The following is a 144,179-nucleotide window of genomic DNA, read 5'->3' as shown; positions in this document are numbered from 1 at the left end:
GATTTTTATATATAATGTGAGATAGTGGTCCAGTTTTATTCTTTTGCATGTAGCTGTCAGTTTTCCCAACACCATTTACTGAAGAGATTGTCCTTTCTCCACTGTGTATTCTTGCTTCCTTTGTCATAAGTTGACCATATATGCATGTTTTTGTATCTGAGATCTCTATTCTGTGATTTATGTGTCTGCATTTATGTCAATATCATACCGTTTTGATTACTGTAGCTTTGTAGTATGGTTTGAGATCAGAGAGCATGATATCTCTGGCTTTGTTCTACTTTCTCAACATTGTTTCATCTATTTGAGGTCTTTGTGTTCCCATACACATTTTAAAATCATTTGTTCTAGTTCTGTGAGTAATGTCATTGGAATTTTGATAGCGATGACATGGAGTCTGTAGATTGCTTTGGGGAATATGGACATTTCAACAATATTAATTCTTCCAAACCATGACCACAGAATATCTTTCCATTTATTTGTGTCTTCTTCGATTTCTCTCACCAGTATCTTACAGTTTTCAGGATATATGTCTTTCACCTCCTTGGTTAAAGTTATTATTAGGTATTTTATCCTTTTTGATATAATCATAAATGGGTTTGTTTTCTTAATTTCTTGTCATAGTTTATTAGTATATAGAAATGCAACAGATTTTTGTATATTAATTTTTTACCCTGCAAATTTAGTGAATTCATTTATTGGTTCTAACAGTTTTTTAGTGAAGTCTTTAGGGTCTTGTATATATAGTATCATGTCATCTGCAAATAGTGAGCACTTCTTTGTTTCCAGTTTGTTTTGTTTCAAATTGGAAACAGTTTACCTAATTGCTGTGGCTAGGACTTCCAATACTATGTTAAATAAAACTGAGGATAGCAGGCATCCTTATCTTGTTTTTGAAAAGCTACAAGCTTTTCACCATAATGTATGATATTAGCTGTGGGTTTGTCATACATGGCCTTTATTATGTTGAGGTACATTCACTCTATACCCACTTTGTTAAGAACTTTTATCACAAATGGATGTTGAATTTTGTCAAATGATTTTTCTGCATCTATTGAGATGATCATATGATTTTTTTCTTTCATTTTGTTAATGTGGTTTTACTGATTTGCTGATGTTGAACCATCCTTGCATCCCTAGAATAAATCCCACTTGATCATGGAGTATGATCCTTTAAATGTATTGTTGAATTTCGTTTGCTAATATTTTGTTGAGGGTTTTTACCTGTATGTTCATCAGGGATATTGGCTTGTAATTGTGTGTATGTGTGTGTGTGTGTGTGTGTGTGTGTGTGTGTGGTGTCCTTGTCTGGCTTTCATATAATTCTAGCCTTGTAAAATGAGGGGTAGATTCAATTTTTTAGAATAGTTTGAGTAGGCTAGGTTTTGACTCCTCTTTGAACGTTTGGTAGAATTCACCAGCAAAGCTGGTTAGTCCCAGACTTTTATTTGTTGGGAAGTTTTTCACTGCTGATTCAATCAGCCTACTCAGGTTTTTAATTTTTTCAGTCTTGGATTCAATCTTAGAAGATTGTAAATTTCTAGGAATTTATCCATATTTTCTAGGTTGTCCAATTTATTAGTGTATAGTTGTTCATAGTAGTCTCTTATGATCCTTTGTATTTCTTGGATATCAGATGTACCTTCTCTTTCATTTCTTTTTTTTTTTTTTAATTTTTTTTCAACATTTTTTATTTATTTTTGGGACAGAGAGAAACAGAGCATGAACGGGGGAGGGGCAGAGAGAGAGGGAGACACAGAATCGGAAACAGGCTCCAGGCTCCGAGCCATCAGCCCAGAGCCTGACGCGGGGCTCGAACTCACGGACCGCGAGATCGTGACCTGGCTGAAGTCGGACGCTTAACCGACTGCGCCACCCAGGCGCCCCGACATTTCTTATTTATTTATTTGAGACCCTCTTTTTTTTTGATGACTCTAGCTAAAGATTTGTCAATTTTATCTGTTCAAAGTAACAGTTCTTAGTTTCATTGTCTTTTTAGTCTCTATTTCATTTATTTCCACTCTGATTTTTATTCTTTCCTTCTATTAACCTTGGGTTTCATTTGTTTTTCTTTTTTTTAGTTCCTTTAGATATAAAGTTAAATTGTTTATTTGAGATTTCTTCTATTTCTTGAGGTAGGCCTATATCGTTCTAAACTTCCCCTTTAGAACTGCTTTTGCTGCATCCCACAAATTTTGGTGCCATATTTCTGTTTTCATTTGTCTTTAGAGGTTTTTAAAATGTGTTTATTTACTTTTAAGAGAGAAAGACAGAGCGTGAGTGGGGGAGGGCAGAGAGAGAGGGAGATACAGAATCCAATGCAGGCTCCAGGCTCCGAGCTGTCTGTCAGCACAGAGCCCAATGCCAGGCTGCAACTCACAAACCATGAGATCATGACCTGAGTCGAAGTCAGATGTTTAACTGACTAAGCCACCCAGAGGCCCCTAGGGTTTTCTTTCTTTTTTTTTTGTTTTTAATTTCTCTTTTGATTTCTTCTATGACCCAGTTGTTCAGTAGCATGTTGTGTAAGCTCCACATATTTGTAGCTCTTCCAGTTTTATTCTTGTAATTAATTTCTACTTACATACTATTGTGGTTGGGAAAGATGTTTGATATGATTTTAATCTTCTTGAATTTATTGAAACTTTTTTTATGGCCTAACATATGATCTATCCTGGACAATGTTCCATGTTCACTTGAGAAGAGTGTGTATCCTGTTGCTTTGGATGGAATGTTCTGTATATATCTATTAAGTTCACCTGGTCTAATGTGTTATTAAGGCCAATGTTTCCTTATTGGTTCTAATAGGATATCTATTTATTGATATAAGTGGAGTGTTAAGGTTTCCTACCATCATTGTATTGCTGTCAATTTCTCCTGTTAGGTCTGTTAATATTTGCTTTAAATATCCTAGTGCTCCTATGTTGAATGCATATTTATTTATAAATATTATGTATTTTTGCTGGATTGACTCTTTTATCATTATGTAGTGCATAATGTCATTATCTTTTATTACAGTCTTTGTTTTAAAGTCTATTTTGTCTGACATGAGTATAGCTACACCAGCTTTCTTTTTGTTTCCATTTACATGGAATATCTTTTTCCATCCCTTCACTTTCAATCTGTGAGGGGATTCTGAGTGGGTCTCTTGTAGGCAGTGCATAGATGGGTCTTGTTTTTTTATCCATTCAGCTACTCTGTGTCTTTTGATTGGAGAATTTGGTCCACATATATTTAAAGTAATTATTGATAGGTATATATTTATTACCATTTTGTTCACTGTTTTCTGGTTGCTTTTGTCATTCCTCTCTGTTTTTTTCCTCTTCTCTTTTTCTCTTCCATTGTGGTTTGATGATTTTCTTTAGTGTTATGTATAGATTTCTTCTTCATTTTCTTTTGTTTATTTACCATAAGCTTTTGCTTTGTGGTTGCTGTGAGGTTCACTTGATCATCCTGTGTATATAACAGTCTCTTTTAAATTCATATTAAACACATACCCAAACTCTAAATTTTTAGTGTCCCTCCACATTTTATGTATTTGATGTCACTTTTTATATCTTTTTATTTCATGTGTCCCTTAATTAATTATTATACTTTTAATTCATTTTACTAGTATTTTTTAACTTCTTAGTAGCATTGTAAGTAATTAATCCACTACCTTTATTATACTTACCTTTTCACTGAGATTTTTACTCACATTTATTTTCTTGTTATTAATTAGTGCCACTTCTTTTCAGTTTAAAAAAGTCCCTTTAGTATTTTTTGTAAAGCTAGTTAGTAGTGATGAACTTCTTTAGCTATTGCTTGTCTAGAAAACTCTATCTCTCCTTCATATCTGAATGATAACTTTGCCAGGTAAACTTTTCTTGGTTACATGTGTTTTCCTTTCAGCACTTCGAATATGTCATTCCACTACCTTCAGACTTGTAATATTTCTACTGAGAAATGTGCTGATAGCCTTATGGGATTTCTCTTCTATGTAACAATCTGTTGTCATCTTGCTGCCTTTTAAGATTTTCTCTTTATCTTTAACTTTTGACATTTTAATTATAGTTAAATGCTTAGCTGTCTTTTGTTTCATATTCTTTGGAACTCTCTGTGCCTCCTGGGCCAGGATGTCTATTTCCTTCCCCAAGTTAGGGAAGTTTGCAGCCATTATTTCTGCAGATGTGTTTTCTGGCCCTTTCTCTCTCTCTTCTTCTGGGCCCCCTATAATGTGAATGTTATTCTTTTTTTTTTTTTTAATGTTTTATTATTTATTTTTGAGAGAGAGTGTGAGTGGGGGAGGGGCAGAGAGAGGGGAAGACATAGAATCCAAAACAGGCTCCAGACTCTGAGCTGTCAGCACAGAGCCTGATGCGGGGCTCGAACTCACAAGCTGTGAGATCATGACCTGAGCTGAAATTGGACACTTAACCGACAAAGCCACCCAGGTGCCCTGTGAATGTTATTCCACTTGATGTTGTCCCAAAGGTCCCTTAAGTTATTTTATTTCTTAAAATTCTTTTTTCATTTTGCTACTCTGTCTGGGTAGACTTAATTGCTTTATCTTCCAGGTTACGAATCTATTTTTCTGCTTCATACAGGCTGCTGTTGAACCTTCCTAGTTTATTTTTCAGTTGTTATTGTATCCTTTGGCTCTGTGATTTTTGTTTGTACTTTCTTATGTTTTCTATTTTTGGTTGAAATTCTCACTGTGCTTATCCATTCTTCTCCCAAGTTCAGTGAGCATCTTTAGGACCATTACTTTGAATTCTTTATGAGGTAGGTTACTTATCTCTGTATCCTTAATGTCTTTTTCTGAGGCTTTGTCTTATTTTTGAATTTGGGGTGTATTTCCCTGTTTTCTCATTTTGCTTGACCCTCTGTATTTGCCTCTACATATCAGGCAAAATAGCTACACTACCTCTCTCAGTCTTGAAAAAGTGGCCTTGTGTACACGATGATCCTTCTCATTTGACCCATCCCTAGCTCTCAGTTGTCTCTCAAACCTTTGCAATTGTCTAAACTGCTTGATTTATTCTTGTTGAATGTGTTCCAAGACTTCTCAGTGATCCAAGACGAGGAATCTCATTTAGCACCTACTTTCAGGCTATGTGGAAGCCAGACCGACAGGCAGCAGCTTTTAAAGTATGCAAATATGTATAATCCTGTGGGATCACAATTATAATCCCTGATGGCATCCAGACCAGGAGATCTGGAGATGTCTCCTGAGCAAGTAGCAAAAATTGGGGCTCCAGATGAGTATATAAGCTCTTTTCTGGGAAATCTTCAACCTGTAGCAAGGCCAAGGGGGTGCACACGAATGGTGTCTCCCTGCTTACATTCCCTAGGAGTGCCTTCTTAGTCTCTAGATATGTAGGAAACCTGAAATCTGTCCCTCAAACTGAAGTTCCAGGCTAAATAAATAGGTCCTTTTCACAAGAACACTAGGGCTGGGTTTTAGTGCCCTGGGATGGTGGCCTGCCAAGAGCTTCTTTCTGATTATTAAAGTCCCATGGAATTCTGGTACACTAGCCTTCTTGGCCATGGGGACAGGAGATAAGACGTGTCCCCTGTGTGGATCACATGCCTCCACTGGCTTTAACAAGGCAGCTGGAGAGTGTAGGGGGCAGGGCACTCTTGCCAACTTCAGACAAGCAGTGGAAAAATGTCTTGTCCTGTGCATGCCCACAGGCGTCAGCAATACAGCAAGAGAATGCCTTGTCTGTGCATGTGCCCCAGCTTTAGGCTAAGAGCAGGAGAATGCTGTGACAGCTTGTAGTCACCAGCCCCAGCCAGGGCATGGGGGAGCACTTGCAAAAGCCTGTGCTCTCTGGTCTCAGCCAGTGCTGCAGCTGCTGGCTCCACCCATCCCAGCAAGGTGGTGGGAAGATGCCACATCGGAGCCTGCCCGCCTGCCCATCCCAGCCGGTTATATGGAAAGTGCAACGATGGTGTCTACCCGCCTCTCTGACTGACCTCCCTAGCTCCTCTAGCCAATCCCCCCAGATTGGTAAAGGTACGTCCCTCACGAACAATACAGGCACTTTTCAAACTGCTGTTTCCTCACCGGATCTTGGGTCAAGCAGGACCAAATGTGAGCCCTTCAAGAGGGGCCTCTGTTTCTCTCAGCACCTGGGGACACCCAGATGTCAGCCCCATTGGTTTTCCAAGCCAGGTGTTCTGGGGGCTCAGCTTTCCGGTGCAGATCCCCAGGGCTGGGGTGCTCCATGTGGAGCAGCAATCCCTTGCTCCTCTGGGAGAAGCACTTGTCTGATAAGATCCCTCCCTATTGTACGTTGCTGTGCTGGGGGGTGAGGTTTTCTGCCTCTTCTCCTTGTCTCCACATTGTCCTTTTATCCTTTGTTGTGGAGAGCAGTTTATCCAGTTTTCAGATCTTTTTCAGAGGGAAATGATCCCTGGGTAGCTGTGGATTCAGTGTGTCTGTGAGAGGAGGTGAGTTCAGGATCTTCCTGCACCACCGTCTTGGAGCCCCCCTGACACATCTAGTATAACGCTTCTAACACAGCTCACCTGTTCGGTCCCATTTAGGAATAAGCAATACAGCAAAATTATCTAAGTGAGGAAGAGGGGGAGAATTGGAGACTCAATTCATTCTCACGTGTACAAAGAAAGGTTCCCACCTTGCTGAATGTTTCTGGCAGGTTATCATCCTTCATGATGAAGACACAAGAGAAGACAGGTAAGGAGGGCATTTAGCACAATAGTAAGATTAGAAACATAGTAGTTGAGACCCTAAACAACCCTCATACTTCATGAAGCTTAAAAAACCCAAAAGGAGAAGTTTCAGAAATAATATGAACATCACTTGAGTGTTTACAGTGAATAAGTCAAATATTTACCATTTCTTCACCCACAACCATGATGAAAAGGTCTATGGAAGATGTTGTAAACAAACTCCTACTTTTTAGCTAAAGACAGATAAGTCTCTAAATTTATTAACTCTGTTTCTGCCTTTGGCTGGCTGTATGCAATATGCTCAACTTCCTTTAAAACCTTGAGACCTATTCACCAGCCTTGGGGTAAAAGGGAAATTGAGGCAGCAGCAACCAAGCTGCCAGAAGGAACAGTTCAAATGTTTCCCAATATCCAGTCAACACCTGGCAAGCATCTAGTGGCTGGAAGAATTAAGTGTGCCCCCCAGGAATAGATGTGAAAAAAAGGATAAGGTGAACAAACACATCCAGTGTTCAAATGTTTCTTGTTTTATTTTGGTTTGCTGATGTGAACAGACTGCCGCCTCTTTCTGATTCTCCAGCCCTTTCTGATCAGAAGGGTGTCAGAAAGCACAGTGGCGACGGCCCCCCAAGAGGGCCGGTGGGTGCGGCTGGGAAGGAAAGGAGACCTGCTCACTCCAGCTACTGCCTCAAGCTGTTCAGACCACCCCCCCCAAGTCCCTCCCCCCCACCCCTGGAGAATTTCCGACCTCCTCCTACAGCCCCCTGCTGAGAGTTAGACTTCTAGGTACCTCTTCCTGTTTTTGTGTTCAACTTGCTCATTCCCTCCAAAAAGGACTTTGCTCTAGATTAAACTGCTCACCTCCCTCTACCATTTCTCAGGTTGCATTCAGAATCAGAAAATCCAAGAAATATATTCACAGATGTTCCCTTGTTTATTTGTTGACTCTGTGTAATTTGTTTGCCCTAATTTGTTTTTGTCTACCTTGGGACTTCCCTTTTTAATTTCCCTTTCTCTGTTTACCCCTCTTTGTGGAGCAGCGGTCTGTTAAGCTGTGAGAGGCACACGCCAAATTAAAAAAAAAAAAATGCACTGCAGATTGTTTTAAGCATGGGCTGCCCCTTTGGGCCTGAAGGCCTTGCTTGAAGCCTGCACCTGCTCCTCCTCCTGAGACACAGGGCTCCTGATCTTTATCCCTTGCCTTTAAGCTGCCTGATTCCTATTATCCAAAGTCAAACAGCGTTCTCTACATTCACGCCTCCAGCACTTGGCATGAAATTAATAAGCCTGGCTGATATATTTCCCTGGAAGCCTGCCACTCTTTAACAGTGGTGTTAGATTAAAAATTTTGGCATGGTTAATGAACAGGGGAAAGCTGAAGCCAAAAGTTTCATGCAGCAATGCAAAGATTTGGGGGTTATGAAAAGAATACCAACTTTCCTCATATTTTCTGAATGCCATCCTAATTACAGGGTTAGATAACAAACACAACTAGACAGTCAGCACTAGAAGAAAGAGTGCATTCTCAGGCTGTACTCATATTTAGATTTTATCATCTGTCCTTTCAATCACATGGCCTTGTGTTAGACTGGGTTATCTAAAATTGTAATAATAGCTATTTGTGCTCTAAACAGGCTTCTCTCATGCCAGGTCACTATTTTCCTCATTAAAGGAGCACTGTGAATGGTTTCAGGCCACAGACTGATCTTCCTGAAGTGAAAGTCAATCCAGTGAAAGGAGATTATTTGGAGTTTACTGAAGACCAGTGTCTCGTTGTTGGAATTCCAGTACTCATTGTTTAAGTCTGTAGCCACAGTCCCTGAGTCGTAAAAACACTGCCTCCCCATTGCAGAAAAGGTGGATGCTTGCTACCCACCCCTTTGTTCCCCACCCTTCTCTCAGCGCAGCACCCAGCCATAAAGGTTAGCCTCACTCAGAATATTTAAGACCCCGTGGGTACTCATGACTCATCCCACTGGCTAAGGATTTCGCAAAAGGGTTACAAGGGTTTGGCAAAACCCAGGCAAAGTCTTGTATCCAACACAGGGTCATCTCAGTGCAGAAAGGAGCATGAACACAGAGACATGAGTACTCTGCTCCTGGTTACCCACCTCTACTTCTGAGATGGGAATACCATGCAACCAGAAGCCTGGAAGCATGAAAGGACCAGAAAGTGGTGGGAGGCAGGAAAGGAAGAAGGAGAAAGAGGAAAATTATCTCTGCTTCGTGAAAGCACAAATATGCTCCACAACTCTGTTCTATCCCCTGAAGAATGGCTAGCACAGGTACATGCCATCCCCCTTTGGAAAGCCTTAGCTTTGAATTCCATGGCCCAGCAAAGGCAAGATCTCGGGTGCTATAGAGCTCCTAATTCTTTGGTCCGATTTGGAAAACCTGAGCAAAGAACTCAGAAAGGGATACTCAGCTGATCAACACAAGATTTGTTTTTTATGTACTCAAAAGTGTCAGATAAAATCAAACTAAACCTATCTATGATCCATGGGTAATATAAATCCAAGAGACTGTTATTTTTAGGTTTTACATTAGTTTTCCTGGTCGCTGGAACAGTTGTAAGAAAAAGCATCATGTCAAAGTCACCAGTATCACTCAAAACATTTATTTACAACTGAAAAAAAAAACCACCCAAAGATAGATGAATGGAAATCATGTCACCTCCACTTGTATTGGCCAATGTGACAGCCATTTTGGCACAGATACCCTGTCTAATCAATGACTTGGAGGAGAAACATAAATGGAATAAATACCCCTCCCTAGACTAAAAATAGAAGTATGACTAACACTCTTCCCTTAGGTTACTGAGAGGCAAAAGGCTTTTACAGCACGTGAGGGTTTCATCAGGAGACAAGAGTTGACCCTTGGTAGAGTCAAATCAATTTCATAGCAACCCATTACAACAGGAGTCTACTGTATTCATTATTGCAGGATACTTCAAAGCTTTTTTTCAATATAAAGAAAGCATAAAGAGATCAAAGCTCCTGGACCACACATAATGCAGTTGAAAGTTGTCCCAACATGTTCTCTGCCTGCGAGACAAATAAGTTAAATATATTTGCAAATGTCAACTTCGTCCCTTTTAATGCCTCTTAAATCAGGTCAGTGAGTCTGTTTTGGAAACAGAAGTAGGATGACTCACATATACTTGCTTGGCTCATTACTTGAGCTTAGACAACAAAGCAACTCAATTTTAAGCACTCTGGAGTTGCCCCCCTATGGTCCACATCCTTAGGACATTGTTATACTCAAACCATTTATATTTACAGCCCCGTGCCTTTGTTTGAGGACAGTTTGCCACTATTGTACACACACATCATTTTCAAGAAACCTGGGAGAAGTAAACCCATTTTAAAAAATATATTTAGATTTTCTGGCCCGAAGACTAAATGCTGGTTTGTTCCTGTGGCTGTGCTGAGAGTTGGGTCTCTCAAACTAAACTTGTCCTAAATACTAGATTCCTTTCAAAGTAGGATGGACTTTTGCAGTAGATGATCTTCTGTCTGATTTTGTTTGTTTTTTTTTTAACACTTATTCATTTTTGAGAGTGAGAGAGATGGATCATGAGTGGAGGAGGGGCAGGGAGAGTGGGAGACACAGAATCCGAAGCAGGTTCCTGGCTCCGAGCTGTCAGCACAGGTCCCGATGCAGAGCTCAAACTCACGGACTGCGAGATCATAACCTGAGCTGAAGTTGGACGCTCAATCAACTGAGCCACCCAGGCGCCTCATCTTCTGTCTGATTTTAAAGACACGTTCCAGTGTCCCAACATATTCATTTTATCTTTGACCCTCTGAACTCACGTTGCCCCCTGCTAATACCTCTCTTGGGAAACAGCCTAATCTCCCTTGTAATAAAATCAGGGCCTGGTACTTGTCTCAGTTCCTCGGCTCAAGGGTAAGTACTTCAAGGCAGATCTCATGTCCTTCTCTCAACCCTCCTGAGCATATGTATCCTCATGCTCGCTTATATAGAGGAGATATGTATCCTCATACTGGTTTATATTAAAAAAAAAAAAACCCTAAAGTTAATTTGCATTAGATAAACAAATGAGTACATGTTTATAATCAGCCCAGTGCTATGAAGACAAAAACCTCTTTTTATGATTCTTCATGTTCAGAACAGCAAAAACCTCCAGAAACAACTGCTTTGGCTGAACAAGAACACGAAGATTCCAAGTGGACAGTAGAATAAAAAAGGGACCACAAAAGAACTACATGTAAGTAGAAAATTGCTTCAAGTCTCCAAGAATCATTCCTGTGTCTTTCTTATCTCCTCATCATCCCAGTTGGCCCAGTTCAGAAATATCCTGCAGCATCTTCACAGGTGCCTCATGCCTGGCAATGATAGGTTTCCACCAGATAATCAGCATATACCAACCAAGAGAAAAACACAACATTGAGCTCGGTGGGAGCTCAGCCAATATTCCTACTGGCTTCCAGGTTGAGGGACAGACATCTTGGGCATTGTATTAGTTTCCTGTGGCTGTTGTAACAAATTACCACAAATTTTAGAGGCTTAAGATGACACACATTTATTATCTTACTGGTTCTGGATTTCAGGGCTTTCAAAAGGGTCTCGTTGGGCTAAAGTCAAGGTGTCAGCAGGGATACATTCCTTCGGGAGACCCCAAGGGAGAATTCGCTTCTTTGTTTTTCCCAGCTTCTAGAGGTCACCTGCAATCCTTGACTCATGGTCCCATTTCTTCATCTTCAAAGCCAACAACATCAGGCTGACTCCTCACATTCTTCTCTCTGGTTCTCTCCCTTCTGCCTCCCTCTTCCATGTATAAGGGTTTCTTATGCCTATACTGAGTCCACCTGGATAAGTATACTCTTCCCAATCTCAAAGTCAGCTCATCAGCAACCTTAACTCCACCTTCAACCTTAATTCCCTTGGCCATGTAACCTAACATACTCACATGTTCCAGGGATTGGGACTTGGACAGCTTTTTGGGCCATTATCTTGCCCACCACAGGCTTGCATAGCAGGAAAAGCAAAGCCCCAAAGTTCTGAGAGACGCTGGCCCAGAATGGAGCAGGAAAGGACCACATGCTAGAGAACATTCCCTATAGAGCCCTATCAAAGAGCCAGCACCACGCTCCATCCCCGGAAGCCCACTAGAGCACCCTGCCTCAAGTGTGGCCTCATTTCTCCTTTCAGGAAAGAGTGGAAAGTGATGGACTAATCTAGGCTAAAGGACTTCCCATGTCTTCCCATGACATAGGAGCTCCCTGAGAAAGGGCAACACTTGATACAGGCTAAAGCTTCAGACTTCATTTGGGAAGCCATTTGGATGATTTCTCAAAACGCATCATGTACTCACTCCTCTAGCCACCTTTGCAATTAGGCTGACCTTATACCAAGGCAACAACAGATTATCCCACATAAGGATGAGAATGAGACAAACTACAAGACCCAACATCCATATGTGCTCACACACATGTGCATACACACACACACACACACACACACACACACACAACTTTCTTATATTGTTCTTAGACATCCGAAGGATCTTTGTCTCAATTTGAAAGTCCCATAGGAAAAGAGTAACTTTTCCATTATAATTTGCTGCTGCCACCCCCTTAGGGGTGTCTGCACGGGTCGCTTAATGCCCTGAGATGAGCAGGGGTGAGATTTTTTATAGGGTAGTGTTTATCTTCACCATATGTTTTCTACTATTGACTGAGAGTGTTAATTGGTGTTTCAGGAATCAGGAGGGAGAAGATCAAGGGCATCTAGGGAGAACGCATCATCTAGTGTCCCCCTACCCTCAATTAGTAGGTTAACACATGTCTAAATGCTCATAATTTGTGCTGATCTACTGCTTAGCCAGCAAATGGGTCCCACTTGGAATGTGCTCTATGTCAGCCTCACAATTTCCCTGTCTTTGACTTTACTTAGGAAAAAGGGGGGAGATTTTCTTTACGAATATGCTTCCCCTGCAAAATAAAAGTGAGCATGACCACCCCAAGCTTCATAAGGAGTTGAAGGTTTAGGTGGCTCCTGGATGTCCTGACTCCATCCCCTCCTCCCAGGAAGATCCCCCACCATCCTGCCTGAGCCTCATTTCCCCTCCTTGCCTCATATTCCCACCTGCCTTCCTGGGCACATGGACAGTAATCCCTTGCCACGTCTACCACTGCCCTTCCCCCTCTTTCCTTATAGACCCAGTCCCATGTCTCCAGAAAGCCCCCAGAATGCTTTCGGAGTATTCAACCTCACTACAAATAAAGACATTCAACTTAAAACTGCACAGAAAGATGGACTCTCAAAATGAAAAAGATTCTACAGCTGATGGCGCTCAGTGTAATCAGGTTGCTGACAGCGTGAGTAAGCAGGCAGCACCGTTTGGAGTATTTGGAACAACTTAGCTGGAGGGCAACTTGGACACAATTGTGATGAGTCCTTTAACTGTTCATGTGCTTTGACTCAGTAATTCCTCTTTGGGAACCCATATTAAGGACATGGAAAAACTTATGTACAATGTTTTTATCACTAAGTTACTTGAAATTGAAAAAAGATCTTGGAAACGATGTGCTACAACCTGAGTGTTCGTGTCTTCCCAAAATTTGTATGTTGAAATCCTAACCCGTAAAAGTGATAGTATTAGGTGGGGCCTGAGCTAATGGGATTGGTGCCCTTATAAGAGGCTCCAGACAGATCCCTAACCACCTTCTACCAGGTGAAGCTACAGCAAGAAGTCTGAAGCCCAGAAGAGGACCCTCCCCTGCCCAGCAGGCATCCTGATCTCAGAGTCCATCCTCCAAGGACTGTGGCAATAAAACTCTGCTGCTTATAGGCCGCCCATTCTGTAGCATTTTGTTAGAGCAGCGCTAACAGCCTAAGACACAATGAATCCTAATGATAGAAAGGTAGTTGTATAGGGGCGCCTGGGTGCCTCAGTCATTTAAGCATCCAACTTCAGCTCAGTCATGACCTCGCAGTTCATGAGTTCGAGCCCCATGCCGGGCTCTGTGCTGACAGCATGGAGCCGAAGACTGCTTGGGATTCTATGTCTCCCTCTCTCCCTGCTCCTCCCCCCTCATGCTCTGTCTCTCGCTCTCTCCCAGTCTCTCTCTCAAAAATAAATAAACATAAAATTTCAAAAAGAAAGGTAGTTGTATAAATGATGTACTCATTAAAAATCATGTTTTGGCAAAATATTTAGAGACAGAAAATGGTGGAAATACAATTTTAAATAAAACAGCAGGAGACACTATCATCCCCAAATTTGCTTTATACATTGAATTATTTGCCAGAATGTCGCCCTAATATTCCTTATTACTCCTTCTCTTCTTGATGTGGCATTATTACCTCAGGGAAGAGATGACACAGTATAAAGTAGAAAACACAGGAGTCAGTTGTTAACTCAAATGCCTCAGCATTTACACAAAGTAGTTGGAAAGATGTAATATGAAGAAGAGCAGAGCCTCCCCCACACATCCTATCCCAAGATTGGATAAAGATCCCCTTGCCTGGATAGAGGAAGGGTTGGAGGAGATGACACGAAGTAAAGTGCCTATTCATAGTGCGTGTGTGTGTGTGTGTGTGTGTGTGTGTGTGTGTGTGTGCTGGGGGAAGGCGTGAAGTATGATGCTAGGCTGGAAAAACTGAAAGCAAAGAGAATCTAGCCCCTTCCTGACCAGAGCCCTGGGATAAGAGCAGACTGATGCAGAGTCCCCTGTGCCCAGAGAAGAAATGGTCACGAGCCGGGTCTAGGCTGATAGGTCCTTCAACACACACACAGCCAGTTCCTGGGAAAGTGTGGGAGCCTCAGAACGAATCAGCAAATTAACATTCAGGAGTAGCAGAGAAAAGGCAGGCCCCCTGATGGCCTTGTGAAATCTCTGACAGCACGGGTGGCACCGAAACAGCCAAACAATCCCTAGGTGATCATGAAGGGAGGGAAGTGGCCGAGAGACAGAGGCCCAGCCTCAGAGGACCAGTGCACACCCTCCCTCAAAGCTCTAGCATTGCACCGCCCCTTTCATTCCTTCACCAAAGACCAGAAACAGAGTTCCCTCCCACTTTGCACACCATGGTCAATGACTCCACCAGAGAGTCGTGTTTTAAACTTCTGACCTATATGCAATTAGTTATCAAAACCCGTGTCCAGCCAAGCCTGTCCACTGTGACTGCCCTCCTCAGACAAATCCCTCCTCCAGCACCATGACTGGACCCCTGAGCACGGGCGAAGGATCTCCCTCCATCCAGGCTCTTTCCTCATCATTTTGTCCCCCATGATGCCAGTGGAGTCATCCTCTTGGAACGGTCATCCCACCAGCCCTGCTTGGAAGCCTCCAGCAGATCCTCAGCCCAGAATCCAGGCTTCCCGTGGCCCCGACACCACATGATAAGCAGACCTGCCCAACGAATCCCCCGTACCTTCCCATTCTCTGCAACAGAAATCCCAGTTCAGGTTCTATTTTCTTGCCTGATTCATTTTTATGATCCAAACTAGCCCCTCTTCAAATCCCATGTCAAGTCCTATTTCCTCTAGCAGCACTTCCCCATCCTTTTCGTTGCCATAGATCTGTCCTTTCTTTGATTCCTAGAGCACTTATTATATACACCATCCCTTCAAACTCCTGACTACTCATGGCCTCATTATTTCATAACTGAAGCACATTGTGTCTCTATGGCTCAACCACCCAACTAGGCCAAGCTCCGGGGGGGGGGGGGGGGGGGCGGCTAGAGCCGGTCTTCTCCACCAGCTGCCCAGTGATGAGAGCAAAGTGCTCTTTAATGCATTTGTCGAACATCAATTTCTTTTCTAGTCCTTCATTACCAGCTTTGTGCAGCAGAGGGGAAAACAGAGCAGACTGCAGAGAGGGGCAATGGGCAGTGTGAGGACCTAGGAAAGGATTCCAAACACAGGCGGGAGTGTTCACTCGAGAGCACCACATTTGAAGGAATTCATTTAGCCCGTATTTGAGACTACATTGGTAGGACTTCAATGCCTAGACAATGTCAACACCACCAATGTGCATTTTAGATCTGAGATGAAGAGAGAAGCAAGGTTTTAAAGGAAAGAATATGAGACTAGGACTTCTTTATTGAAGTGATTTACACACAATGTACCAAATGATGACACAAAGCCAAGGCCACAGAGTAGCTATGTGTGTGTGTGTGTGTGTGTGTGTGTGTGTGTGTGTACGCATACACATTCATGGCCAAGAGAGCTAAGAACTGGCCCATCACATTTTATAAGAAAGTGTTTAAATAGTATATGCTAAGACCAAGAAAGAAAAGTATATCTGCCATATCAGAAAAATAGATGAGGGATAGAAACAGGAAATTCACGCACACACACACACACACACACACACAAGTTCAGTAAACATAAGGAAAAAAATTCCACCTCATTAGTAATCAATCAAAAGCCTTTCTCCTTGACTCTGTCCTTACAGTCCAGGGCCATCACAAGTACGAATTTCAACAAACAAATCCGACTGAAGTTTGCTTTGCATCTACTATGTCAGATGCTGAGCGGCAGTGGAAAGCCATCTATAAGTTCAAGAAAGAGATTGGGGCGGGGGGCAGCGGGGAGAGGGGAAAATGGGTGATGGACACTGAGGAGGGCCCTTTTGGGGTGAGCACTCGGTGTTGTATGTAAGCGATGAACCATGGGAATCTACCCCAAAAACCAAGAGCACACTTTACACACTGTATGTTAGCCAATTTGACAATTATACTAAAAAATAAAATAAAATAACAATTTAATACAAAAAAGTTCAAGCAAGAGGCGACATGATCCTCTCCATCAACCCATTACTGTGGATGGTGACTGTGGAAGGGGACACGGGACAAGCCATCCTAATAGTCTGTGCTAAGAAACGAGGAGAGCCAGGATTAGGACAGTGGTAGTGGAGGGGACAAGATTTGCTTCAAACCCGAATCATTCTCTTTTCCCCTCTAACCTATTTTTTCTTTTTCTCATTTGAATTTGCCATATCTCCCAATATTACAAGTATGTCAGAAAGGGTCTTCTCAGGAAAATCTAAAAACGGGCTTTTCCTTTTCACCAAAGTGTTGAATTCTAAACCTTGGAGGTTGTGTACAAATGTGCTCAGATTCAGGAGTGAAAACGAGCCATTTACTTTTGCTGCCTAAGTTAAGTGAACCGGAGATCAGAAGACAAATACTCCCCAGATGAAAAGTCAATTCGCTTCAAAGAATTATTTTCTCTTTAATAAATCATAAAGCCTGATTGTAAGTCACGTCGCACATAGCCAGTGCTCTGCGACTGATATTTGATAATGATGGTGACGGTGGTCATCTGATCAACAGCAAGTTGCTATTCGTTACACAAATGAAGAGAAAGACATCCAGGGCAGGGGGCCGATCTCAGATCTTCAACTACAAAGACACTGCATTTTAAGATATTCTGTTTTACTTGGTTTTTCTTTCTTTCTCTCTCCCCATCAAGTAAAACAAATGCTAGGTGTTATTTTATGAGAAGCCTTAAATCTTCTCATAAGGAAATAAGGAGCAGAAGTTCAGCTCCCGAGAGCTCCTGCTCACCTTAAATGCTTTCCTCCGCTGCTGGAGAACATGACTGGAATCAAAAGGCCCGATTGACGACTGTGGAGATGGGCTCTCGGCTCCCGGCGATTTCCAAAAGGACAATGTCAACCTCCTAAGGTGGGATTTGGCTGTGAAAGAGCAATGTGTTCTGTTAAAGACGCACATATTCGTGCCTTGGCTGGAAGTGAATCCCAGCCTGTTGTTTTCACTTGGAAAGGGTATATTTGGTGATATAGAATAATGCAGCACACGGAATCAACTCAGCTGGGAAATATTCTGGAGACCTGCTCAGGCCTCAGTTTATGGAATTGAAGAGAACCTGGAACGTTCTGCAGTCCACTCCTCATGAACAGCACACACCTGGCCAATTCGGGGAAAGCCGAAATCAGCTGACTCAATTGTTCGGCATCAGGGAGACGTAACCGGGGCGTTGGAAGGTAGATACACTCCAGGGCCCTGGGTTGACCAGGAGTTTGCTATTGTTTGCTATTTCTCAGCAGTATGTGAGGCTAGAGAAGCTCCGTTAGAGCTTTCAAAACTGTTTTTTGGTCCTCATGTTCCAAAGGGCATTCACTACAGCTCTAATGTTATCCTGTTCGATTTCAACAACTCAGGTATGAGCCCTCACAGGTGCCGTGTACTGCACTAGGCACAGCAGCGATGAAGATCACCAGGACAGGAGTCCTCCTCCATGGAGCTCAGCACGAAGAGACCGCAGTTTTACTCTTGGGGGCCACCTTCCAGTCTAGACATCTGTTTATGATTCTTTTGTTCAGAGAGGGAGACAAAAAAAAAGCCCTAAATCTCCCCCAAATCATATTTTATAACTGAGAGCATAAAGTGAAGGTTTCTTTTTTAAAGTCCACTCCCCTCTAGCAAAGGCAACACTCAAGGCATTTGCAAGTGAGGAGGGAGATAAATTTATCATGAAAAGCATAAGATTGGGGCACCTGGGTGTTTCATTCGGTTAAGCGTCCGACTGGCTCGGATAATGATCTTGCGGTTCGTGAGTTCGAGCCCCACGTTGGGCTTTGTGCTGACAGCTCAGAGCTGATTCTGTATCTCCCTCTTTCTCTGCCCCTCCCCTGCTTGTTCTCTGTCTCTGTCTCTCAAAAATAAATAAATGTAAAAAAAAATTTTTTTAATTAAAAAAAAAAGAAAAGGATAAGATTAACCAGGGGAAAGTTATTCGAAAATATGTTAAAAGATCTTATGACAAAGGCCTGATTGGCTTCAGGTGCCTCTTTGCCAGACTATAGAGTTAGCTGCAACCATTTGTAACATTTGGTGAGGTGGAGCTTCCGGGACCCACTGTAAGATCTCAGCAGCAGAAGGTTTCTGTACAGGGGTGCCTGGGTGGCTCAGTTGGTTGAGTGTCTGACCTTGGCTCAGGTCGTGATCTCACAGTTTGTGGGTTCGAGCCCCTTATCAGGCTCTGTGCTGACAGCTTGGAGCCTGTAGCCTGCTTTGGATTCTGTGTCTCCCTCTCTCTCTGCCCCTCCCCTGCTGGCTCTCTCTCTCTCTCTCTCTCTCTCTCTCTCTCAAAAATAAATAAACATTAAAAAGAAAAAAAAAAGAACGTCTCTGCATAAACGTGTCCAAGTTTTTTGGGTGACTTTTTGAGTTTCAAGAATTGTCCTATTGAACCTTCCCTTCCCTGAACCCTCATCCAGGGAAATGAAATCATGAGAAAAATGACTCTTCCTGCCCAGAGTAGCTAGAGAAAGAGACCACACACAAAGGTCATAAATGTCCAATGTAATCCCTGACACATCCTTCCTCAAGACTCCCAGAACATCTGCCTTCCTACTTGTAGCTCTGGCCATATCAATCTGTAGTCACTTGTGTATGTACAAGCGACTTATCTCCACCTTCTAGAATGTGAACTTCTCTGAGGCATAGGCTTTGTGGAATTCACCTTTGTAAATGCCCTCAGAAGAGGACCAGAGGAGCTAATGGCTGGAGGGGTTCTGCCCAGCCTTGACACTGTCCCAGGAACCTTAAGGGGTCTATAGAAAGAGATTCCACACCCTTCCCTGAGGAAGAACCTCAAGAAGGGGTGTAAGCCACGTCCCTGAGCAAGAGAAGTGTATGGCCTATAAGGGACAGGCCTCCTGTGAGACAAGCCCATCACTAAGAGCAGGTACGTAACTCTCAGAATCCAGTGCAAAATGAAAATGCACTTGTTCAAAAATTCAAAAATTATTAGGAATTTCAAGACAGTGACAGCAGAAACCAAATGTAGGGCCCTGTGCAACTATACAGGTCCCATGCCCATGAAGCCAGCCCTGCTTGTCACCTCCTCTGCTTCACCCCACAAATGCCATCTGGTTGTACTACCGCTCATGCCTGATCGACTCTGACTCCAGTGTCTTTGGCTAAAGAGAGGAAATGGGGTCAATATTCATGACACATTAATGACCTAGACAGAATTGTAGTAATAGAAAGAGCTGTCCTTGGGTTCTTGGAGGACCATATTTAGCCAGCGACAAAAATAATAAGTACTATTTTCTACCAGATGTCTAGAGACATACAAAGCATTAGCTCATTTAATCCTCAGAACAGCTTTATAAGATAGGCACTATTCATATCTCCATTTTATAGGAAAGGAATCTAAGGCTTTAGAGGATTAAGTAACTGTTTAGAGGTCACACAGGAAGTTGGTGGCAAGACTCAACATGCAGGTCTTCTGGAAACAAAGTCCATAGTCAATATACTTACAACCCCTTAGCCCCCAGTCTGCCCTGAAGGGCTCCGATTCAACAGTGGGAGAGAATGCACCTGGAGAGCTGCTTGAGACACCAATAAAGACATCATCACCTCCTCCAGGAAGCCTTCCTGGATGTCCTGCCTCCTTGATTAATCCCTTCCTTCTCTACTCCCTCTACACTATGTATTTACCCCTATTGTACTATTATTAACCCCTCAACTGATAATTATTTGCATGTTTTTCCCTATTCAACAGTGAGTCCTTTGAAGGTAAAAATTATGTCTTCTTGATTTGTTCTCTCAGCTCTTGATACAATGCCTGACTGATAATAGGTGCTTTATAAACATGATTTAATTAGTGGAATCGGGGGGAGGGGGGGAAGAGTGGAATGGTGTGTCTTAGATTTATCATCTTTTCCATACATTCCAGAATCCTTTAGGTTAAAAGGGCTCTAGGGAATAGTGGTTTGAAAAAAAATTTTTGCAGGGGCGCCTGGGTGGTCGGTTAAGTGTCTGACTTTGGCTCAGGCCATGATCTCATGGTTTGTGAGTTCGAGTCCCGTGTCCAGCTTTCCGCTGTCACCTGGAGCTTGCTTCAGATCCTCTATCTCCTTCGTTGTCTGCCCCTTCACCACTTGTGCTCTCTCTCCCCCTCAAAAATAAACAAACATTTAAAAAGAAAAAAAGAAAAAAAATGTGATTCAGTGGCTGTGACCCTCTTACCTGTTGAAAAGTGGAAATTTAATTCATTTCTGTCCTTGAAAAGTGGATGCTTCTCCATCTCTGCACCTTCTGTTTCTTTCTGAGCTGCAAAACAGGGCAAGCAAGGGTACTCCCAGAAAGAATAAGATGGATCCAATGACCTTTTCAACAGTCTTTTAGTCTTTCGAGTATAAATATTCATTTTAATCCTCAAAAGCAATCATTTTAGGATGTTTGCCTAACGACTGCTTTTAAGGGGCAGCTCCTTCATAGAGCAGCCCTGTGCAGTTTGCAGTACGGAGAGACCTGGGTCAATATGACTCCCTGCTCTGTGATCCCTGAGTTCTTACCTCCCAGTAACTAATTCTCAGAATCAGTGTTGTCCTGAGCCCTCTTCTGCCAGGACTGGCTTGCTCTGGTAGCATCTTGGTACATTTTCATGTAAGCTTTAATTAAATCTTGTCTGTTAAGGTGTCGGTGACCCTTGGCAGCTAAAAGGTAACACGTAAAAGTTAATTTCCTAAGGTCCTAGGGCACAAAACCCTGACAATGCGCAGGAGATACACATGTGAACTCATTTCAAAAGAAGCATGTCTGAGGGGTGCCTGGGTGGCTCAGTGGGTTAAGCGTCTGATTTTGGCTCAGGTTATGATCTCACGGTTTGTGAGTTTGAGCCCCCGCGTCTGTCTCTGTGCTGACAGGTCAGAGCCTGGAGCCTGCTTCAGATTCTGTCTCCCTCTCTCCTGCTCTTCCTCCACTTATTTTCTCTCTTTCTGTCTCTCTCTCTCTCTCTCTCAAAAATAAACACTAAGAAGTTTTTTAAAAAGCGTGTTTGAAATGGACTGTTGGGAGTGAATAGAATTTTTTTTAAAAATGTCTTTAATCAATGAGAAAATGTTTATAAAAGTCAAGATAAACCAATTCAAGTCTTGACTTACTGTTAACATTGTCTGGGAATATGTGAGGCTGCTGGGGAAAGTACTCATATGGGAGGAGGTGCCGAACAAGCCAGTTTGGACTAAGGAATCCTAGAACTGGACACGGGCTAAGAGGCCTATAGTTATTAACACAATCCCCACAGCTGCTCTAGCCTCCTGCTGCTGCTGTAACGAACTGTTGCAAATTGGGTGACTTAAAACAACACAAGTATATTACCTTACAACTCTGTAGGTCAGAAGTCAGACGTGGGTCTCTGTGGGTTAAAACCAAAGTGCCTGAGGGGCGCCTGGGTGGCTCAGTCGGTTGAGCGTCCGACTTCGGCTCAGGTCATGACCTCATGGTTCATGAGCCCGAGCCCCGCGTCAGGCTCTGTACTGACAGCTCAGAGCCTGCAACCTGCTTCAGATTCTGTGTCTCCCTCTCTCTGCCCCTCCCCCACTTGTGCTCTGTCTCTGTCTCTCTGTCAAAAGTTAATAAACATTAAAAAATATATATTAAAAAAAAAAAACCAAGATGTCTGTAAGGCTGCATTGCTTCCTGGAGCTCTAGGGGAGAATCCATCTCCCTGCCTTTTCCAGCTTCTAGAGGCCACCTGCGTTCCTTAGCTTGACGCCCCCTTTCTCCGTCTTCCAGGCAGCAATGTTGCATCTTTCTGACCATTTTTCTGTAGTCACATCACCTTCTGACCATAGTATGGAAAGCTTCTTCACTGTTAAGAATCCATGTATGTTGATTGGACCCACCCAGTCTCCCCATACCTCCTCCTACATAAGGCTGCACTGACCTTGGGTTCTATACATCAGTGGAGACATAAGCTTCCCTCAGCTTGACTAACGACCTTCCAGTGGAAATGGCTCCTGTGCCCCTGCCCATCTGCATGGCCACCTCAACTTCTTGTGCCAACACCAACCGAAGCCCCACGGCAACCACAGGTACATACATCCACCTCCAACTCAAGGTGGTCAGTGGCATTAAGCAACAACTAAGTTTACATGCATGAGCCTGGAAGAGATGGAATGTTTTTTTCTGGTTGCTTCATTTTTTTATGTATATATAAGCCTTTTAAGGTCATTCCACTGTCCAAAATAAGAAGCAGTGTTTAGAATGTCAACATCGTTATTTTCATTGGAACTTTGTGGTAGTAAAATATACCAATGTAACCCATAATATTTGATTAATGGACATGTATACCAAGAGAGAACTGTAACACTATCTTTACGTCAAAATGCATTTCCCTCAGCATAAGAGACAGGTTATAGAAACACACATAGCCCTTTGTTGCTCTGCTGAAATATGAGTCTTTTAAAAAGGATATGTAGACAAATTAATCAATAAAGTAATAGAAAGTGTAGCTGTCAATGTTATAAACACAGCTGTAACAGAAGAGAGTTCTCACTTATGTGTAATAAAAATTGTAAAAATTTATTTTCTCTCCTGAACAAAGCATATTTGGCTTTCAAATGTTTGCCTTCCCCTCATGGTTTCCAACCTTCCAACGAAAATAAAAGTGTTAAAGGTCCCTGTGCATGCAGAATTCCTTTTTGTCTGTTATCAAGCATACTACATTTAAATTACAGGCTTTTTAACACTGAAAATTGCAAAGTCTTTAATGCCTTTTCTGAGTTGTGTGGGATGCTCCCCAGAGACTCTCTCTCTCTCTCTCTCTCTCTCTCTCTCTCTCTCTTTTTAAAGTTTATTTGTTTATTTTGAAAGAGAGAGCATGCACGAGTGCATGGGGAGGGGCAGAGAGAGAGAATCCCAAGCAGGCTCTGTGCTGTCAGCATGGAGACTGATGCGGGGCTCCATCTCACAAACCATGAGGTCATGACCTGAGCCAAAACCAAGAGTTGGACACGTAACTGACGGAGCCATGCAGGCGCCCCTCCTTTTTTTTTTTTTTTTTTTTTTTTAAACTAGGTATTCCTCTCTGCTTCCTTTCGGCAGGGAGGAATGTACAAGACCTTCTCTGTCCAATAGATTACTTCTGAGTTTTTCCACTTTGGGACACTCCCAGGTCCAATCAGAGGGACTGCCTCAGGTGACAGAGATGGACTTGGAGCATCGGCTTTCTCAGAGAGCCCCAGTCAAGGCGGGGGGGGGGGGGGTGGCAGGGTGGGGCGCTACACCCAAAGCCTGGCACCTCGACAGGCTGGGAGAAGAATCTCAGTAAGGGCTCCCGGCCTGGAGCCACTTGTGACAAGTGACTGGAACCTGTGTGTTCCCACTGTGTCTCTGCAGTGTTCAAAACACAGTCCCATCAAGTCATAGTTTATTAGCGATGAGGGTAAAATACTGGAGACTTTAAGAATACTGTCTAGCTTACTAGCCTTTCAGGGTGTAATGGAAATGAGAAAGAAATGGAAAAGGAAGAGAAAGGAGAGGAGGGCAGGAATAGAGTGGACATGTTTTGAGCATCTCCTGTGAACCAGGGGCCTTCCATACCTTGTCTCTTACAATCCTAATAGTCCGCAGCCATCATTATTGTCCCTGATAGCAGGGAAAGGACTGCGGCTGGGCATGTTTATCAACTTGCATGTGGTCCAGGACTAATAAGCATCAGAGAAGGTCTGTCTTTTCCTGCCATCCCTCTATGATTCCAGCTTCCAAGTCCACTCCTGGCAAGCAGTTACACTGGGAGGTCACTTAATGCATATTAGGGCCCTTGCCCTCACCCCTCCTTTTGGGTGAGGTCTCGTCCTAGCACACCAAGCAATTCCCTTGACATGGCACATGGGTGTCACTTCTTCTGCCACCAGACCCTGGGTATCAACACAGTCCACCAGCATGAAAACACTTCAAGCAGCAGAGAGCCTGAATCGGGGCCTCATTGTCTCCTCAACACTCCCACAACCCAAAGAATTTTCTGGGCTCCCCCTCCCATCCATCCCAGTGGAGTCCAGCCAAGCCCCAGGCCCCCAGGGGTTTCTCCAGGCTGAGATCAGGCCCTAGGGCACTATCTGAGGGGTTTTAAGGCTTCCCCTCAGTGGTTCAGAGTAGTCTGAATTTTATAGGCTGCAACTTGAGTTGGTTTCCTACCATCCATGGGCAGCTGACAGCTGTCAGGGAGGCAGGTCTCCCTCTTGCCGCCAGCCAGTCCTGAGGCTCATTCACTGAGACAGGGACAGAGCCCAGACTGACATACCGCTTTGGCTGTTTCAGTGAGGCCCCAGCAAACTGGGTTTGGCTGCCAACAGCAGAACATGCAGGTTTCTCGAACACCACTGGATCAGGTTACCATGAAATGGACATGAATCTGGTAAAAGACACTGGCCACTACTGCCGATTGCTTTGTTTCAGCCAAACACGCTTTTCTCTCATTCCAGTAACGTCTTTTGAGCTCCTCCCATGCGCAAAGTCTGGGGATACAGAGCATCTGGAATGTGTTCTGCCCACACCTGCACTGATAAAGCATAACGTGCCATTTGTACATTCATTCGTTCATCATTTACTTATTCACTTATTCAGTAGATAGATACTCTGAAAAATACTGTTAGGGAATGTGGAAAATGAAAGAAGCACTTGCCAGGTATCCTGCCCTCGAAAAGGTTATACTTTAACAGAGGAGATAAATCACAGATACAACTCTCTAAGATGAGGTAAAATACAACAGATGCAATGTAAAAAGGACAAGTGGAGTGGGCATGTGTCTCAGGAATAGAAAGAAATTACTGGCATTTGGAGTATCAGGGAAGTTGTCTGGAGTTTGTTTCCCCAAAGGCAGATCCTGAGACAAGGATCTGAGTGCAAGTAGCTTATTTGGAAGAAAGAGGATTCCAGGAGGCACAAGTCAGCGAAGGGAGGAAAACCAAAAAGAGGTACTTTACTGAGTAGGCTACAGCTATGAGCTCCCCATGGGGAAGCCCTGGGAGAACACTGAACATGCCTCAGAATCACCGTAGTGAGGGATGAGGAGTGTTCATCCCCCAACTTGCATCTCTACATTGGGACTCACTCCTGGACGTTAACTTCTTTTGCCTGGCACTCTAAACCCAAGTCTGTGGCCAGAGAGTACTCTCCAGAGTTGGGGGGTGGGGGGTGGGGGCAGGGAGTCCCAGTGTTTACAGTACCTGCCTGTGGATCCTCCAGGTGGGGTAAGAGAATGTGGGTGGGGTACCCAGCATATGCTATGCAAGTCTTCATGGAGAGTCAGTACTTGAGCAGGTCTGTCTTTAGTCCATTTGGGCCGCTATAACAGTTATACCACAAACTGAGTGCCTTATAAACAACAAACATTTATTTCTCACAATGCTGCAGGCTGAGAAGTCCAAGATCAAGGTTGTCTGTAGATTTGATGTCTGCTGAGAGCCCACTTCCTGGCTCATTGGCAGCCATCTTTTTGCTGTGTCCTCACATGGGAAGGACAAGGGAGCTCCATCAGACCTCTTTCAGGAGGGCACTAATTCCATTCATGAGGGCTCCACCCTTGACCTATTCATCTCCCAAAGATCCCACTTCACAATACTGTCATGTTGGGCATTATGTCTCCACGTATGCAGTTGGGGATGACACAAATATTCAGCCTATAGCAGGGTCTTAAAAGAAAGATAAGATTTGGCTTGTGGAGATGCTATAAGATCAATATGCAGGATGGATGGTTTGAAATAATTTTTTAAATATGGATGACATTTTAAAGATTCAATCCCTGCTTGAAGAACCTTCTTCTACCTCAGTGACGAACTACTTGACTTGACCAAGAGACCAGCTCAAATGGAATCTACTTGGTCTTTGTGTCTGTGGGTGGCCTCCAATATTGGTTGTGAAATGCTCCTGCTCCTCAGCTACAGTTATCTTTATGATCCACAAAAGATGCTTCAACTACATCAGTGGCATGGCTCTCAGCATTGGTAAATAAGTACTTCAAAGCAATGAAAAGAGGTTGAATTTTATAGCCGAACAGTAAATAACCTGCCTCATCTCTTATATTTTAGAAATTCTCTTCCCTGGGTGTCTCACCTTTCTACTGAGGACTTGCCTCTGCCTCTTGACTGCTCTGGAAGCAGATCATCTCCCAACAGCCCAAGCACACACAGGGACATTCAGCTCTCTGTAGAGGAGAACGCTCGCACTGAGAATCACCAGGGCCTGAAAGCCAAGGACTCAGATACAGCACCACCTGCTGTCCAGGAACTGCCTGTCCCCACGACTGCTGTTCCGCTGCATGACCCAAGACACAGAGACAAGTGGGTGAGTCGGAGAAATGCTTCGAATTCTGGTCTTAGGAATTTAGGTTTTAGGTCCACAGCAAAATTAGGGAAGTTCTTCTCCTTCGGGGTCAGAGCACCACACATTTTCTGACACCTTAAGGAAAATCAAACTTTTTTTTTAATGGCTTTACTAGAAACAGAAGTATCTGAGTTCCTTAGTTCATGAAACTAACATGTCCTTAAAAGAAACGTGAAGACGAATTTCCCAAAGTTAAATCTTATTTTCAATTCAACATGGGAACTTCCTCTTTAAACACATTTTTACTATGTAAGTAAGAAACCATTCGTAGTCTGAATTTTAACTTCCCTCACATCCAAACCAGCCCCACCATCTTATATATCTGCTTCCTAAACCTCGATGGTCTTGGGCTCTCTTAATTTGCAGCACATTCAATTAAAACTGTTGTTTTTCAGGAAACTTTTGAAGGTGATGGGTGTGTTTATTACCTTGATTTGTGCTGAGGGCAACAAGTTGTATACATTAGATACGTGCAGTTTTTTGTATATCAATTATACCTCAATAAAGCTGTAAAATAAAATAAATATAAATAAGTGAAATTTAGTTAATTAAAATAGAATAAAATAAAAGAATGTCGTTTGTCACTTGGCTCAGCTCCACAACTCTTTACTGAAGGCCTGCTGGGAGGAGGGAAGCCCTAGGCTGAGACAGAGAGGTAGAGGGGAATATGGTTCACTTCCTGTAGGCTGCCATCAGTAGTTGGCATCATTCTTTTATTTTCACTGAATGTCACAGTGGGCATTATCTCAGGACTATAGAAAAGCTAGATATTTTTTTTACTAAAAAAATTTTTTTTAATTTTTTTGATGTTTATTTATTTTTGAAAGAGAGAGAGAGAGTGGGGGGGGGGGGTTGGGCAGAGAGAGAGGGAGACATAGAATCTGAAGCAGGTTCCAGGCTCTGAGCTGTCAGCACAGAGCCCGATGCGGGGCTCGAACCCACAAACCGCGAGATCATGACCTGAGCCAAAGTCGGACGCTCAACCAACTGAGCCACCCAAGCGCCCCTTTAAAAAAATTTTTTTAATGTTTATTTATTTTTGAGAGAGAGAGAGTGTGAGCAGGGGAGGGGTAGAGAGAGAGGGAGACAGAATCTGAAGCAGACTCCAGGCTCCGAGCTGTCAGCACAGAGCCCCATGCAGAGCTCGAACCCCACAAACCATGAGATCATGACCTAAGCTGAAGTCCAGTGTTTAACCGACTGAGCCACCCAGATGCCCCGAAAAGCTGGAATGTTTTTAATGCAGTGCTGAAAGGGTTACAATGATAGTAATTCTACAAACTAATGAAAAAAATATTGACCTCAATAAATCTTTTTAGATTATTTGTGAAGTGTCTAAAACCATAATAGGCCCCTACTCATTTTCCTTAACTGAAATTAGAAGGCAATGTGTCAGACGAACAATAATCTTTACATTTTTATTGTCTCTCTCCATAGACATTTATAATTTTATTTATTTGCAAGAATTCCTGCCACATCTTGGAATTCTTTCCACAAGTCCAACTTCTGTTGGACAATCCTCATTCTTTTCTAATCATCTCAGACATAATCAGTCATATCAAAGTCCTTGACCTCACACAGGGAAGTCATTAGAAAAGAATTTAGGAAACCCAGCAGGAACGCTTTCCTCAAACCCCTTCAACAGTGTGAGACCCAGGCTGGCTCTGGGCCTCAGCACAACAGGTCACCCCAGTTGGGCTACTTGTTCTCCATTTGCAAGCCCAGCCCCATTCCTGGTTCTAATTCCCAGATGGGGCAAAAGAGAGCTAAGAAAGTCCTTTTGCACGTCTACTCTGTTCTGAATGCATTATACAATTTATCTCAACATATTTAATTGTTGCACCTCCCCCCCCTCCCCCGCCGAGCTAGGTGGTGTTAGCTCTACTTGAAGGTAGAACAGACCTGGAGGCTTTTACCAACAGCACAAGCCAGTCAGCAGTGAGGCCAGGATCGAACTGAGGTCTGTCTGGCTCCAAAGCCTATGCCCCTCCAGCTGTACCACATGGCCAGTGCTAGACCCCTTCCATGCTCTTGTGCTGCATGTTCTAAGCATCCAGCATCTCTAAACCCTCACCCTCTGACACCCTGCTACCCACTGACTGGCTACTCACTGGAAATTCAGAACACTGAATAACTCTTTCTGCTGGGATCTGCCTCTCCGTTGGGGCCCCCAGCTACCTTTGTCTTGGATCCCCATTGCTGACTGCATGGCTGGGCTGGGCCAGGCCATGTCCCTGTTCCTTGGACTCTGTGCTGCTCTGGCCCGACCAGTCCTCTCGTGGCCTCTGCCGCTGACCGGGAGCTATTCCCAGCCTCTATCGAGTTCCCCTCAGTCTGCCCCATCTGCATGTGAGCGTGTGACCCTGGGCGGTGTGAGTCTCAAACAAGGACAGGAGGGGCGCTTGGGTGGCTCAGTGGGTTAAGCGTCTGACTTTGGCTCAGGTCATGATCTCACGGTTTGTGAGTTCGAGCCCTGTATCAGGTTTTGTGCTGACAGCTAGGAGCCTGGGGCCTGCTTCAGATTCCGTGTCTCCCTCTTGCTCTGCACCTCCCCCCCCTCAAATAAATAAACACTTTAAAAAATTTAAAAAAAAAAAAAGGACAGGAAACACTAGGGCACCAGAGATGTCAGGTTAACAGCCTCCGTGATAGCACCATGTCAAAAGGCTAAGCAAAAGCCAACCTCCAAAAAAGTGAACGGGCTTTTGCCCAGAGCTTTCTGGATTTCTAGCCTCAGACTCAAGTATTCAACTTTGTTCCAGCTTTGCTTAGAATTTCACTGACCACAGACAGCCAGGGCCAGACTGGCAGTGAGGAGAACTAGAGAACGAAAGCAATTTTCTTGAGTAGCAGCCAGCAGGCTTTGCAAGTGAGGCCCCACACCAGGCTGCTCCCTGCTGACACTCAGGCATGGGCCAGGGGGGTGGGGAAGCGCACCGACTCTCAATGGAAACCACATGCTGCAGGTCCTACCCCAATTTAGAAGATGCTTCTGTTCAAAGCTGACTCATTCCGTCTCAGAAGCACTCTGGCCTCGGATTGTCTCAAGCCGTGGCTATAGAATAAAGCGATCTGTTGAACTGAGGCAATTCTCTAAATACCTCAGAGCATCCCACAGTCTTGTCTTTAAGACCCAGATAAGGAAGACCAAAGCAGGATGTTCCTTTTCGAGCATGATCAGAAATCACACATTTTCTCATGTATCAAGGACAGCAAAGCCCATGATTCACACAAAAAGTGGTTCAGAATGATTTTCTCCAAGTTGAAGAAGATAATGAGGACGATCATATGGTCCCTACTATAGCCGTGAGCACCCTCTAAGTACAATGTTTCCTCAGTCCTAATGTGCTTAATTTTCTTTTCTTATTGCTAATAATATATATTTATAGTAAAGAATTTAAAAAGTACAGAAAAGCACAAAAACCTGAAATCAATCATTATCCAGTAATTCGGAGATAACTGCTATTAGCATTTTAGTGAATATATTCCAGTCTTTTATATTATACGCATACACATTTCTCTCTTCTGTTTTTGTGTTTTTACAAAAATGGAAACATATTATATATGCTATTTGTATCCTGTTTATTTCTCTTAATGATCTATCTGAAATATTTTCCTATGACATTAATTTTTCTTCTATAAAATAATTATAAGGGTTACATAGTATTTACTGTCACATATTTAAGTTGTTTCTAATTTTCTCTGTTACGAATAACATCAGTAGTAAAAGTTCTTCTGGGTAATTCTCCTTGTACATCTCTACTTATTAGTTTCTTAAGATAAATTCCTTAAAGTAGACAAAGTCAGGAAATATGAATGTTTTTAAGCTTTCGATTTATATTCACAAGTTGCCAAACAAAAGTTGTACACATTTGTAGAATACACCCTATTCCTTTTTTTTTTTTTTTTAATATGCCCTGTCCCATATATCTTTGTCAATTGTGGACATTTCCCTTTTTTTGGCCAATTTAATATATGAAATTGAGAGCACTCTGTTTTGTTTTAATGTTTGTTTATTTTTGAGAGGGAGAGAGCCCGCTCATGGGGGAGGGACAGAGAAAGGAAGACAGAGGATCTGAAGCCACCTCTGCCCTGACAGCAGAAAGCCCGTCACAGGGCTCGAACTCATCAGCCATGAGCTCATGACCCGAGCCAAAGTTGGTTGCTTAACCGACTGAGCCACCCAGGCTCCCCAAAGAGCCTGCTGTTCTAATTGGCATTTCTTTGTTTACTAGTGAGATTGAATATTTTATCGTATGCTTTTTGGACATTCACTTAAGTACGTATAACTTTTATCTATTTTTTTATATTGTAGTATTTATTTTTATTTATTTTGAAGAGCTCTTTATGCACTAAAAATATCCATCTTTGGTCTAGCATATTGTCACCAGTATTTCCCAGAGGCTATCTATCATTTGCTTCTTAATATCACTTAGGGCATTTTTTGTATTAGTTACAATTTATTTATTAGTTACAATTTAATTTGGAAAGTGTTCCAAGAAGGAGGTAAGAACCCTAACATCCACTGGTGGGAACAACTCCACCATGTCACCCAAGCGCATCCACGCTGAAAGCTATCTGAACAACACCCCCGGTATGCACAGGGGCATGCAGTCATCCTGGGTTGTCCGTAGAGATTGCAAACAAACAAACGAAAAGGAGCTGAGACTTAGACTGAGATCCTACCTGAGTTGATTTCTGACCAACGATACAGGACACGGTGCAGCAAACTTTTTCTGTAAAAGGCCAGACAGTAAATATTTTAGGCTTTGCAGGCCATACAGTCTCTGTCACCACCATTCTTTTCTGCCACCGGAGCATGAAAGCAGCCATAGACAATAAACAAATGAGTGCTTTTGTCCAAGTGAAACTTTATTTACAAAAACACAACAATCTGACTTTCATGTAATTTTCACGTATCACAGATATTTTTCTTTCAAGTTTTTTCAACCTTTTGCAAATCTAAACACCATTCTTAGCTTACAAGCCATGCAAAAACAAGCAGTGGCCCGTGAGCATTAGTCTGCCAACCCCTAATGCGGGATGAATATCTGGTTCATACGGATCTTCTAGAGAAGCCTGAGATAAAGGACATGTTTTGATTTGTGAGAAGAGATGTGTAGCACTTCCAAGTAGGATCTTTAAAACGCATCACATGACTGCACCATATTATCTTTTTCTCACTCCTAGCAATGTCCCTGTGGTGAGTCTGGATCCCAGAGGGAAAATATATGGAGCAGGACCATAGTCAACATGCAATGAACATGGAAAGTGATTGAGAAATAAACCTTTGCTGATACAAGCCACCAAGATTTGGGGATCGCTTTATTACTGCAAATACCTTAGTGTGTGCTGACTGATACATACCCAAAAAGATTAATTTGTATTTGTATTTACAGGCATTTGAGTTTAAAAGTCTGTTTTAAGCTATTTGAGCTTAAGTTTCTTCATCTATAAATTTGCAGTACTATTTACACTAGCAGGTTGTCGGGAGATAAGATATGTGAAAAATGCTTTATAAATCACAAAGCACTATGGGAAGGTTGTTATTATTTTTATTATCAAAAAGCCACAGAATAAGGGGTGCCTGGGAGGCTCAGTCGGTTAAGCATCTGATTTTGGCTCAGGTCATGAACTCACAGTTTGTGAGTTTGAGTCCCGCATCAGGCTCTGTGCTGACAGTTCAGAGCCTGGAGCCTGCTTCAGATTCTATGTCTACCTCTCTCTCTGCCTCTCTCTCTACCTCTCCCCCACTCACACTCTGTCTCTCTCCCTCTCTCTCAAAAATAAATAAACACGTTTAAAAAAGCTATAAAATAAGACAGATTTTACAGAGTTCTACTACAGAAGTAAAAGGGACTCTACCATAGAATCAGGGAGGGACTCAAGGTAATTCCAATCACAGAATTTTTTTAAGAGAAAGTGACATTTGAATAAGATGTTGAAAGATCAGCAAGATTCTAGTGGAAACGTGCACATAGACAGGCGGGGACAGCTCTACCTTAGCACAGTCTTGAATTCCCTGTGTCTCTACCCTTGTTCTAGGTCCTAAGACTGGTCTCTGTTCATTAAATTTTGAGAAGGAAAAAAAGAAGTTACATTATAGGTAAACAGTGTGTAATAGAAGAATGTTCATTCTGAATGCTAGACTTTGGGGTTCGAAGCCAATCTAGGTGTGAACGGCTAGTATGATCCTCTGCTTGGGTCTATAACAGAGATTAGTGGTTAAGACCTCAGCCTCAGTTTCTTAGCCTCTGAAATGGGGATAAGAGTACCTACTTCATAGTATTGGTCCAAAACTAAAATGGATATGTATGTTTGTTTAGCTATATAAGCTCTCTCTCACATATGTATAAATATGTATATACATATATACTATATATATTCATTAGAACAGGGAACCTGGCAAATACTAAATTCTAGGTATGTGTCCGGTATTATTTTTTTTGGGGGGGGTAATATTTCAGCATACCTGTTGAAGAGTTTCATGTCCTTTGGATATGGCTAAACAGTCATATTTAATTCATTCTTTGGATTTTATAGACTAAAAATAAGAATGATTCTCATTTCCCCCAACAGCTAGAGACCTGTTTCCTAACTGTACCCCAAACAGAAAGAAGGCATCGGGTGGAATAAAAGGTCCACAATCTGGGTTCCAGTAAGCACCTCCTCAAGAACGAAGCTTGTTTCTTCCATGGCCTTCCCCTGGCATCCAGGAACTGAGAATCTTGCCCATTAGAGCACCAGAAACAGTGATTAAGATGGACATCCTCTGAAACAAATCGGAAACTTTGTCTAAAGGGGAAAAAGGCTGAACTTCCACAGTATAAATATTACTACATGGCCTCGGGCTCAGATGCCATTCACCAACTCCTCAAGCTGCGCTCTTGCAATTTCTGACATTTAACAGAGCCCCTGGAGAGAGCTTCAGTCCTGCCTTCGCTCTAGAGCCAAATATTAGCCTCCTTGTGTTAATGAGGCTGAGTCAGGGAAGAGTAAGAAGGGAGATCATTTGAGTGATTTTGCTTGTTAACTTTCAGGCCTGTCCTCTCTCCCGTGCTCCAGAGAGAATGCTGAAAGCTTTCAGGATGAGGACTCAGTGTCCCCCTTCACCAGGCACCAATGCTCAGCCATAACAAAACTCATCACCCCAAGTGTCCTGGGCTGCCGGAACCCCAAACCCCAGGTCACAGCTGGGAGGGGAAGAGGACAGGATGACACGCAGGGAAGAGGCAGTCACAGTGGATGGCACAGGGCCACTGGCCTAACCAAGGCCTGCCCCCTCTAGCCCCTCTCGTGCGAGCACCTAAACAGGTGTGGCTCTGATATAAGCATGTAGGCCTCCAGCAAAGGGAGGCTTTGTACTGTTATACAATGTAGGCGGCCAAGGTCCATTTCTGGGGGGGAGGCTATTCATTCGAATCAGCCCCATACCTCCTCCTACACCACAGCAGCCCTGACCTCCTCTTCAGTAGGGCAGCTATGCTCCCTAGGCCTAAGGTTGTCAGATTCAGTAAAGGTGAATAATATTTTTTTAATTTATTGTAATGTTTATTTCTAAGAGAGATGGAGAGAGAGCGCGAGCGGGGAAGGGGCAGAGAGACAGGGAGACACAGAATCCGAAGCAGGCTCCAGGCTCTGAGCTGTCAGCACAGGGCCTGATGCGGGGCTCGAACTCACAAACCGTGAGATCATGACCTGAGCCGAAGTCAGACACCCAACCAACTGAGCCACCCAGGCGCCCCAAAAGTAAATAATTTTTAACATAAATATGTGCCGTGCAATATTTGAGATACACTAAAAAAAAATTCTTCTTTGTTCATTTGAAATTCAAATTTGACTGGGTATCCTACATTTTATCTGGCAACCCTATCAAGGCCTCAGTTTCCCCATCTAAATGGAATATTAAGCCAGATCACTGATTTTCAAGCTCCTTTAAGGACAAAGTTCTTCTGTCAAAAGAACCCTTCCCCAGATGCACAATAAGAGAAACAGGTAAGAACAGAGCTGCCGTGGTTGGTGTGGAGGTGGGCAGCCAGAGCCCTCCTCCCACCTGTCCCTGAACTCAGATCTGCACTGGCTTCTGTTTCAAAACCAAGAGAGTCTGTCATCTTCCCCCTCCCCTCTCTGACCCTCTGTTTCCACCAGCCCAGGGTTTCCAGGGGCCTTCACAAACAAAGATCTTGCAAAATTTCGGGCCACTAGTGTCTGTTTGCCCCGGCACTAGAATCCTTCACATGTCCACGGTGGTGGGAGGTAAGAGGCTCGTCTTCAGATCTTTAGGTCATGATTCCCGGCTCACAAACCCATGAGACACGGGCTCGGCCCCTGCTCTTAGACTCATGCCATGGCGACGTAGCACTTCAGAGACTGTGTGTGCTGTGAGGGTGTCCCAGCCAGGCTGTGCACGGCAATGGGGAAAGCCTGGGCTCCAACACCTGTACTGCCACTGTTCAGCTGGGTGACCTTGAGACTTAGCCTCTCTGAATATCAGTTTCATGGTAATAGAGTTATCCACATAATAATTAGATAAGATAATGTATGTAAAAGAGCTTCATGAATGAAGACAAATTTCCTCCACAAAAGAATACAATATTGTATGATTCCATAGACCTAAAACTAAAAAATACAAACTGGTCCATAGGAACAAAAAGCAGATGAGAGGTTGCCCAGGGAGGAGGTGCCAGAGAGGGACTCCCAAGAAGCATAAGAGGACATTTGGGGTTGATGGATATGTTCAGTATCTTGATTGTTGTGGTGTCGTGGTTGTATATACCGGTCAAAGCTTATGAAATGTATAGTCTTTAAATATATGCAGTTTACTGAATGTCATTTATATATTAATAAAGCTATGTCAAAATAAATAAGCACTAAATACTGAAAAAGTAATATACAAATGTTATTATCATCATTGTCATGCTTACTTTTCTGCTGGCTTTGAGAACTCCTCCAGGGTTGGAGGAGTGTCATTTTCTCCCTACAGCCAAGGGCATTTCTAACAAAAAGTTTTCAAGTTTGTGTGACCTTATATATGCCCAAGGCTTATGGAATGTTATCACTTCAGAGGAGCAATGGACTCTGAATGTCATCTAGGCCAACCTTGTTTCAAACGCACCCGTTACTCTTCTTGCACCCCCGCATCCAAGTCCTGTTGGTTCTCTCTCCTGCCTGTCTCCCGTGTCTCTCCCCATTTCTCTACCTCCACTGTGCTCACCTGGTCCAGACACTACCCTGCCTTGCTAGACCATGGCAACAGCCTCCTGCTAAATTGCACACTCTAGTGTTGCTCATTTCCTACCCATTACCTACACTTCAGCTGAAGGGGTCTTTTAAAATGCAAATATAGGGGCGCCTGGGTGGCTCAGCGGGGTAAGCATCCAACTCTTGGTTTCAGCTCAAGTCACGACCTCACGGGTTTGTGAGTTAGAGCCCCGCTTCGGGCTTGCACTGACAATGAGGAGCCTGCTTAGGATTCTTTCTCTCCCTCTTTCTCTTCCCACCGCCCCCCCCCCCCCGCCCGCCCTCACCTCATGCTGTCTCTGTCTCTCTCAAAATAAATAAATAAACTTAAAAAATAATAATACATAAAAATAAATAAATAAATAAAATGCATTATAATCGTGTCACTTTGCTGCTGAAAACCTTTCTCCATGCCTTTAGAAAAAGACTCAAACTGTCTAGCATGGCCCACAAGGCCTACAGGATCTGGCCCCTGCCTAACTGGCCACAACTTGTACCACTCTTGTTTTGTCTGTGCCAGCCAAACTGGGTTTCTTTAAATGGGTCCTTCTCAGTTCAAGTCCTCCCCATGTTTCCCATAAGCTACTTCTCCTGCCTGGAATATTCTCTGTCCTTGCTCCTATAGCCAACTTATTCTTTGGGTTTCAATAGGAATGTCACTTTCTCAAACAAGCTTAATTAATTCTCCAGACAAGCCCTGGTCCCCCTATTTTAAATACCAATGCATCTTATTTTCCTTTTGGTAATCAATTGTTCAATATCCATTGTCCTTCCTGAAGGAAAAGGACAGGAATCATATCTACCTTAATCACTTCTACATCTTTACTACTGAACATAGTGGCTTACACATTGTAGGTTCTCAATAAATTGTTGCTGAATGAATTAATAAATGCAGAAATGTCTGCTACATGCTACAGTCATGTACTATTCTGTTGTGACTCATGTGCAAACCTTCAAAATCCTTAAAATGTTACCATATTAACCCAAATTTGCGTGAAATTACAGAAGTGATCATTGGCCCTATAAGCCAGGATCACCTTGTGGCAAGACTTGAAGAAAAATTGAAGAACTTGGTCAATAGTGATTATGATTATAACATGAAAATATATTTTATCTCTTGGATTGGCAGAAATTAAGAAAATAGACACGCCTCTTGTTGATGAAGTTGTAGGGAAGCAAGCCCTCTCAATCACTGTCAGAGGGAATATAAACTCATACAACTTTTTGATGAGTCACTTGACATCATATATTTATATTTGAAATGAATATACCCTTTGTTATGGACTGAATGCTTGTGTTCTCCCAAAAGTCCTATTTTGAAATCCTAACCTCTAATGTGACTGTATTAGGAGGAGGGGCTTTGAGGTGATTACAGTAGGTGATTAGGTCATAAGGATGGAGCCCTTATGAATGGGATTAGTGCTTTTTACATAAAGGAGGCTCCAGAAAGATCCCTAGATCCCTTCCACCATATGAGGATACAATGAAAAATCTGCAACCCAGAAGAGGGCCCTCCCCAGACCATGCTGACACCTGATCTTGGACTTCCAGCCCCCCAGAACTATAAGCAGTAAATTTCTGTTCTTTATATTATTTCATTATAACAGCTCAACGGTAGGTAGAATTTTACAAAACAAATATGGGGGAAGAAAGCCTAGAAGATATCTACTAAATTGGAGATTAGGTAAAACCTTCCCTCTTTTACATCATAAATTTGTGTATTGTTTTAATTTTTACACCAACATATATTACTCTGGGAATCAGGTAAGTCAATACAGTTTTGTTTTGTGTTTTTTTGTTTGTGTTCTTTTTTTTAATATTTATTTATTCTTGAAAGAGAGAGAGAGTACACAAGTTGGGGAGGGACAGAGAGAGGGGACAGAGGACCCAAAGCAAGTTCTGGGCTAACAGTAGAAAGCCCAACATGGGGCTTGAACTCACAAACCATGAGATCATGACCTGAGCTGAAGTCAGACTCTTAACAGACTGAGCCACCCAGGTGTGTCCCCAGTTTTATTTTTTTTATTTAGAGATTTCTTTCATCCAATTTCTTTGTCTTACTGTTGAAGAAACTGGAGCCCAGAGAGGCAAGGAATGATTTCTGTCTTCCACATTTACTTTTTTGTCTGTCCAGCTTTTTCTTTGGGTAGCTTCCCTTCTGTCTGATGGAATTTTCAAACCCAGAAATGGGCACATGGTTCTGGCTGGCCAATCAGAATATACATCACCCAGGACATAGAGTTTGACTCATGGGTGGAAATATGACATAAACACAATCAATTAGAATCATTTTCAGGAATTGGTGTGGATATGGAGGGAAGAAGATTTCACGTCTTTCACCCTAGATTATTATTCATGAAAAATATTAAACAGTAATTTTAAAAATCTGTTGCATGTTTATGGTTTTTAATGACAGGAAAAATACCAAGATTGAGTGAAAAGGTAATGTTTATTTTACCTCTTCCATTTTACTACATCTAACATAGCTCAGAAATGTTTCACTAAAACTATCTCTAATTTGGGAAGGAAACTGACACAAGATAGCCAAGAGTTAGATTTGTGGAAGAGAACTACAGTGGCAAATTATTATTATTTAGTTGAAATAATATCAGTACATGCAATATACATCATTGAACACATTTTCAGTCATATCAAATATCCCTCACATCCTAGCTACTAGAGTCCCCGTGAATTGTTACACAAAATCTTCGAACAAGTAGCCCCAGAATGATGCCCTTGAGGCAAACAACTGAGCGAGATGACAAGAGTGTATGTTGAATTACGTGAAGCGACCCCACAGGCAATTTTGGTTCTTCCAGACCAGTTACCCGAAGTCAGGCACACAGGAGCTCCCACATAACTAACTGAGGATATTTCCTCTTTAAAATGAATATTCAGTGTGTCCCTTGAGATGCACTCATAACCAATGGGGAATATTTCTGTCCTGCTTCCTGCCTTCTGCATCAGTGACTGACATACAACTCATCACCTTACTATGTTTCTCTGGCAAGAACTCCATGTTTCACCAGGCAATCTTAACCTTTAATTCTGCTCTTGAGAAGTAGATTAAAGATGTCATTAGTAAGGTAAAGATTTAGGAAGTATTGTTTACTTGGTTTACTGTAGAAACTATCCAAGAGTTATACTTAGAAGCAGTTCGGTGCAGTGGGAAAAGCTTGTGTTTTAGAGTAACAGAAACCAGAGTTCAAATCCTGGCTGAGCCTCTTTTGAGATATTTAGCCTGACCACACCTCAGTTTCCTCACAATATAAATAGCTCAAATACCCCTTTGCTGGGTGGTGATGAATTTGAGCCCTGTGCAGTGCCTGGCACACTATGGAAGTAATCAATTGTGAATGAATCACCTTACAATGCTTCGTCAAGTGCCTTTCCGTGCCATTCAGTGCTTCCCAAATTTTAAAGTTCACAGTGAAGTATTTTGGGATCTTGATAAAATGCAGATCAAGTCTGGAATGGGGCCCAAGCATTCTGCCTGGCTCCCAGGTGATACCAATACTGCTGGGATGCAGACCAAGACCTGGGTAGATTGTACACCACGGGCTCCCAAAGCTGACCCTGGAACCTTGCCGAGACACTTTTAAAAATACTAATGACTGGGTCCCACTCCCAGAGATTCTCACTTAATTGGTCTAGGGTGTGGCCTGGGCATTGGGATTTGTAAAAGCTCCCTTGGTAATTCTGAGGAGCACCCAAGTTTGAAAACCACTCTATGACCAATGGTAATTGTAAATTTGACAATTGTAAGTATTTGTAATTGTAAGTATGACCAATGGTAATTGTAAATTTGCTGAGGATCCAGATGATGGTGGTCACATTTAGGTAACATGTACTATAACACTTTTCTATAACAAATAATGTATATCATGGTGTAATAAAGAGCAGAGAGAGCCATATAACTTAGCAGGTAGGTCTTAGCTAAACAATTTGCCAAAAGAGCAGAAGAGGGTAAACCATTCAGAGTCTATGCGGACTTCAGAGTTTTCTAGACTTGAAATTAAACTACTTTAAATGAATTATATGCAATGCTCTAAAGAAGAGGGATTTTTTAAGAGTGCCTCATCAGATGAATTCCAGTGCGTGGCACAAATAGGGAGGTTTCTGTCCTGTCTTATTAACTAAAATGTTTGGGTTTCTTTTCACTGTGCATTCTCCTTTCCAACAGAGAGCGGGAGCATAAGACACATGATACAATAGGGAAAATGTCGAGGCCACGTTTTCAAACATAATCATCCAAATGTGAAGGGACACGCAGTTCAGAGGAAACAGAGTAAGATGATATAGCAAGGAGAGAAGAGAGCAGGTGACGCAATCTGATGTGACGCTGACATGCCAGATCAAAGACTCTGACGGGTGAGAAACATTTCATTTGGGAATCAAGTGAATTGTTATCAAGTTAACAGAGAGAAGGAGGACTGTGGAGATAATAGAACTGGCTTTCAGCCACCACATCTAAGGACTTTGCCCAGAGGAACTATTCAAGTACTTGTTCAGAACACACGGTCTGGAAGCTTAAATGAAAGTGCCCAGGACTCCAGTGGGGTCCGCTTGCTTTAAATGTCTCCACCCTAATCCCCGGGACCTCCGACCTGCCAGAAAATGTCACCCATCATCCAACAATCTTCCTCAGAAAGGACCAATCTCCTCACCTGAGATCTTTATGTATTCTACCAATTCACTGAGTTTAGCACTTAATTTGCATGTTAGCACTTGCTATTGGACTAATTTGTTATACACGCCACTAATTTTTGCAACTTTAAAAAAAAAAATTCCTTCACCACGTTTTCAGATTAAGTGTCTTTTCCTGCTCCTTCAAACCAACTAATTTTGTTATGTCTCCTTAATTTCTTAACTCTTTTCTGCCATTTGACTGTTTTGCAGAACAAATTTACCACTTCAAAGAAAATAATGTTACTCGATTGATTTGCAAAACTGAACAATAATTACCTTTGAGGAGTCTGAAGAGAGAGCAGTGAATGGCTTTCTCTCTGATCTTGCTCTCTGAGGTTGCCTGAGTTGGGCAAGACACTCCTTTTCACCTTGTTTTTCTCTGTGTTTTCCACAACTTTTTCCATAAGTGTCTTTAAAATATGAGAGATTTTGACAAAACGGTATAAAATTTCTCAGAAGGACACATTAAAATTTATCAAGGTGAAAGTAGGAGTGGAATTAATATGAACTAATTGCACAACTTAGAAGGAGTTTGAACATACCTGAAATAAGAGAATCATGTTTACATTGACCAGAGTCTGACTCTTAATAAACTTCAAGGAATACCACAGAGTTAGTAATAATTGAATTCAAAATGTTAAACTAAATATGTTTATATGGTGATCAGAATCATAAAGAAAGAATGAAAAAGCTGAATTGAAGACCCTGTCATGAATGGTCAAATAAGAAATCTCAGTAAAGTGGGGCACCTGGGTGGTTCAGTCAGGTTGAGCGTCCAGCTTCGGCTCAGGTCATGATCTCACAGTTTATGAGTTCAAGCCCCACGTCAGTCTCTGTGCTGACAGCTCGGAGCCTGGATGGAGCCTGCTTCACATTCTGTGTCTCCCGTCTCTCAGCCCCTCCCCTGCTCATGCTCTGTCTCTGTCTCTCAATAATAAATAAACTTAAAAAAACTTTTTTTAAGAAATCTCAATAAAGTATAACTAGACAGAGCAGCTGGAGGGGCCTGACATCAGGGAAGAATGTCCCATGACTGAATCCCTATAATGGAATTGAAGGATAGACCTAGTTATAAGCACTGGAAGGAAATATGGCCCGCTGGGTGCAATGTGTTCTTTAAAGAGTATAGTTACAGAAGATGAGGGGCACATGGGTGGTTCAGTCAGTTAAGCATCTGACTTCAGCTCAGGTCATGATCTCACAGTTCATAAGTTCAAGCCCCACATCGGGCTCTCTGCTGTTAACTCAGAGCCCACTTCAGATCCTCTGTCCTCCTCTCCCTCTGCCCCTCTCCTCTCTCTCTCTCTCTCTCTCTCTCTCTCTCTCTCTCTCTCTCTCTCTCTCTTTCTCTTGCATGGTCACAGAAAATGATGCCTGGCACACAGTAGACACTCAGTAACTCCTAGATGGATGGAGGAAGGAATGAGTGGATGGATGGATGGATGAGTGAGTGCATGGGTGGTTGGGCGGGTGGGTGGAAGGATGGATGGATGGGAATTTAGTCAGAGTCTGTAAAGAGATAGTATGCTACCAATAAAGGTACCCAATTAGGGGACATGAGGAACACAAAAGAAACTCAGCAGCTCCAACAGGAAGGCAGCACCAGAGCTATCCATCAGCAGGTAGAAGGTATTTAGGGAGAAAGAACAGGGAGGCATCTAATAAGAGAAGAGCTCACATCCTGGAGAAACCAAAACAAATGGCAGATTGTCGACACAATAATTTGTAAGAGGCAAATAACACAAAAACTAAACTCTCCAATGAAAAAGCAACAACTACCAGACAGAAGATCAATTCTCAGACCTAGGGCACAGAGTGAGACGTTGTCTCTGGACCAGCATACAACTTCAGGTTATCAGAATTGGTCATGGCTGCACTCGCACCAAAGGCCACTCATGCTGAAACATGAAACTCATTAAATCTCTCCTACCTGGAAATGGGATTCGTCCTAGGGCCCAGGGCAGAGCTGAGACTACAGATGTGTTCAGGAAGATCCAGCCTGGGGGAGAGGAGCCAACAGAGGCTGGAAATTAAACAACCTGGGAAGCAAACAGGACCCTAATGACTCCAGTAAGAAGAAAGGAGAACTGAGATCAGGTTCCAGAAAAACGCAAACACCAACATCTCATGGGCAATTCCAACAAGCACCACAAGCATCTGACAACATATCCACCTGACAAATAGCTCTGTAGTTGAGAAGCTTGAACCCTCATGTGGTCCCACTTCTATGTGCTCCAATTACATCAGTAACCTAGTGACATTAGTAACCTAATAACACAAGTGCCACCAGCCATCAACATTCCCTGACTCCCTTCCGTGCAAAGAGGCCCGGTCCCAGGCCTCTGTCAGAAAAGAGAATTCCTGTGATTTAGAATAAACTGCTGACAGGAATGCTAAGACTGAGCAAGGATTATGTGAAAGGTATCCAAGGCTTTCTCTTTTCCAAACTCGAGACATAGGCCATTCACTCAAGTAGCAGGGATTTCTGCCATCCATTGAAAGCAATGGGAAATGGTCCATTGGGCTCACAGGAATTCGGCTTGCTGAAATCAAGAAGCCAGAATGTACAGAAGGCATTTGCCTTTCCACTCAATAGTCCTCTTATACCCTCATCCAAGTTGGTCTCAGAGCCTGGGCCTCTCTCCAGCCACAAAGACAGAGCAGAAAAGCTGAAAGTCTGAGTCGGCGCCCCAGGATGTGAGCAATTTGCTCAGAGGGAAAGGAGCGCCTTCTCCTGCTTCTCCAGCCTGCGGTTTCAAGACACCTTCCCCACATCAGTATTCTAAAGGGGTCCTCCGGACGCAGTGGCATTGAGGCTGAGCGGTTGTTTTGGTTTTAGTCCATTCCATATTTTTAGCCCTCAGCATTGCCTCCAGCCACTTGCACTTGCTTAAGAGGATCATTTGCTACCGATGTTTGCTCGGAGCATCAGCAAGATGTGATGGTGCTGCCTTTGCTTAGCAAATAATCCCAGTTTCAAAGGAGGGAGACAAGCTGCCCTGCAAACCCAGAGCCGCTATGGAGAATTCCAGAAGGAAGACTCGACTTTTCAGAACCAGGGTCTATGGTGCCTCACCTCGCGGCTCCTTGAGGCACCGTGCAGCAGCACACTTCCCCCCACCCCCCACCCCCAGGGCACACTGTAGATGTGACAAAGGAAAGGAAGGACCTCCCCCAAAGTCTGGATCCCTGTATTGAAAACAAAGTGAAAAAACTATCTGAATTCTGAATGCTAATGAGATAGAAGCCACTGACCCAGAATTCAAGAATACGAGAGTGCCCCCTAGACTTATGCAAGATTCTTGTATCTTCCACCCCATAGCATCCTTGGTGCTGGCAATGATACCAAAGACAGCTGGCCCCAGGGAGCCTCTCCTCCATTCCTGCCCTCCTGCCATTCACCAGGCAAAGAAGACTGGGTCTTCTTTGGCTGGGCCCTTCGTGTCTCCTTCCTGTGAAAAAATGGGCCTGGAGGATCCAGATGGGGCAACTCTATTCCATTCAGCTCCACTCTCAGTCTGTGCGGTCTTTTCTTAGCTTAAACCACTAACATCATTCTCTTTCTCTGCTCCTTCCCCCTCTTCAAATCTTGCCCTCCTTGCATTCCCCCAGGGAAAAAGCAGGGTCGGGTGGGTGGCAGGGAAGGCTCGCAGGCAGGACAAAGAAGCTGAAAGGATAGATGAGGCTGGAGGTGGAGACCGATCCAATTGCTATTTTGTCACTGTTAAAGCTAGCCATATTGACAAGACCTTCCATTGTCGTCCTGGCAGAAAGTTGAAGGTCTCTCTTCTCCAGGCTGTAGCTTTCTCTGTTGGGAAATGGGGATGATCATGCCTATCCTGCAGGGCTACTGAGGGAATGAAATGAGATGATGAGTACACGGAGCCCAGCACTCAGTAAGCGTACAATAAATAGTAGCAGTTACCATTGATTTTCTCCCCAACAGGGCATGCACATCAGCGCTCTGTACACCATTCTCCGTAACTCGCTACCACAACCACCCCACGCAGTTCAACTCAGCCAGATGAGGCAGATGTAGCATTACTTCAACCTGACTGCCTTCAGCTGTGGCCCCTGGAGCTGTGGCCCTGTTTCTTATCACGGCCGGGTGAGCCCCAGAGGACAAACTAAGCTTTGCCTTTGGAGAGGACTAACTTGAAGCTGAAATGGAAATTAAAGTTCCTTTTAGAGTTCAGAACATCCAGATATCTGTCCTTTCCATCTTATAACGCTGCTCAGTATTTGCAATTACAGGCTGGCTTCAAGGAGCCATGCTGTAATTTGAAGGACAGGCTGTATCAATATTTTTGATCCACCTGAACCCATGTAAGTGCCTAAGAAGCTCCCGAACCCTGCAAGATTTACAGACCAATTTTCTCAACCAAAGTGGTTTGCATAGGCTTTGGATAAGAATCTGAAATCATGTTTCCTTATCTAAACTGGACCACTTTAAAAGAAGAAGATACAGGATCAGCTTTCTAGGGAGTGGTTTGTGGCAGTACAAGACCAAGGAAAACAATTATCTGGAAAATGAGTGTCACAAATCAACAGTTCCTATACAGGAAAGACACGAGACCACATTTCACAGAGCTTGGGAGAGTACACGTGAAATAACTACTATGACAGAAAAATCACTAATTGAACTCAAGTGGTATTATTTATCTGGACCCAGGTCACTATCTCCCACGTTATAACAGAAGAGATGTGATAAGAAGAGATATTGTCTACCTGAACAGTAACTTGGGGTGGTTGGAGGTCATAAATCGGCACAGGTATTAACCTCCCATTACAGTCTATAACAGCCCGCACCATGGAAGTGATAATGGTGGCCATGCACCCATCCATCTCAGATAGAATAGAGACACGGAACTCCATGTAGCTACAGTGGAGGCCAGTGGTTTCTCGGGTATAATATCCCCTGTAGTCCATCAGTATTGAGTGCCCCTATGATCAACAGCATTTTATTGGGAGCCTAAAAGCATATTCTTAGAAGCAGAAGTATGGTAACTTCAAATGGTTACCATACTGAACTGAAAAAAGTTAAAGTCTTGCCATGCAGGAAAAATGAAAACAAATAATAACCTTAAATAGGAAATGGTCTTTCAATAGATTTTTCAAGCATTTCTCATCTTTTTGACCATCTGAGGTCTTGATACATCATTTTCATCTTCAAATGGATTTGGGGCTATCATATCATCTGTCCATAATCTCTCAGCAGTACCAAAATTAGCAAATTCCCTATTGCCCCCCAGGAATGAATCCCTGAGACCATTTGACAGGTAGTACGAGAAAAATCGAATCCCAATATACTGGGGAGTGCGGAGCAAGGAATATTTAAGAAAATATCTGAATTCAACTTGCTGGTGTTATACGAAATAAAAAGACAAAACCCGAGACAGTGCTCTCCCATTCACTCCCACACAGCTTTCTTCCAGAAGGGCGTTGCCTCATGATGTCTCACAGTCCTGCTACAGAAGTATTCCTAAGGTAAGAGCTGTCCACAGAAAAGTGATTCCATTAGCAGGATCCTCTAGCAACACCTCCAAACTTCACCTCCTTTTCTCCATCCTGAAAACTTTTCTGATTTTTCTTCTCTGCATCGATCCTTCTTGGCAGCATCAGCAAGAGCTGGGAACTTGTTCGAAATGCAGACTTTCGGACCCCACCCCACACGACTAAATGAGAATTTGCTTTTTACCAGGGCTTCCTCCCCATTTCCCCGCACACACAACTTGGAGAAGGCTGAGCCACGCTACATTCTCCCTATTCCTACACTCACTTGGCCCTCCTGAGTTCTCTCCCTTTTTACGAGCATCCCTGAAGATTTTCTTAGTGATCCTGTCCTGATTTCAGTCTCAAGTATTTCCCTTGGGGCTATTTTGTCCTCTCATAGAATATGAAGCTGTGTGTAGGAAGACATTACGTTTTCTTTTGTCTCTTGTGCTTGTCATTATCCATGCTTGCCCAGGTTTGCCCTGTCTCATTCCTTATACTGGTGGCTCGGTGAAAACCAATTAACCGCTTGTCTACTCAGGAAGAGCCTGTGTCCGGTGCTATGGTTACAAGGGTAGGTGAGAGGCCCTGTCCTCTAGGAGATGCAGTCTAAATGGGGACAGCTAGACTCTCTCTTCTCACTCACCCCAGTGGAGGCTCTGCTGTGAGCTCTCCGAGGGCACCAACACTTGAGAAAAGGGCTTCACCAGCCAAAACACAGCAAAAATGACAAAAAAAAAAAAAAATGATAGCTATTAGAGGTAAGATCTCATTGTCAATTAGGAAAGGTGCCTAAGTTTCCTTTCTGTACTTAGATTAGATGGTCAATGCCCGAAGCAAAGAGACACCAAATACCCTTTTCACCCACTACACTTTCCTATTTCTTCTTAATAAAACATTTGCCAGTGGACACAGACCCATTTGGCATCTTTATCAAAGCAAGCATAGAGAAGCCATTCACACCCTAAAATCCTTGGGGTCAGACGTATCTCTTAGCCTACGTTCACCCATATCACTACGCAAAGTGTGAACGTATGTGGTAGACTAAAGACAGCAGAAAGTGCTTTGTAACTCCCTCCATAAAAGTGTCATTTATTAACCACCCCTTGCATCTATACTGGCCCTCTAACTAACATTTCTAATGATTAGATATGACACTAGGCCCGTTCCAGGCCTAAGCCTTGAGAAAGCCAGAAACTTCCATCTTTGTTCTTTTGGGATCCCTGAGTCACCATGTAGGTAATCTGTCTACCCTGGTGGAGAATCTCCATGAACAGGTGAGGCTCTGAGACTATGGAGAGAGAGGGAGGCTCAGTCCTACCAGCTTCCAAGTCTGGCTTCAGATGACTCCAGTTCCATTTACCATCTGGCGACAGTCACATGAGAGACTCCAAGTGACACATGCAGAACTGCTCAGCTGAGTCCAGTCAACCTACAGAACCAAATGAGAGCTAATAAATTGGCCTTTGTCTTAAGCTCCTAAATTTGGAGGGAGGGGAGGTTGTTATACAACAATAAATAACCAAAACAATGTATTTCTGCTAAATCAGGAATGGTCTTGGAATCTCAAGATGCTAGCCCTACCTATTAGTAATCTACTTCCTGTGAAAGAAAATAAGCAACACGTCCACGTGACCCACCAACAGTTGAATGATGTCTCAGTTGTGGTCCCAGTGCATGTGGGAAAATCCTGTAATACCCAGACCAACAGATGAGGATTGATAAAGGACAGGGAGGTCGGGGTCCAGCTATACTTACTTCAGAGTGAGGTACTGACTGTTTTCAGGTATGGCCAACCAGACCCTCAAGCAGCTGAGATAACCTGCCACCTTCCCCCGATAAACGATAAATTTTGCCACTTTCATTAACGTCTGAACTCCCAGGCTTCAGAAGAGAAGGAAAGGCTCTACCAGAAACTGGTCAGGCTTCTTGTAGAAGTGCCAAGATCTGATCAGGGATCATGCATGAGGAACGTCTACAGATGTTTGCAGTGAAAACATTTGGCTCTGTCAGAATCAAAAAGCCCCAGCAACTGTTTCCTGATCATCGAGTGCGCCCAGCCTTCAGGTCACAACCATCCACTCACTTTCCGATGCTCGATGGGAAGCAATGCACCCGAGCAAGACCTGAATCACTAGGCAACCAGTAGTCATTAGTCCCAGAGAGCGGCCGAGTGAGTGCAGAGCGGAGGACCATCCGAGGCCGGCCGACCTGAGACCTGAGAGGCTGGACAAAGAAAGCAGCCATGTGCAGCCGATCGGCATCCCACCGTCCACAGAGTTCATCATGAAGTGGTGAAATGCGAAAGCTCTACAAGAGGCCTGCGAGGTCCCAGCCTCAATCTCACACCGGACACATGAGAACCAGTGGGGGTGGTTTAACGGAATCACTGGCTGTAAAACAGTCAGCACCTAATGTATGGTTGGCAGTGCCCTGGGAAAAGACTCATATAAAAACCTGCATCAAGATATAATCAACTAAAATTAGGGAAGTAATTAAAGTAATTAGGGCATATTTATATGAAACTTAATCCTGCCATTACAAATTACATTGAGGCAGAATATTGACGGTACGGTAAACGCTCATGCGCCTGCCTGCCTGGATGATCTTGGACACTCACCTTCCCTCGCCTCCATTTCCTCATCTATTAAGGGAAATAACAACACCATGCTTCATTAATTTCGAGATGCATGTTTTCTCACATTTTAACATCTCTGAAAAAAAAATCATCATTTACAGGGACGTACAACTAGTTGGTAGTGTTTTTTTTTCTTTCTTTCTTAGTGTACATAAAATGATGGTGCATCTTAGAACCCACAGCATCTTAGACTCGATGAAGAGGTAGGGCCCTACCGTGTTAGCTTGTTGCGAGGATTAAAAGCGTTAATAATGGTCAAAATGTAAAACTGCCTTACGAGGGGCCAGTGCTTGAAAAAAATGTTATTGTCACTGTTACCAAAGGGGAGCTTTTTTCACATGTAAGTACCCACCTCCACAGGAACAGTCAACTGTCTGCTGGAGAGGGGTGTGCAACACCCCTGATCCCTACCTAAACAAGTGTACCCTTCTCTTCATTTGGCTGCCTGGACTTCACATCACCTATCCCTTCCTGTCCACAAGGGCTGGGCTTCTCAACTCTGGCTGCACACAGGACTCACCTGGGGAGCTTTTTTAAATGTCAGTGCCTATGACATCACCCCCGTCCACACACCTACACACACACACACACACACACACACACACACCCCTTTAACTGGCCTGGGATAGGACCCTGGCCATTGGGATTTTTAAAAGCTCTCCAGGGGCGCCTGGGTGGCTCAGTCGGTTGAGCATCCGACTTCAGCTCAGGTCACGATCTCGCGGTTCATGGATTCGAGCCCCACATCGGACTCTGTGCTGATGGCTCAGAGCCTGGAGCCTGCTTTGGATTCTGTGTCTCCCTCTCACTCTGCCCCTCCCCTGCTCACACCCTGTCTCTCTCTCTCTCTCTCTCTCAAAAATAAATAAACATTAAAAAAAAAAACTTTTAAAAGCCCTCCAGATGATTCTGATGTGCACTCAAGTGGAAAACCACCACATTAAATTACAAGGTCTTTGAGACTAAAGGCCTTTCTAGGAAGAAAACCAATGGGCACCCCAGTTAGGGTACTGGAATCAGTCACGCGTAGGTTCGAATTCCTGTTCCTCCCCTGGGCTAGCTAAGTGACAAACTGCTTAACTTCTCACAGCCTCGATTCCTTCATCTATAAACTTGGAATAATACCTACCTCATAGGGTTGTTTAGGGGATTCATTAAACATCATGATATCAGCTGGGCATACACAAATGTGTATAAATAAATAAGTTGTTGTTATTAGCGTCATTTGAGCACCTACCCAGTGGAGGTGCTTAATAAATATTTGTTGGTTTGGACCTGGAGACCACAGAAAGCCCCTCTCATGAGAAAGAAGGGCAGAGAGAAGGAGGTGATCAAAGGATGCCGGGTTAGGCCATCTCACAACTGAACCGAGGCCTGTCTGAGTCTCACCCTGCGGGCACACGGGAATAATCACACTCCATTCACCAACAGGGCAGTATTCCTCATGATGACCAATGAGGGAAAGTCCTCTGGCCTGGAGACATCTCTACCTGCTCAGTCTCCTGTTTGGGCACATTGGCAACTGACCAGCATCTGATAATTTGGGCCGAAGCACAAACTGAGGAATCTTTCACAACAAGGAGGTTGAAACAAGAAAAATACCAAATGCAGGTCTGTGTTGTTCCTTTCCTCAGGAACAAATCCTGACCTTGAATGCTGAGCAGAGAGGAAGGCCAGGTCCCACAGGCCTCCCCATCCTGCCTGCTCGGGCCAGGAGACCACCAGCCGGGACTTGCCACACTCCAGCAATAAGCCGTACTAACAAGGGTACATGAGAATTGTGCAAAAGCTGCACGGGGAAATGAACCCCGGGCCCCATTCCTCCCGTCAGCATCAAATTTTTATTTCTTGACTAAATAGAAGCTCTGTGGCAGAGAAACAAAACTGGAATGGAAATCATTTGCTGCCCTCTTGTGGGTGACTTGGTATCCTTTCCGCCTGGTTTCTGAGATTAGAGACCTGTAAAAGCAGGGGGTGGGGGGATAAATATGATGTCCAAAAGCCCTGCTCACCTCTCCAAAGGACTGGAAAAACTGCACGTCTGCCTGGTCCCCAACCATCCTGCATGCCCAGAAATCGTCCTAGTTCTGGATGGGGCCTTGGGTACCCATAGGAAGTCTGGGTATATCCTTAGCTTTGGAGGAAAAGGGGAAGGAAGAGAAACAAAAACAAAACAAAACAAACAAACAGAAAAGCTCTGATTCGTCATGGTGTATAATTTTCCTATGGTACCGATCTGGATCTGGACTCTTGGCCTAACCCTAGGCCAGTCAAGGCGGCTGGGGGTTGGGACAGATAGCAGGATGAGGTATTCCACGACCGATTTCTGAGGGTTACATCTTCTCTAGAGTAGCTGAGATCAGGGGCCTAGGCCTGTCATGAAATCCTGAACTAGATCAACCAAACCAGGCTCCAGGGAACAGGAGGGGAGGTGAATTCACACAGTAGTCTGGGTGGGAAGTAGACACCATGCCCCCGCCGCAGCCCAAGTCCCACCCCAAGTGGGCCAAACAAGACCTTAGCCCTTCAGGAGCTAAAAGGATTTCTTTGTTTTGTTTTTAGGAATGTTGAAAGATATCTTCCCTAGCTTGGAATATATCCAAAATGTGTGTTGAAGTCACAGTCTCTCTGGAGACTATCCTGTGCTAATGAAAGATTTAAGATTTCCCTGTTAGCCACCACGTAATTTGCAACTTAACTAGTGACAGATAAATGAACTAGGATGGATTTTTTTTAATTATTACATTCTTAATATATACATGAAATTTCAGAAACCTTACAGAAATGCAGCATTCTAACAATCTAAGGAAAGAAGGGGACCTTAATAAAACAGTGTTTATGGGGTAGCTGGCTGCCTCAGTCAGTAGAGCTTGCAATTCTTGATCTCAGGGTCATGAGTTCAAGCCCCATGTTGGACACGCAGCTTACTTTAGAAAAAAAATAATAACGTAAGTTTTAACAGTATTTTATGTGCCATTATCTTTTTATTGATATGTCACAATACAATGGCTACTAACACTATTACTGGAGCATTCCTTCTGATCCCAGGAGTATACGCATTAGAAGAGCCTATTTTTTGAGCTTCCCCCAAACCAAAATCATCATTGTTTTCATTTTAAGGCTAGTTGATACAAAAATCAATGAATTTATTTTTTCCTTATTTGATTGTCATAGAATTGCATAAATATAGCTTCATAGTAATAATTCCTCCGTTGGAGGAATCATTAAACACATATCTAATTGTATCACTCACCCACCTAGAACTGCTTACGGCCCCACACGTTCTAAAGTTGCACTGTCTAATATGATTGCCACTAACTGTGTGTGTCTATTAAAATTTACATTTTAATTCACTAAAATCAAAATCCCTCCACTGCACTGGTCACATTTCAAGCGCTCAGTAGCTAAAAAGAAAAAAAAAAAAAAACTCGAGGGCTCAGGAGCTACATGTGGCTGCCATATTGGACAGCACAAATATCAAACGTGTCCAAAATCACAGACAGTGATCAGTAGTTTTGAACAGCATTTTTCTATAGGATGGCTAAAAGCCTTTGGCAAAACAAACAAGGCTCTTAACACCCTAGTCCTATCTGCCTTCCTACTCTCCTGTCTGGCTTCTTTCTCCAAACTTCCCTAATAACGTAGTCCCCTAACCCATCGCTTACACTAGTCTCTCCAGGATGGCTCTCCTGTCCTTCCCACCTCCACTACATCAGTGAATTACTACTTTTCCTTTAAGACGCAGGTTAATCATGAGCTCCTCCCTGCAGTTTCCCATGATCCACTTTCCCACTCCCCACCACTATAAAGTCAATTGGCCCTTTGAGTAATTCCGTAACTGTTCAATAGTTTTATAACATATTCGTCACTTATTAATTGTTCTCAATAATATATTTTACTGACCTATACAATATTTGATTATAAAAGTTTCTTATCTAATACTAATTTCATCTTTAGAAGTTTTATGAAATAATTATTTTTAACACTAAATGTGAGCCTGGATCCCACCCTAGTTTGAAATGCAGTTCTCAAAAAACACCCCTGTAGCTTCAGGGCCAGGGTGATCTGAAAGAATGAGGATTGAACCAGGAAACAGAAAACCTGAGTCAAATCCGCAGAGGAAGCCCTAAGTACCTGTGTGATCTTAGACAAGGCAACTAACCTCTCAGTTTTCTCATTTATCAAATGCAGATTTTGGCAGGCTGATCTCTGAGAACTCTCTGAGTCCTTCCAGGACCTGTGTCTAAGGAGGGAGCCAATGGGAAAATGGAGGACAAAGCAGAGCAGTGCAATTGGGGGGGGGGGGGGGGATCAGAACTTCCCACTCTTCATTATGAAGCTTTGGGAAACTAAATCTAAATTTCTGCCTATTCTTCATACATCCATACCAAGCTGGGTAACTCCAAGGACTACTGCCTCATTCACGCCACCAAAGCCACCATGTTCTCAGAGCCACATCAAGAGTCATCACCTGATAGCGACGTACCTACAGCTGGGCCCTCAGACGTGCCGTGTTTATGATTCACTTTCAAATACTAGAATTACTGGGGAGGACTCAACACTAAACAAGTCAGATACCACTATTCCCCCCAAATCAATACATGGCAGTCTCCTGAGATGTTCAGACCTCGGCTCAACCGCCATCTTCTTAGAATAGCTTTTCCAGACCATGCGCCAGGCCAGTTGTCCTTCTTAACACTACCCCATTTTGTGTTCTTTATAACATTTACTCTTATCCTGTTTCCTTGTCTATTATATGCCCATACACACACTAAATGATAAGCCCCACCAGAGCAAGACTATATCTGCCTTATTCACCATGGTTTTCCTAACCCTGTAGTAATGACTCACACATGGTAAACACATAATAAGCATTTGATGACTGTTTGCTGAGCGAATGAGGTCAGCAAAATTATGGCAGAATCACCCCTACAGTAAAACTCCATTTGGTAGCGTCTTTAAACCTGCCACTATTCCCACGTTTGCCCTCCAGCACTGCAGAGCTGTTTGCAAAAGTCTTTTTACTGTCCTGACCTTGCTGTGTTATACACTAATGAAGCTCCATTCTCATATATTCCAGTGAGCACACTCTCTTCCTTTGGCACTCTCTTTATACTTTGCTGTCCCCTTAGTAGGCCTCAGTGGGGCTTACCAGCCTATACTGTTCCCTCTTTGCTAGGAAGTCAAGGGCGCAGGAGCTGGGTCCTGATGGCTCTGTGTATATGGAACAAAATTTTGTACCTCTGACTCCATGACTCAGAGCAGAGTGAGTCAACCAAGAGTGGGGGGTCCAGGGACCAAGACAGCTCCAGGGACCTCAATGGCACCCAAGTGGGATCAATTAGATGTTTTTCATGAGGACTTTTGAAAGATAGAATGAGAAAACCCAGAGATTAGGAGTCACCAATCTCTAGAAGACATCACGAACACTTACCTGTAGAATTGCCCATTCTGAGATTTGGTTGTCCCATTCTTCCTTTAACTCTGTGAGAGAGATATAATGGTTTTTCTAGTTGATTTCCATTGCTTATAATCAAATGAACCTTAACTGATACAGGCAAAGGAGTACTCCATTCCACTCTGTATCAAGTGACTCTGTCACCAACATCCTATCTGGCAGATATCACTGTAGTTAGAAATAAATTAATTGTAGTTACAAATAAACTTACACCTTGACTGAAGTTGGCTGTTCAGCAGGAAGCTGCCGGCACACTGTAAAACGTGGGAATGTGGATGAAGGCTACCAATCCAGAAAGAACCGAGGTTGCTGGGGAAAATTGTACAAAACCAAAATGATCAAATTTGATGGGAACAGCGATTAAGACTTAATGTTATAATCATCTACATAATCAGATATGAGGAGCTGGAAAGACCTGGCTTGTTGGCTGTGTAAATGGAGAAGACATGAGGGTTTCAGCTGAGTCTAATCTTCCAATAAGCTAACATGATGAGCACTAATAAACTGATCAAATTTCCAGATCTTGATAGGTAATGATGACACTGCAGTCTGTGTGGATTAAATATTGTTTGAAGTATTGTGTCTAAATCTGTTGCCATTCTCTAAGGGTGACATTGACTAGAGATTACCAAGGGGAGGGCTCTAAAGCGGTAAGAGATAAAGCGTAACCCATGTGACAGGAGGAACCATTAACACAATCAGGGGTGTTTGGTTTACAGAAGATAAGGTTTAAAAAGTGCAGTTCCTTCATCACAAATTTAAAGACCAAACACAGGAAAGGAAACCTTCATTGAAACTCAGTAGACAGAAGTAGGAACAGTGGAAGAAAATGGAAGGGAATCAGAATTTAATCTAAAGCATAGCTTTCTATCAGAATGTTCCAACAACAGAATAACACGTCTAACCAAGAAGTAGGCTACCTTCCCTGGAAATATTCTCCACCAGGCTAACTCTAGATATTTTAGAACGTGCTCCTGCATTGGTTGGATGAGTGGCACAGATGACATTCCAGGCCCTTTCGATACTAAAATGTGATGCTTCCCAGGCAGATCCTATCACTCACTGGCTGGCTTGAGCGAGGAAGTTAATTCCTCTTGGGCTTTTTAGCCTCATCTATGAGAAGGAGGAGACTAAATCAGATGGTCTCAAGGTCCCTCAAATTGCAAAACTCTGTAACTTACAACAGAGAGGGAATAGGACGGCTGAGGAGGGAAGGTAGGCTCGCAGGGTAGGAAAGATGAGAGAGAGGAGAGAGGACAGGCTGATGTTTACAACAGGAGAGAAAAGAAGGAATCAAAAATTGGAAGGAGAAGGATGAAAAGAAAATGGAGAGTTTCTGCCTTTCCCCAGCCCCTCCTCAGTCTATTTAATAGCTCCAGCTCCACCTTCGTCATTGTTCAGCTATCTTGATAAATTTCAGCTGGAGTTAACATAAAGCATGTGGTTAATATCATAGTTTTAACTTCCAATTCAATTTTATTACTGAAAGCGTCTTTTTTTTCCAAACAAGGATTTCTCTGAGACCCACTGCATTTTCCTTTTATATTCATCACATATTAAAGGTTTCCAGGAGCCCCTAAATTTCCCATTTATGCTGATGCTCCCATTTGGTATGCTGAGGGTACTTCATAGCCATTCGTTATGAATGAGCTACAACAGTATTGCAACAGCGCTCAGCAAACAGCTCCTGACTTTCAGGTGTCATTACATGCAAGTTAAACTAAATGGATGAATTTTTAGCAGGAATAATGTAGTTCATGTTGACATTATTCACAGCTTTCCCAAGAAGACAGGTATTAATCAGACAACACTCGTGTAGGTCTCAGTATATAAATATTTGGGCGTCTGGCTAAACAGTGCCCTAACCTTTAAAAGGCATATAGACCTTATGCTTTAAATAGGATCATCAGTATAAAGGGCAATTTAGGACAAATAAAAGGAAGAATTTCTTTGCACAGGAGTATGGATGTATACGGAACCCATTATCTCAAGAGTTTAAACAGCATACAAATAAAAATAGGCCCCCAAGAAGGATCTCAATAACTCAGTAATCACAAAGTTCTGTGAATTCTTCCTTCAAAATCATTCATGCATTTGTATCTTCCCCTCTACTTCCACTGTCTTTACCTCGGACAACATACATTTACTGAGGCCTAGAGGAAAATTTTTTAAATATGGAAACTCAGGTGTCATCTCTGGAAGTTTATAATCTAGAATGTAGGATGTGGTATCCAACACGAGATAAATAGAAAAGCATATAGGCACATGCTAGGTGTGCTCAATGGACCGACAAACAGTGATTACTTCAGAAATTAAAAAGAAGGAACCATTTCTCAAAGCAGGAAGACTTCCTGGAGAAGGATGAATTTGATATGGCCATAAGGCATGGAATGGAAACACACAAGCCATTAAGGATGAAAACTCTATAAACCAGGGCATGAAGGTAGCCAAGGATATGACACAATTTTGAATAATGCAGCTTTTTAGGTGGAGAATACAGTTCATATCAAAAAGCTTCACATAGAGGAGCACAAAAATAATAATTTAGGAACCAGATATCGGAAGCCTTTGACAATCAAGCTACTGAGTTGAGATTACTCTGTAGGGGGGGTAAGGAATCATCAGAGCAAGAAATTCTGACAAGAAGCAATAAGGACCCAAGTTGAGAAGTTGAGAGCAACAATGTGAATAAAAACGAAGGAACACTCTGTTCTATAAGACACTCTATTCTTCCCTTCTAAAACCCAATGCTGCTGGATTAATCTTCCTTTATCGTTTTGCTGATCTTCCTTCCACTTGAAAGTCCCCGTTGCATCCCACACCAAGTCCAAACTCCTCCTTTTGGCATCCACCATGCTCTAGTGTCTTTCACAGACCTGGTTACAAACCCATTTGCCACTTACTCTCACCAGGACCCCTCCACCGCATTCAACTAGTCAGGGGCACCACTATGGCACCCAGCACATAACACCCAGACTTTAAAAGCATCGATTTCTACTATTTTTATAAATCTTAGATTAACCTTCATCTAATACATAGGCATAATTAAAACACAAATCATTTCAACTTCCCCGAATCACAATTTGGGAATAAACCTCTATGAAAAATTTATCCTTTATTCCTGGCTTTAGATGAGAAATTTTAATAACTAATCTTTCCCATCAAATTCCACCAGCTTTCCATAAGGCCAAGGGCTCCTACTAGTCACCAACCCAGGCCCCCTGACAGTCCCCCTTGCCCACTTGCCAGATACTTTTCACATATACATAGTTTATATTCTCATATATATTTAGCCCCTCCAAATCACTAGCACAGAACAAAGCACAAGGTGAGCAATAGATACCTATAGAATGATTATGTGATTAATTTTTATATATGGATGTTAATTTCATTCTAGGTTACTGAAAGAAAAGGACACTTGGAAATATTCCTGTATACCAAGGGGATAGATAGCTTCAGAGTTCCTCAGGATCTGAGAGCAAGATCAACCAGTTCACTGGACTAACAGAGAATATTTCATTCTCTTATTTTGCAGGAGCCCATGAGAAGGAACAGGAAAGGTGCAGCTGCTTGGAGCACACAAGCCATTGTGATAAAAGCCTCCTACATCCAGCCTGAGGAGAGACATCAAAGTCCTGCCCATTTAGGTGAGGACATCGGTGGCTTATGACTAGCAAGCCCACATAAAGATTATTTGATTCTCTTTCACAGGTATATGCCATGTTTTACAGGACGTAAAATTGGGAGCATACCCTCACTTTCTACTGAGGCCCCAGGACAGTAGGCTCCAACGAATCCCACTCTGCAGTGGAGTCTCAAACCACGTAAGCAGGTCTAGCAGAGGTGGGGGAAGGGTGGGAGTAGTTTCCAATCACCCTTGGGGTTTGGTAGAGAGCCCAACATTTTAGTGGAGAGGTCTACATTTTAGCATGAAGAGAGACAGAGATAATGGCACCATCTTCAAGGCACTTTGCTCAAGACACTTTTGGAAAAGCGGTAGAGTTCCAACCAAGGGGAGATGAATTTGCCTGTCATGGGAACTGCCAGATGAAAGATTCCCAGTACCAGGGAGGTCTCCAAAATTTCTGTGAAAGTGCCCACCACAGAGGCATCTTTACACATCTACAAATATCTGCAACCATTTTGGTGGCAGTCAAGTTAGACATGTTTTCCTCTGCATTCCTCTGCTCTAACCCTAGAACGGTCAGAAGTTATGGCTAGCCAATGCACGTATGGGGTGGGAAAGGGGTCAGGAGGTACAGGTCGACAGAAGATGCAAAATAAAAGTACCATGCTCTCTTCTGGTGGAGATTCGAGCAAAGCAAGGGAGCAGCTTCAGTGTTGAATGCAATTCAGAGTTTTGATTATTACACAACTACACATATCCATAACAGAACTGCACCTGTTTTGAGAGACTAAAGAGACCCCCAACTTTTCACCATGCAAGAGTAAGCAGATAAACAATGACACTTGTCTAAAATTTCACCCAGTGTTAGGGGGGCAACTAGTCCTACTGTGGCTAACTTTGCAAAGCCAGTTAAAAAAAAAAAAACAATAAGTTGCTTTATAACTGTACCTGACATGTCTGCTTTTAAAGTACTAGCTGCATATGTATAAGACCATCTATAGGAAAGAGAGCTAACAACAATAGCTATTCAATTACAATGAATTCAAATTCCTCATATCAGGGAAGGCTTGAAGCAGGAGAGGAAAAAAGTAAAGAAGAAGGCTTATCTCCTACCTACCAGGGATTTCTCCCTCTACTTTTGTGTGCAGAGATCAGGTTAAGTCCATACATGCTAATACTTGAGCAAAGAAAGCACCACTAACATCACTCTGCTTCCTATAGGATTCAAAAGCTGGTAGCTAAAAGGAATAAACTTCCAAGACCCCATAAGAAAGCCAGTTTTATTGGATGTAGTCTCATTAATAAGTTAAATACATTATAATACAGAAAAACAACATAAGACAAAGAGGAGGTGAATGTATCTCACACTCGAGAGGCACATACAAAAGATTTTTTTGGGCAGCATAAAACTGCAAGGGTGGAGAAAAACGCAGTATACCAACCATGGGCAGGATTTGGGATTCAGATCCATGGTCTGTGTGTCAAGGAAATGGGAGCTATTTGAATTACAGGGCTATAATTCCATCGAGAGATCCTGAGGACTGCATAAACCACTTGAGCTTACAAAAATTACTACCCCATATTTCAGTCACTTGTGGTTTGTTCTATGAGTAATTTACTGGCTGCCTCTGCACAGTATGTCATTGCAAACTTCAAACTTTGGCTATTTCTTAGCAATTTGATTTGTCTTTTACCCGAGGATGTGTCCATTCCTGTAACCAGTCTTTATTGATCATTTACTATGTGTATCATGCTGTGGAAGAGGTGGAACGTGCGGTTCCCTTTGGGCCTCCACCTACTGCACAGGAAGCTTAAAGTTATCCAACACCCGAAATTGGACACTCTACAACCACTGGAGAGCCCTGCCTGGGGAATAAATACCCAGCAACAGCAAGTAAAGCGAATATTTGCTAAGGATGCAACCGCAAGCGTTTGTGGGCGGTGCTCCGTCCTAAGAGTGTCCCAAAGCTAATATGCACTCATAGGAAAAGCTTCGGGACAGTGACTTGCAAAAGCTGCTTTTAAGGAGAAGGGGTTGATCTAGCTGATGCTAAGACATAGGGCACATCCACCCAGTCAGCCCACACCACCTGCCTCTGAGCAGCTGGTGTAATGCCCTGTCCTTCCCTGCCACAGATGTGTTCCACATCCACTTTAACTCTTTAAAGACACCTCTTTGCCTCCTTTACCCCTTCAGCACTAATGTCGTCTACCTGTCTGAGATGCTGATGGTGGAGAGAGGGTCCTTGACAGTGGGGGTTGTCTCAGAAAGATGAGGATCCAGCCGTACTGGTGCTCCTTACGCCTATTATAACTCAGATCACATGGTCTGTGGACCACCATTTTTAAACCTCCAGATTCCTGAAAGCCTTTTTAGCCAATGAACGACACTGTTTCCTCCTTTCTGTGCTGGGAAGAGGGCCCCTCGGGAAGTGTCATGACTTGGAAAAGTGCGTTACCTTCAGGACTGCGAGAGCAGGGGAACAGTGGAGAGAGGCACAGTGGGCTCCATCTCTTGCATTCCTGGGCCGGAAGGACTCTCCCCACCACAGGGTCCAAGCCATCTTATTTGTCCCTCTCTTGGGGTATTTATCAGCATTTATCTTTTGCCAGAGTTTTTATGTGTTCATGTCTCACCTACCGCTGAGGGTAGCGTCAGTGTCTGATTTATCATTCTATCCCCCACCACGTCAGGAGATGAAAGAGAACACCTTTCTCCTTGGCTGTCTCTCCTTGGGGAAAGTCTGGCAAAAGGAAGCACTCAGCAGAGAAAACAGAAAAAAATCAACTACAGTCAACCATTTATTATCAGTGTAAAGAGACACAAGATGCCAGTAAAAAATTTTTTTTGACACAGCATCATTCCTTCAGTGGTGGAATGACAGGTAAAACAAAGTGGCAATTTCATATCTTGGTAGATCTGGAGTTTGGTGTGTGAAGATGGGAAGGGCAGCAGTGGGAAATACGGCGGGTGAGGGAGGCGGGTTCCAGGTCACGGGGAGCCATTTGTGCCCGTACTTCGTCCTGAACGCTACAGAAGCAACACGGACAGTTTCCCTTTTTGAGTAGCTTGACGGCGTTGGCTTCGGCGGCACACGTACTAAAATTGGAAGGATACAGAGAAGACTAGCACGGCCCCTGCACAAGGATGACGCCCAAATTCTCGACTCGCCTGGCAGCAAGGTGGAGAATGGGTATGGGGGAAGCAGGCCAGAAGGAAGGAACCTAGTGGGAAGCCGCAGCCCCGGAAGTTCAGGCCAAGCTGAGGAAGGAGATGCATTTAAACTGTTTTCAGGAAGCAGAAGCCACAGGACTAGGTGACTACAGGGGTCTTGCTTAGACATTCGGTGGCTTGGAAACACTGAGAAATGGTAGACTGGGAGAAAGAGAGTTGACAGCTCACATCTGGACACGTGGAGACACCCACAGGCAGCGTCCCACGGGCATATGTGTATGTGGGTCTGGAGAATGTGGAGCAAGGTCTGGGGTGAGAGTTGGAGACGTGTGCAGCATCTGCTTATAGGCAGTGGAGAACAATGTGCGCGGTGAGCTCCTCTGGGCAGCAGGCAGTAGACACCCTAAGAATCCTGCCTTTTTCAGTCATTCGCCCAGGAATCCCGTCTGTGAGGAGTCAAGGTGAACGAGGTGTGTGGGGCCAATGGCCGTGACCACCAGAAGCAAAGCGAATTGACCAGGGAAACCAGACAGCTCCCCACAGAGAACCAAAGTCTGTCTGAACATGGATCAGGGACCTGATGACAGGGTCTGTGTGTGTTCTGTAAGAAGGCAAACCCCGCAGGGCTGGCTGGGAATGATTCGGGAGAAGTGAGTTAAGTCAAGCCATTTCTGGTTCAACACAAGCACCCTGCATCTTCACAACCTTGTACTCGAGAGGTTGTGTGGTCTGGGGGTGCAAATGCTAGAATAGTATAGAGCTAGCGGGGCACAGCGGTGTCACAGCCAGGCTCTTAAACACAGACCGTGCACTTGAACCCCAGCTCCGCTGTTCACTTGGCAGAGATCCGGGGTTAAGTTACTTAAACCCCTCTTTGCTTCAGTTCCTCATCTATAAACTACAGATGGTAATGATGGTGACGCTGAGGAGGAAGGTGGTGGTGACAATGATGGTAGTGGTGGTGGCGGTCATTATGATGGTGGCAGTGGTGACAGTGACAATACCTATCTCACCGGGCTGCTGTGAAGGTTAAATGAGTTGCTGCACATAGGTTGCCAAGAACACAGTGCTTGGCACATAGTAAGTGATCTGTAAATGTCAGCTATTGCTGGCTGATTTGGTCACTAAGTTCCTCTTTCCAACACTATGAGAATCAACAAAGCAGAAGGTGGAATTGGTGTTTATTGGTATTAAGTGGTATTCAGCCATCGGGAACAATGAAAGGAGGTTTGAGCGAGGAGGGGCTTGAAGATCAAACTGCAAGACCCCTCATATACGAGGACACCAGGGGACATGGTCAAGGAGTTACTGAGAGACTAACCCTAAAGACAGTGGAACATACAAATGCAGGGTGCTAAAGACTTTTGTTTCAAGTTACTTACTTATTTTGAGAGAGAAACAGAGCACACAACAGGAGAGGGGCGGAGGGAGAGGGGGAGAGAGAATCCCAAGCAGGCTTCATGCTGTCAGCTCAAAGCCCAAGGCGGGGCTCAAATTCACAAACCGCAAGATCATGACCTAAGCCCAAATGGAGAGTCCAACACTTAACTGACTGAGCCGCCCAGGCGCTCCAGGTGCTAAAGATTTTTACTCTCTCTCTCCAGCCCATTTGCTTCCACTTTTACCCCCTTCACAAGTTCCAGCCCTGCACCCCCTACTGGTTCCTCACATTCAGTGCGGCTAAAATCAAACACAGCTTTTCCCCGGACCATGTCCTTTTTCCGCATTTCCTACACCTGGCAGCCCCCAGCTCCCAGCAAGACCTCATTACCTTGGCCCTCTCCTTCCCTGCATCCAAGACTCGGCATGTCCTTGTGCTCTGTGGCTGGCATCTCCCCCTCCCCACTCACCCTGCGCCCCCTGCCCCACTTCTGACTTCTCTGGGAACCACTGAGATTGCCCAGCTGCTCTGTTGCGGCCTCCTCTCGGAGGTGTCCTGTGTCCAGGTTGTCATCAGATAAACCTGAATTAAATATCCTCTCCTCATGTGAGTCCCCTGCTCAGAAAACCTCCTCACCCTTATAGGGATGACTTCCACACAGTGTGGCCCAGGCTGCCTCCCCACTTACCTCCCATCTTACACTTGTACCACTGGTGAATCTGGACTATTTGACATCCCTGAGCAGCCCTAAGATTTCCACCATTTGCCTTTAAATGCACCAGCTAGTTGGAGGGAGATCTGTGAGGGTGGAGAAGGAAGCAGCAGCACACAATAAACGTGTGGATACAGTAGGGCTGGGGAAGGGGTCCGGGGCTGCTCCCTGCCACCCACAGCCCTTCCCTCAACTCTCCTCCTCCCTTTCGAGGCTCCCTGTGACGCTGTTTCAATCAGGGTTTACCTGGATACATGTTGACAATGAGTCACTTAGGGTGTCCGCCCATCCTGGGTAAGGTGAACCTTCAACTCTAACAGGCCCTCAACTGGAGAGGACCCCTAAGCCTTCACAATGAGTGCACCACCATGAAAACAGACCAGGTACCTCTTGGACACACAAGGCAGCCACACTGTGAGGGAGGACGCTGGTTCTCTTCCCTTCGTTTTCCAGAGTTTGCTTTCATCCACAGCATAAGCGACTTTAACCTTGGTAGGTTTCAAAAGAAAAGTCTGTTGCTAATGGGAACGAGCCCAGCTGGGAAGTGTTTAATGGGTGCTGACAGTGGCATCCTGTGCAAACAAAACGGCGGCCCCTGAGAGAGCCAGGACACCAACTGCTCTGCCTCTCCTCTAAAAGGAAAGGAGGACAAAAATATGAAAAATCAAGTCATGGAATATTCAGGACAACTGGCAACAAGATACTTCTCTTAACACTTCTGAGAGCACAGCATGTTGGAAAGGCAAACACCTCCCTTCCTTCTGATGCCTCTGAAAGCAAGGAGAGCAAGCTTCCCTAGTGGGACAGACACCAGGCTTGAGTCCAAAGCCCCCATACAAGCTCTAGAAGGGTCCGGAGCTCATTTAAGTTGAAGTGGATACACATTGTCTCAAAGCATTTTCAATTATGGGCCTGTGTAATAAGGGTCTAGGTTAATAAGCAGTGCTGAATGGTTGAGATTTATTAGTCAAGAGAGAATGGGGGTCTGAAAGCCAAACTGTTACCTCTAGAATGTGGAATTAGGGGGTTCTCTCATCTTCCACTTAATAGATAGTCCCATGGTTTGGGAAGTTTGGGATTTTAGATGTTACCTTATTGCAATCTGCCCTAAATGCTAAGAAGCTAATATTTGGATAATAGTTGCTCAAATTTCTAGATAGGATTTCAAACACCCTAAATGTCTCCATCCATCCTGACATGCCTTTAGATCCAGCTGTCTTTCATGGTTCATCACCAGGCACATATGGACAGAACACTAGGAAGTAAGATTTGTATTTCTAAAACCTCACTGCAAATCAATGACTTGAGCATGTCTTAGCCACTGTACCCTAATTTACCCCCCAAGCCTCTTTCCTCATCTACAAAACGGACATCACAATTACTTCACTGGAGAGGTACAAAAACTAATTTAGACACTATTAACAGAAGGGGAAGTTGCTCTATCATCAGGCCTCATACCCACAGCAAAGGTCTTAGCGTGTGTCCTGCTCCCCTCCCCCTTTTCTTCTCTCTACTAGTGGGTATCACTCCCCAAAAGCTCCGAGGGGCACACTGGGCAAGAACTAAAAGGCAGGAGAGGGTAGGAGAGCATATTCAAAGACCTGTTTTCTACTTAAAAAACATTCCGTTGAATTTCTATCTGAAAATTATATGCCTAAAAAATTAATTACCTCTGCTTTAATTATACAAGAACCTTACAAGAAAAATATCTTCCCGATCATCTAAGAGACTACCACTTAACAGTATGTTTGATGCAAAGATTTCAGATTTTCCTCATGAGTGTAAAGTTAAAACATTCAAATCTGCAAAGAGAGAAGCAAATTGGAATAAAGACATTCACAGCAAGCTATTTCATAACCATTAGTTATCATTTACACATCAAATACATACAGCATGAAGACCAAATGTACAGAATTTCCACACTTATATACAGTAATCAACATAGTGCACAATTCAAATCTATCTTACAATCAAGTATACAAGTTTAAATATGGCTTTATAAACTACTAACAATAACTGTGCTAAAGTAACTCATAGGTCCAGAAATAAACACTGGAATGCCACCTCAACATTGAGGCCCTTGTTCAGCAAGATGCTATTCATTGTGTTTGCAAAACAGGTGGTGCAGGTAAATGCTTCCGGGCAGTGTCCATCCATCAGCCCCCAAGCAGCTGAAATGTGGGTTCAAATTATACCAACATTGGTCCTTCCCATCTCGGATCTCTGAAAATAAATCTGTGCACCTTCCACACATTTGGTGACATTGGATTATAAACAAACAGAAGAGAGATTTATAATCAGTGAGATGTTGGTTACCAGGAATTATCAAAACATGCTTTTCCGATTGGTATTGAAATTCTGAAGCAATGCATCCCGTATTTGCATTATTTGCTTTTTCCCCTCCTATCTTTTCTTATTTTGCTTAAGTCCATGTACTGTGAAATCTTTCAGAAATTTTCAAAACATTCTAGATCATGTGGTCCCAAAAACAGAATTAAAACAGCTCTTGTAAAGGGGACATCTATTTATTCACCATTCTCTTCCCCAACCCCAAAAGCCCATTTTAAGTAAAAATACTTACATACATACATACATACGTACATACATACATACATACATACATTCGTTGACCTAAAATCATGCGCCCATGCCTATTTTACATCCACTTTGCCACAAATGTTACATACACATTCTTTAATCAGTTGCAGCTTTCTAGGTGCTGCCTGTAAGTACTCCTTGCCCCATTCCCTAAACTCTACTGAGTCCAGAACAACAGCCTTTGAAAATTTCTATGTTTGCCATGGTTTTTAATGTACACATCAGTACTGCAGTATGAGCACTCTGTGTGTGTGTGTGTGTGTGTGTGTGTGTGTGTGTGTGTGTGTGTTTATAAATAAATATGCTAAAGGGCATGCTCAGAAAGTTTTACTGATGAGGTGAATGAGCACAAAGGTTTGGAGACCACTACCTAAATACGAATGATTTGGGGTGTCTCCACTTAAAGGGCATCTATCAAACAAATATACGTTACTTTGTACATTTTATATTCATGAGATGGAAACCATATGCCACGAACCCTTTTGAGAGAATAGAAGGAAGTTCCAGAATCAAAGGAACTGAGCAGAGGCCATCGCTGTCAGCTGCTCTCCCATTTCCCAGGCTTGGCTTCAGATGGCACAATCCCAGCACTTGAGCATATAATTAAGACAAAGATCAACATTATTTCAGTGCTTCCTGCACCGGTCTTTCATACATCCACAAACAATCCTTCCCTACAAATTGCATTTGTTTTTGATTTGTAAACCTGGATTTTGTATTATGTTACTGACGCCACCCCTTAGACAACTTGCGAGGTGCCTGACACGTCTCCAACACAGCCGTACCACGTGCTGCCTGAAGAGGCCACCTTTGTCACCCTTTCCTTCTCTCCTCCCACTCAGTGAAATCTTAGCATCGCCAAATGAAGGATTCAGACCCTCCTCTTCCCAGCCATCATTACCGTTTGAGTCGTGAGACACGCTGCCTGATGCACATTCCTGGGGAAAACACATGTTTACAATAAGCATGATCCCATGAGACTGATCACATGAGGTAATCATTTTGACAGGAGTAACACAAACATGTCGCCCCTACTGAAGCAGAGATTCCTTGAAAATGTGATACTGTTTTTAACCTTATTGCTGCAAAAGAATTCAGATACAATTTGTTTAAGGTAAAAATACAATCATCTGGACATGGTTTGTGTTCGAATAGGCCAAATGCGATCTCTTGTGGAGAGACAGAAGCAAATATGACAGAACACTTTCAATTCTGAACAACTGTTAAAGGGAAAAGTCCACAGATTGTTGTTTGGGGCTTGTTTTGTTTTTTAAGAGGAGGGGGATGGTAAATATCCAAAGCAGTTCTCTTTCCTAGCCCTCCACTGAACAACTGTACTCCCTCTGCTACCTGTTCAGTCACAGCCAATTAACATGGCAATTCAGCAGCTGACTCCTATTGGTTTTAAAGACATAGGCAGGTGTATAAAATACTAAAGAAAGACCAAAGGTTTAAATATTATTGATAAATGAAAGTTATTCTATTCCAGAGTCATAAAGTAAAAAAAAAAAAAAAAAAAAAAATTGCTTGCTATGGGGAGGGAGGGAGGTGAATGGTCATATGTAGCAATACTACTTTTTATAAAATTAACCAGTATCATAAATATATATTGCTCTACAATTAGTGGATTGTTTCAAAATATAAAGTTGTAATTAGGGACAACCAGAATTTTTTAAACTTCATGAAGGCCATCACGTTCACTGATGACATCATTTAATTGTGTACAGAACACCAAAGTACTGTATCAATCTTTTACTCTAACTTGTTTCTTCCACTAAAATGATCAGGAGTGTGGGTGCTGGCTAGACCACATTCATAAGTTACTTTATTACTGTGATGGGACCCTTTATCTATCTACACATTTTACAATTTGGGGCATAATCTTCTTGAAATTTGAACATCACCACTTTGTCATAATCTAGCCAACAACAGAAACTTCAGAGAGCCTTGCTGTGGGGACAGGTTCCCTGCCTTGGCAGGAGCCAGCATGGTTAAGGAGGTTCCATTGTCAGCCCCAAAAGAGCTGAGTCACTTTCCTTTAAGCGTTTTTTTAGTTTCCTCTGTAACCATCTCTAAGGAGCAAGGCCAGTAAGTTATCCATTCCAGTTATCTTATCCTAAACATTAAGGAACTGTAAATATCTTTTTTTTTTTAATGTTTATTTTTGAGAGACAGAGAGTGAGCAGTGGAGGGGCATAGAGAGAGGGAGACACAGAATCCAAAGCAGGCTCCAGGCTCTGAGCAGTCAGCACAGAGCCTGACCCAGGGCTTGAACTCAGGAACAGCGAAATCATGACCTGAGCTGACATTGGACGCTTAACCGACTGAGCCACCCAGGCGCCCCCGGAACTTTAAATGTCTTTAGGATATCCTTTAAATTCAGGGACTAAAAACTCAAGTTTCTGGTAAGGAATTCAAATGAAGAAAATATTCATCATCTGTTGACATTTACTGGTACTAGCAAAAGAACTCTGGGAAAGAGGGACCTCCCGCCCCACCTACCAAGGGGATCCTTTCAAACTTCACCCAGTTTCACCACTGGAAGCAATTGAAAAAAGGTCAAGCACTCCACAATCACACATTAATTGATGGCTGGACCTATTAAAGATGTGTTGCCAGAGTTCAGCATTCAGACTTGGAAGTATTTGTCATCGAATGTATTTTCACTGGTTCTTGTTCAACTTAAACAGCACTGCACATAAAGGAGAACAAAGGATCCTGGATCATAGTCAGGAGCAATAAAAATAACTTCACCCTGTAAAAAAACAAAAAGAAGAAGAAGAAGACGACGACAAAGAAGAACCTGAGTAGTTACCTATCAACAAAGGCACCATCCTTTTATTGAAAATACACTCAACAGTTATCCTACGAATGAATTAATGAATGATGAATACAGGAAAACTTGACTGTGCCGATCTTTTTCCTATAAGGAAAAATCCAGCCTCTTCTCTCCTACCTTAATAACCCTAGGCCAAAGCCTATTCCTGCAGAAGTGGTGGGTTTGAGGCCTGAAATGAACCTTACCTGGCCCTGAATTAATTTTGATAAACCAACTTTTTGGATGGTTAACAGATAACCAAGAACAATAACAATAAAACCTTGTCAGTTTCAAAATGCCAAGCCTGTCAAAACAAAGATATTCTCTCAATTAACGTAAGACAGCTCTTCTTCCTTCCTTCCCTGTCACTCAACACACACCCAACACGGATAATAACAGAGATTGCTTTTGCACGCACATCCCATACCAATTTTCTACTCTCTGCATATGTCAAAGGCAAGAAAGAATGAACACTAACAACAGTAGCTTTTAAAGACTCTTTAGAAGGCTTCTTCCACTGGGGTCCATGAGCCCCCTAAAGAATCCATGGATGATTTCAGGTCTCTAAATCCGAAGTTACATGTAAAATTTTGTATATTTGCATATATGTATTTTTCTGGTAATAAGGTATAGGACTTTCATTAGATTATCAAAGGAATCCCTGACGCAAACAGTTTAAAAGCACTACTTTCTAGTGTGTGGCCTGCTTTCTAGGCATACCTTTCCCATGCAGCCAGCAGGGAAGCCAATGATGTGTGCTGTGTTTCTAGAGGAAGGGGAGATTATAATGAGCTGGGAAGTCTTCTTGCGGAACTGATGAAGTTGGGCCTTGGGAGGTGGGCATGAGTTGGGCCAGTGGACAGGAAGGGCAGGGTTTTCAGGAGGGAGGCTAGCATAAGCAGAAGCAGAGTGGGGACATGAGGCATGTTTAGGCAATGGCAAGGAGACCAACCAGGATGCACTGGATGGCTCATATGGAGAAGCCCTGGGAGACGTCCCAGGAAACAAGATGAAGGAAGAGCTGAGAATACCAGGGCCCAGAGAGTGACCCTCATCCTGAGGCAATATGGCACCCCGTCAGGGCCAGAAATTCTTTTAAAAATTAATGGTGTAGGGTGGAATGGATCAGGGAAGTGACCAAGCATTTAGAAGAGGCCATTGCATTAGTCTGGGCAAAAGCGGATGCCCTAAAATCAGGGTGCCATGTCTGTTCTGTTCACCCTCTAGATCTCCTGTGGATCTCAGGGCCAGGAACAGGACAGGTGCTCAGTAAATACCCAAGGAGTGATAATATGGCATAGATTCTTTAAAAGATAAAAAAGAATATGGAGTCTTGGTGACTTGGTATCATTCAGAGTCTAGCAGTGCCTTGCACAGAGTAAATTCTTGAATTGGTCTGGACTGGGCTGAACAGACATGGAGAGCAAGAGTGGAAGATTCCAAGCACTCTTTGAGAGAGGCTGGGGATGTGCTGGTTCCATGAGCATGGACTGATTTCTCAGGGAATGTGGGTTTTAAAAAGAAACAAAGTCAAAGTAACGTAACGGCAAGAACCATCTAAGGCAAGGTGAAAGACTTCAGTTCAGGTCTTGCCTACAAATGAATATGCGTGTGATATGGAGCCAATAAGAACCTCAGAGGCTCTCTTGTAAGGGGCTTTCTACAACTAATCCATTACCCAGCTATATACATTCTTATGATTTTATGTTTTCTCTTAAATAACCTAGGCAAGACCCATAAAGCTAAAATTCCTAGCTCTTCCCTTCCTTGAACTCTAACTATTTCAAGCAAACGTATCCTAATACCTAATGCCACAGTATACACAGGCCGGGCTCACTGGAGAGCCAGACTACAGCTATGATTCAAGTTCTTGTGTCTGTGGTCAGTCACCAGGGTAGCTAGCTCATGGCCTCAACAATAGCATCACTGTTCACAATTCATTATGTCACAACAACAAAATGGTCAACTCTGACAATATAGCTTACCTCTGCCTAGTCGACATAGGCAGATTAAATCACACTGCTACTGCTCCTTAATCCTGATGAGGGGCAAAGGGAAGTGGATAGAGGGGCAGAATTTATTTTTACACTGAGAGGTAAAAAATAAAACACACAAACAAAAAAACCGGGCAGCTAGTGGGGCTTCTGTCCAACCAAAAAACATCTGTTAACATTAAAGATCACACCTCCTTAAGTCACTTTCCAGGAAAAAAAGAAACACAACTTGAATAAGTAAGCCAGATGACCAAAATGTCCCCTAATTTCTTGTTATATTTTCTTTTAAGTAGCACCTGTTCACCATATTGGAGAACACTTCAAATCTGGGGAACTTAGGAACAAACCAGGTAAAATTAAAGCCCTTCCAATAAAGACTACCTAGGTCATCCACACGACAGTGATTTTGTCTTGATCATTTTGTTTCCATAACCCACATTGGGAAGGTAAAACCTGGGTATATTCCAGGGTTCCAAATCAAGTTACACCTTCGGAATGTTGAGTGCCCAGTCATGAGCTGGCAGGCTAGTACCCAAAGACTCCAAGTGGTAATGTCCATTCAAGCCTCTGTGAGAGGCACCTGGAAAGAATGACTTATTTTACAACTTCACGATGAACACTGGCTCTCTATGTACTTGCCCTGCAAGCAATGCACAGTAAAACGATGTGTGACTCTGCACAGCCATAACTTAAATCATTCTTGACGCGAAGACACAACACGCTTTGTGCTATACAGTGAGAATAAATTGCAGGCAAGATTGCAAACACAACTTTTTCCAGCTATGGATGGGGATAGGTCAACTTGGTCTTTGTGCGGCCGGGTCCACAGCCTAGCTGGTTATTACATTCACATTTGCAAGCCAGAAGTTTCCCTAGTCACACAGAACTACCACCAGCTGACCTTGGAACACACGTGTTAGAGACAGGCAAGGTGAAGAGTCCTCCCAAGTGTCGCTGGAGATACAACACCGCTCATCCATTCATATCTTCTCCCCCACATTTTCATTAGGCACCAAACGGTCCTCTCAAAGATGAATGCTTTTAATAAGAAACTAACGACTGAGTTTCCTGTGCAATGAGAATCTCTGAGGGTATCTCAGCATCTGTCCCCAGTTACACAGGTCCTACACTGTGGCTCCAATGGTAAACAGCCTCAGTAATTCTCCCCCTTTACCTCTTTGTGAATCCGCAGCATTTTAGGATTGTTTTGCAAAAGCCATATTCAAAGAGAGTCTTTTTCAAGCAAATACACGAACTTCTCAGCAGAAATTGCTGTCTCTTTTGAAAAATGCCTCTTTGGCCCCACCATGAATAACCATTACCCAGTGAGTCCGTTGAGATCAGAAGCAAAGCAGCTGTGCTTGCGGTTGTAAATCGTAACACCAACTCTCCTAGCCCAAATCCATGGCCGTCACCCCAGCATCTTCACCCCATATTTCACTGGAAAATGTTCTAAGTCAACAAAAAGGATGTCTTCAGAGATAGAGCGCTTTAGTAAATACAGTAACCCCAAGGGTCCATGTGCTCTACAGGGACAGAGAGGGAGCACAGGGCAGCTACGGGAGATCCTTAAGAAACATTAAGATTTGTCCCCAGCATTGCCTTCCTCTCATGGGGCAATGGCTGAGAACGCCAGAAAAGTTGCATTAGTAAAACTGCATAGAGTCTACACTGCACAAAGTGCTTTGATACCTGTCACATGATCCTCTTCAGACTTCATCTTTTCGATACGTCTTGCAAGATTTGTTTTCAAAAAGACATTACACGTTGGCAAGCATCTGCTTAGAAAAATCAGTCAAATCCTTTCCCCTTCACCTCTACGAAACCCATCATATTCCTGAGCTTTATTCCCTTCAAATAAATCAAAAAACACAGGCAACTTAACACTCGGGAGTCTACAAAGGACAACATTCCAGCGTGCGGTCAGGCAACGGAAGAAAGACGTCTGCAAATACACAGAACTGAAGACTGTGTGTAGCTGTCGATGCTCTGTGAAAGCATTTTCAACGGTCTTTCAGTAAAAGATTTCCATTCAGGCAAGATCACAAAGAAGAATGGTGACAGAATCCTAACTGCGCCTTTGCGTGTGTTTCGTCTGCTCGGCTTTGGCGAGTGACTGTGGCTGCTGTTGGCTGGATATGGAATTCCTCTGCCCTCAAATGTTCATACGCAGGAAGCACAATAAAGAATAAAATGTTGTGTTTATGTCACACCTCTTCCAAGAGGTGCTACCACATGAATCCTCACAACACCCCTGTGAGGTAGGTAGGTGGAGAGTATCGTTATCCCCACCTTACAGGTGGGGGAATGAGGCACACAAGAATTAAGGGACTCGCCCGAAATCACACAGCTAGTCACTGGCAGGACTGAGAATAAATCTTATACTGATTAGCACCTAGCACAGTGCTTTGCACATAGTAGGTGTTCACTGAATATCTATGGATTTTTATTTGAATTATCTCAACATACAATATACACACATAAAATACAAGCAGCCACCATAGGATATTTGTCTCCTGGACATTTCCCCCGATGATTTCTCTCATTACTTGGAACCCTGGTGGGTGAAGGACGTTCGATAATCCAGCTCACAAATAAGCCCTCGGGTTGAAGACGATCTACATAGACACAATCCGCAGACAATCTGCTCTTGCCCCTGCTCTGCCACACAGTGTTAGTTTTCTAATGAAAACAAAAATGGATTTCAGGAACCATGCTGACTTTTTTTTTTTTCCTTTTTGCCTGTTTGTTTTAAATGGAGCCATCCGAATGGTTCTGTGTCTCGTTTGTACAAAAAGAAATAAGGCTGCTATCATCCAGTTAGCTCGTGAGAACTGTGTCGAGCATGAAGATCTCCTCCCAGCTCAGATGGATTTCCACCTGGGAAATCGGACCAACCCCAGGGAGTGGCCGCTCTGGCAGAAGAGGGTCAGCGAGGCTGAACGTCACTTGCACTGTTCGTGGTCTGTGTAGTCCTCCATGTCCACGTCAGAATCAAAGAGCGAGTGTCCGGTGAAATCCGTGTCTGGGGTTCTGGAAAAACTGTTCTCTGCTCCCTCATCTTCAAAGGTCTCTGTCCTTGAGTAAAAGCTGAAATCCAGCAGGGGCGTGTGGGTTTTGCTCCCTTCGCTGCTCTCCTCGGACTCATAGATGGTGTTGTCATCATCATGGTGCCACTCAGGCCAGAATTTCCTCCTTATCCTCTCACAGTACATGGCAAGGTTGATGAGCTCACCTGCGGGGTGGTAAGGAAAGCCAGGGTTAATTCTCAAAGGCAGCAATCTGCCAGCAGCTTGGCCTTCTGCGGGGTTGGGAAGAACGCAGTGGGGTAGACCTTAACAGTGTTTTTCCAAAGACGGACTATCAGATATTTAGATTTTCACGCGCAGAAGAAGAAAGGCGAGTGGAAAAAGTTAAGTGTGAGTGGGCTGGGTGAGTGAAGTGTGAGTGGGCAGGGAGTCGTAGGGTGATGGTGGGGGTGGGGGTGGCGGTGGTAATTTATCCAGAATGGCAGCTCAACTACCATCATTGGGCGTTGTCAAGCATTTTAGTATTTTGTGTTTGCTTATCAAGAGAACTGGAACTTCCACTGGTTCATATTTAAATTAAGTTATGCCCCATGTAAATCCACCAACTGTCAGCGAGGTCAGCCAGCCAGAAGTAATTCCTCATTCCACAAATATTGGTGGTGCTATTAAGGGCTGGGTTCTATGCCACGTCGTTGAAGAAAGTTATGTTAAGATGCAAATTTTGCCCTAAATGATCCTAAATAAAATGGATAATTCAGAATTGTCTACGGATGAGTGTGCCCCCCCGGCACATTTAGTAAAACAGATTTTTTTTTTAAATAAAATTGAACGACTATACTTATAATTAGGTTCCCAACTCAGTTACTGGGCTACTTCTTTTTCCTGTGAATCAAAGGAACACTTCTGTTAAGTTGCTAAAATTGTCCCGGCATTTGTCTGAAACGTGACACAGAACTGACTTTCATTTCCAAATTCCAAATGAAAAATAAAGAGGGTGAGTTTTTGCCTTTGATCCACCAGATGGCACTATTGCTTACAAATACATGATCTGGCACTCCCTTACCGGACTTCATTGCCCTAAGAATATTCCTTGGATTTTTTTTTTTTTTTAAGTTATATAAACATCTACTTATTATAGAGGTAACCCAGGTTTTATTGAAGAATATTAGAAAATACCAACACACAGAAAACAAAAGAATTACCAATAATCACATTCACCATATTAACATTTCCTTTATATCCTTGGATATACATTTACATATATTTACATTTGCTATTTAGCATTTACTATATATTGTCCCTTATGCTACTTTTTTCCACTTAACAACATATAATGAAAAACTGTCAATTTCACACTATCACCTTGATACCTGCACAGGAGTTCATTATTCAGATGTACCACGTTTCATTTTGTTTTTACCACACCCCCTTCAAGGCCATTTAGGTTGTTTCTACATTAACAGGTCTACTGACTATAGTCTTTAACTACTCTATTTTATTTTCTATCAAAGAAGATAATACATTCTCATTTGGGAAGATCAGAAGTCTGTATATAGAAACGCCATAAAGAAGAAAACAAAAGCCCCCTATAATCTCGTCAATCCAAGGTAATCACAGTAGCGTTTTGATGTAATTTCTTTCAGTACGTTTTCTATTTATTGTCATTATTAATGTTTCCTGTTACTTCGTATGATGTTGTTATATACATTTTCCCATGAAAATTTTTCAAAACTTGATCGCTGTTCTGCTTACATAAGCACATCTCCTGTAAAATGTAACGAAGCAAATCCCCCTACTTCACAGATCCTATCAAGCAGTGAGCCAGGATTGGTTGCAGGTCACCATTTTCAGTTGTCTCAGATCGTAACAGTTCAACTCATACCATATATGCGCCCATTCTGATTGCCCCTTCCTCAAAGAGTTTACACACACGCCCCGGAGCCAGAAGCCAAGGAGCCACAGGATTGCTCCTTAAAAAGATGCATGCCAAACCTTCACTTAGATCCTCCCTCAGGAAAGCAGTCATGAAACACCTCAGCAGGTATGGCTCCCAGTCACTGGTAACCAAGAATCGGATAAAGATGTGGAGGCGGCACCAAGGTTTGGTGGGAGGTGGCAATCAGAGATGGATTATGGTCACTTCATAGCAGGGTCTGGGGACAGCCGTGTTTGCCTCAATCACGTCCATTCCCTATGAGCTGTTTAGGGAGCAGCTAGAAAGTCAGAATCTATTCCCAATAGCCACAGGATCTACACCATATACGATTCTATCCACTTCTTTTGTGGCTGTTTTTTCCACCACCTGTGTCTTCACTTTTCTTCCAGGAGAGCCGCCCTGCCTTTGTACTATGTGACATTAATACCACTTCAGTGTGCAATAATAAAAAGTAATAATAGCAAACATACAAATAGCCCTTACTGTGTACCGGGCACTGTTTGAAGTGCTTTTATGCATCTGTTGAATTAGTCCTCGCAACAATCCTATGAGGCAGGAACTATTATGATCCCCATCTGTCATGAGAACACTGAAGCAACAGAGAGGTTAATTAACTTGCCTAAGGTCACACAGTAAGAAAGTGGCAGAGCCAAGATTTAAACACCAGCAGTCTCCAGACTCCATGCCCTTCACCACCAACCACCTCTCTCTCTCTCTCTCCCTCTCTCCCTCTCTCTCTCTCTCTCTCTCCCCCTCTCCCCCACCCACCCCCCCCACTGGTGATCTCACAGCCTGACTTGAGAATTCATAGATGTACACTCCCTGTCACAGATTATTTTTCTCAAATTCTCTCCGGGGTACTAAGAATTATGAGGGGATAGGTGCTGCCCCTCAAAGATAATGAGTTGTCAAGAAGTGATCATTCTATCATGCAGTCCAGAAAGAGTTTGCTTTGATAAGCAAAAACTAGGAGCTCACATACCCATCCTCATTTCCTGCCACTGATAAAAAAGAGTAGAACGAAGAATGAAATTTTATGTTTGACTTTGCCAATTCTGTCTGGCTTTGCCAATTCCTTCTGTGCCTAGATTCTCCATCAGCGGACTCAACATGTCCCAGCCAAAAGAATAGAAAAAAGTTGGCAGTAGAAAATGGCTTTGTGTGTGTGTGCGAGATATTCCTTTGTCAACACAAATGCCTACGCTGAGGATGTAAACTTTGTGAAATAATGGAAAAACTGACTTTTTTAAAGTGTACTCAATAATCAGGTAACAATTTCATCCATCAAACTGGTAAAAATTAAGATTTGATAACATCCAATGCGGAGGGTCAGGCATTGTAAGCACATGTCTGGTGGAATTATAAGATTGCTATAACCTTTTTTGGAAAGTAATCTGATGTCATCTATTGAAATTTTAAATGTATCTTTTGGCCCAAAACTCCACTTTTAGTTCTCTATTCTACTAAAATAAAAGCACTAGTATTAGAAACATATATGTATACCAACGTCGACAGCATTATGTCAGTAAAAAAGAAAGAAAAGAAATATGGAAACAGCCTGAATGTCCATCAGTAGGGACCGATTGAATAAATTATGGTGTATCAATTCTATATAATATTTTGCAGATGTTAAAAAGACACGATATTCTATTAAGTGAAAAAAGCAGGGCGCACCTGGGTGGCTCAGTCGGTTAAACACCTGACTTTGGCTCAGGTCATGATCTCACAGTTCACGGGTTTGAGCCCTGCATCGGGCTCTATGCTGACAGCTCAGAGCCTGGAGCCTGCTTCAGATTCTGTGTGTCCCTCTTTCTCTACCCCTCCCATGCTTGCATTCTCTCTCTCTCTCTCCCTTTCTCTCTCAAAAATAAATAAACATTAAAAAACAATTTAAAAAAAAAAAAGCAAGTTACAAAGTAATGTGTATAATGCAATTCTACTGTTTGGTTTAAAAGTACTGGGGTGCCTGGGTGGCGCAGTCGGTTAAGCGTCCGACTTCAGCCAGGTCACGATCTCGCGGTCCGTGAGTTCGAGCCCCGCGTCAGGCTCTGGGCTGACGGCTCAGAGCCTGGAGCCTGTTTCCGATTCTGTGTCTCCCTCTCTCTCTGCCCCTCCCCCGTTCATGCTCTGTCTCTCTCTCTCAAAGATAAACATTTAAAAATATTTAATAAAAAAAATTTTTTTAAGTTCAAAACAAACTTGAATGCTGTGATGAGGACACCACCTTCCCCTCATCTCCTTGAAGCTAAAGGATACAAATTCGTAGATCTCAAAATACAAATACCCACAAAAGTCATCTGAGCCATCCCCTTCCTGAGACCAGACCTCTTGCTGAACACTTCCAGACGGAGAACAGTAAGTGTGGGGGGGTGGGGATAGACTCAGCTATTTCTCAAGGATATCCAGCATTTCTTCCACCTTTCAATTAATCAAATAAGAAGCAAAAAGTCACCCAACAGTAACAAATGACTGCCGGTAAAAGAGCTAATGAATAAAGTGTTTCTCAGCACAAGAAGGTTGTGGTTCTCACACATCCCGAAAAATAGCATCGTGCTGTGGGCCTGCTACATGCTACAAGGCGGGCAGACAGGTCGCAGAACTCCTTCCCTTCTGTCCACTTTTCCACACTCTGTAGTGCTCCATGTCTGTTTCAAAGAGTGCCCAGATCCACGTGCAATTCCCTAATAAGGACACTCTGAACAAAATGTCAAATGGGACTCTACAGGAGGAATTTGCTGAGAGTAAAACTGAGATTCTTTACTGGAAAAATGGCAAAAATTTCAAAATAAATTATATACAATCTTAATTGGGGAACAAAATTCGAGGTACTTTCAGACGGTACTCACAAGAATATAAACTGCTACAGTCTTTCTAGAAAGCAGTTTAGCCATACAGACCAAGGGCTTATACCTTTTGAGACAGAAGTTCCCCAACTACAAATTTAGCTTAAGGAAATAACCAGAGATAAGCAAGAATATATATTTATACAATAGTCACTACGGAATATTGGTAAACAAGTATGTGAAATAACCCATGAGACCAGAAAAAGATTAATCACATAAATTACAGTGTAGCCATAGGATACAGGATATTATGCAACTACTAAACATACTGTTTTAAGGTACATTGAATGACAAGAGAAATGAAGACACAGTTAATTAAAATTTATAGGTTTATAACTGTATCAATACCGTGATCCTGATTTTGAAAAATATATACATACATGTATTTGATGAAAGATGAGGATACGTACCACAATATTAACAGTTGTCTGTGGGTGACAGGGACACAAGTTATTTTTTTTTTAACTTTTCTATTTTTTCCAGATTCTCTCCAGCAAGGAAATAATATTTCATATATCTACATCTATATATATGCAAACACATACTTATGTATATTTTGAGAACTGTTGAATATTCAAAGTCTGTCCTCCTACTCACCTAAATTAAGGCAAGTTTCTCCCTACTTTAGATGGCTCCAGAAGCAGCCTCTGTGGCTCCCTACTGTAATTAATATCTAGGACCAAAAGCTAATATTTATGCATATATACACTCACACATTCACACATGTAGCAAGGCCAAAAGTGCCCTGGCTGTTCCAAAGCTAGGCAGAAAACTGCCTGATCTAAGCCATTCACGTTCCTGGATTTGAGCCAGTTCTAAATCATACAGGTTCTTAGTTGTTTCTGCTTCTCCTTCCTCTTGTTACTTCTTGGGAAAGTCTCCACCACAGAAAGAACAAAGGCAGAGAAAGAAGTTGAGACCAAAATATTAGTCTATTAGCAGCTCCAATCAGAAGATTTAGAAGGGCATGAAATCAATGACCAAAATGAGACTTAAAGACCCTCTGTGGACTTTTTTTTAATGTTTATTCATTTTTGAGAGAGACAGACACCGAGCATGAGCAGAGTAGGGGCAGAGAGAGAGGGAGACACAGAATTTGAAGCAGGCTCTAGGCTCTGAGCTGTCAGCACAGAGCCAGATGCAGGGCTCGAACCCACGAACTATGAGATTATGACTTGAGCTGAAGTTGAATCCTTAACCAGACTCCCAGGTGCCCCTAGAGACCCTCTGTGGACTTTAATGACTCATGCTATACCAGTCCCCAGGGAGAATTGGAAGCTGCTACCTTGTTTAAGAATCAAAGTACATGAAACTGTGTGCCAAAGTCCCTCACAGACGATGGTGTCAGATTCCCCCAAATGTGTGGGTCTTGGGTGGGACTCAAAATCAATCCTCTAATCTTCCAATCCTCCAAAAAGGCTGGTCATTTCTTTAAAAATAACATTAAATGTTTCAAGTCCTTCCAGGAAGTAAAAGAGAAAAGGGCCAAGTCATAAATAATTTAACATAAAGATGCTTCATTCCTACAAGAAGGGATTCTATAGAATTTGAGAGTTCTACTGATAGTGAATACCTAAATGCTCTGACTAAATACCAGATGACCTCAGCCGCACGCGCGCGTGTGTGTGTGTGTACGCTTGGGTACAAATGTAAGTCTATGTGTACAAGTGTATGGGATGTGTGTGTATAAAAGTATGTGAGCAGAGGTGGTGATGTGTGTACATAGGTGTGTAAGAGTGGTGTGCTAGGAAAATGAAGACAGGGAGCAGGAAGTAATAGGAACAGAAAGTAGATATAAAACAAACCTCTAAATTAACTAAAGGGAACCAATATATTTTAGGTGACCTTGGAAAATCTGATTAAAATAAAGGGAAACTATTTTAAATACTATAAGTATCGTAAGTTCCAACACATCACAAGACAAGGAATATCTCCATGTTGATCATTTAGGAAATTAAGTATCAGTCCATACTATTCCTACCCTCACTCAGCTGAAGTTCTGGAAAACCTTCAGTCAATGCTTCCTCCATTTCAACCACGTTTGGTAATGTATCTAAAGCCTCACCACCACCAATATGAGGATCTGGAGAATGACTCCTGCTGTCCATGCCCTGGTCTGGGCTTCTGGGCCTCACATGAATAAACACACACACACACACACACACACACACACACGCACACGCACACACACAGAACTTCAGCCTTCACCAACCTTCCTATCCACTCACCTATGACCACCACACATAAGTGTTTACCTGCCTTAGTTTCTTACATGATTCTGCCTTGCTTGGTTCCAACCATCCATCCACCCAACTTTAAAAGCATTCTATATACTATTCACTGGTGATCTCATCTATACCCCCAACCTACTCAGTTGGGGTATAAATACCTTGGTCAACTCTGTCACACCCTTTCCCAAACCCAAATATCGGACTTTGATCCCCACATCCCCGGGCCCGAGGCACTTAAGTGGAGATGACTCCAAATAGCTCCCATCTACCAACACAGGGGAAGACTCTCCCAGATGGCCCAGCTGCCATGTGCATCCCCCCACTTCAGTCTGCACCGCCCTCCCCACACACACATCAAGATCTGATCCCTTGACATCAAACCATGTTGAGCTCACTTTCCCTGCTCCCTTGCTAAAGTGAATTTTACTCCTGGCTTAACACCCCTACCTTCACCTCCACACATATATTCATCCTCTAGGCTGGTCCCATTCATCCTCACTTCCACCCCTCCAACTATAAGTTAACTCTGGTAGGCCTTACAGCCAAGATCACACAACAGAGACACAAGGTTGTGTTTCTCTGGCTAAAATGTACTACTACTAGGGCTACAGCTACTACTAACTACTACTACTAATAATAATAACAATATTTTGCATAGAACCAAGCTTACAAAACATTGGTTAACATTGCCTCCATTTTTACTGCTTGAACTTACTAGCTCTACTGCTCTCAATGGATCATCTACAGACACCCACTGGAAGGGGAGAAAAGAATGTTTTGAAGTCAAATGACACAGAAACATATGTTCCTATACCTACATGTGAAATATGTGAGACCAGTTCAGACTCAAAAGGAGCCTTGAGATGGGCAGTGAGCCCCATCAGCCCCACCCCACCATGGTTACTGCAGCACTGGATATACCAGAAAGTGGTGAGCCACCACTGTCCAAAGGAAATTAAGGAAGACCAACAAGACAAGTGCATGAGGTGGAATGCAAGCCCTGTTTCAACAAGTGTTAAGTCCACTATGTAAGGAGCTGAAAGAAAAGCCCTGGTGTAAAACACGGTATGATTTGTATCAACCTTGTTGACGCAAGATGGCAGGTAAGAAGCCCAGTGTCTCCTCAACCCCTACATATCCTAAGCACAATAAACTGACCCTGGCCCTGGACACGACAGACTGATGTCTCCATAAAGCACAGTCAAGCTCACAGGCAATGGCCTAGAATTCTCTGTTGTGTTACCCCTGCCTTCACCCCACAGCGACTCCCAAGACCTGAAGAGGTTTGTAGGGCTTGCCTTTGATCAGCCGCTCAGGTCTTGTCCCAGGTAAGGTCCACATTGCCTGTGCCAAGTGTCCAAAGACAGTGGCATCGAGAGTAGAAAGCTTGGGCCCCATGATGTACTTCTTATCACCTGCAACAGACAGAGCACAGAGGTCACTGGGCTGGCCCACACTGCCCTACACAGTCACCATGGCATTCAGCACATATGAATTATAGGTTCATTTAACTGCGTGTCAAAAGCTTTGCAGAGTCAAAATGCATGCACCCCTTTCTCTTAAAAAAATTAGAAACAAAAGTAAAACAAATTAAATAATTTTATATGTCAACCCATACAATAGCAAAACAGGGAAGTAACTGGGAACATATCAAGAGAAGCAGATGAGGGAGGAGGTTCATGGGCAAAAGGGAGATCTGATCACCCCCAGCCCTCTGGAGCCATCTCCTTATCTCAAATGCTAGAACTGAAAGCCTGAAATGCTTGAGAACACCTGGAAGTTTGCTTACATGGTCTTAAAAGTAACTCAAACCAAGAACACCAACCTCAGCACTTGCTTTTTTAGATTAATACATTTCCTCAGGAAAAACAAGAAGCCTAAAATAAGTTACTTAGGAAGTTTGGAGGCGAGGTTGTCCATGCTGCCCCACGGTCTCGGCAACGCTCTCGCCACTGAGCACCAGCCTCCGCGGGAAACACTACATAAACAGAAGCCATGAAGTTACAGGTCCAGCCCTGGGATCAGGCTCACATACGATGGTGTTTCGCACTGCTGCTCCCATCTCTCCTTTTCCATCACTACTGAACTAGTTTAGTCCTCACCACATGGACTATCACACACGACCTGTTAAAATGGCCCCCGGACGTCTCCTCAGGTGCTGTGGCATACAGAGGCAGCACAGGTGGTTTATATCCTGGCAACATCATTATTCACTGTGGTAGGCTGGTCAGTACTTAACCTCTCAATGCCTCAGTTTGCCCACCTGGAAAATGGGGATATTACCAGTGTCCATCCCTTAGGGGTATTGTGAGGCTGAATGGCATAATGCACCGTATCTATGTACCTCACACATCAGCTTCCATGACAGCAGCCCCTCTGTTTCTCCAGCCCGTTCCATATCCCACCTGAACTTAAGTCACCATGACAAGACTTTTCACCATGTCACTCCCTTTCACAAATACCTTCAATAGGCTGTAAAATGGGTTATGAAATAAAGCCCGAACTCAGAATTCCAGGCTCAGGATGCTCTGCCTCCAACCCATGTTCCAGCTTTGTCTGTCACTCCTCCCTTATTCTAGCACACCTGGGGAACACCTGCCATTCCCAAGCACGCTTTGTGCTTCCCAAGGCTACACCTTTGCCCATGCTGTGCCCACCCCTTTCCCTGCCCCCTACAACCTGTATGTGCCCCCCACTTCTCTCCATTTGGTAAATTCTATCCATCCTTCAAGGTCCAGCACCAGCCTCCTTTCAAAGCTTTCTCTATTCTTTCTGGTGGTAATGGGAGCTTTCAGTTCACACAGCTCTGTGTTCAAATCTCGCTATTACACACATGACCTTATAGGACTTTAAGGCCTTTTGCGCCTATTGACTTCAATTTATGAACCACAAAATGGGAGGAATTGCTGGTTGTTTAGACGAATAAATGAGGTGACCTGAGGAGAGCACACAGAAGATAGTCCTTCGGGTGCTTGGGTGGCTCAGTCAGTTAAGCGTCTCTTTTTTTTTTCTTGAATGTTTATTTTGAGAGAGAGCACACATGTGCCAGCAGGAGAGGGGCAGACAGAGAGGGAGAGAGAGAGTCCCAAGCTGGCTTGTGCTGTCCGCGCAGAGCCTGAAGCAGGGCTCCATTTCATGAACCATGAGATCATGACCTGAGCCAAATCAAGTTGGATGTTTAACCAACTGAGACACCCAGGCACCCCTAGCATCCTACTCTTGATTTTGGTTCAAGTCATGATCCGAAGTCGTGAGATGGAACCCCACATTGGGTTCTGTGCTGAGTGTGCAGCCTGCTTAAGATTCTGCTTCTGGGGCGCCTGGGTGGCTCAGTCGGTTGAGCGTCCGACTTCAGCTCAGGTCACAATCCCATGATATGTGAGTTCGAACCCCATGTCAGGCTCTGTGCTGACAACTCAGAGCCTGGAGCCTGCTCTGGATTCTCTCTCTCTCTCTCTCTCTCTGCCCCTTCCCCACTAGTGCTCTGTCTCTCAAAAATAAATAAACGTAAAAAAAATTTTTTTAAAGATTCTCTCTCTCTCTCTCCTTCTGCCCCTCTCCCCCAATCACATGCTTGCTCTCTAAAATAAAAAAATTTTAAAAAAATTAAAAAAAGAAGATAGGGTCTTGCCTCTTCTCGCCCTGCCTCTTGAGTAGCATTTTTTTCCATAGTGTGCTCTGTGCTGGTGGGTTTTTATCTTTCCAACTATATGGTAAGTTCTTTGAAAGTAGGAAAAACTTCTTATTTTTATGAAACAAACTCAAATACAATATTTACTACATGCCAGCATGGTTCTAGATGCTGTACTCTAAAAATATCCACCCACTTCACTGTTCTTGAGCAGCAAGCTGACAACACTAAGTATCCAATGACAGTAAACAAATTGGGAAGAGAAATGGCTGGAGGTGCGAATGTGACTTAACAGGCCAACATGGCACAAGTAAAGCTGGAGGCTAAAGCTACGGAGCTACCGCGATATGTAAATGTATCCAATCAACACTTTGTACACCTGACACAATGTTTCATGTCAATTACATCTCAATTTTAAAAGGAAGTTAAAAACAACAACACAAGGACCAAGGAAAGCCCTACAATTTGCTGAACATGCCAAATTGTCTTTTCTGGTGAGGACGAGCAAGCTGTTCAGGCCAGAGCCCTCAGGGGTTTCCCATTGCCAACCAACATCTCCCTTATTTGGGTCTTACCCTGGGATCTAAAAGCCCACTACCTGTATGCTGGGAACACACGGAAAAAATACTGTCTGGGCAAAAATAACAAAGCAAACCTGGGTAAATCATTTGTTCTCAAGAGTGTCGGTTATTTCTTAAATGGCGCTCCCTGCTGGCTCCATGCCTTGGCATTAGTGCTGGCATGAGAGACGCAGGTTGGCCAAAGCACCCTGGCCCCAGAGCTCTCATGCCACTGTGCAGGGGCAAGAGAGGTGTGCCAGCCAATGGTCTCTCCAGGATTGTGCCAGGGCTCAGCCCATTCAAGGCCCTAACATAAGAAAACTTTTCTTACCTCCAGAAAGAAGAAAAACAAGATAGAGGACAACTACAGTAGCTTCCTGATCAAAAGAAAGAAAAGAAACTGTGGATCCCCTTAGTTTGATTAAAAAAGAGAGAGAGAGAGAGTCTAAGGGAAATGCCAGAATGAAGTCAGTAAATTGTGATGGCTGTTGTAGAATCCAAAGACTCTGGGGGCAAGAGGCAAAAAATGCATATGGATAAACAAAAAAAATTGGGGGGGGCACCTGGGTGGCTCAGTCAGTTAGGCATCCAAGTCTTGATCTCAGCTCGTCATGATCTCATGGTTCGTGAGTTCAAGCCCCGCATCAGGCTCTGTGGTGACAGTGTGGAGCCTGGAGCCTGGCTGGAATTGTCTCTCTCCTTCTCTCCGCCCCTCACCTGTTTGTGCTCTCTCTCTCTCTCTCTCTCTCTCTCTCTCTCAAAATAGATAAATAAACTTTAAAAAAAAAAAAAAAAAAAAAAACCTTGGGAAACCTAAAAACAGAGCACATGGGACCTTGATAAAAACAAAAAATTAATAAAAAAAAAATATAATCATTTGAGGGCGCCTGGGTGGCTCAATTAAGCATCTGACTCCAGCTCAGGTCATGATCTCATGGTTTGTGTGTTCAAACCCTGCGTGCTGACAGCTCAGAGCCTGGAGCCTGCTTCTGATTCTGTGTCTCTGTCTCTCTCTGCCCCTCTCCTGTTTGTTCTCTGTCTCTCTCTCTCAAAAATAAACATTAAAGGGGCGCCTGGGTGGCTCAGTTGGTTGAGCGTCCGACTTCAGCTCAGGTCACGATCTCGTGGTCCGTGAGTTCGAGCCCCGCGTCGGGCTCTGGGCTGATGGCTCAGAGCCTGGAGCCTGCTTCTGATTCTGTGTCTCCCTCTCTCTCTGCCCCTCCCCTGTTCATGCTCTGTCTTTCTCTGTCTCAAAAATAAATAAATGTTAAAAAAAAAAACATTAAAAATTAAAAAGAATATATATACATATAAAATCATTTGAATCCGTACATCAAGTAGTACATATAGTATTCAGCCCAAATTTCCCATTTAGTGTCAGAGCATTAAAACTAAAAGTTCACAGAGTTAGTAATAGAACCAGACTAATAAGGCTGGCATCAGATTTTTTTTTTTTTAATGTTTATTCACTTTTGAGAGACAGAGAGAGACAGAGCATGAGTGAGGGAGGAGCAGAGAGAGAGGGAGACACAGAATCCGAAGCAGGCTCCAGGCTCTAAGCTGTCAGCACAGAGCCCAACGCGGGGCCCAAACTCACTGACGGCGAGATCATGACCTGAGCTGAAGTCAGACATCCAACCGACTGAGCCACCCAGGTGCCCCTGACATTCAGATCATCTGACCTCTGGCCTCATACTCTTTGCTCCCTGCAACATGCCTCATATACACAGAACATAGTCTCAGGGATGTTCCTTCCGGAACAGAAGGAGGGTTGAGCTGTGATCATTTACAAAAAAAAAAAAAAAAAAAAAGGCTTTAGTTAGGAATACAGAATATAGAAAAAACAAAAAAGGAAAGAAAAGAAGTCTAGGATTTTTAAAGGTGCCTCCAAAAAAAATGGATGGAGTTTAGCATTTGTGGAAAATGCTGACTGACAGATACAACATTACAAGTGTATGCACACACACACATGTTATAAATTTAGAGAATATTAAAATATACTCTGCTATTAAAAAGTCCTCAAGTACCAAATGGCAGGAAGCTTTTTAAAACCTTTTTATTTTGAGGGGCACCTGGGTGGCTCAATCGGTTAAGCATCCAACCTTGGCTCAGGTCATGATCTCGTGGTTTGTGAGTTCAAGCCCCATGTCGGGCTCCGTACTCACAGTACGGAGCCTGCCTGGGATTCTCTCTCTCCTTCTCTCTGCCCCTCGCCCACTTGCTCTTTCTCTAAAAATAAATAAATAAACTTTTTAAAAAAATACTTAAACACCTTTTTATTTTGAAATGATTTTAGACTTACGGAAAAGTTACAAAAATAGAGTTCCTGTTTACCTCTTAATCAGCTTCTGCTTATATCAACATCTTATATAACCACAGCACATTTATCAAAACTAAGAAATTAACACGAATACAGAACTATTAACTGCACTACAGACTCCATTCAAATTTTATTAGTTTTCCAACTAACGTCCCCTTGTGTTCCAGGAGCCAGTCTAGGATCCCGCACTACATTTAGGTGTCCTGTATCCTTAACTCCTCAAACTGAAATTTCCTCACTCTCTTTGTCTTTCGTAACCTCAACATTTTTAAAGAATACTAGTCAGTTATTTTGCACCATGTTCATCAATTTGAGTTTGTCTAAGGTTTTTTATGATTAGATTGGGTCATGCAGGGATGCCTGGGTGACTCAGTCAGTTAAGCATCTGACTTAGTTTCTGTTCGGGTCATGATCTCACGGTTAATGGCTGCAAGCCCCATGTCAGCACAGAGACTGCTTGGGATTCTCTCTCTGCCTCTCTTTCTTCCTTTCTTTCTCTCTCTCTCACCATCTCTCTTAAAAATAAATAAACAAATTTTAAAAAGCAGGTTAGGTCATACATTTTTGGCGAGAATTCCATGGAAGTAATAATGTACCCTTCTGTGATAGGTAATTTTATGTGTCAACGTGACTAGGCCACAGAGTGCTAAATTATTTGGTCAAACATTACTTTGGACATTTTTGTGGGGGTGTTTTGGATGAGGTTAATATTTAAGTGGAGACTGAGTATAGCAAATTACCTTCTCAAATATGGGTGGGCCTCATCCAATCAGTTGAAGAATAAACAAAAGTTCTGACTCTCCCCAGAGTAAGAGAGAATTCCTTCTGCCTGACTGCCTTCAAATGGGGATGTGGGCTTTTTTCCTGATTTTGGACTCAAATTGAAACATTGGCTTATCCTGGGTCTTGAGCCTGCTGATGTTTGGATTGGAACCACTCCAACAGCAATCCCGGGTCTCTAGCTTGCCGACTCACCCAGCTTATCTTGTGACATCAGCCTCTATAACTGCATGAGCCAATGCCTTATACTAAAACTTTATACTAAATACACATATACCAAATATATTTATTTATTTACATACAGCTTATTGGTCTGTTTCTCTGAAGAACCCCCGACTAATATGCCTTCTCAGGGCATCATAATAGAGGGTCCATAATGTCTGTGTGTCTTATCATTGGTAAGGTTAACCTTGACTATGTGGCAAAGATGGCACCTGTGAGATTTCTTCACTGTAGTGGTACTGTTTTTCCTTTTGCAATTAAGAATCTTGGGAGAGCTATTTTGAAACTATATAAATAGCATGTTTCTCTGCAAACTTTGGCCCACTGATTTCAGCATTACTACTATGACGTTTGCCTCATCAGGATTTTCTGTTTCTCTCACTCCTTCTACCTGTATTGATTAGTATTTTACTATTCCCTACATCCCCCATCTACTAATGTATTCAATTATTTATTTATGTAAGTATGTATTCATCAATACTTATCTTATTCTATGGCTTATAATCCAGTACTTTCATTATATATTTTATTGCTCAAATTGCTCTAGTTGTGGCCTTTTGGACGTTGGCAGGAAGTAATTTTAAGAGGGAAATTGAATTTAGATTTGACTCCGCTTAGAGACAAAGAGGCCGAGCTAAGGTCTCAAGACTTCAGCACTACCAGCTTTCACCAAGCAGTTCCAGATCTTGCAGCCAGACATTGCAAAAACAAAACACTAAGGGCAGTTTTGAAGGGTACTAAAGGAACAGGCTTGGGGGATGAGGCAACTCGAGCTTTATCTTCAGTAGGTAAACTACCCCCACCAGCTTCTGTAGGGAGGGACAGAAGCAGCTAAGAGATATCTGAGCACCCACAACTCCCTGCCAGCCTCCAGGCTGGGAGCGTGGACCAGAACCACTGGTGAGGGCAAATGAAGGCTGAACATATCAGAAACCCTGGGAGGTGAGGGGTATCAGACTCCCTGAGGGATACTCCACCAGAGGCCAGTCTCCAAGCACCTGGAACACCTCTCCCTTGCAGAGCGCTCCTGACTATAAGGGTGAGCCCCCGTCACAAAAGGGTGTGGAGTATATCCAGCAAATGACAGGAGGGTGACTTCAGGTGCTCAGGGTGATTTCACAGAACTCCATGCCCTGATCTTCCAGTGGTCTTCTTGAGAGACCAGTGAAGAAATGCAAGTACAGGGACCAAACAGCCAGAGGGGAGGAGCCATGGAGAAGAAAAGCCCACAGCAGGGGCAAAAGGAATTGGCTCCACTGAGGGCTAGGGAATGCTAGCTGGTCCTGGGTGTTTCTAGAATCTGATCTTACCTTTCTTGAGTGGTTTGGGCAGCTCCTCTCCATGACAAACGCCATGATGCAGATGCAGTAACCATTGGGGAACCCAAGGATGACCAGAAATTGAGTGGGGGTGCTAAGTTAAGAATAACAAAAATATTCTGGGACCCTAGAGGATATTTGCTCTTTGTACCTCAGACTTGAGCTATGATTGGACTTTATCAAGATCACTGGTCAAAATCTTGCGATCCCATTAATATAAGGCTGCTTATCCTGACATCCAAGCCTGACCTCTGGCTCTTTCCACAGTATCTTCCACTTCTCCTGTCATAGACAGCAACACAGGGCTGACCAGGAGACACCAGAACACAATAAAGATGAGAGTATATGGAAGAAGACTGAGCATGTTGGCCAGGTCCCGCACCCCCATTAGGACGGACTGAGATGATGGGTAGAAATGAGGGGGAAGGGTGAATATGGAGAAAAAAAGCCACAGAGTTGTCCAGGGAGAACTAAACCAACATGGAGTCTGAGAAGAATGGTCAGAATCCAAGCCTGAAGATTCAGACCAAACTGAGAGAACAAGCTGTAGAGCTGAAGCAAGCTAGGTTTGGTGAGCAGGGGAATCAAGGGAAGAGGAGAAAAGCAGAGAACTTTTCTAAGTGGGTCTTAAAAGTCTCACTTAGAGGTAAGACCACATAATGGCGCAACTAAGAAAGAACTCCTGGTCCTAGGCTGTTTGCCTGCTGCCTGGCTCTCAGCCTCCACCTTGGGGAGAACGGGTGAGAGCTGACAGCTGCTAACTTTCCTGAGTCCCCAGCTGGGCACACCAAGGTCTAGCTAGTATGCATGCTCTACTTCAGTCAAACATGCTGAGTGTTCATCCTATTCCCCCAGCCTCAAACAACTTCTTATCTGACCTAAGTCTTCCCATCAGACTCAGATCAGGTCCTCCCTCTTCTACTCGGTGAAGACCACCCTCACTGTCGTGGTCCCACAGAGTACCTCTCATTTCCCACTCTTTTGCTAAATCCCAGAGGTATAACGGCTCAGAGCAAGGCTACACAAAGAATAATCTGAGACCATGAGCATCACAAATTCTCACATCCCATCTACTGAATTAGAATTTCTGGGAGTGAGACTAGAAAAATCTGTGTTTCAATAAGCTTTCAGGTCAGTCAAAATCACCTGGAGGGCCTGCAGAGCTTGGGCCACACTTTGAATGACACTGTTCTAGGTGATTCTTATCGTGCTAGAGTTTGAGAAGTATTGGTCTGGACGAGATCAGTGATCTTCAACTCAAGTACACATCATAATCACCTGGAGGCCTTTTAAAAAACACTGATTGATGCCCTTACCCCCACACCAGGAGTTTCTGATTCAGTAGGTATGGAGTGGGACTCAAGAATCTGCATTTCTAACAGATCTCAGGTAATGCTGATGTTGCTGGTCCAGGGACCACACTTCGAGAACCACTGATCTAGCTCTCTCCTCAGGTAATTCATACATGCCATCTCATAGTCTTATTTACGTGCATGTCCTGTCTCCTCACGTAGTTGTTAAGCTGTTTGAGGACATATAACCCTCTGGTTTACTTTTCTGTCCACCAGGTACCTATCACAATAGAAACTGTCAATTAGATGATAATAGCTGTAATTATGTTTGATCTCTGCCCTTTCTTAGAATGGAGAGCTATTGTAAGGATTAAAAGATAAAATAACGTGAAAGTACTTTGAAAACTAGAAGTGCTATTTTTTTTTAATGTTTATTCATTTTTGAGAGACAGAGTGTGAGTGGGGGAGGGGCAAAGAGAGAGGGGGACATAGAATCCAAAGTAGGCTCCAGGCTCTGAGCTGTCAGCACAGGGCCCAACGCGGGGCTCGAACTCACAAACCGTGAGATCATGACCTGAGCCAGAGTCAGACACCCAACTGACTGAGCCACCCAAGCACCCCTAGAAGTGCTATTTTTTTATTTAAATTTTTGTTAATGTTTATTCATTTTTGAGAGACAGAGGGAAACAGAGCATGAGGGGGAGGAGGGGCAGAGAGAGACAGAGAAGCAGGCTCCAGGCTCTGAGCTGTCAGCACAGAGACCGACACAGGGCTTGAACTCACAGACTGCAAGATCATGACTGGAGGTGAAGCCAGACACTTAACTGACTGAGCCACCCAGGCACCCCTAGAACTGCTATTTTAAGCCCAGTAGTCACAACAAGTCCTGCCTGTGGACAGAACCAGTCCAACATCTATCCCAGTGTAGAAATCCCTTCACCCACTTTCCCACCACCTATTTCCCAACCCAATCCTGCTGGGGACTTCTCCATCACTTCTCGGGCAGGACAGACTATTCTATGGTTAGACAGTTCCAAACACTGGACAAAAATATGACTCCTTAGAACTTCCATCATTCATCCCAGCTCTTTCCTTTGGAATCACAACAGAAATTATGGCCATATTTACTCTACCCATTCCTAGGAAAATAAATCTCCACTAACATATTTCCAAGTAAAAGCTGACCACCTGCACATATATCAGTATGGAATAGTGGGTAGTAAGTTTACTTCAGGGCATTGGAAATAGCTACAGAAATGAACCTCTGACTCATGACTGTTCCCTCCCTTACTAATTTTGCTCCCGTTTTCCACTGGTCATGACCAACTCTGCTTCTGCCATTTAGCTTAAGACAAAGAGCTCTGCGGGGCACCTGCGTGGCTCAGTCAGTTAAGCGTCTGACTTCGACTCAGGTCATGATCTTGCCACTCCCGAGTTCGAGCCCCATGTCAGGCTCTGTGCTGACAGGCTGGAGCCTGTTTCAGATTCTGTGTCTCCCTCTCTCTCTGCCCCTCCCCTGCTTGCACTCTGTCTTTCTCTTAAAAATAAACATTAAAAAAGTTAAAAAGAGAGAGAAAGGGCTTTGCTAGAAAATATAAGTTCAAGAGAGAAATTAAAGTCAAAAAAATTTCAAGCATGCATTTTTCTGTTAGTCTAAGAAATAAAGAGAAATTGTGAATTTCCTTCTAGTTGAGCACTGATATGACTTATAAGCAGATAATTCCAGTGAAGTCAATGTGGACACCACCAATATTTCTATTTGTCCTTCTCTCACCTTTAATTAGGAATTTGAGGAAAATTGAGAAATAAAAATTACTGAATACTTTCCCCAAGGATAGCACATGTCACAGAATCTTGCCAGCCAACTTTCAAGAAGACACATTAAGCTCTTTTTCCGCATATGAATCGCCAACAGAGCAAAGCTACAAGGAAAAATAAAATCTACTTTCTGTTCTCTCTTACACTCCTGACCAGACCCTCTTTGTTGGGCTACTTCCTTTAAAGAGCTCTTGTCCATATTCCCAGCATACTCTAAAATCGCTGTGTATGTGATTCTTTCCATTACGGGGGAGAAAGGAGTTGCTATCTTATATGTGAAGTTATTAATCAAGGAGAACACCAGAGGAAGAACCTAAATTTAATGCCTCCTCAGATTTAATTCTAGAAAGCAACTAGCTAGCCCTGCGATTTTCTGTAAGACTCTCTGAAAGAACACCCAAAAAGAATTTTTCTCAGCTTGTATGAATCATCTTGACCGAGTCCCCACTGACCAAAACCAATCATCTCTCCTCTCCCTCCCCATCGCCTCTTTGCTGATGTCCCGGCTCTTCAGATTCTCTGTGGATGAGACCAGGAAGTATATACCATCCCCACTATAAGGAACGAGTTGCATTTGTTCTTCTATACTTCAGTCCTCATAATGTGTCCTCATAATGTGTTCATAATGTGTCCGACCTTATGAACGTCACACACCCAAAGCCTCCATGGGCATATAACTGTAACTTTAGAAAACTTGGAGAAAGGATTTGCACCAAGTGGAAAAACTTCACACATGGGAAATCTAGATTAGGAAAGTACTCCTCAGAATGAGGCAAATGCCTGCTAAAACTCACGTATTATTATAATTTAATATCATTAAACAGTAGCTCCTGGAAATCACAAAGAACTACAACTAACCTCTCAAATGTTACTTGTTAGTAACAACCTCTGTAATGTTACTGACTCACTGATGATTGGCCTTATTCATCTCTCTTCTTCTTCTTCTTTTTTTTTTAATTTTAGAGATGGGGAGACAGAGAGCGAGAGGGAGAGACAGGCAGAGGGAGGGAGGGAGGGAGGGAGAGAGAGAGAGAGAGAGAGAGAGAGAGAGAGAGAGAGAGAGAGAGAATGCTAAGCAGGCTCCATGCTCAGCATGGAGCCCAAGGTGGGGCTCGATCCCACGATCCTGGGATTATGACCTCAGCTGAAATCAAAAGTTGGATACTCAACCAACTAAGCCACCCACGTACCCCTATTCATCTCTCTTCTTAAAGTTGCTACAATACTGCTGCTTCTGAGTCTGACTACACATTGGACTGAAATCTGAAGGGTTTAAAAATCACATGGGTCTCCCCAATCTCACCTCACCTTCCCAAGTACACCTTCTTTTTTCTTCTTTTTTAAGTTTGTTTATTTACTTTGAGAGAAAAAGAGAGAGAGAGCACAATCAGAGAAGGGGCAGAGAAAGATAGAGAATCCCAAGCAGGCTCCACACTGTCACCACAGAGCCCAATGCAGGGCTTGAACTCATAAACCGTAAGATCATGACCTGAGCCAAAACCAAGAGTGAGAAGCTTAACCAACTGAGACACCCAGGCTCCCCCACCAAGTACACCTTCTGAGGGTAAAGAATACATATCACTCAACTCAAACTACATCCCAGGAGAGGCTTTCCCCTTAATTTCATTTCTGTCTCGGCTGCCCTGTATTCGGGCAAAGGAACCTGCTGTTCCATCTCTGTATTCAATAAGGACTACCTGGTAGCCCCCACATTCTGGTTTGGTTAGTGAAACAACACATCAGACAGAACTCAATGTCACATTGAATTTAAGTTCAAATCCTTTTATAAGGAACTTACTCTTTTAAGAAGACTGACTAGTAGTGGATTCCCATGGGAGGTTTTATGTTTGGCCATCAAGGCCATGCAAGCAGTCTCCACAGCCCTCAAGGACTTTTATTCATTTTATGGATCTCAGGTTTCACCTTAGTCAGAACCCAGGATCCTCAACCATTTTCGAACATTGAAGCAAGCACCAAAAACTGGTAAAGATCTTTCACCACCAGAACTGTTTAGGGCCTGCCCAGAGTGATGGATCTTACTCAGATTCACTCAATGGGCACAGGTCCCTTGGGGTAAAATCAAAGCTATCGATTTTATCTTTAAACATGGAAATCCTATATGTTCTTAAATGCTATGCCCATGACCATGCTAAATATCACATCAGAGTTCTGTGTGAAGCTTCTTCTTAAGTGCAGGACGGAATTCTTATCCTACTTTATAGGAGACCTTATTACTCCTGTACTGAATGCTTTTGTCCATGTATCCTGACCATTACACGGTTTAAAACACGCCACATTACTCTCTCCCCAGTGCAGACTGCTTTCTCCAAGATCGCTGAATCCTGAGACAGAAACCTCCCACGTGCCAAGCTCTATTGCTTTGGAAAAGATACAGATTTCTTCAGAGCCAAGACAAAAATAACCCTTTAAGAATCAGAATGGGTAATCATAATAGTATCTTGAGAGATGGGAAGATAAGATTCTACTTCTGAAAGATGTAAAACCTTTTACTGAAAAACTTGAGGCAAATGAGATCTGATGCCTGCCACCCACCACAGCAGGATAAGCACTCTTCGGTCTGCTGACAGCCTGGCATCACTCTTCACAACTCAGCAGTCACTAAGTCTCCTGCCGGGATTAACAGGACAGGAGCCATGTAGGTGTATTTCTTATTGCTGAATAACAAAGCACCCAAAACTCAGCAGCTTAAAACAACAAACATTTATTGCCTCACAGTTTCTGCGGGTCCAGAATCCAGTCAGCCTTAGCTGGGTGCCTCAGGCTCAGGGTTTCTCACAGGCTATAATGAAGAAGTTGGCCAGGGTTGCAGTTAACTCAAGACTTGACTCAGGGAGGCTGTTTCCAAACTCATTCACAGGCCTCGGGTACTTGCTGGCTCTTGGCCAGAGATATGCATTCCCTGCCACATGGACGTCTCCACAGAGCAGCTCACAACAGTGCTGGCTTCCGTCAAAGCAAGCAAGTGACAGCAAGAGCAAGAGAGAGGAGATGCCCAAAATGGAAGCCACAGTCTTTTTATAACCTCACCTTGGAAAGGATATCCCATCGCTTCTGCCATATTCTATTTGTTGGAAGCAAATCAATAAATCTAGCTTACACTCAAGGGGAGGGGATTATACAAAAGGATGAACACCAGGAGGCAGGAATCACTGGGGGCCATCTTGGAGGCTGCCTACTACAGGAGGAATCTATCAGGGCTACATTCAAAAGCATTTGGAAGTTTAATGTCATGATATCTGTAGTTTACTCTACAATACTAGCACACACACACACACACACACACAAATAGTGAAAGCAAATATAGCAAAATGTTAACAATCATTAAATCAAGCTGATGATTCTAAAGCTATTCATTGGACTACTATTCTACTTTTCTGTGTCTGGAAAGTTTCCTAATTAAAAAAATCAAAACCATCTGATCTTGTTCAGTAATAATGGATCAAGGAGGAAAATTGTATCAACTAGACTAAATCTTATAACATTATAACATTTGGCAGAAAACCTCAATGTTTAAATAGACTATACTAAACCACCCTCATCTAACAGGTTACTGAACTGAACTACTTGGGGTTTATTTGGTACCCAGATGCTCTGACAGTCTCATCAGAATGGTTCCTTGTGACTCTGTCTAGATTGTGAAATCAATGAAGAAAGAAATCACACTAGATGATGAGCACTACTTGAGTGCTAACACGGTACCCCCAGTACCCAACCCCATGCCCCACACCTAGTAGGTACTCAGTAAACATACCAAATCTTTTAGACCAAAGTTATCCCTCCCATATGTGATGGCATAGAACTCTTGCATCTAGAACTCCGGGGCACAACCAAAGGCTTGTATGGGTGCTTGAGCTAATAGTTCATGAAGAACTATTTGGCCCTGTCCTAGACAGCTACAGCTCACTGTTCCATGGAGGCAAGATGGCCTTCTAACCAGGTAACACAATGAGTCAGGACCTTAAGTTCTCATGAGAGAACATCAAAGGCTGGACCACCTGGTTTCTAATGCAAGGAGAACTGTCTTAAACCAATAACATGGAAGAGCTCTACCTCTGGTAGTCACCAAAAGAATTAAACATAAAAGAGCTGACTCAGGGCTAGCTAAAACTTTCCCTCAACTTCTGCCCCCAAAACTATCTTATATTAAACGGTGGGTCTATGAGGTGCCTGTGCTATGGCTATAGGGTAAGTTATCAAAACCTTTAGGCTCTCTAACCTCCAAGTCTATAATAACTTATATCAGAAAAAAAATATATAGGAACTACATTAAAGTAGGTCTCCAGAAATATGCCTTTGGAACAGCAATTCAATGCTAGACCTTGAGCTTTCACTAAGGAAAACTTTTATAAATGTTTACATTCAAAAACACTATCTAGGGGTGCCTGGGTGGCTCAGTCGGTTGAGCATCCAACTTCGGCCCAGGTCATGATCCCACGCTTTGTGGGTTCAAGTCCCGTGTCGGGCTCTTTGCTGACAGCTTGGAGACTGGAGCCTGCCTCGATTCTGTGTTTCCTTCTCTCTCTGCCCCTCCCCCACTCTGTCTCTCTGTCTCCCAAAAATAAGTAAACATTAAAAAAAAATTAAAAAAACAAAACAAAACACTGTCTATAAGGGCCACCTGACTGGTTCAGTCCATAGAGCATGTGACTCTGGATCTCAGATCTTATTTATTTTGAGAGAAAGAGAGCAGGGGAGAGGAAGAGAGAGAAGGAGACAGAAAGAATCCCAAACAGGCTCTACACTGTCAGCACTGTGAACTCACAAACTGTGAGATCGTAACCTGAGCCAAAACCAAGAGTCAGAAACGTAACCAACTGAGCCACCCAGGTACCCCTCAAGTTTCCCTTCTTACCTTGGTGGCCAAAAAAACTTAAACTGTGCCCGATTCCAGGAATACACTCATTCCAAGAACATGATTTTTTTCACTCAGTTTCTGAAAGTTTTGTATTATGGTTCCATACGTTATATTCCCCTCCCTTACATGTGGATTGCCTCAAATTCCTTTTGGAAGTTAGTATTCATTCAGCACACAGTTACTGAGTGCCTACTATTTTCCAGACCTTCTGTTAGGTACGAGGGTTAGAGGGAAGCCAGTCAGTCAATTCCTTCAAAATAATAAATAATGTTCTCAGGCAAGGTTTGGGGAAAGTTGGGGTGGGGGGATGGGAGGCACAGAAAGAGGCCAGACAAGTACAATATAGTACTCCATGATGGAAGCCATTACAAAATGAAACAGGAGAGAAGAGCAACATACAATGTAGGCAGCCCCATGGGGCTGGAGGAGGTTGAGAACATCAAGAAAGTGTCCAAGTAGAAATAAAACTTACACACCTGTGGAATTAAGCAAGGCAAGGGAGACCGCCTATGTGAAGACATGAAACTGTCCAACAGCACAGTGTGCTTCAGGAATCCAAGGGTAATTTGCTGTGGTAGAAAGCAATGTGCATGAGAGGGAGAAGTAGGAAATGAGGATTGAGATGTGAGCAGAATTCAAGTTGTAAAGAAAAGGAGTTTGGATGTTAGTCTAAAAGACTGAGAGCCTACAGTTCAGATTTACATCTTAGATTAAACAGCTAGATTAAACACGCTAAGAGCCTACATCTTAAACACACTAAAAGCCTACATCTTAGATTAAACACGCTAGCAGAATTAAAAAGCAGACCTGGAGATTGGGACATCAGCTAAGAAGCTGTGGCAAAATCTAAGCAAGAGACATTGGGTGCCCCTCCTATAGCGATGGGGCAGAAAGGAGGTAGGAGATGAAGGCATTTGGTGAGCACCCTGGTGATGAGGTAGGTGTATCCATTCCTTCGGTGAGCAAGCACTGATAGAGCCCTCAGCTCTAGAGACCAACTCCTGGGTCCAAGCCTGACCCCACCCCACTGCTTATTAGCTATGTGCTCTTAGGTCAGTTAGTAAACCACTCTGTACCTCAGTTTCCTCACTTACAAACCAGGCATAATACTACTGATAATAATAACAATGTACCTACCCTCATATACCTTTGGTGAGGATGAATGAGAATAGTTCCTGTCTCATTTAATTCTCACCAAAATCATATGAGAATAGGTAGTTATTATATCACTGTGAGGATACACACACACACACACACATACACATACACCTGTATGTACGTGTCATATATTTATAGTAGATATTTTGTATCATATATAATAAGTATAATGTTAAAGATTATTATATAATCAATGTATAATATGCATTGTGTATTATGCATATTATGAAATTGTTATGCATATTATGAAATTATTATGAAATTATGAATTATTATGAAAGTAGGGACTACCAAATGAGGGTATTATATATTGTATTACTATTTGCTTACGCACACTGGCAATGCTCCACAAATATCAGCTCTTGTCAGTATTATTTTGGTTATATGCAAGACAGCTCTGGAGGCTTGGGAAACAGGGACTAACAGAACAGACAAGGTCACTGGTCTTGTGGAGTTTACATCACATGGAGTGACGATAAACAAGCCAATCAATAAGTGATAAGTGCCACACAGAGAATAAAAGTAAGGTGACATGACAGCGGGTGGTGACAGCTACACTAAACAGTTCTGTGAGTCAGGGAAGGCCTCTCTGTGGAGGTGATATTTACCCAGAGATATGAATGTCCAGGAGGATCTAGCAATGCAAAGATCTTGAGGGCGAGAATTTTAGGCACAAGGAACAGCTAAGACAAATGCCCTAGATGGGAAACAAGCTTGGTGGGTTTACGAAGCAGAGAGAAGACCAGTGCAGCTGGCATATAACGGACAAGTAGGATTAAGAAGTGAGACTGGAGGGGTGCCTGGGTGGCTCAGTCGGTTAAGCGGCCGACTTCGGCTCAGGTCATGATCTCGCGGTCCGTGAGTTCGAGCCCCCCGTCGGGCTCTGTGCTGACCGCTCAGAGCCTGGAGCCTGTTTCAGATTCTGTGTCTCCCTCTCTCTGACCCTCCCCTGTTCATGCTCTGTCTCTCCCTGTCTCAAAAATAAAAATAAAATGTTAAAAAAAATTAAAAAAAAAAAAAAAAAAAGAAGTGAGACTGGAAAGCAGGCAGGGCTCTGGCAATATAGGGATTTGAAAGCCAGGTAGAAGATAACGGAAAAGGAGAAATCTGGAATGACTTTTTAGCATCTGACCTGAATAACTGAATGGATGCTGATCCCATTCGCAGAGAAATCACAGGTTTGGTGGGAGGGTAAGGAGTTCTTTGGGGATGTGCTGAATTTGAGGTGGCTGTGGGACACCTACGTGAAGATAACAGCTGGACTCAGGAGATGACCAGAATGTGGGGAAGGGAATCTGAGGAACCACTGTAGGGGCCAATGGCAGGCTGTCCCCAAAATGTGCCACTTTGGCATATTATTTTGCATAAAAGTTACTTAAGAGAAGCCTGTGCAAGGACACTCAGACCATCCTCCACCCCCTGAAAGCAGGAAATAAATCTCCCATGTGAAAGGTGTCCTCCCTGTACCAGGAGACAAGAGACAATCTTACCACCAGAAACCGGAAATTTAGAGCCGAGAAGGCCATATAAACAACCTGTATTACCTTTACTAATTTATTACTGCAGCCCAAATACTGTTTAGAATTCCTTACTAACTGAAGCTCCCAAAGTTTTCTTTTTTCTATCAATTCCTCATAGATCTACTGTCTCTTTGTCCAAAAAATATACAATCTGCCTGCCTTGGTCATTTCTTTAGGTCTCAATCTCATTATAGGGCCTCTGCATGTGTGTAATAAAACTGTTTTTTTTTTCCTCTCCTGTTAATCTATCTCAAGTAAATTTAATTTTTAGTCCAGCTGGAAGACCTTAAAAGATGGAAAAGAATTTTTCATTCCCTTCACCATCAGTATTTAAGGAACTTGCAAAGCAAAAGTAGGAAAGAAAGGTCAGACAGATCCAGTAAGTAAGATAAAGGCTAAAAAGTGTTCTGCAAAGACTTCTGGCTTCTCCCAGACCATTTGGGTTCAAATCTAAGCTCCACCATTTACTAACTGGGTGTCCCTGGGCAGGGGACTTCTTTGTGCCTAAATTTCTTCATGGGAAGGATCACTGTGAGCACTAATGAGTTCATACAAAGTAAGTGCCCGCATTTGGTTGGTAGGTTATAGCCAATTAGGACACGGCCTGAAACAGCAAGATACTAATGCCTCCTCAGGGGATGCCCAGAAATCTGTGACTTGAAAATGGAGGATGAAGCCTCCAGAGAAAGAGAAAGCCTGAATCCTTTGTTCTTCAGCACATCCAAGAAACCTCATTTCCATTAGCCTTACAGCAGGAGACACTCCTCAGAGTCTCTCCCTCAGGTAGACATTTCCTACTTCCAAATGAAGCCTGAAATAAGGCTTTTATGCAGATCTGGTGAACAGGCAGGTTGCCATTTATCCTTCCAAGAGCACCTGAGGGCAGGGTAGGGCGGGGGGGGGGGGGGGGGGGGGGGCTAGGAGTCTGGATACAGTGGTGCAAAGAGTGAATGGGAGGTGAGTATGACAGTCGCTGCTTTTCAGATGAGCTTTGTGAAGGGAAGTCAAGGGATCAGACAGAAGGGAGAGACTTCTATGTAAGTAGGAGGAGCCTGTAAAGAAATACAGGGTGAAGAGAGGAAAGAGAGAATTTGAACTCAGACTCCTAAAGAACGAGGCTGAAGCTAACCAGGCTGACTGGGGCACTGCAGGATGGGAAAGGCGGAGGAGAGCTGGGCAAGGGGATGAGAACAGCGTCCGTCATGGATCTCGGGCTAGGCTGAGTGACAGTGAAGTGAATAGGGGAAGGGGGGGCTAACAAAATGGCAGGGGTGGGGGGGAGAAGGTGAAGGAGAAAGGAGCCTGAGGTTGAGAGACAGTCAGTGATCAAGTGTGGAAGTGAGGTGGCTACTCAGGGTGTGCCGACAGGCTCTGAGACCCTGGTCAGAAGTCAACAGTGCCAGGTGCCCTCTGAGTCCAGAGCTGGCCCAGGGGAGAAGGCAGGCAGCTCTGTGGAAGGAGCAGAGGTCACTGCAGGGTTCGGGGTGGAGGCTGGGAGGTGTTGGACAAAGGCCCACACAAGCGCTGTGGATGCCTACAGTGGGGTCAGGACTGAAACCTTGGTCAGGATAACCTTGGGTCTGGCTGTCCATCTGCATAAATCTTTAAGATTCCAAGTGAGATTGAGAAAATACTTGCCTCAAACATCACTGAGCATAGATCTGTGAGATATAAATAGATCAGTTACATTTTAAAGGAAACCTCAAGCTCGATAGAAAAATGGACAAAGGATTGGAACAGCGAATTCACGTAAGAAACAAGAAAATTAAAAAGGAAAAAAAGATTCTTGGAGGTGATTAAAGAATCAGAGTACAAAGTAACCTTAAGGTAACAGTCTATAATGAATAAAGTGGTCAGCTTTTTTTTTTTTTTTTTTTTTTTTTTAGTCATCAGACCTGTTACTCCTAAGCCTTCAGTGAAACTGGTACCTCTATCTTTTATTGGTTACTTTGCAAATCTGTGCTTGTCTTTTGGAAAACACCATGGCAATGCCTAGGAACAGACCTAATGATGTTCATAACCTTTCACCCAGTAATTTCACACCTCTGAGTCTACTACTCCAAAGTAAAGTATATTTAATTTTAGCATTTGCTTTAAAAAATTAACAGAATACAAAGATATGTGTACATCACATAGATTTCCTAAGAATTTGCATGTGGAAGATAGAGGAAGATAGAAAATTGTTACTGAGTTATGTAACAGAACGATGGTAACTAAAATTTTTTCCATCGTTTTAAATGTTGTTTAGTCTTTTTTTTTAAGTTTATTTATTTTTTAGAGAGAGAGAGAGAGAATATGTATGAGCAGGGGAGGGGCAGAGAGAGAGAGAGAGAGAGAGGGAGAATCCCAAGCAGACCCCACACTGTCAGCACAGAACCTGATGCAGGGACTGATCTCAGGATCGATCACTCATGACCTGAGCCAAAATCAAGAGTCAAATGCTCAGCTGACTGAGGCACCCAGGCACCCCTGATTAGTCTTTTTAATACAAACTGAAATTTTTTAAATAAAAATGATGTAGTACCATATATCAGGTCATCATTTATCTATAATTCCTCCCCGGGTTAGGCAGTCTACCCAGTGAATTTTATCCAGGCAACTCACCCCACCAGAACACAAATGCAGAGGGACTTCCATATCTGGCAACAGGAAAGGATGCGTACTGGCAAAGACTTTAAAAGTGTATTATCTACACGGTGCTATCTTGTGAATTTTTCATTCTTTTATTCTAATCATTCAGGAATTGGAATCCTGAAATTTTAAACATAAAGTCAAAGACACACTTTTCTCAGAGGAAGAAATAGCTAGAATGTTCCCAGGGTAAAGTAGAGACCAGATCACTTCTGTCAGAATTATACCAACCAATCTGTGTTGCTAAATAAGCCGCAAAGATTTCTAAAAACTCGGTACTCATTAGCATTTGATTTTATTCTGCTAAAAGTAATTTTTTTTGGTTGTTTTCATGAATAGCCAATATATTTGGACCCACTGAGTTAGCAACAATGAAAATGCAAAAGAAACAAGCCACAGTCTGGCCCCAACTGCCTACTCCCCATGAGGGCGCAAACACCTTGAGCAGGGCCTGGCCCCACCAGCCCCTGGCTATTTAAGCCCCCTGGCCATGCATTCCTCCCTCATCCCTCTGGAAGTCCAGACTTCCTGAAAACAAGCGTTGATGCCCATTAGTGGCCTGCAAGCAATTTAGAGTTATTGAAGAATATGTATAGACCTGTCAGAGTAAATCACTTCCACTTCAGGAGGTGAGTACAGGACTCCAGCAGGAACTTGCAAAAAAGCTTAGGCACTCCCAGGAACCCAATCAATAGAGGTAAAAACAGAATTTATGATTTTCAACTCAAATTATTACTATCCCTGCATGTGATTTTAACAAGCCACCAATGCAAACATACGGAAGTTGTACTACAGCCAAAGAAAAGCGTTACTGTTATCTGAGCAGCCTGAGACCTACTCCTTCGCCTCTCTGACCCTCACTGGGCTTTCTCATCTGTAAAATAACTAGCTCCCAGGGGTGTAGTAAGATACAACATCTTGAAGATGCTGTTAAAAATTTTAAATGTATCTATGGGGCACCTGGGAGGCTGAGTCAGTTAAGCATCCAACTCTCGACTTTGGCTCAGGTCATGATCTCAGTTTGTAGGTTCGAGCCCACCTTCAGGCTCTGCACTGACAGAGCAGAGCCTGCTTGAGATTCTCTCTCTCTGCCCCTACCCCACTCTCACACAGGTGCACGTGCACACTCTCTCAAAAATAAATAAACATTTAAAAATATTTTTAATGTATCTAAATGTCTAAAATTTATCCACACAAAAAAATCAGCCTACTAGATTTTCGGCATGGAAAGAAGGAAAGACTGTGCGAGACACCATACGCACACCCTACTGAATGAAGTAGGCTCAGTTTGTTCTGAATTTCCTCCCTTTTGATAGCTGCCTAAAGCAAGGCCCAGGCCCCTCTTGGGGCCTCTACCCACCCAGTCCCTCCTCCCAGCACCCAGGTCGGCCTTTCTAACCTCCCTGGCTGCCCAAGATTAGATTACAGACATATTTTAGTCACTTGCTGAGTTTAAAAAACACCTTTCCCCAGACCCCCTCCCAGAGATCTGAATTATTTGGCCTGTGCAGCTGTGTTTTATAAGGTCCTGATGTGATTCTAATGCATAATCAGTGCTGAGAACCACTATTATGCTGAGTAGGCGACAGTAATTTGGAAAGGGTTTGGAAACTGCATTAGGAAACACTAATGCTTTGAGGTTCCAAAACATTCCCTTTAGTGTCTATTATTTTCTTCTTTTATCTGTGTGTTTCATCTTTCTAGCTAGACTGACAGACATAATTACTTCTTTTTCTTTTTAAAGCTTTTATTTAACTTTATTTCAGGAGACAGAGCACGCAAGGGAGGGGTAGAGGGAGAGGGAGAATCCCTCTTAGCATGGAGCCCAGTGTAGGCCTCAAACCTACAGTGAGATCATGACCTGAGCCAAAAACAAGAGTCAGACTAACCAACTGAGCCACCCAGGCACCCCAGGCATAATTACTTCTATGTCTTTATTCCTCTGGCCTCAACATATGCTACATGTGTTCGTGTGTGATATATAACCTAACGCTTCTCATCTTTTTCTCATACCTGGTCCAGAAGGCTTCTCCAACCCATCACCTTCACTGGGAGGTATCATGTGTGGCTGCTGTGTCCCAGGTGGCTCCCAGCCTAGGCCTAAATGCCTAATGTGAATGGAGTGTTGTTTGCATAATATAATTAAACAGGGTAGGAAGAGCAGCTATTAAAATAGCCTATTCCAAGCTCACTTAAAAACAAAATTTCCCTGTTCATAAACCTTTGAGTAAAAATAACTTCCAAAGAAGTGGAGGTTTATTGAAAACCAACCACTGTTTATAAAGTAGATTTAATAGCAAGACATATAAACACAGATCATTTAAGGGACCAGACCTTCAGAAGGCAGGAGAGACAGCCAACCATAAATCACACACAGTCCAAGAGATCAACCAAAACTTGAGTGATCTCTATTTTGGCCTCTGCCTTGTTTTGTAGCTTGGAAAGTCACCTCTGCTCTCCCTTGTTTTGTAGCTTGGAAAGTCACCTCTGTTCTCCTCTCTAGAGAACCAATATAAAATCATGAAACCATCAGAAACAGAAGGACACCCCCCCCCCAGAGACCATCTCTAGTTAGAGATCTCACCGCCTATAAAAAGACTCCTCAGCTATCCTGATGGTGGTCAGCAAGCTCACCTTGGAATAATTCCAAAGAACAGCCACTCCTACCACATCACAAGACAAGCCCTTCCAATTCAGGACAGGTCGTTTTAAAGAGCCGCCTCACCCTGACTTGTAATCTGTGGTCGTTCCCCCACGTACACACTCCACCTTCTCCTCTGTCCTCCTCCCCTCTCCCCAAACATGTCCATCATCTGCTGCAACACCTAAGTCACTACCCATTTCCAATATTTGAGAAAAGCTGCTATATGACCCCTACATCTTGGCTTCTGCAGACCATCCTTCCCCAGGATCCTCAAATTCCTTGCCTGAAATTATTTTGAGACTAACCACCTTCCTAACCACCCTTCTCTGGATACACCCTAGTTTGACCAAGTTCCTTTAAAAGATGGATCCCAGGGGCACCTGAGTGGTTCAGTCGGTGAAGCGTCAGACTCTTGATTTCGGCTCAGGTCATGATCTCACAGTTCGTGAGCTGGAGCCCTGCCCGGGCGCCCTGCAGACAAGACCTGCTTGGGATTCGGAAAAAAAAAAAAAAAAAAAGATGGATCCCAGAACTTAACATTGAAACTCTCTGTTCAACGAACACTTGTTGAATGCCTAGTGGGTGCCAGGCACTCAGGCCCTAGAAACAGAAATAAAAACACCAGTGAAGCTGAGGAGACAGTCAAACCAAATCATGAAAACATTAAAAGAAGGTGCAGGGAGTGCTCTGAGGAGGAAAGCACCAAGTGCCTGGAAGCAAGGAACAGATGTGCCCGACACACTGAGAGAAAGACCCAGAAAGGTTTCCTTAAGGAAACAACTTTTAAGCTGAAACACTGGGTGGCATTTAAAAGGCTAGGTTTTTATTGGCTTCTTTGACAGTCCATCATACCTGCGGTATACTGAGAATGAAATCCACAAAAATCCTGAAGTCTCTTTTTCACACGTTTCTCTCCACCCTATATTTGTGGAATTCAATTTGGTGACCTAAGTACAGAATTTGACATTTATCCCTATTAGACTTCCCGTTAAGGTTCAAAGCTTTGATTCCTGGGTTTTTTTTTTTATTATTATTTAATAAATAAATATGTGAAATGGTATGACTTTTGAAACTGTGGGACTCAACTCCAGAAAGTAGGTACTAGTTTTTATTTCTATCAGAATATATCAGCGCCTCCTTCCCACCCCCGCCAACATGCCACATTAAAAAACAAAACAAAACAAAACAAAACAGGGGCGCCTGGGTGGCTCAGTCGGTTAAGTGTCTGACTTCAGCTCACCTCATGATCTCACATTTCCTGAGTTTGAGCCCCATGTCAGGCTCTGTGCTAACAGCTTGAAGCCTGGAGCCTGCTTCGCATTCTTGGGCTCCCTCTCTCTCTGCCCCTCCCCTGCTCATTCTCTGTCTCTCGAAAATAAACAAACATTAAAAAAAACTAACAGAAAAAATAAAAACTTTGCCAATTTGATTGACAGGGCGGTGCCTCATTTGTAAACTTAAATTGTTCTGATTACCAGAAGTTGAATGCTCTTCATGTATTCATCATTTGTATTGTTTTTACAAATTCTCTTTTTATGTCTTCTACCCAGTTTTCTCCTTCAAATATTCACTTTTCTTACTGATTTGTACAAGTTCTTTAAATAGTAACATTAATTCCTTGTCACATGTTGCAAACATTTTTCCAGGTTTTCATTTCAATTTTAACTTTGTTTATTGACATCCAAGAGGTTTTATTTTGCTCAAGAAACCTAGCGATTCAACTTTTCTTTTGTTACTTTTCCCTTTGGTACCATATTTAGAAACACTTTCCGAAGTTCAAGATTATATTAAAGTCTCCCATATTTTATCCTGACGCCTTGATGGTTTCATTTTTTGCATTTAAATGCTTAATCTCTTTGGAATTTATTCAGGTGCATGAAATAAAGGCAGGGGTACTGTGCTTATTTTGTTCCACATGGTTAGCCAGCTGTCCCAACACCATTTACTGAATTAATTTGTGTTTTTTTACCGATTCAAAAGGGCGCCTTTATCATATGCTTTGTCTCCACTTGTGTCCACCTCACACGCATCTGAGACTCAGCATACCCACACCTGAAATTCATGACCTTCCCCTTTTCTCCAGCGTTCTCCAACTCTGAATGGTTATTTGTTCACTAAGTTTTCACGTCAAGAACATGGTTACTCCTTACCCCTGCCCTCCCCATCACCATCTCTCTCCCCTCCCACACACATATCAAGTCCCCAAATTGTGATCAACCCTGTCTCTAGAATATAGCTCTAATCCATCATTTTATGTCCAACTCTACACCATAACTGTAATCCACAATGCCATCTTATTTTTCCTGGACCTCAACAGCCTCCTCACTAGGCCCCCAAATAAATCCACTCTTGGTGCCTCAAGCCACCTCCCTACTTTCAACTTGTGTTAGAACACAACCCAAGATTATGTAAGTGATATGAAGACCATGTGATCTAGCTCCTTCCTACCTCTACCTCATGCCACACTTTGGTTCTCACACAGTTTCTAACACACCAGCCATCTTTTCACTCCTTGAAGGCTCCCAGCTGCTCTTCGTGTCAGAGCCTTCACATGTGAAGTCCCTTCTGTATTCCATGCTAGCCTCCCATCCCACCCCGTTCCTGCTCCTCACACACATGCCTGCCTAACTGTGGCTTATCTTTCAGAGTCCAGCTGAAGAATCACCTCCTCAAAGAATCCTTGAGGAGGGGCGCCCTGGTGGCTCAGTTAAGCATCCAGCTTTGGCTCAGGTCATTATCTTGGGGTTTGTGGGTTCGAGTCCCACATCAGGTCCTGTGCCGACAGTGCAGAGCCTGTTTGGGATTCTCTCTCTCTGTTCCTCCTCTGCTCATGCTCTCGCTCTCTCTCTCTCAAAATAAATTTTTTAAAACTTACAAAAAAAAAAAGAAATATAAAAGAGGCAGAAGATGGGGTTTTGATGAGTTTTATGTCATTTTTATAACATCAAGTGCAATACCAGGCACATAGAATTGTACGATAGAGAAAAAAATACTTGCAATATATTAGGTGAGGAAAAGACAGGTTGGAAAATTATGTGCGTGTATGTGTGTGTTTTCAAAAATACATATACGTGACTCAAAATTACACACATATATATATGGAAAGACATGCACCAAAATGACAACTGTGGTTAGCAGTAAGTAATAAGATTACAGTGACATAGTTTCCTTCTCAGTGTTCTTCTGAACCTTCCCAACTTCTACAATTACTACTAAATTTAAAACTCAGAGGAAAGGTTTTTTTAGACTTGTTTCCCCAAAAACAGTGCTCTTTTTTTTAATATATGAAATTTATTATCAAATTGGTTTCCATACAACATCCAGTGCTCATCCCAAAAGATGCCCTCTTCAATGCCTATCACCTACCCTTCCCTCCCTCCCACCCCCTCATCAACCCTCAGTTTGTTCTCAGTTTTTAAGAGTCTCCTATGCTTTGGCTCTCTCCCACTCTAACCTCATTTTTTTTTTCCTTCCCCTCCCCCATGGGTTTCTGTTAAGTTTATCAGGATCCACATAAGAGTGAAAACATATGGTATCTGTCTTTCTCCAAAACCAGTGCTCTTAATGGAGTTGTGTTACATACAAAATCTGTGGCAGTGATAATGATAATAGCTAATACTTATTTAGCATTTTTATGTGCCAAACGCTATAGAAAGTACATTACATAAATGCTTATTGAGTCCTCGTACTCTATGATGAAGGCATTGTCCTGACCCCCCTTCTGTAGATGAAAAAGTTCAAGTTGTTCATGGGAAGTCACACAGCTGCTAAGTGTGTGGAGTCCAAGATGCAAACCCCGGGGATCTGACTCCAGAAATCCTTCTCTCATAAACTACTTCCCAAAAACCTAACCTTTCTGCTCTTGATTTTTACATCTTCCATGGTTTGTTAATTCTCACCCTTTGGGGAGGGGATAGAAATAGACAATATATGCACTTCTTGCATGAGATGAAAATCAGGCATCCACTACATGTGGTATCTCTGCTTCAAACACACCCACCTTCCCAAAGGGGACATGGGAACAAGCAGAACCGAATGGAGATTAGCACTGACCACTAGGCAATCCTCCCCCCATTACTGGCTCTCACAGCACCACAAGCCTCTCTTTCCAGCCCTCATCACAGTTGCGTTTTACATTTGCTTGTTACTTGACTGCTTACTGTGCCAGCTGCAATTCTGAGCACTTTACATGTGCTTCTTTTCACCATTATGGTCCCCATTTTATACATAAGGAAACTAAGGCCTAGAGAAGTTAAGAAACTGGCCCAAGGTCACAAAGCTAAGAGGCGATGGAGGTAAGGTTTGACCTCTGGCTCTAGAGGCATTGCTCTCAAATGAATGAATGAAGGTATGTTCTCCATTTTCTAAAAAACCCTCTATCTCTTATTAGGATGGCTTAATTTTATTTCTGTAGGTCCTGAATATTTCTCATATATCATATTTCTAGTATTTTCATTTTTTATTATTGTAAATGGAAATTTTAAATATTTTCTAATTGGTTATTTGAGATATCAAGATGTTTATATGCGTATTACTTTGTAAACTTTTTATCATTTTATTTTATTTCATCATGGTAAGTGTACTCTTTAATCCCTATTCCCTATTTCCCCCATACCCCCACCCACTTCCCCTCTGGTAACCATCAGTTTGTTCTCTATAATTAAGAGTATGTTTCTTGATCTGTCTCTCTCTCTTTTTATTTCCTTTGCTTGTTTGTTTTGTTTCTTAAATTCCACATGAGTGAGATCATATGGTATTCATCTTTTTCTGACTGACTTATTTCACTTAACACAATACTCTCTAGCTCTATCTATGTTGTTGCAAATGGCAAGATTTCATTCTTTTTGTGGCTGAATAATGTTCCATTATATTATGGAACCTTCTTTATCCATTCATCTACTGATGGACACTTGGGCTGCTTCCATAGTTTAGTTATTATAAATAATGCTGCAATAAACATAGGGGTGCATGTATCCCTTTGAGTTAGTGCTTTTGCATATTTTGGATAAATACCCAGCAGTGCAGTTCCTAGATCACAGACTAGTTCTATTTTTAATTTTTTTGAGGAACCTCCATACCGATTTCCACTATGGCTACACCAATTTGCATTCCCACCGACAGTGCAAGAGTTCCCCTTTCTCCACATCCTCACCAATGCTTATTGTTTCCTGTGTTGCTAATTTTAGCCATTCTGACAGGTGTGAGGTGATATCTCATTGTAGTTTTCATTTGTATCTCCCTGAGGATGAGTGATGTGTAGCATCTTTTCATGTGTCTGTTAGCCATCTGTATACCTGTAACTTTGTACACTTGTCGAACTCTTTCCATTAACCGTAATTTTAATTGATTCTCCATTATTTTAGCTATATAATCTCTTCATTTCTATAAATAAAAATTCTGTCTCCTCCTTCCCAACATGAAGACATCATCTTTTCTCAACTAATCTTTATTGTTTAAATTTAATTCTTTATTTTTATTTGAATTTAATCAATTTTTAAAACTACATCCGTAGATATGTACTGCCTATATTTTAGTCTCTCTCTACCACCTACCCCCTCAGGCCCAAGCCATTCACTATGACACCAACAGAGCCACTTTTCTAAATCACAAATATGGCTCTTTCTCTCTTATACTCGGAAGTCTGTACCACCTCCATGTTTTCTGTATGATAAAGTCTCTCAGCATCATTATTACTTTTTATAAGATGACCCCAAACTACTTTTTAATCTTCATTTAGACCATGATTCCAAAAACCCCTCATTCATGATCCCTTTTCTCATGATTTCCCCAAATGGTCCTTCCTTATTTTCTTCCTTGGGACAACCATTTACTTTCTGGGGCCAACATGACTGCCACCTCTACTCTGGCTTCCCAAGCTTCCCTGTCATTTCATCCCTGCTCTTGCCATGTCTTCAGAGCACCACACATAGACCTCTGTCATGGGACTTGTCACAGCCCAACTTGAACATGGGTACTTATTTAGAGCAGAGGTCAGCAAATTTTCATGGAGCATCAGATGGTAAGTATTTTAGGCCTTCTGGGCCATATTTGATCTCTGTTGCATTTTTCCCCCCTCACATTTTAATAGTAAAAACGAGTTTTAGCTCAGAGATGATTAAATAAATAAATAAACAGGCCACCAGCTATGGGCCATAATTTGCTTATTTCTAGTTATAAGTTCATCTCTCCTAGTTATAAGTTCGTCTCTCCCACTGAACAGGTATCAGCTATCTGAGAGAGGGGACAATCTCTTACTCATTTTTGTATTCCCCAGCTCCTGCCACATAGAAGGCGTTCAATCCTTTAAGTCAATTGAACTGAAACATCAATAATTAATTTCTCCTGATGAGTCAAATACATCCCTGGACAATTTCCCCAAATCTTGAAGTACCTTAACAAAAGTCATTATGCATTTTCAGTCTCTTAGGCATCTTAAAAGTCAGCTATATCCTCAGGGGAGGGGGGAAGTAATGCTTTTTGCCTCGTTTAGTAAGAAAAACTCTGATGTTCAGCCAAAGAGCCTCTCCCTCCCCAAAGGCAGCAAAAGTGCTTCTCCTATAGAGACTAGGCTGCTCCCGGGGCCCCCACACAGAACAGAACTCCAGCAAACTCCTTCTTTTCAAGTAACTGAATCAATTTCTCATTTCAGGAAATCATCTAGACTTGATGCTGTCTGGAGTACTTGCCAGGTACCCACCCTAGCCATCAACAATAGATCTACCTCCCATCTCACCATAATTGGGGAAGAAGGATTTTGCTAACTCATTAAGTGCCAGAGAAACATAGATAGTTACCATTACTCTTTTTATTTTTGAAAGAGAGAGAAAGAGACAGAGCATGAACAGGGGAGGGGCAGAAACAGGGGGAGACACAGAATCCAAAGCAGGCTCCAGGCTCTGAGCTGTCAGCACAGAGCCCAACGCGGGGCTCGAACCCATGAACTGTGAGATCATGACCTAAGCCAAAGTCGGACACTTAACCGACTGAGCCACCCAGGTGCCCCTGGTTATTATTATTCTTATTGCTATCACCCTGCTCCCCTGGTTCTCCCAACCAGACAGAGTTCTCCAGAAACTGATGATTACCACCTCCCTGGTTAAGAAACCAACAGTGTTAAGTTTTTTTTGAAGAGCAGCACTTTATTGGCATAATCTCTGTCTTAACTTTGAGAGCTCAATGCCTGGCTTGCTGGGGCTCCCACAGCATGAGCTAGAAAGGAAGCTGAGAACAGGGAGAACCAGTACTAAGGAGAAAATGGCCCACTGCATGTCTGCTCTGTGAGGCTGAGAGTCCAGTACTGTTTCCACGGGAACAAGGCAAACTTGAGGCTAATCTTAGCTTCATACCTACAACAGGCAAGCCCCTCTGGGCCCAGAAAAGCAAAGAACCAGAAGATACAGGCAGCGTCAGTCTTCAACCCAGGCAGTGCTTTTGAACATCTGTGTAGAGCAGGAGCCAACAGCAACCCCCCCACAAGACAAAGGTGGCAGAGAGCTGGCCATGCTCTTGGGATTCTCCCCCTGCAGGCCAGGGTTCAAGGGAGGACTCCAGGTCTTATGAACATCTGGAGTGCAAAGCAGGGAAGGAGCCAGAGTGAGTCACCCTGTAGGGGGCAGGTTATACCCAGCAAAGGCCCCAGTTCCTGGAGCACCAGATGGGTTTCAACAAAACAAGCCCCAAACCCCACTTCCTAGAGGAGATGAGGAACCCAATGTGCTCTAGAATGGAGGGGGCCAAAAGACAGTTAATAAAAACCCACGTCCCCCAGGCAAAATAAGCAGTCGCATAAGACTAGGTCCCATGACTAGTCACACAGAGGGCTTGGCTCCCGATATGCACTAGTTGTCTCCAGGAGAAACCATCATTTCACACACAGGAGCTTCTGAATTCAAATGACCGTGTTTACTAGCTGACATAGTTAAGACTCAAGCTCTGCCCAGTACAGAATCGCATCGGCCCAGCCACCTCCAGTGTCCAGCGAGGTGACAAAGGACACATAACTCCACTCTCAGTAGCCTCAGCTGCCCAGACCTACGCTGCTCCGGGCTTCTCTCTGAGGGGCTTCCCCAGCACAGTTCAACCCACTGTGCGCAGTGAACGCAAACTCAGAAGAGTTACGACATGCTGGTAAGAGGAGGCCTGAGATTACAAACGCGAAACGTGAAAAAGGACTCGGGGCACGTGCACGAACCTGCGCCGCCGGCCTTTCTAGTAGCTTGAGGTCCCCCGGATACACAGTTGACGCTTCAAGCACGCGTGCTTACAAGCAGCCCTTTCACCCTGGCCTGTGTACACGTGAACGAGCTTCCCTGCCCAGAAACGCCCTCCGCTCACAACACGCGCCGAGACGCCAGCAGCGTTTCCGGCCAGGCAGCCGTGCCTCGCCACATGCTACGTTCTCTGCTCGCGGGGGCCCCCCGGGGTCCCCCCACCCCCCGCACGAGACTGTCTTGCCCTAGCGACTGGGAAGAGAGACACTCGCTCCTGGAAATGAGGCGATCTGGTTAAATGGGGGGCGGGGGGGACTGCAGCCTCCAGGTGGAAGCAAAGAAACCAACCAACCAAAATAAAACTTTAAATCAGTACGCTAACAGTGCTTTACCAATCATGCAAAAAGCAAGGATAGAAAACATAGAATATAGAAGGTGTGGTACGTTACCCAAGAGCCCTGCCAAGGACCGCATGTCCTTCTCCATCAGCATGTAAATCTCCTCCTCCGAGAAGCGGCCAATGCCGTGGCCGTGCATCTCGCGCTTCACAATTCCTTTCGTTATGTGGCACACGACCCACCTCAGCAGGTTACTGAAGGGACCGCCACCACTAAGAGAGAGCATCTTCCGGGTCTCATTGAGATTGTCCACCCACTGGCAATAAGCTAACGTCCTGGAATTGTGTGGAAACAGGTTACTACCGGGCATTAGATACATGTCAGCTCCACAGAGTCCATTTCCACGGAGTGCGTCAGAAGTTCGCACGCTCCGGAGGAAATGAGTCAGCGCAGCTTTTACAAAGAGCAGCGTGCATGGCAGATATTACCACAGTTTCTGGTCAGGGCCTAGACCTCGGGTCTGGAAGAGAAACTAAAACAAATCCAGGTAACGATGCCATGCTACAATGCCACCAAACCTCTCTTGGCACCCGCCCTCAGATCCACGCCCCTCACCCCCCCCCCCCAACACCTCCCAAGGCACGCTTCTGCTTCCTCTGAGGCAACCCCTCAGAAAATACTAGAAACCCACTACAACAGGCTTTTAGGTGCGTACCTACAGGGACCCCAGGAAGGAGGCACAGTGACTGCGGTGCTGGCTTCACTCCTTTCTTGATCTAAGTAATGGATATGCAGGTATATGCTCTGTGGTAATTAATTAAGCTGCACTTTTGTAATTTGGTGCAATTTGGGAGTGCATTTTATATTCTACAGAGTCAAAGAGTTTTTTAAAAAAGGAAAACTTTTGCCTTTTTGACAGAGGATTAGGGAGTAGGTAGACCTGTCCATGTTTATTATAAACTATATAAATTATAAATATTACGTATAGGATTTGCTCTCCAGAAAGTCAACTCTGCTTCAGTTTGTTGCTCCAGGGCTCTTAAAGCGAACACAAACACCAAAGGAACTTAGTTGAGTTGTTTTTCCCATCTGGGTGATGCTCCTGGCCAAACGCTCCCGTCCAGGAGTTCCCATGTTCTGTGCACAGACAGCTAAGCAGCTACCCGCTGTCGGTGCGGTGTGCTGGCTGCAATACTCAGGCCGACACTGATTTTGTTCTCGGAACTTGTGCAATTGCAGGACTGTTTCTACGGCTAATAAAGCTGGTAGATAGAAATTAAAACGGTTTCCTGCTGAAGGCTGAGAAAAGTATAGCTGTGAGAGTAGAGACATAAGATATTTTAGTTTCTCCCCATAATGAGCAATAAAAGATATACTGGTAGTCGTCTCTACTCCTAGTGTTAGTTGACAGAGCAATGATGGCCACTTTGGAAAAATATGTTTGCAGAGAGAACACAAGGAATCGTAATAAATTATAGCTACTTTTCTACCTCGTCTTTTTAAAAGAAAAACAGAGTCCCTGAAATGTTGATCATTTTATATAATTCTATTCTTTCCCATCTTCTTTTCTCTACAAAAGGAAGAAACAGAAGATTTCTGTAAAAAACTTTAAGCATTCCTGATTTTTACTGGAAAAGTCCTACAGCCAATTTCAACATACCCTTTGTACTGTAACCGTAACTCTTCTTTAGTACCTTTTTAAAAGTGCTTAGAAATCTTGTTAGAAAGCTTTGGGTACTTCTTTTTGTAAATTTCTCGAAATAAAGTATTGAGTCAGGGAATGGATTTTGCTGAAAACAGGAAAAAGTACATTGCAATGGTAAGTAACAAATATGTACAGTCAGAGCAGTCAATGGATCCTTTGACATAAAAGAATCTCACATTTACTCTAGTACACTCTTTATAAAACATGAAAACTAAATGCTTTCCTATTTGTTCTTCTTTTTACACCTGCAGTTATTAAGGTATACATTCTCACATTCCATTAGAATAACTCAGCACTGTGATTCTAATTGTACTAGATTGAAATGCAATAAAAGGGCTATGGCATCCTTGATTATTTTGCAAGTCCATGATCTGAGAATAAAAGTAAATTATCCCAAAAAGTGTGACCAGGTAATAGCATCCAGGAAGCATCTAAAGAGTAAAAATGAGGAATATGGTGGCTCTACACTGACGGGTTGATCTGGGAAAAAAAAAAAAAAGTACCTTCTTTGTAGACAAATTACACAGGTTTTATGATAAGCATAACTGGTCCTGAAGGATGAGCAGAAGCTCACCAGGCAGAGCAGAGGGAGAGGGAGAGAAGGAGTGTGTGTGAAGAGCACTGGCCAGGGGATACAGGAGGCCTGGGGAAGCCTGTAAGAGTAGAGGCTGGAAGGGTGGGCCAGGACCAGATACGGACAGGCCTGAGACAAAGGGTGCTGAACTTTATTTTGGAAGCAAAGTTTATCCACCGAAAATTTTAAGCAGATAAGAAACGTAATCGGTGTGTCGATGGAAGTGTAGAAACCACCGGTAGGAAGGCTGCTTAGAAGACTATGGCAAGACCCAAGAACTAGACCAATGGCAGGGGTGGTGGGCGGGTGTGCGGGGTGTACGGGAAATGCAGAGGAGAAACCCTGAGATATGAGAAAAAGAGTCTGTTGACCAATGGATTAGGTAAAAGGAGAGATTAGGTATTTTCTCTCAGGCTGATGGTTTGAGAGGATGATAATGCCATTAACCTTTATAGGCGGGCACACATCAGGTACAGATTTAGGTGATGAAAGATGCATTAAGCTGTTGCATTTGGAGGTCCCATGGAACCCCCAAGTGAGAATATCCAGAGGTTGAGAACTCAGGAGACAGGTTTGGATTCAAGATAGAGAATTTGTGGGTGAGGGCATATCAGTGAGAGTTCTAAAGCCGTCAGAGGAAAAGGGGTCACCTAAGGAAGTTTCTAGGGTAAGGAGTGGTAATAGGGCATCCACAGTTCAAGGACCAAGACAGAAGGTGAAAACGCCAGGCTGGAAAAACGCCAGCTTGGTGAGAAGTAGAGACACTGCTTTCTTGGAGATGGAGAGAAGGGAAGTGTCGCAAGACGTGAGGGGCTGCAGAGAGGTTCAGAGTTCCTGCCTAGTGACTTCACTTTCCTCCATAGAGCAGGAAATGGGGGCATGGGCACAGGATGAGGATGCAGCGATGGAGAGAGAGCTTTGGATGACTACTGGGTTCGAGTAGCAGATGGGGTTGGAAGAGGCAGCCGTTCTAGGTCACACAGCTAAGCTGGTAGGAAACCCTACCAATGCAATGGTGTAAGGTTCTCTTCCTGCCTTAGCGTGTTGAATGCAGGGCACAGTAAAAGGAACAATGGGTTGATCTGGAAGTCTATAGCTAGAGGTAACCTGAGAAACTGGTCTTCCTCTGTTCTCTTTCCCACCCTGCTCTTGGTTTCTTTCCTCATTCACTCCCTGTGCCCAATACTGTAGGCCAGTGTCAGGGAAGAGAAGCAGAGGGCCAGGCAGGCTCTATAAGGGTCAACCCCTGTGAAGTGGGTACAAACTTTGAATACCAAAGAAAATGGGTAACTCACGGATTCCTGAATCAATCACTGCAGGCAACAGACCTCATTTACACATGCTTCCATGTCATTACAACCAAGAATCCACCTCCTCCCATAACCAAGCTTCTTGCAAACTATTGACACTTGACGGAAACCACTCTCCTCCAAATCAACGATACCTCCTTCTTGCAAAATCCAAATAAAGACTCTTTCTATATTTATCTTTCTTGAGCTTTCTGCAACATCTGGCACTATCGGCGTCTTTCATAGAAGAGCCCTCCCTCAGCTTACGTCGGTCTCTACTGCGTTTCCTGCCCCCTCGTGCATATTCCTCAGATTTTCATCGCTATTCCTCCTACCTCTTACTCCACACTTGTGGGGTGATCTAATTCACACCCCGATTTCAAACTGATGACTCCCAAACCCATACCCAGCCCAGACCTTTGTCCTGACACCCAGGGATCCATGTGAGGCGTCCTCAGGAGCTGCAAACCCACATTTCCAAAATCAGACTCATCAGCTTCCTTCCCTTCAAATCTGCTTCTCCTCGCCCAAACCTGAAAGAATCCCAGGTGTTGTTCCTCACTGCTCTCTGTCCCTCACTCCTGACAGCCAGTCCCCCCTGTGAATTTGCCCTTTTCTCCAACTCAATTAGCACATCATTCAGCACAGGTCTCCTGACATCCCTTCAAGGCCCTTCAGAAACCCAATTGCCCCAAGGCAGCCACAGTGAGCTCCTAAAACACAAATCTAGTCATATCAGGCTGCTCCTCAGAGTCCTTCATGAACTCCCCATTCCTGAGCTTGCACACCAGCCCTGCTCCCACAGTCTGACCCAGGCCTGGTCTGGCCATTCTCTGGCCTCATCCTGTTGCGGATGCTGCTACTCTGCCTGGACATCCTAATCTTCCCCTGCCACCCAGCCCCTTCACCCACCACTCTGACTGTCCCTAGCTTCTGTTGTGACACCGTGTCCTCTGGGAAGCCTTCCCCTCATCACTCCAGCAGGTGCTGGCTGCCTTTCCTCAGTTCTTCAAATTCTACCCCAGCACCAACCATTAGGATGGCTCAACGTCTCCCCCAGCCTAAGAGTCACCTGAGGACAGAGATAGCATCTGATCACCTTGCTTCCCCACCACCCCCTCCAACATGGAGCCCGGCCACAAGTAGTCATTCATTAAGTTTACTGAAAGAATGAACTATTGATTTAAATGTAAAAAAGCTTCACTTCTGAGCCAGCTACTGCCAAGTAGTGTTTCTATGGGGTGACAATATTTAAACAGAAAGATGGAAAAAGAGAAATGCCTTTGAAGAATGAAGAAGGGGCTGACATGTTCCCTTCTGAGGTCTGCGTCACTCTCTACTGGGAAGAAGCCCACTGCACAAGGATTCATGAATCATTAACTGGAGAGGGCAGGGAGGGCCAATGTGGAAACTAGACTAGGCTGAACAATTAAAATAATTCATCATTCTGAGAACCTCTTTCAGGAAGTTGATACTCATTTTCTTTATTGCAACTGATATATCTGATCTCTTCTGCAAAATGGGGTCAAGGTTTCTTTTGAAGATTGATTAGCTTAGTCGGAACAGAAGAATAAACACTGTTCAACACTTTTTAAAGGAGCTCAAGAGGCCAGGAAAGAAGAACTGACCCTGCTGTTTCCATGAAGATATCTCTCGTTATAACCTAACATGAGGCCTTGCCCATAGCAGAAACGATATTAACCTGTGGGAAACTACACACCATGGCAAACTACCATTTGATGAGTGAGTCTTTGCATGTGCCCTTCCTGGCCATGAAGATGCCTTTCTCCGTGTCCTGCTACATCCCTGTCATCTTTTGCTTGTCTTCTGCATGCGTGAGGGTGCAGGAGCATACAACCAGCTTCTGTGGCTTCACGGAGTTACATAGGCACTAGACTCTAAGCCCCTCCAAACAGGACCTCTCGCTACATCTAAAATGGGGGTAAGGGGAACAGGGAAGAGGGGGACACATCAACCCAGTTGTAATCAGAGAGAGAGACTCCTGGCTTTTAGACAAGATCTTGGGTAAGTCATTTTCGTAAGGATCCTACCTCCCCCAATCAGTGAAACTATACCAAAAGCCAAACTCAGAATTTAAAAATCATGGCCAACCTAGAAGAAAAACTGAAATCCCTGTTCTAATGCCTCTATTTTAACGGGCCAAAGTGGGATGACTAGATGGCTTGACCACTGTGCCCTGCACACTTCCCTGTGGGTCTGGAAGACTCTCAACACACTAGTGTCTCATACAAAAGCAGCTGCAGTGTCTGTTACCAAAACTCAATGCCATTCCACTGATTTGACCACGTGTCTCTCATACTTCCCTTTATACCAACTTCCTTGCGTTGGATCTAACGTAAGCATCCAGTGGAACGAAGAGGATAAAAACCTGTCTTCTTCATGTCCAGTAATAGTTTTATAATGCAAGTTGGACATGCTTATATGGATTTCAAGTGCAAGAAAGCCCACTTTTATAGCAGAGTGTGCTTACTTGAGCAACGCTGAAGCAGAGCCTCAGAATTATGTGATGGTATTTACATAACAATGCCAGCTTGCCATTGTCTTTGCTTTTCAGAACATCATACCTAGAGTACTTTTATAGTTTCAGACCAAAATAAACGTATCTGAAAACTTCAGATAGTTTGAATCAATTGGGTCAATTGATTTCCTCCCCTCCACCGCTGTAAATACAGACAGCCTTGGAGCTTGCTGAGTGTCAGGATTTATCAAGTTCTCATGAAAAGCTCATACTTGCAGTATTATCCTACATACTATGGGCCATTCTTTAGGCCGGCCCTGGTTTCTACGGGTGCACATCTTGTGTGTGGCCCTCAGACAAGACAGGGGAACGAGAGGAGCCTGAGGAAGAATGTCCACAGACTCTGCCTCAGGCATGTTCTTACCGGAGCGACAGGGGTCTCTTCTCCATTGGGATTTAGAGCTCACGGGAAAGCCCATTCGAGGTCTCCTCAAGGCGAGAACATGGCTAAAGGTTAAGAGACCTTATGAAACAGAGGAAGGCTTGTTTTTCCTTCTGCTGCTAGGGACCAAAGGGGATTGAAGGAATTAGGCATTTGTCTTTGCAAGTTCACTGGATATTTGTATCTCAGTCAAGACCTGACCTTCCACCTTCACTATTTCTTCCTCAAATTAACCTTTGAAGAGGCACACAGGAGAAATAGTAGCTAACCTCCTCCCCACCCCCCAAAAAAAACATACACTGTAATTAAAGAGTGGATTAGAAAAGCAAAAGTATCCTTAGAAGAGTCTACGTATGAACTAAGCAACTCCCCAAGCACTTGGGTGTTTATGGTCCATAAAATTCATATTCGTCCCACCAGGGTACCACCTCCCAGCCCACACCCAACCCTCCCCTACCGAGAGCTGCCTCCCGTCAAGTATTAGCTGGCGCCTGTGCAGGGAGAGAAGGGGAGGGAAGAGCAGAAGGTGAACTTCTACCGGGGAGCAAACATATAAAACATCTGCACACCCAGAGCAAAAAGCAGTGACAGGTGGTACTTGGGAATCTCGCTGGATCAAAGCCTTTCTAACTGGAATATACACTTTATGAACCACTACAAAAATCAAACGGTTGTAGCAAAAGTACCAATAAAAATGTAAGGTGACTTTCAGCCTCTTTTCAGGCAGCTCACAAAGCGACAGCTCTCCGCATTAATGGAACGTCAATCAAATGAGATGCTCTGGGGGCTGCATCAAAAGAGGGCACAGAGGTCAGGGTGGCCCTGTGCTGTTTCTTCATTTCCCTCAACTGCTGCAAAGTGGGGACCAGAACCTGGCAAGCAAGTGACACGGGCTCTGTGCCACAGGCTTTTCCCTGAGGCTAAGCACATCGCATGCAGTCATCCATTTGGCCCATCCTGCAACCCCTGCACTCTTTAAGAGGGGAAGTCCAACGGTTCTTCACAGGTTTCAAAAGGAAAACACCTGGGTTCATTCCGGGAGAGGAGTCTATGATGACTTCCATGCTAATCGGCACCCCTGCCTCCACTCTCTGCCTGGTTCCCCCTTGCTCCCACCCCTTTCACCTCCACAGGAGAGGGGGAAGAGAAGTGGTTGTTTCAGGTCTGCCCTGGAATCAACCGGGCAGGAACTGCAAGCAGAAAGAGGAAAAGAGAAGTAGAGAGTCACTTAAAATCCAAGACAGGGGACAGCAAGTTTCCATTTAGAAGGAGAGCTGAATTGATGAAATAGGAAGGTAATGGGGAAGAACTTCTCTAATCAGCTCCACGCTGAGTGTCTCTCTCAGTGGAGGACGTAAAAACTGCTCACTGCGTGAGCAAGTGACCCAGGAGTAACAATTAATGCCCAAAAAAAGTGGGCTTCATGATTCTTAATTAAACCTTTGGAACAAGGTAAGTTTACAGAAATCAGAGAGAAAACTTCTCTTATCCACTGGAGTGCACAGAAAGGTACAAAACTCCAGAAAATGGATGAAGGGAAAAGAAAAAAAACCCCGCATGACCATGACTTTGTAAACCAAGAGGAACCGCATCTATTTCACTCACGTGTCATAGCCAGCACAATGCCACATGCAGAACACAGACAACTCATCAACACAGACAAGGAAGACAACCTAGGAGCCAGCCAGTCGGGGCAAAGACACCCAGAGAGCAGTACTGCAGTTTATTTCTGGAACACGAGAGAAGCTCTTGTCGTCTCAGGAAAACTGGCAATAATTTTACAAAGCTTGAATAATTTACTTCACCTGAGACTTCTATCCTGACTTAGTCTTCTGTTCCCTCCTCTGGGTATCTGATGTACCTTTGTTTTAATTCGGCAGTTTGTGGTAGTAAAGGGCAGAATCCATTGAAATCCCTTCCTCACCTCAGTGAGATCAGGGGTCAGCAAACCACAGCTAGGAAGATTTTACGTTTTTAAATAGTGGGGGGGGGGGGGGTCCAAAAGAATAACATTTTGTATTAAATGAAATTTCAAATGTCAGTGTTTTCGCTGCTTTAGCGAAACAGAGTCACGTTCGTCATTTCCACGTCGTCCATGACCTGCATTACAGTGACAGAGTTTAAGCAGCTGCAATAGAGCCACGGCCTGCTCAGCCTAAAAGAGGTGCTAGCTGGGCCTCTACAGAAAATGTCTACCCCTGGTCCAGAGACCTAGACACTTAATGGTCACAGCTTTGACCCCAAGTCAGTCAGAATGTAGAGAACTTTGAAAAGGCTGGGGAGTATCTGAGAAGTGCAACAGAACCTGGGCTTCCTCCAAAGGCTGGGGACAGGCCCTGGGCTCTCACCCAGCACGCCCGGGGGACTCACCAGTAGAAGTGCTCCTCCACCATCTTGGTCACTGCTCTGGAGATGGCTCTTTCATGAGGGCCAAGGTTTTTGTTTAAATTCACTCCAAGTTTCTCTTCCAGAAAGTCAATTATGAATTCTGTGCCAGAAACTTTCTCATGATTATATTCAATCCAAGGCATTTTCCCTTGAGCAGAGAGTTTTCCACCAAAATAATTCTGGGCAGAGTAAATTTGAAAAAGAGAAAAGCAATGTTTTGTTTAAATTTCACTGTATGATTAACAGAAACAAACATTCCAACCCTATATTGGTTGGAATATATATTGGTCTAGTGATTAGACCGTTTAAGTAAATGAACTCAGCACATAAACTCTTTAAGGCAATAAATAGTTACTCTTGGAGGAAAAAAAAAAAAAAAAGGATTTACCTCACATGAAGATACTACTTTACTCCCACAGATTTTATCCAGGGCTCTGGTAACAATAGTTACAAAAAAGACCAGAGAGGCAGAGGTAGTGTTGAAATGATCCTGGTTAACAGTTGTCCAGTTACAATGCATGAACAATCCACAAATGCCAAAACGAGTAAATAAACCATAATGAGGCTGGCACTGACCAGGCTGGTAACCAAAGACCTCATCTGAAACCCAGCAGCTCAGGCCTGAATAATGCTTAATACCACTACACTGCAAACAAGTGGTCCCAGAAATTATAACACTTGGGTATAACAATGTGTATCCAATTTACTCGACTCAACTCCTGTGCGGGTTAAAATGTAGATTCCTGGGTCCCAGCCCAGACCTCTGCAGCAGAATCCTGGGAATGGGGCCCAGAAATCTGTGTTTGTGATAAGCTCCCCTTTGGTTCACACCCATGCTAGAATCTTACAGCATCTGGCAGGATGTAGTCCCAGATAGGGGTGGAGTGGGGGGAGGGGGGGGTAGGTCATACACTTTATGAACACTGGGAATTACAGTGACATTTGCTGCCCGCCATATAAAACGTCAAGATCTTAACCATGCTGGTGGAGAGGATTCTGTGGTAATGATGGCATTTATTCTATCAGTTTTGTCAGTAAATCTGGGTCATTTAAGACCTCAAAGTTAATTTTTAAATCTGAATCAATTTTTTGGTTGTCTACACAGCCTAAATTAATCAGATTATTACAAACTCTTCCTCATACTTCATGCAAGTCGATAGTTCAGATACTATTGGCTAATAGCAATGTTAGCTCCTGCAGAGGAACAGAACTCTCAAAACACTGTGCGTGGGAAAGTAAAGTGCTATAACCACTTTGAAACCATTTGACAATTTCTTTAGAAGTTAAATATACACCAGCCATATGATCTAGCCATGTCACTCCTAGGTAGTTACCCAAAAGAAAAGAAAGCATATACCCATGCAAATGGGTGTACATAAATGTTCATAGAAGGTTGATTTGTACTTCAAAACAAAAACAAAAACCAGAAATGCCCTTGAGAAGTACATGAATAAACAAATTCTGGTATATTCTTACAATGGAATATGACTCAGCAATGAAGAGGAATGAACTATTGATACACTCAATAACACAGATGAATCTCAAAACAATGTTGCTATGTGAGATAAACCAGACACTGAAAGAGTACTTGCTGTAGGATTCCACTCATATAAAACAAACGCCAAATAAAACAAACTCATCTATAGTGACAGAAAGCCAACCTATATTTGCTAGGGATGATGGGAGACAGGCAGGGACAGGATTACAAAGGAGCACAGAAATCTGGGGGGTAAGGAATACTTGCTATCCTGACTATAGTGATGTTCACTTGAGTATTTACATGTCAAGATTTACCAAGTTATACATTTTAAATATGGGCAACTTATTATATGTCCATTATATCTCAATAAAGCTTTTTCTTTAAAAAGACAGCATGAGATAAATTTTAAATGTATCAACCCTCTACATCTTTAAACTTTTCTCTGAAATAGAGGTCAGCAAACGTTTTCTGTGAAAGACCAGCCAGTACATTTCAGGCAGGCCATGGGGGCCTCTGTCACAACTCAACTTCACAGTTGTAGCATAAAAGCAGCCACAAACAATATAGATACGAACAAGTGTGGCAGTAAAGGGTTGTTTGGGGGCAATGAAGTTTTCATTTCCTTTTTGACTTTTTTCAACTACTTAAAAATATAAAAGTCCTTCCTAGTTCACAGGCCCGATTTGATCCACAAACCTATAGCCTGCTGACCTCTGCTCAAGGGGTATCCAGTAACCCTCATCGCATCCTCGAGAAACAAAATAATCTTAAATTACCATTTGCATCAAGCCCTGGACAAGTAGATACCTCCTTGCAAAGATGACAGAAAACTCTGCCAGGGCCCCACTCAAGAAGACACCTGGTCAAATCCTCCTTTTGGGCTCAAAACCAAAATTTACTGAGAAATGAAAAAACTACTGTTTTTTGTGGGAAACCATTGGGTTTAACAATGGTAACTATCATTCTAGTTTTCACCCAAATCACAGCAAGGTTTGCGCATGAATTTCCCCCAAAACCAAACCATATATCTCACCACAAGGGATAAAAACATAGAATGTTGCCAGTTTTCTAAGTCAAGTCTCTCTGTGTCTAGAAATTTTGCTTGCCAATTGCACGTGGTATATACTAAGCATACCTGAAGACTATGTTGGCCTCCAGCAAGATAACAGGGTTACAGCTGGATATCATGGCCCTTAAAGGCAATTATCTATTTAAGCCCACAGAACTGAGCTTAGACTATGCTTGAAGGTCCTGGGCTTCTCAAACCTTTGAGGTAGTATCACTTTTCTGCAGAGTTGAGCAGGTACTAGTTAAATGTTGCCACTCCTGTCTTTGGTAGAGAATAATGGGGACTTTAACTGGTCCCTGTCTCTTGGTATGCTGTATCTCATTGCTTATTCTAAAGAAATTCATTCTGTGCCTAGCCTAGAAAAGGGAGTTATTGGGGCCGCTGTTAGCCATATGTTTTTGTTGTGATTTGGAAAACAGAACATCCTCTGGGTAAATAGAGTCTATGCCAGGGTTCACAGCTTGGCAAGCAGAAGTGGGTCCAGATGTCGCCCCTACTCCCCAGCCAGGCTCTGTTGTGCAGCGAACAACCTGCACAACAATACATGGCAACCCTAGACATTTCCCTTGATGTTGACCAGGAGAAATGTCACATGCCTCTAAAAGTTGCTATTACATCAGACATTCTCATGTGTACACTAAAGATCTAGATTTACCATATAACATAGCACCTCTTTCAGATCACCCTTGATAGCACCCATATCCTCCTAACACAGCCCCTTCAGGATTCTTGTCATTTGCAGATGGATTCTATCCTGCACACTGACACCAGAGGAAACTGCAATGCAAACAGCAGAGAGAGAAATTTCTGTGCTGCTCAAAATTATCCAGTGGTTTTACATGGGGCTATTCTAACCCTTTCCACATAGCAGTCTAGGCCTATGCCCTCTAGCTGCTGCCCACCTGCCCAGCCCCCTTGCTATCAACCCCTCCGGTTTCCTGGATTTCAAACTGCCCACACCCGTGTCAAGGTCTTTGCCACCCCTCTGACTTTGCACACTCTTTACCTTTTACAGGGATCCTTTTCCCCAACCTCTGCCAAGTCGTATCTATCCTAAAATATTTAGTTCAAATTTCACCTTGTTGGTGAACTATTTCTCCCAGGTGCAACCATCATCTCCTTTCCTCCATGCTTCTGTCATGCAGCGTACGTTCCCCTCTTCTTATAATATTACAGTTTGTACCTCTGCCTTTCCTTCTGAACCAGCCCCTCTCTGAGTATTTGGTACATTTTTATCTAGATCGCTTTTAAAAACTGGATTAGCAAAAATTAGTGGCTGACTCTTACGGAAATGAAAGTTCTAGTAGGTCATTATCATCAAAAATTTTATTTTTAGAAACAGAAAAAGCATTTGACAAAATTTAACATCGATTCATGGTAAAAAGTCTCAACAAAGTGGGTATAGAGGGAACACACCTCAACAGAATAAAGACCATATATGAAAAACACACAGCTAGCATCATAGTCAATGGTGAAAAGCTGAAAGCTTTTCCTCTAAGATCAGGAACAAGGCAAGGATGCCCACTCTTGTCACTTTTATCCAACATAGTACTGGAAATCCTAGCTGTAGCAATCAACCAAGGAAAATAAATCAAAGGCATCCAAATTGTTAAGAAATAAACTGTCACTATTTGTGGATGACATGATACTAAATATGGAAAACCCTAAAGACTCCACCAAAAATCTATTCAAATAAATTCAGTAAAGTTGCAGAATACAAAATTAATATACAGAAATCTGTTGCATCTCTATACATTAACAATGAACTAGTAGAAAGAGAAATTAAGAAAACAATCCCATTTACAATTGCATCAAAAAGAAAAAAATACCTAGGAATAAATTCAACCAAGGAGGTAAAAGACCAATACTCTGAAAACTAGAAGACACTGAGGAAAGAAACTGAAAGGCAACACAAATGAATAGAAAGATATCATCTTGCTCATTGATTAGAAGAATTAATACTGTTAAAATGTCCACTCTACCCATAGCAATCTACAGATTCAATGAAATTCCTATCAAAATACCATTAATATTTATCAAAGAACTAGAATGAATAATCCTAAAATTTGTGTAGAACCACAGAAGACTCTGAATACCAAAGCAATCTTGAGAAAGAACAAAGGCATCACACTCCCTGATTTCAAACTATACTACAAAGCTACAGTAATCAAAACACTATGGGTACTGGCACAAAAACAGACACATAGATCAAGATCAACAGAACAGAATAGAGAGCCCGGAAATAAAACCCATGCTTATACCGTTAATTACATGAGAAAGGAGGCAAGAATATATGAAGGAAAAAAGACCGTCTCTTCAATAAATGGCACTGGAAACCTAGAGACCTACATGCAAAAGAATGAAACTGGACAGCTTTCTTACATGATACACAAAAACAAACTCAAAATAGATTAAATATCTAAATGTAAGACCTGAGACCATAAGACTTCTAAAAGAAAACACAGGCAGTAATCTCCTGGACATCAGCCTTAGCAATATTTTTCTGGATCTGTTTCCTCAGGCAAGGGAAACAAAGGCAAAAATAAGCAACTGAGAGTACATCAAACTAAGAAGCTTTTGCACAGCAAAGGAAACCATCAACAAAACAAAAGGGCAACCTACCGAATGGGAAAAAATATTTGCAAATGATATATCCAATAAGGAGTCATATATAAATATATAAAGAACTCCTACAATTCAACACTAAAAAAATTTTTAAAAACTGATTTTAAAAAGGTCAGAGGACCTGTACAGGCATTTTTCCAAAGAAGACGCTTACACGGCCAACAGATGCATGAAAAGATGCACAACATCACTAATCATCAGGAAAATACGAATCAAAACCACAATGAGATATGACTAGTCAGAATGGCTAGTATCAAAAAGTCAAGAAACAACAGATGTTGGCGAGAACATAGAAAAAAGGAAACCCTCATGTACTGTTGGCAGGAATGTCAATTTGTGCAACCACTATGCCAAACAGTTTGGAGGTTCCTCCAAATTAAAGACAGAACATACAATCCAGTGATTCTACTACTAGGTATTTACCCGTAGAAAACAAAAACACTAATTTGAAAAGACATGGGCTCCTCTAGGTTTACCGCAGCATTATTTACAATAGCCAAGGTATGGAAGCAACCTAAGGGTCCATCAATAGGTAAATGGATAAAGAAGATGTGAGATAGATACACCAATAGATAGATAGATAGATACATAGATAGAGAGACAGACTGAGAGACAGTGGAATATTACTCAGCCATAAAAAAGAATGAAATTTGCCCTCTGAACAACATTGATAGACCTACAGGGTATTATGCCAAGTGAAATAAATCAGACAGAAAAGACAAATACCATATCATTTCACTTATTGGTGGAATCTAAAAAACTAACCCAAACACACAAACCAGAAACAGACTCATAAAAACAGAAAACAAACTGGTGATTGCCAGGGCGAAGGGATGTAGGGGTCAGGCAAAGTAGGTAAAGGGGATTAAGAAGCACAAACTTCCAGTTCTAAAATAAATAAATCATAGTGATGAAAAGTACAGCATGGGGAATATAGTCAATAGTATTGTAGTAACTTTGTATGGTAACAGACGGTAACTACACCTACTGTGGTATTTTATGACGTGTAGAATTGTCAATCACTAGGCTGTACACCTGAAACTAACGTAACGTTGTATGTCAACTATACTCCAATAAAAATAAAAATAACAAAATACCAGCTAAAAAGAAATGTATTTTGCTTACTAGGTAAAAAAGCAGAAAATAATACTTTAGAGACACTATGATCATACCTAATTAAAAATGAGATGAATTCTATTTTTTCAAAAAACATTTAAAAAAGAAACACAAAAATGTCTAAAGTAACCGGCAAGACTATGAGATGCAGATGATCTTTCCATGAATTTCAATTCTTCAGAATGTGGTTTTGTTACTTTCAAAATAAAAGTGTTTATTTTAAAAAGAATACTTAATTTTCTTTAACTTCCTTAAATATATTAAAGAACTCCTGGTCTGTTTTATTTAAGCAATTGGAGTCTGACTGGGCCCATTGAGGGGAGTTTCTGCAAGTAATTTTGAGAAGAAAAATGAAGAGGTAAAACCTCTGTATTATTTCTGAGCTGAAGTTTCCCCCTGTAAGTCTTCCCTGGGTGAGATTAATCTATACTTACACTACATTGTTAGCAAAGCAGTGAAAACCATAGGCTTTGTGTTTAAAAGTCTGGTTCCATCATTTATTCAGTGTGACCCTGGTCCCTCTCTGAGTCTCCCTTAATCTTCCCCGGGCCTCAATTTCCTCAACTACACAATGGGGATATCAAGAATCATAGGAGTAAATGAGAAAATGCACAATGAAGTGTTTGACAAGTGCCTTCATCAGAAGTATTAACATCACCATCACCAGTTGGAAATGCAGAATGTGAAACCTTAAAAGAAATCCCAAAGTCTTGGGACACTGACTTGCTACATTAGCCATGGTACCCCAACTTTTCAGCTAAATATATATCCATTACATTCACTGCACCCCTGGAGCCATCTTGAAAGGTCTCCCACTGGCTAAATTTCAGATATTTGAGAAATTCTGTGGATTATACCACATTGGAAAAAAAAGTCCATGCATCCACTGTTACGAAATAATAAGAAATATATACGTTGGTCTCTGCTCCCAGTTCTCAGAACTGAGCTCCTAAAAGCCTTATAAAAATTCATAAATGATAAAAGCACTAGGACAAGCGCTCCTAGAAGCATCTTTCGTGTTAATGAGGTGACTCTGGGTGGGCTCCTTGGATGGCTTTTAGATGGTGGCAGGTCACCACAAAAACCAAACCTTTTGATTAGAAGCCAGGAATTTTCAGCCCCACCCCCTCCTCCATCCTCTCTGGGACTGGAAATAGAGTTAATGATTGATCACGTCTATGTGAGGAAGCCATAAAATCCCAAAAGCATGGGGATCAGAGAGCTTCCAGTGGGCAAAAACACCCATAGAGGGAGGGTGACCCACCCCAACTCCACAAGGACAGAAGCTTCTACACTGGGACCCTCCCACACCTCACCCTAAGTATGACTTCATCTGGCTGTTCATTTGTTGTTGTTGCTGTTGTTTTTAATGTTTGTTTGTTTATTTATTTATTTCTGAGAGAGGGAGACAGAGAATCCCACGCTGCTGGCACAGAGCCCGACGTGGGGCTTGATCTCACGAAACCCAGGATCATGATCCAAGGCGAAATCAAGAGTCAGACACTAAACAGACTCAGCCACCCAGGCACCTCAATTCATTTGTATCTTTTACTGTAGTCTTTAATAAACTGATAAACAGAAGTGTTTCCCTGAGTTCTGTAGAGGGGGAGGGATATAGTCTGTGAGACTGAGCCTTTAAAGTGTGGGATCTGACAGTGCATCCAGGTAGAGTATCAGAATTGAATTAGATTGTAGGACACCCAGAGGGTGTCACAGAGAGTTGCCTGGTGTGGGGGAAGAACCTCCTCACATCTGTCAGAAGTGCCAGAAATGAAGGGTTTTATGTTAGTAGTAAAGGAGACTCACAAGAAACACACAATAGGGAAAAACTGGGTTTTCCCCTGTGTAAGAAGGAAAAAACTTGAGTACTTCTCCTTACAACTATGTATTGTAGCTTTGTAAACAAAATGTCCATATTTTCTTATGTTTTTATTTATTTTGAGAGAGAGAGCATGCAAGCAGGGGAGGGGCAGAGAGAGAGGGAGGAAGAGAATCCCAAGCAGGCTCCAGGCTGTTGCACAGAGCCTGATGCGGGCATGACCTGAGCGGACATTGAGGTCAGATGCTTAACCAACTGAGCCACCCAGGTGCCCCAATGTCCCTATTTTTTGGAGATGCCTACTGAAGTACTGAAGAGCAAAGTGTCATGATGCCTGCAGCTTACTTTCAAATGGTTCATAAAAAATTGTTCACAAAGGTATACATAAAGAGAAATAAAGCAAAAATAGGCAATAACTGGTGAATCTAGGTGAAGGTCATATGGGTATTATAGTACTATTCTTTTAGCTTGTCTTTAGAAAATTTCAAAACAAAAAGATGGTGGGGGAAAACAGACAGGATCAGCAAGTAAACAGAACCATCAAAAGTTAGGGCTGAAAGCCAAAGCAGAGAGTTCCTAAGGAGCCATTTTCTTTCTTTTTCTTTCTCCTATTTAAAAAGAATCATTGTGTGAAATACATGCTTCCTCTACAACCAGTTATGGCAAATGATGTAGGTGTCCTTATCCATGTCCAGAGAAATGTATGGAAGGGAGACCAAAGTATCAGTGATGGTAACCTCCAGCTAGTAGGATGGCAGGTGACTTTCATTTTCCACTTACACTTTTGTGTAAGTATTGTTTGAAATTCTTATCAGGACTATATGGCATCTACGTGTAATCAGAACAACACCAGTAAAGCTATTTTCATTTTAGAAAAAAAAAATTATCCATATCTGCAGGACCCCAATATGAATCTGTAATTATTACAAAATGAAAAGTTTTTGAAATTGACCTACCAATATTTATAGCCTGATTTTTAAAAGATAATAACTGTGGCCAATAGATCAGGCTTTAAAAAAAAAAAAAAGGCCTTGTGAGTTCCTACTAATGGTCATCAAATATTTATTCCAGTCCCTCTTAGGTTACAAAATAAAGAAGCTTCAACTATAAAGTTGTGCTCTTAGGAATATGGCATTTTAACCTTTTTTTTCTTTTTTTTAAGGCACAGCGCAAAGAAGGGGCAGAGAGTAGAGCTCTCTGGATCTCTGACAAAATGCCTCTGCACAGACGAGTCCAGGCGCTGAGCCCTCCAGCACCTCCCAGACACCACTTACATGAGCACAAACCCTCACTGATGGCACACAGGTCCCCAGGCACCTGGGACAGGCACGGAGCATCCCTTTCTAAACCACAGAACCATTTTTCTGTTACCTAAATCTCCGCCCAATCTGACCATCCCTTCCATTTCTTTTCCATAGAGACCTCGCAGAAGAAAAAGCACACCTACACCTTTCTTTAAAAGAAAAAAAAAATTATACACACACACACACACACACACACACACAGGAAATAGTAATTTTGCAAGGGGTAAGCGGTCACCTCCTCAAAGGCCTCTGTAACAGCTTCAGGCTTCATGGTGAGATGTGTGCCTGCTGCTCCAGACACACTAACTAAAAGCAGCTGCAACACGAACAAAGGTAGTTAGGCTACTGGTAAGGACAGGGCCACAGCAGTCAGTACTTGCAGGCGTGAAGACAAGAAGGGAAAGGGGAGCACGCCCTAGCAGCTGCCACAGCCCCGCAAACAGCAGAACTGCTTCATCAACGGTGGGGGCGGGGAGGGGGGGGCGCAAGAGACCCAGGAGCCACGAGAGGCTACCGAGCACAACGTTTGGTATTGGCACCCTGACTGCCCCAAAGCTGCCAAGGCTGATGGATATGATTTAGTCAAGAGTGATGATGGGACAGAGACAGGCAGCTGCTGGGTAGCAGTTCCTTCCTTCAGTGTGAGCCCCTCAGTGACATATGCTTTCCAGTGCCGACTGCCAACACCAAGCTGAACAGTGATCTTTGAACTCTGATCCACCGCCTTTAGATGGTTCAAGATTTGTCTGTCTTTAGTGCTATTTTATCCTCTATTCCTGCTTTGAAAGTCCTGAATGATCTCTCTGTTCCTCTCTCCAGACTCAGCCCTTGCATTCCAGTTCCCAGTCATAAAGAACTTCCTTCTGTCCCCCAAATACCACATGCCCTCCCAGGGCCCCTCACCCGAAGCCCAGGTCAGGTGCCGCTCCGACACACCCCCAGTGGGGCCGCCAAGCCAAGAGGATGCCCGCCTCTCATCCCAGCCCCGCCTTAGGAGAATCACTACCACCCCACCCCTTCTCTTCTGTAGAGAAACTGGCTCAGAAAGCAGAGGCCTGGGGGCGTCAGCAGTTGGAGGGGTAACGTCACTATCAGGGAAGCCAAAAGCTTGGCTCCCGCTGTTACTGGCTAAGGAGACCACCTCCTCCCAATGCTGCTACTTTGTAAGACCAGTAGGAGGCATTTGGAGGAGTGGTTTGGGGATGCCTGGGGCTCACCTCCTTACTTTTCCTACATCCCCTCAGAGGCTAAGCTTTCGCCCTTGCCCCCTACAAATTCCCAGGCAGGGAAGGTGACATCTCTGGTAAAAGGAAATCGCAAACAAAAATAGACACCTGAGGCATACAACCACTATAACAGAAGAACAACAGACTGAATAAATACAACATGACGCAGGATTATGGGGACAGACCAAATAGTTTTAATTGGCATAATAAATGTCATCTAAGGTATAAGAGAATAAGTTGTAATACAAACACAGGAGAAGTATTACGAAGAAAAATAAAAGTGGACCTCAATAGATAAATAGTATGACAGATACAAGAAGAGAACAGAGTGGTACAATGGCTCAGAAAGGTGAATTCACCCAGAAGGAAGAAGAATGAAGGAGTATGTTCAAAAATACAGAAAATAAAGGCAGAGATTCAGTATCTGGATAATAAGGCACAAGAAAGAAGGGTAGAGGTGCCTGGGTGGCTCATTCGGTGAAGCATCTCCTCCTGATCGGCTCAGGTCATGATCTATCTCACCATTCATGAGATCGAGCCTCGTGTTACGCTCTGTGCAGACAGCATGGAACCTGCTTGGGATTCTCTCTCCTTCTCTCTCTGCCCCTCCCTTGCTCTCTCTCACACTCTCACTTTCTCTCTCTCAAATAAACTTAAAAGAAAAAAACTTACAAAAAAGAAGGGTAAAACAAATAAAAAAAGGAAGAAGAATTTGAAGAAAATTAGTAATTCCCCAGAATTAAAAAAAAAGATTAAGGACTTCAGACTAAAAGAGTTTAGAAAGGACCAAACAAGATACATAAAGACCCACACCAAGGCACATCATAGTGAAATTTAAGTATGTCAAGATTAAATGCAAATTCTAAAAGCTTCCAGAGAGAAAGAGAAAAAGAATCAGACTGACATCATATTTTTCAATAGCAATATCAATGCAGAAAGACAAAGGAATAATACTTCTACAGCCCTGAAGGAAAAGAACTTTGAACGTATCTGTGTCAAATGTGAGGGCATAATGAAGACGTCGTCAGGCACACAGAGCCACTAGAAGTTCACTGCATAATAAGCCTCACTGGAGGCTCAATCGGAAAATATCAAGGACTTGCTCTAATAAAAAGAAATAATCCTGGCAGAGAAGATATATGGGAAATAAAGCTGGTCAGAAACTTAGTAAGGTTTATTGCTGAAAAAGAGCCAGGATTTCCAAAATCCCAGAATGAAAACATTAGACAACACCACACTTGGGATCAGGGCTGGGAAAAGAGAGACCCAAGAGTCATGTGAACCTGTAACACACTCGTATCATCAGAGGACCAACACAGCATTTGAGAAATGGGGAGAAATAAGTAAACTCAAATTTGGATCTTCAGAGAAACCACCAGAACGACATAAATAGAATTTGCTTTAAATGACAAAGTTTTTCTTTTATCTATCCATTACAAAGCAGGAAATGAGAAAAAAAAAGTATGATAAGGAGAAAAATACTAAATAATATGTTAGAGGGGTACCTGGGTGGCTCAATTGGTTACATGTCCAACTCCTGATTTTGGCTCAAGTCACGACCCTATGGCTCATGAGTTTGAACCCTGCGTTGGGCTCTGCTCTAACAGCACAGAACCTGCTTAGGATTCTCTCTCTCTCCCTCTCTCTTTGCCTCTCTTTCTCTCTCTCCCTCTCTCTCTCAAAATAAATAAATAAACTTTAAGTAAGATGTTAGAAATAAGTCATAGTAAGAGAATAATTACAAGCATAAATGGAAAAACTCACCGGTTAAGGAGTCTTAGATTGGCTATAAGTAATACATTGCCCATGAAAGACTATACACAAAAAATAAAGAGGATGGGGAAGGATATTCCAAGCAATTATGAACAAAAAGAAAGGTAGAGAATCAATCTCAATATCTGATAATATAAAATTCAAGATTACAAAACGAGGGGAGGGGGGCCTGGGTGGCTCAGTCGGTTAAGCGACCGACTTCAGCTCAGGTTATGATCTCACGGTTTGTGAGTTTGAGCCCCACATCAGGCTCTGTGCTGACAGCTCAGAGCCTAGAGCCTGCTTCAGATTCTGTGTCTCGCTCTCTCTCTGCCCCTCCCCTGCTCATGCTCTGTCTCTCTCTGTCTCAAAAATAAATAAAAACATTAAAAAGAATTTTTTTTTAAAGGGGGGACTCAGCTGAGTGCTATATACTGGGAAAAGAAACAAGAGAGTACAAATGTGTTCTTTCATATGATGTGTACCTAAACATATAACCTCTTGCATAAAGCAAGAAGCGAGAGAATGGCAGGAAGAAAAGATAAATCAACAAATACCGTTGGATATTTTAACCCACTCCTTTTGGAAACTGCTAGAACAGGCTAAAAAAATAAGCAGAGATATACAAGATCTAAAAAATACACTAAACACACTCAAGCAAGTAAATCTAGGGAGCTCTTCACCCAAACAGAGAATATGTAATTATTTTCAACATTTATAAAAACCAGCCACACATTAGGCTAAAGCCTCAGCAAATTCCAAAGAATCACTATCACAGAGACTATCTGCTCTGATCATAAAGTTAAAAAAACAATAACAAAAACCAAAGCATTAAAATATTATATGTAGCTAGATCTTAGCTGAAAAAGAAAAAGGGAAAATTTTTCTTAAAATACATAGAATTGAATGACAACAAAAATACAACCTGTCAAATTTGTGAGACACAACTCACAGAAAAATGTACACCTTTAACTGTGTTCCTCTTTTCATTCTTTAATGCTGAAATGAGCAAATGTTTCACTGAAAGTCATCTGAACACAACATGGAGCCCCATGGAAAAGCTCTCACAAAATCCACAACTATCTCCCTGGTGGCTTGCTGGGTGCTCTGCCCCGCCAGGATTCATGAGAGACAAAATATAATGCCGTCAAACAGAAATCTAAAGGAAAAAACCACGTGGGGCAAAGGTGGGCACCCACCTTTATTAGTAGCTGCCCAAGAGGCCTATCCAAGCTTAACCAAAGCCTACTCTATGTCAGAAAAGCAATACCATGACCCTGAGCCCTACAAAAGTCCATACCCTTTGGATCCCTCATTAAATTGAATGTAAAAATCAACAGACACTAGAATCAAGTCTCTCCTAAGTATCTAGTAAGGACTGGGCCCTGCTAATTTCACACCCACCCCTTCAGCACCAAGAGCAAGTCCTTCCCACGGTGTGAGATTAGGAACTCCCCCTCTGACATGACTGTCATGAAAATAAAACATGTTTAGGGGCTGCTGGGTGGCTCAGTCGGCGGAGTGCCCGACTTCTGCTCAGGTCATGATCTCACGGTTCGTGGGTTCGAGCCCTGCCCTGGGCTCTGGGTTGACAGCTCGGAGCCTAGAGCCTGCTTTGGATTCTGCATCTCCCTCTCTCTCTGCCCCTCCCCCCGCTCATTCTTGCTCTCTCTCGCTCTCTCTCTCTCTCTCTCTCTCTCTCAAAAAAAAAAAAAAAAATTAAATAAACTTAAAAAATTAAAAAAAAAAAAGATACATTTGTTCACAAGTACCTGATAGGGTAAGTCAGCCATCCTTAAGTAAGTTTCCATTTTCAAACAGAAAGGAGACAAACTGGGGACACCATTGTTAGGTCTTGCAAACTGATGCAAAATAATAGCATCTTTGGAGTCAATCTCTTGCTGTTTCCTGCCAAAACCAAAACAGAAATAAAGAACAATCCACATGTTATACATACAATTCCCTTAGTTCCCCAGAGGTCCCTGATGGGTTGTAGCTCCTCAATGAACAAGCAGATCTGTTTGTCATAGGGGCTTACCTCACCCAGAAGCATTTAGAGTAGAAGCTTAGCCAAAACACGGGAGAATCTTACAAACTACCACCATGACCCTGAGGACTTAGTTAGTAACTATATATCAACCTCCTTCTGATGATAACTACACCCTATGAGCAGGAAGAGTGCTTTCTATAACAGGCCCACCTCTTCTCCAGCTGGCTATGTTTACCTGCCAGGGACAAACAAGTTGGATGGATAAAAATGATTCTGTGTGCTTACTAGGTGTCAAGCATTGTTCTAAGGGGTTCACAGGTATTATTTCACTTAATTTTCACAATAACTTTATGAGGGAGGTACTACTATTATCCATGTTTTATAGATGAGTAAACTAAGGCAGAAAGGATTAACTTGCCCAAGGTCACATTGCTAGATGCCAGAACCTGGACTGAACCAGGCAATCAGAGTCTATGCTCTTGACCCCTAGACTATATCATGAAACTGTCCATAGAACCCAAGAATAACAGCGCAGATTTACTCTGCTATGAACCAGTCTGTAGGGAATCTGAGACCTTGAATATTCTGGTCCCTCTTCCAAACTATGTGTGCCCTCACCTGGCCTCTCACCTGTGTGATACCAAGGAACCCGGCCTCTGAGCTCTCTTTCATCTTCTCCAGTTTCCCAGGGTCCCCACTCTCACCACAGGCATAGATCTTAATACCCCTGCCTCTTCCCTTCCTCCAGCCTCAGCCACATGTCTATCTTTTCCTTGGCTACTTTTTTCGGTGGGAGGATTTCCCTGGTACAGCTTTTCAACAGACACAGTATATTAGAGAAAACGTTAGATTCCAAGGGTGGACACCTGGGTACAAATCCAAGCCCTGCTTCCTACTGGCCATGTTACCCTAGGCCTCTCTCCCTCTCACACATGGAAAGTGCACACAGTATCAGTTCTGCACCAATTATCATGAGGATTAAATTTTAAAAATCTGTAAACATTGGTCAAGCTCTCCAACACTGTAGAGGAGTCATAGAATCTATTCTCATTCACAGAGTTTTAATCCCCTTAAACTACAATATCTCCTTAAACTACAGCATCTTCCACACAGCTTCCCTCTTACGCCACCCTCAGGAACCTTTTGCAATTCCCTCCCTTCTTTCCCTCCACCCAAGCACTTCCCAGTCAGGTAAGCCTGTTCCTTCTCCTTGGCCTTCCCTGGGCCTCTGCTTCCCTCACATCACTCCCAGTCTAATCCCACACCCACTTTCACCCAAGCAAGAGACAAGCTCTTTGTATCATCATCCATGGATGCTCACTTACTATAGTATCTGCGTTCAGCGAAACAAACTCTTTTGGAGAAGTTTACTGGCAAAGCGTCCATTCCACTTAAAGAGTTGAGAATGACTCAGTTTGAAAATACTGGTCAGGTCAAAAGAATAAAAATATTTGCTGTTTTCTGGCAATATTTGCTGTATAAAACAAAGATTTTCGTCTAGATGAAAGGCAGGGGAGGTCAGATACTAAAATCAAGGAGCCACTTAGACTATTCCTAGAGAGCGTGAACTAGATTTGACAATTAGCTGATTTTGTCCAGGCGAATAATTCAAGTCACAGAGTGGTATTTTCATGTAAATTAGCCAGGCAAAATTTAAGAATTGTTAAGAGGGGAGATAAATATAAAATCTTCTGCTCCACTGGCCAGAAACATCTAATTCTAATGGTTAACTTGGGCCATCTCATAATAAGAATGGATGTGACAAGCATATGGCGATGACTTTGTATACATCATGCATATTATTTTATTTCATGTTGACAGTAACACCACCGAGTGGATATTGTTAGGGTTTAAATTTAGTGTATCATACAGTAGATAAAGAAACTGAAGCTTAACAGAAGCTAAATAACTTGTCCAAGGAATATCATCTTAAGATCAGGTCATTAATAGCTCCAGATCCCAAGGTCTTAATTTTTTTTTTTTTAATGTTTATTTTTGAGAGAGAGACATAGAGCGTGAGCAAGGGAAGGACAGAGAAAGGGAGACACAGAATCTGAAGCAGGCTCCAGGCTCTGAGCTGTCAGCACAGAGCCCAACATGGGGTTCGAACTCACAAACCACAAGATCATGACCTGGGCTGAAAGCGGAAGCCGAACCGACTGAGCCACCCAGCCACCCCTCCAGATCCCAAGGTCTTAAGCAGTACACTGAAATGGGCAATTTCTTAGTTAATTTGACCAAAACAGCCAGTTTGACTCAGGTCGCTCAAGCCTGGAACTTTCTAATAAAAGTTATAATAGCTAATGATGGCCAACTTTTACAGAATGCTTTCTTACATGTCAAACTCTGTTCTAAGCATTTCACGTTCAACTCAATTAACTCTATAAGGAAGGCTACTGTTACTATCCCCATTTTACAGATGAGAAAACCATGTAGCCCAGAAGCTTACTCTCATATTCAAGGTTACATGGTTAAAAGCAAAGTTAGTTTGAACCCACTCTGGCTCCAGGGCCCTTCTTCCACACAGCAGGAACTACTCTTTAACTTAGGATCAGAGGAGCAGGTATTTCATAAAACACCTACATAGCTGTATTTTCTAAAGTGGCCTTATAATGAGAGCTGTATAAGAGGTCATCTACAGGAGCCTGGGTGGCTCAGTCGGTTAAGCATCCGACTCTTGACTGCGGCTCAGATCATCATCTCACAGTTTCGTGAGTTAGAGCCCTGTGTGGGGAGTTTCTCTCTCTTTCTCTCTCTCCGCTCCTCTCCACTGCTTGCGCTCACAAATAAACAAACAAACAAACAAGCTTTAAAAAATAGATAAAATACAATATCTTAAAAAATAAAGAATACCCACAGAGCAGCAAAACTAGCCCCTCCTCCCAACATGAAGGCTGTCACAGATGACAATGCCTCTGTGTACAGCTGATGAGCGGTTTGTGTATGGAGGTCAGGTGTTGGTGGACCTGTGGGCTGCTGTCATTCCCTAAGTTCTCTAGGGCAGGCTGAGCCCAAGTGCCCAACGTGCAAATGAGCTACCAACAACGAAATCATCACTTAGTCATTCACTTTATACACAACACATTTCCAAATGGATTGAATTTAAGATAACTGCTAGGCTATCCCCACTCAAGGAAATAAAGTAGAGGGTTGAGGCAATATTTGTTTAACAATACTGCAGCGGGAAAAGCATGCACAAAATCCAAACTACTCCTTTGGTTTTATACTCATGAAGTTAACTCCCTAAATAATTCTCACTGGCCAGCTTTCCTTTAGACACTGGAGACCTGGCCATACACTGGGGTTAAGTCCATGCAGCAGAAAATTCAAGTGGTCACGACTTTACCGTTGCCCAATACCTCAGACATTGTGATCTTTTCCAGGTGTATTTTCCATCCTGCATATTCCGGATTGTTTGGTTTTGCTTAAACTGAGACAACTGAAACTTAAAGTTCATCCTAAATGGAAGTTTCTGTCTTGTGACCTCCGATGGTCAGTTCCAGACCTTGCTCGGTCTTCCCCCCCTATCTTTTTGTGCCACTAGAGGCTGTCAAAAACTCTGGTCCCCGCCACAGGCCTCGCTTGCCTGAGCAATGCCCCAGTTCTCTACATTTCTCCTCCTCTTCCCCCATCCAAGTTTATTTCACATCGGTACTTTCTAGGAGCCAGTGGTAAAAAAGTACAGACTCCACAGACACACATTCCCAGGTCTGGATTCTACTACTCTTACTGTGTGATCTTGGGCAAGTGTTTTAACCTCCCTCAGCTGTACTCTCCTTATCTACGAAATGGGAATCAAACATCCAACGAGAGCTGTGAGGGATAAATAAGTGCAAGGAAAGCACTTCTATGAAGAGTCCCTACTAAGGGATCAAAAACAGGCAGCCGTTTTTATTATGTGCATAATAACAGGGTTGTCTACCCCGTTATAACATATTCCCTACCCAGGGTTTAAACATTTGTCAAGAAACAAAAGTGAATCAACCAAGGATTAAACACGCCTCGATCTAAGTAAGTATCCAAGTAGTCCACTAAGTGGGGAAGGACACTTCTGTGGGCAGAAAGTCTTCCTTGTCCAGCAACCACACCTGCCAGGGCGTGGCCTGCTCCCAGGATGAGCTCTGGGCTACTCCCTATTTCTGCAAGGTCATTAAAGCAAGGTTTAGAGCTCGTTCTATGAAGCTGTGCCTTCACCCCCTCCACAAAGTGTTAACCCGGTGAGAAGTCACACAGTTCTGGATCCTGAAAAGGCTTTGGCCTGGAGGTTACTGTTTAAAGTACTGCACAAATGTTTTAGTTGTTCATACAGCTTGCCTCCTAACTTGGAATAGAGTTCTAAAACTAGTAGGAAATGATCTAGAGAAATAATCCACTTACAATTTTTTTACTTGGTTCAACTAGATGATTCAAGGCACTGTGCTGAGAGAATTCAATGTATATAATACATTCAAGATAAAACTTCGCAATTATAGCTAAATAATAGTGAAAGCCAGTACTTCCCTCAGACCTAAATGATTTCCCACCCTCTCAAAGACTAGAAATATTCAAAATACCTACGTTAGCCTGTCACCATGCCCAGGAGTCCCCGCAGGCCTGTTAAAGGTCACCTGTCACTGTCTTTGTTTATAGCCTATTGTGTAGGATTCCCCCGCTGGAAAAGGGCAGTGTGAACACATTTCTGGCTATTTAAAAAATACTGGCCGAAGGATTTTCTGAGCTACTGAGAACCGCTTGCTTCTGGCCTTCTCCCGGGGACAGAGGGCTCAAACGCATGGAAATTTTAACCATAAATCAATGTATCCACAAGCCAAAGGACCATCCCAGGAGCCTATGGTATTACCCTACTCAAAGATCTCATGTCGTTCTGGATGTACCAACAGTAGGGGCCTCCATTTCCTGGTATTTCCGAGTCAGTCCTGTAAACATTCTGCGGCAGGGGATGAAACTGTTTACGGCACTGGGTGACTCCCGTGTTCCTGTCAAACACGCCCATGTGCTAGTGCTGTCCTCGGATCTTCTACTGTTCACACAACAATGGCACTGAAACCGGAATATGGTGCTTAGCGTTAAATACCTGATCAGCAGATAACCAGGTTAAGGCTGCATCAAACCTGCACACCACTACAATTGACCATGCCTCTTTAACAGGGACCCGGAGGTCTCTGGAAGCTTTTGCAATTTCAGCCTTTTGATGATGTTGACAGATGGGGAAGGATAGTGGAGAACTAGTAAAAGATAAGGTTAGTGGTTAACATTCCAGCATTATTACCAATAAACAAATAAGGCATTTCATAAAAGTGTAACTTAATATTTCTACAAGGCCTAGTTCTATTGTTGCAAACATTGCACTTAGGATCTTACTAAGGGCATTTCATAATAGACTATTTTGCTCCACAACAACCCAGAGAATTTTTGCTTTTAGCGCCGAAGGATTGGGAGACCAATGTTTTTCCCTCCCAGTACCGGGTTAATTCTCCCGTTAACTCCGAACTGCCCCTCAGGGCAGGTGACCACGGACTGCCTCTAGGGAAAGGTAAGGGCAGGATTCTTGGGCATTTTGGGCGGCGTGACCGAGAGGCTGGCACGGTCCCCCCTCGCGTCAGCCCTGCCCTGGCCAGATGCCCCTCTCGGCGCCCCTGCGCGGGGCCCTCTCTCCGGCTCACCTAATGACCAGGAGTTCGTGGAGCAGATACGCAGCTGCGGCCAGCAAAGCTCCCCCGGTCAAGTAAAGTGTTTTCTTCCACCAGGGATCGGAGCCCAGCCCTGCCATGATCCCACCGTAATCCTGCAAAGGGAAAGCGATGATGTCCCCATAAAAGGAGAAGGGCTCCTCGGACCCGGCCCACCAGCCGAAGAAGGAGACGCTCTGGTTCCAGCTCAGATCCACCACGCACGGCCTGGACGAGGCAAAGCCAACCCCCCAGTGCATGCTGCGCGGCTGGCTGCGGGCGCCCCTCCCAGGGCCCGCGCCGCCCGCATGGGAAGAGGCCGGCGCGGCCCGGCGCGGGCTCAGCGGCGCGCTGGGGGCGCGGGCGGCGCGGGCGGAGGCGACCGAGGCGGCGGCGGCGGTGGCGGCGGCGGCGGCGGCGAAGGAGCAGGAAGGACGAGGGCCGCGGGCGGCGGGCCTGGCCGGCGGGGCCCCGGGGCCCAGGGCGGCAGCGGCGGCCGCCGGCTCCCCCCGCAGCGGCCTCTCCGCGCCGCTCTTTGTGTCGGCGCCTGGAGAAGGCCGCGTGATGTCATTGCTCCCCGGGGCAGGGAAACAGAGGCGGGATAAAGTCACCTACCCCGCGCCCTGCCCCCGCCCCGCATCTCCGCGGTCCGGCGGCCTCCGCCCCGGCCGGAGCTGCAGGGCTGGGCGCGCCTGGCGGGCTCCGCGCCTCCAGGCGGCACGGCCGGGAACGGCTCGGCGCGCGAGGGCTAGGGCTGCGGAGGTGCCTGGAAATGCGGCTCCGCCGGGAGGAAGCTGCAGTCAGGGCCCGGATCTCGGTCCCCCCCAAGCCCCGGCCCGCCCTCCGCCGTCGCTCCAGCCCCTCCCGCAGGCCGGAGAGCGGGGAGCGCGCGGGACTCACCTGAGGCCGCGCCGAGTGGCAGGCAGGAGACGCCACCCGGCGGGGGCTGGGAACGAACGCCCGGATTAAGGTCGGGAATTAAGATTGTTCTGGCCATCAGGAAGGCGCTGTGTATTTGCATAATTTATAAAAACACTCTTATTACAGGGCACAGTTACCTAGGCTTTGGCCATGTGCTCACGGAGAGGAGAGCTTGTCTGGTTTGACAAGTAACAGCAACAATGCACCCTAGAGAGATTTCCCCTCTGGCAGACCCAGCTCAAGTCTTTCCCCCTTTGAAGTCATGGGGAGAACCCGCAGAGGTAGGGTGTTTTGGTTTGTTTTCCTTTTCTTTTCGGTGCAGAAAATCGGTGCAGAAAATCTCGCAAACTCTG

At 43.3% G+C, this 144,179-nt stretch overlaps 1 protein-coding gene, 1 long non-coding RNA gene and 1 pseudogene across 7 annotated transcripts; 2 read left to right on the top strand and 1 right to left on the bottom strand.

The window, feature by feature from the left end:
- Nucleotides 1–5,696: 5,696 nt before the first annotated feature.
- LOC128315422 (uncharacterized) lies at nucleotides 5,697–13,834 on the top strand. 2 transcript variants are annotated; one of them, XR_008298168.1, is made up of 3 exons: nucleotides 5,697–5,998; nucleotides 10,811–10,909; nucleotides 13,379–13,834. It is a non-coding gene; the product is annotated as an uncharacterized LOC128315422 (long non-coding RNA). The 2 variants fall into 2 exon arrangements; XR_008298167.1 differs by having other exon boundaries at nucleotides 12,862–13,834.
- Nucleotides 13,835–61,020: 47,186 nt separating this feature from the next.
- On the top strand, nucleotides 61,021–61,109 carry LOC113598956 (uncharacterized; annotated as a pseudogene).
- A 4,615-nt stretch (nucleotides 61,110–65,724) lies between these two features.
- Nucleotides 65,725–143,918, bottom strand: FAXC (failed axon connections homolog, metaxin like GST domain containing). 5 transcript variants are annotated; one of them, XM_053222441.1, is made up of 7 exons: nucleotides 143,806–143,824; nucleotides 142,900–143,021; nucleotides 137,019–137,154; nucleotides 122,838–123,034; nucleotides 114,090–114,313; nucleotides 81,958–82,074; nucleotides 65,725–73,855 (listed from the first exon to the last, which is right to left on the bottom strand). In XM_053222441.1, the coding sequence occupies exons 2-7, from the start codon at nucleotides 143,004–143,006 to the stop codon at nucleotides 73,566–73,568; spliced, it is 1,071 nt and encodes a 356-aa protein (XP_053078416.1). In that variant the 5' UTR covers nucleotides 143,007–143,021; nucleotides 143,806–143,824; the 3' UTR covers nucleotides 65,725–73,565. The 5 variants fall into 5 exon arrangements, with proteins under 5 accessions (XP_053078416.1, XP_053078415.1, XP_026913022.1 ...); XM_053222440.1 differs by lacking the exon at nucleotides 143,806–143,824 and adding an exon at nucleotides 143,521–143,725; XM_027057221.2 differs by lacking the exon at nucleotides 143,806–143,824 and adding an exon at nucleotides 132,504–132,584 and having other exon boundaries at nucleotides 142,900–143,165.
- Nucleotides 143,919–144,179: the final 261 nt, after the last annotated feature.

This window comes from Acinonyx jubatus, chromosome B2, assembly GCF_027475565.1.
Source record: "Acinonyx jubatus isolate Ajub_Pintada_27869175 chromosome B2, VMU_Ajub_asm_v1.0, whole genome shotgun sequence".
NCBI classification, from domain to species: Eukaryota; Metazoa; Chordata; class Mammalia; order Carnivora; family Felidae; genus Acinonyx; species Acinonyx jubatus.
Note: the sequence above shows the minus strand (reverse complement) of the source record. Positions and strands in the feature narration are given on the sequence as shown.

Coding starts and splice junctions, on each gene's coding strand:
- FAXC (XM_027057221.2), bottom strand. CDS start 143,165: ATGCACTGGGGGGTTGGCTTTGCCTCGTCCAGGCCGTGCGTGGTGGAT. Junction 137,155..142,899: donor CACGAACTCCTGGTCATTAG/GTGAGCCGGAGA, acceptor TGGTTTTGGCAG/GAAACAGCAAGAGATTGACT. Junction 114,314..122,837: donor GTGGAGGAGCACTTCTACTG/GTGAGTCCCCCG, acceptor ACACAATTCCAG/GACGTTAGCTTATTGCCAGT.